The sequence below is a fragment of the Diospyros lotus genome, chromosome 9 (assembly GCF_014633365.1).
Source record: "Diospyros lotus cultivar Yz01 chromosome 9, ASM1463336v1, whole genome shotgun sequence".
Taxonomy (NCBI): domain Eukaryota; kingdom Viridiplantae; phylum Streptophyta; class Magnoliopsida; order Ericales; family Ebenaceae; genus Diospyros; species Diospyros lotus.
Window position 1 is genome coordinate 1455775 of NC_068346.1, and position 144179 is coordinate 1599953.

The 144179-nt window shown below is 34.6% G+C and overlaps 13 protein-coding genes, 1 long non-coding RNA gene and 1 other non-coding gene across 19 annotated transcripts; 7 read left to right on the forward strand and 8 right to left on the reverse strand.

The window, feature by feature from the left end:
- Window positions 1-6461: 6461 nt before the first annotated feature.
- Window positions 6462-16950, reverse strand: LOC127809672 (probable amino-acid acetyltransferase NAGS2, chloroplastic). 2 transcript variants are annotated; one of them, XM_052348660.1, is made up of 10 exons: window positions 16299-16950; window positions 13925-14012; window positions 12232-12440; window positions 11890-12041; window positions 10643-11066; window positions 9631-9728; window positions 8311-8422; window positions 8038-8197; window positions 7817-7889; window positions 6462-6988 (listed from the first exon to the last, which is right to left on the reverse strand). In XM_052348660.1, the coding sequence occupies exons 1-10, from the start codon at window positions 16614-16616 to the stop codon at window positions 6829-6831; spliced, it is 1794 nt and encodes a 597-aa protein (XP_052204620.1). In that variant the 5' UTR covers window positions 16617-16950; the 3' UTR covers window positions 6462-6828. The 2 variants fall into 2 exon arrangements, with proteins under 2 accessions (XP_052204620.1, XP_052204619.1); XM_052348659.1 differs by lacking the exon at window positions 16299-16950 and adding an exon at window positions 14547-15056.
- A 5846-nt stretch (window positions 16951-22796) lies between these two features.
- On the reverse strand, window positions 22797-29590 carry LOC127809673 (uncharacterized). Its single transcript, XM_052348661.1, has 11 exons — window positions 29432-29590; window positions 28922-29129; window positions 28137-28294; window positions 27908-28053; window positions 26939-27001; window positions 26747-26839; window positions 25347-25508; window positions 25066-25172; window positions 23946-24094; window positions 23153-23847; window positions 22797-22983 (listed from the first exon to the last, which is right to left on the reverse strand). The coding sequence occupies exons 1-10, from the start codon at window positions 29520-29522 to the stop codon at window positions 23585-23587; spliced, it is 1440 nt and encodes a 479-aa protein (XP_052204621.1). The 5' UTR covers window positions 29523-29590; the 3' UTR covers window positions 22797-22983; window positions 23153-23584.
- Window positions 29591-31293: 1703 nt separating this feature from the next.
- Window positions 31294-33483, reverse strand: LOC127809675 (uncharacterized). Of its 2 annotated transcripts, XM_052348663.1 has the most exons (4): window positions 33358-33483; window positions 32928-33223; window positions 32703-32830; window positions 31294-31568 (listed from the first exon to the last, which is right to left on the reverse strand). In XM_052348663.1, the coding sequence occupies exons 2-4, from the start codon at window positions 33175-33177 to the stop codon at window positions 31449-31451; spliced, it is 498 nt and encodes a 165-aa protein (XP_052204623.1). In that variant the 5' UTR covers window positions 33178-33223; window positions 33358-33483; the 3' UTR covers window positions 31294-31448. The 2 variants fall into 2 exon arrangements, with proteins under 2 accessions (XP_052204623.1, XP_052204622.1); XM_052348662.1 differs by lacking the exon at window positions 33358-33483 and having other exon boundaries at window positions 32928-33340.
- Window positions 33484-36633: 3150 nt separating this feature from the next.
- Window positions 36634-36707, reverse strand: TRNAT-AGU (transfer RNA threonine (anticodon AGU)). Its single transcript has one exon. It is a non-coding gene; the product is annotated as a tRNA-Thr (tRNA).
- Window positions 36708-39683: 2976 nt separating this feature from the next.
- On the forward strand, window positions 39684-41155 carry LOC127810331 (galactomannan galactosyltransferase 1-like). The gene has a single exon (XM_052349751.1). The coding sequence runs from the start codon at window positions 39779-39781 to the stop codon at window positions 41084-41086; it is 1308 nt and encodes a 435-aa protein (XP_052205711.1). The 5' UTR covers window positions 39684-39778; the 3' UTR covers window positions 41087-41155.
- A 949-nt stretch (window positions 41156-42104) lies between these two features.
- LOC127810125 (putative glycosyltransferase 7) lies at window positions 42105-43731 on the forward strand. The gene has a single exon (XM_052349397.1). The coding sequence runs from the start codon at window positions 42268-42270 to the stop codon at window positions 43534-43536; it is 1269 nt and encodes a 422-aa protein (XP_052205357.1). The 5' UTR covers window positions 42105-42267; the 3' UTR covers window positions 43537-43731.
- Window positions 43732-43767: 36 nt separating this feature from the next.
- LOC127810126 (uncharacterized) lies at window positions 43768-56319 on the reverse strand. Its single transcript, XM_052349398.1, has 2 exons — window positions 55471-56319; window positions 43768-44591 (listed from the first exon to the last, which is right to left on the reverse strand). The coding sequence occupies exons 1-2, from the start codon at window positions 56217-56219 to the stop codon at window positions 43937-43939; spliced, it is 1404 nt and encodes a 467-aa protein (XP_052205358.1). The 5' UTR covers window positions 56220-56319; the 3' UTR covers window positions 43768-43936.
- Window positions 47264-54723, forward strand: LOC127810127 (uncharacterized). 3 transcript variants are annotated; one of them, XR_008025366.1, is made up of 4 exons: window positions 47264-47856; window positions 47951-48044; window positions 48284-48324; window positions 54471-54723. It is a non-coding gene; the product is annotated as an uncharacterized LOC127810127 (long non-coding RNA). The 3 variants fall into 3 exon arrangements; XR_008025365.1 differs by lacking the exon at window positions 48284-48324 and adding an exon at window positions 53325-53365; XR_008025364.1 differs by lacking the exon at window positions 54471-54723 and adding an exon at window positions 49430-49682 and having other exon boundaries at window positions 47265-47856.
- A 5542-nt stretch (window positions 56320-61861) lies between the features above and the next one.
- Window positions 61862-62338, reverse strand: LOC127809990 (uncharacterized). Its single transcript, XM_052349205.1, has one exon. It carries the CDS (start codon window positions 62336-62338, stop codon window positions 61862-61864), a length of 477 nt encoding a protein of 158 aa, XP_052205165.1.
- A 12877-nt stretch (window positions 62339-75215) lies between these two features.
- On the forward strand, window positions 75216-75861 carry LOC127810213 (uncharacterized). The gene has a single exon (XM_052349553.1). The coding sequence runs from the start codon at window positions 75287-75289 to the stop codon at window positions 75767-75769; it is 483 nt and encodes a 160-aa protein (XP_052205513.1). The 5' UTR covers window positions 75216-75286; the 3' UTR covers window positions 75770-75861.
- A 4738-nt stretch (window positions 75862-80599) lies between these two features.
- On the reverse strand, window positions 80600-84805 carry LOC127809171 (ACT domain-containing protein ACR1). The gene is made up of 8 exons (XM_052347902.1): window positions 84660-84805; window positions 84033-84132; window positions 83875-83920; window positions 82432-82546; window positions 82169-82236; window positions 81434-82030; window positions 81206-81310; window positions 80600-81110 (listed from the first exon to the last, which is right to left on the reverse strand). The coding sequence occupies exons 2-8, from the start codon at window positions 84101-84103 to the stop codon at window positions 80721-80723; spliced, it is 1392 nt and encodes a 463-aa protein (XP_052203862.1). The 5' UTR covers window positions 84104-84132; window positions 84660-84805; the 3' UTR covers window positions 80600-80720.
- Window positions 84806-84860: 55 nt separating this feature from the next.
- Window positions 84861-87609, forward strand: LOC127809172 (acetylajmalan esterase-like). Its single transcript, XM_052347903.1, has 5 exons — window positions 84861-85656; window positions 86223-86435; window positions 86565-86713; window positions 86830-87103; window positions 87197-87609. Exons 1-5 carry the CDS (start codon window positions 85380-85382, stop codon window positions 87412-87414), a joined length of 1131 nt encoding a protein of 376 aa, XP_052203863.1. The 5' UTR covers window positions 84861-85379; the 3' UTR covers window positions 87415-87609.
- A 1243-nt stretch (window positions 87610-88852) lies between these two features.
- Window positions 88853-95963, forward strand: LOC127809148 (protein PHLOEM PROTEIN 2-LIKE A10-like). The gene is made up of 2 exons (XM_052347860.1): window positions 88853-91084; window positions 95557-95963. Exon 1 carries the CDS (start codon window positions 89738-89740, stop codon window positions 90998-91000), a length of 1263 nt encoding a protein of 420 aa, XP_052203820.1. The 5' UTR covers window positions 88853-89737; the 3' UTR covers window positions 91001-91084; window positions 95557-95963.
- A 2817-nt stretch (window positions 95964-98780) lies between these two features.
- On the reverse strand, window positions 98781-99302 carry LOC127810418 (phytosulfokines 3-like). Its single transcript, XM_052349900.1, has 2 exons — window positions 99136-99302; window positions 98781-99035 (listed from the first exon to the last, which is right to left on the reverse strand). The coding sequence occupies exons 1-2, from the start codon at window positions 99235-99237 to the stop codon at window positions 98901-98903; spliced, it is 237 nt and encodes a 78-aa protein (XP_052205860.1). The 5' UTR covers window positions 99238-99302; the 3' UTR covers window positions 98781-98900.
- A 35415-nt stretch (window positions 99303-134717) lies between these two features.
- On the forward strand, window positions 134718-135596 carry LOC127810162 (bZIP transcription factor 11-like). The gene has a single exon (XM_052349459.1). The coding sequence runs from the start codon at window positions 134780-134782 to the stop codon at window positions 135404-135406; it is 627 nt and encodes a 208-aa protein (XP_052205419.1). The 5' UTR covers window positions 134718-134779; the 3' UTR covers window positions 135407-135596.
- The last annotated feature ends 8583 nt before the right edge of the window (window positions 135597-144179 follow it).

The following is a 144179-nucleotide window of genomic DNA, read 5'->3' on the forward strand; positions in this document are numbered from 1 at the left end:
TGGCCTCGTAGCCCGCCTCGATTTTTTGACCATCGCTCCAAACCCACTAAAACCTATACCAAATCGCATCAAATTTACCAGAATTGCTCTACAACCTCCGAGGATCAAAAGCCCATTAATTTTAGCTTTCGATTCAACCTAAATCGAGAGAATTCGAGCTTCAAAATTTTTAAAACCTTCAACTTTTACATCCTCTATTTATACTCGAATTCGACCCACAAAACGCTCAATCTCGCTTCATCCAAGGTCACCAGCATGTTCTCATGCCCTAGGTTAGTCCAAAGCCATCGAAAATTACCCTCAAAAGCTCGATTAAAGTGGCCAAACTTTCGGTCGAAAGTTGGTCGATTTCAATAGTGATTTGGCCATTTGTCGACCAAGAGCTTGTCTTGGCCTTGCTCCGAGGCCCCTCAGCCACTTTCTCGGGTCTCCCATGGCCGAATTCGGCGATGGGATGGGCTAGTTAGCCATGACTACTTTTTTGAAAATTACATTTTCACCCCCTTAATTTCTAAAATGCAATTTCGGCCTATTCCACAAAGTCCCTGAGTTTTCCAAGACTTCCATTGTGACCCTCACATTCTAAACTTCTGATTTGACCCCTGAAGATTTCATAAAAATGCCATTTTAACCTCCCTCCGACAAATTTAAGAAATTGCACTTAGGCCCGAATCTACGTTTTGACCGTAAACCCTTTTGTTTCTTCCTGAAACCACTAAAAGGTTGTTGCTTATGTAATATTTTACATCTACGAGGGTTCTGTTGTCTTTTCAGAAGCCTCATACGACAATTCATTTTTTTTAGTCTAATTTTAAGCTATACCGAAAGTCGTTCTTGGTTTGACTTCTCTCGGCACTAAAAATCTTATTTTAATATGCTTGCTATGGATATCTCTTTCCTTTAAAACATGCACGTCCCAGGGTACTCCCTTCTATCGATTCGACTATTCAGTATCCTTAAATTGTCTCCTAGATTTCATTATCGCCACCAAATATGCAATATTTCATGAAATAATTATATATTTATTCATTTTGATTCGGGATATTACACATGGAGCTCATGGTTTCCTAATAGAGAAATTTCTAAATGACCAAGTCAATGATCGAAATTATCAATATGGAGTGTAATATTCTATTATTTTGAGAATAATAATTATAATTTTTTTTATTTAAAATATTTTTACATCCATTGGAGATTATAATCGAGAAAACTAATGGGTTAAGTTGAAAAAAAAAAGACTAAGTAAATAGGCTTAGAGTTAATGGGCTAAGTTAAAAAATGAAAGGCTAAGTAAATGGGCTTAGAGCTAATAGGCTAAGTTGAAAAAGAAAAAAAAAAGCTAAGTAAATGAGCTTAGAGTTAGTAGGCTAAGAAAGTTAGCTTAAAATTAATGAACTAAATGAAAGAATAATCTATTCAAAAGAAGATTTAGTGAAAAATAACTAAGAAGTGTGACAAAATAATTAAAGATAGTGGGTGAAATAATTGAAAAATGTTGGAGACAAAGTAGGGTGTTGACAAATAATTAAAAATTATGGATGAGATTTAGTGGAAAATAATTAAGAAATGTGACAAAATAATTAAAGATAATGGGTGAAATAAATGAGAAATATGGGAGACAAAGTAGGGTGTGGACAAATAATCAAAGATAATGGGTGAAATAATTGAGAAATGTGGGAGACAAAGTAGGGTGTGAACAAATAATTAAAGATTATAGATGAGATTTAGTGAAAAATAATTAAGAAATGTGATAAAATAATTAAAGATAATGGATGAAATAATTGAGAAATGTGGGAGACAAAGTAGGGTGTGGACAAATAATAAAAAACAATGGGTGAAATAATTAAGAAATGTGGAAGAAAATAGGGTGTGGACAAATAATTAAAGATTATGAGTGATATTTAGTGGGAAATAATTAAGAAATGTGAAAATAATTAAAGATAGTGGGTCATTACAATTATGCTAAATTTAATTCAACATTCTATAAATAGAGAAAACTTAAAAGATTGGATGACTTAAATTAGAAAGAGAAATGTTGTAAGGAAGAGAAATTTGGGCATATCAAAGAGAAACTTGAAGAAAGTATTATAAGGTAAGTGTAAATATCTCAAATAGATGAAAGTTGATAATATTTTCTTTTATCTTATTATGTTTAATTTTTTGAAAAAATTCAAAAAAAAATCAAGTATTTTATTTTATGAATTATTATGGAAGAAATTTATGGAGAATATGGAAGGAAATATTTATTTGGTGATTTTTGGAAAAAAAAGTAATTTCTAAAATGTGCCCTATAATTTGATAGTATGCCTATATGTTAAATACGATGTATGTTTCAAAGTATGTTTCGGCATGTTGACATGATATGATGCGTGCATATGTCACGTAGATGCATTTACATAATATGATGATGATATGCATATGTTCACGTGTAATCCATCATTGCTCATGCATCGCATATGTTTGAGAGTATGGGCAGGCATCGTTGCTTTACCAAGGGTGCACCCATACACCTCGACCTGGAAAGAGCTGGTCGTAGAAAATGGTAAGTGACATATGAAGTATAGATGCCCATAAGCTCAAACAAGCCAAATGACAGCACATTATGCATTTACACTCATACATGAATATTATACTCTTACTTATATGGCTGATCATCTAACTAGGTGATGCCCCTAGAATATTTAATGTTTCAGATGGAAGTCATTGCAAAAATGAAGGAAATGAAGGCATGTGATGACACTCGTTGAAGTGCATAAATGTATCGGTTATGCATATAATCTGTCATGTTTATGTCCTACTATGTTATCCATGATATTGATTATGATATTTTCGACATGTAATATCAATAGATGATTATGATTATGTTTAAACACTAGTACGTTTGATAATGATGTTATGATTTTATTATGTATATGAATCTACGATTTTGATGTTATAAGCTTGTTAAGTATTAGGTTACGATCTATCATATTTCCGCTATTAGCTATGGTTTATCCCAATGAGGAGAATGAGAAAATATATATATATATATATATGAGGTTGAATTGATAAAGTAATTATTAATTAATAAACGTCGGAGTAAGAAATGCTTCAAGAAGAATGGGGCATTACATGGAGGATCTTTGGAGAACAGATGTCGATTTGCACTTGAAATTGTTGCTAATGAGATAAGAGTAGATAAAGCTGGGATTATGCTTGAATAAATACGATATTTTGTATTGCTACATGGTTGAGCCCAGCATGAAAACTATTGGGGAAATAGCAAAATGCCAAGACAGTCTTCTGCCAATGAGGAAAGCTTTCAACAACACTTTTATGGCAGTTGGGGGTTATCGCAGAGAAGATGGCAATAAAGCTATGGCAAAGAACCATGCAGATCTTATTGCTTATGGACGTGTGGCAAAGACACTTTTCATGTTTTTTGCTTCTTAAACATAATTATGCTTACTTTTTATCTGCTTGCTTGTGTTATGGCTATAGGATCGTTGGGGGATTTCAAGGTGACAATATGAGTCTTATTATTGTTTATGCATTATGAAATGTGTTCTACATGTGTTGTAATATGGTTATGTGCGGTAAAGAGATCTTTCTTATGCAATTATTACAGTAATTTATAATGATTAAAGAAATAATTAGATGAATTATTATCATGAACAAGGTCATTTAAAATTATATTGCATTAGCTAAGGAATTAGATGAATAATGAAATGAGTAAAAATCATAAGATAAGTAAGACAACTAGAAGGTGAGGAGGTTTTTTTATTTTTAGAAGAGTAATTCGCAATTATTTGTATCATTAAAAATTAAAAGTAGTTGTCATAATTTGATTGGCAAGTCTGTGAATTTCAAGTAGTTTCATCTTAGTGGTTAAGGTCACTATTTTTCAAGCTGTGTTTGACTCGAAATCTGACATCATATTTTGGGAACACAACTTTGATTGACTGCTTGAAATTTCACAAAGGAAAAATGTTTCCAATTACCATTAAAAGCAGCTACCAATAAGCATTTGGAATTATATATATTCAAAGTTTAAACATATATTCAAATCAAATTGTACAAGACCAATCCAAAAACTATCCAACTAAACAATAATAGGGCCATTAACTGTCTCTTGATTCTTTTCTCATTCGCAAGTTCTCCTAATAGATGATTTCTATTTCTTATTAAACCATGTAGTGCTTCAGCAGATCAATCATTGATATATTATCAAACCACTCAAAATATTCACAATCATTGATGATAATATCAAACCACTCAAAATATTCACAATCACGCCCTATAGGGCCATAATTGCCACACCAAAAAAATATTCTTCCTGCATTTCTAGAGGTTGTTGCTGTAATCAATAGAGTAATCTTACCATAATAACATACTTTCATCTCTGGTGATGCACTTCCATTATTTGAAGTACTGCCCATTGATTGAGACATTCGACTGTGATATGATTGTGAACGAGAAATTTATTTGCATAATAAGAATGAGGTCATATTAACATATTCATTATGAATACACAACACCTTACAAATGTATGGTGTTGATATTGTGTTATAGTTATTGTATTATGTTATTGAAGTAGGTAAATTGTCTTTGAAGCTACATAATTTTTAATTTAAGTTTAATTCTATATTTTTGTAGCTCAATCAAAATTTAGTCTTAATTTTATACTCCTCCTACATGAACCATTAATTAATTTGATTAATGTTAACTAACAACTAGTCTAAACTAAGTACTAAAGACAAGAAATTTCAAAATTTATAAACTAAAAAAAGAAAGTTAAGAAATTAATAATATATCATGTCAAAATCTGTTTGGACAACTATTTATATATATAAAAAAATCATAATATTATCAACCCCAAAATAATCAACAATATATCAAACATCCAGAATATAAATACAACAAATATCAAAGAAATTTATTCAGCAATATCCAGAACCCAGTGTTAGAAACATGAATGAAATACGAAGGCAGAGTAGAGGAGACGCAACGTTTAGGGTTTAGGGTTTATGTAGTCGCTACCTGTTTATGTAGTTCCTGCTTCACAGAACCCAACGTTTAGGGTTTTATAACTTATCAATGAAATGCGAAACAAGCAAAAAAAAGTGAAACAAATTCAAGACAAAAAAATGAATCAAAGCAAAAATCAAAAGACGTAGTGTTAGAAACACAAACTTGAGGGAATGTGAGGACCGACGCTAGAAATAGAGGTGGACAACAAGTCAAAGAAAGTGAAGGGTCGTTGCTGGGGCATCGAAGATAGAGGGGACACTGTGGCCATTGCTAGAAGAGATGCTAGAGGTGGAAGAGACGTCGCGACCGCTGCTGAAAGGGACGAAGTGCGTGAGAGAGTAAGGGTCACTACTGGACCACGTCGAAGATGGAAGCCTATCTTCGGAGAGGGAGAAAGAAAAAGTCGTGTGATACTGTCGGAGATGGAAACCCACCTCTGCCTTCTCAAGAAAGAGTTGTTGTCTTTGGAAAGAAATTGAGTGAGAAAGAAAGAGAGAGTCGTGTGAGTGAATAGGAGAATCAGAAAATGGACGGACGACTGCTACATTGGGCCACGTGAGAGAGTGAAAAAATTAATTCTCCAATAACCCTTTCACTTCTTTAAGTTAACGGAATTCACGATAGGTAAAGTTACCTTAGTTAAATGGGGCGCACAAAATCGTACTCGTCGACCTTAGCTCAGTTGGTAAAATGAAGAATTGTAGTGGGCTAAAGTTCTGTAGCTAATCCTTAGGTCGTTAGTTTGAATCCGACATGTCAGAGCTTATAATTTTGTTGTTAGTTTTTACTTCTCAAAATAAAAAAAAAAACACATTATTTTTATTTTTGGGATATTATAAATACCGCATATTTATGGCAAATGACTACCTATAGTGGTAGTGGTCCATCAGCAAAATTCATATTTCTCTCTTTGTTTTTATAATTTTTCATGTAATTACTCAAAATTTTTATTAATTCAATTATACTTATAAACTTACAGTTTTGAGTCAATTCAATTTAATATATATATTTTTTTAATTTTTTTATAATAATTTAAACTTTTTATTATTCTAATTACACTTATATATCTAAATTTTTAATTTAACTTAACTCTTATTTGATGTGTAAAAAAAATAAAATAAGACAAATCAATTTAACTTTCATTTTTTTTACATGTCAAAGTATAAATATTAAATTGAGTCGAAAATACAGTTACAAAGTTATAATCGAAATAACAAAGAATTAAAAATGTCATAAAAAAATTATAATATAAAAATTAAATTAACTTAAAAATATAAATATAATTAAAATAATAAAAAAATTGAATAATCAGATAAAAAATAAAAAAATATAAAAACAAAAATATAAATTTAGCATTAGTCCATCCTTGAGTTTAAGACATCTAACCAATTTTTTCATACGATCATGTGCGACATAGTAACTCGACATGTCTCATCTACTTTGTAATCAAATTAGAGAATAAACGTTACTTGTTGGCATCGAAAGTCAAGAGTGACGATATGAACACCATGAAACAGGATCTTTTTATATGTTTGTGTAATACAAGTCCCAAAATACCCAGGCACCCTTGACAAGAAGAAAGGAGGGGGGGGGGGGGGGGGGGGGGGGGGGCATTCTTAGCTTTGCCCACCATTATGTTATATATAAAAGCTCCAAGGATCTCTCTCTTTTCTCTCAAACCCACCTTGGTCCATGGATGCAATAATATACACTTACATGATGACAAATGAACCATTCTATACACCTAAATATATGTGTTCTAAAGATTAAGCTCTGCAGCGAAGCAAGCTAAACAATTATTTCTTGGATGAGTTTAACTCATCTGTTAGTGGCGTTGTATCGATCAATGGTTATGCCGCTTCTATCCGGCCGTAGTTTTTTCATATAATACTTGGAACCACGGGACGTATTGATCTTCTTTCTCTTCTCCACCGGTATGGTTTCTATAGAACATTCTGAGAAACCACGCCTCACAAACCTGTCAAGTAGAACGATCCAGTCAGACAGGGATACTAATTTTATATGGGTAACTTGCCTTGCGCATGGTTAAGCTTTCGTAAATGAACCTCGTGCTTTAATAAATGCACATATATACAAGGTGCATTTACTAAAGCTTAACCAATGTCATTATTACCCATTATATATACATATGTGATAGCTCATCCTGAATTTATAGTGTCATGTAGCTCCAGAATACACAAATAGTGCCACTAGAGGATGAAGAAAATCAACCCATCTTGAAATTGTACAGAAAGTAATAAAATGTGAATAACTTTCGAGCAAAAACTAAAAAGAACAAAATTACCAACGCATTCCTTAGAAGTAATAACAGAATGCAGACCATATTTTTTTTAAAGATGGTTAACTGTAGCACACTGCAAGATGACAATGGAATTATCCTCCAATTCATGTTATACTTGAAGCAGAAGGGCTAAACAATGATTCTGACAATTGAAAAATAAGCCTACCGGTACAATTCATGCGAAAATAATAACTGGATGCACATTATTATTTTCTAAGCTACCTTGGGATGCTCTACCTCAAGCAAGCACAAACTGTAAATGTGCAATCAAGATGTTTTTACATTTTCTCAGATCATTAGTTTAAGGTGCTGGTGGCAACAATAGCATAGATAAATGCAGCCATAAATCTGAAATAAAAGGAAGTAGGAACTTTTAAGAACATAAAATATATGTTACTCTTAAGGACAAAACCATCACTAATAATCAAGTGTAGTTAGATAATCATATACCGACATAAATAGCATGCATGAAATTAATATATGGTACGAGTCAAAAAGGCATACCAATCTGCAGTCCGAGTTGTAAGCAGGAAAAGCATTTCAAGCCCAAGGGATTGCGCCTTCCTCTCTATGTAATCTGCAAGAACCACATGCACTTGGTTTTAGAGAAGGTGATGATCTCAAGAAGCTTAGGATGCATCCAACACATAGAACAATGCATGACTAAGTGTTTCGTCAACAGAAGAGCAGAATCAACACTAATCATAGACATATAACCAGCTTACCAAGAAGTTTGTCTCCCTGTCCTTGGCCACGGCATTCAGGAGACACAGCAATAGCAGCAACTTCTCCGCATTTTTCTTTGAAGAAAGGAAATAGAGCAGCACATGCAATAATTTGACCCTCTCTCTCCACGACAATGAATGAATCCAGTGCTTTAAGCAGCTAAGAACAAGTGAAAAGACAAATATGTTCACAAGACACAACTCCAACCACTAGGATCTCCAGCAATTAAAAAAAAATTAATTTATCAAGCATAAAGAAGCATAAGCGTCAACCTCTTCCTCGGTTCTCCTAACCAATGCACCAGATTCTTCCAAAGGCTGTATAATCTGTTTTATTCCAGGAATATCTACTGCTCTAGCCATCCTTGTCCCTTCATACAGATCACTGTGGAGAGAAATAGGCATTCCAAATACTACTCAGAAGTTGATAGTTGCAATGTATAAAAACATTTACCATTCTACTCTTTCAACGAGATACTTTTGCTATTCAGAATAACAGCCTCAAGGCCCAGGTTCTGACTCACTTAACTCAATACAAAAATTAAAATATGATAGGACACACAAGTCCCATGCTTCAATATAATTGATTTAAATATCATATTATGTGTATGTTGATATTATATAGAAAAAACTATTAGCACCTGCATAATATGAAGCACATGCTATAAAGTTACAGCAACTTCTACAGCTGGACATGCTTACCTGGTGAAACATAGTGAAAGATGTTGCACATATTATGGATGGCCCTTACAGGTCAACCAATGCCCCATCTTCCTCACAGTGGAGTGGTCTTAAGTATATAAACTCATATTGAGACTCAAGTCTCCTTTAACCAAAAACATGCACAATGATTAAAATCATTGGTTCAAGTAGTGGGCCAAAAACCAGAATCTCTCAATATCAAACTCCAACGGTTTATGATTCAACTACATCACAGTTTCAGATGGTTAAAAAATCAGTAGCAAACTAAAGGACATTGTTTGCAAACATTTTTTTTTTTCCTTCCGTGAGATAGGAGAGAACAGAGAGTACTGGGTAACTTTAACTAACATTAAAAACAGTAGTCTACCATTGACAGTCTTCTGTTTTTTTCTCTTATGGACATCACTAAAAATTTTGATTTTGCCCTTAGTCATTACCATTTGCCATGGTGACATTTCAATTTTATCCTTATCACCTTTATTTCCATGCATAGCCCTAAATATCATGATCTGCAAACAATGAACCAAGGAGTTTCTCAACAAATTGTCACTTTGCTAGCCGCCATATGCACTCAGTTTGTTCAGTGGGATCCGAAGCTCCTTTATTGCTTGTTAATCTCATGGCTTTAGCTCCAAAATGATGGTTTTATTACTGGGTCTCAAACCAAAATGAGTTTAACTTAACCTTTCAAAACAAATCTAGTTAAAAGACATTCTATTAAATAAGCAAAGCTAAAAGAGTGTTGCAAGACAAGAGTTGGAGTTTAATTCTAATTTTAATTTTAGTGTGTGCTAAAACAGTTTGTGAACCAAACAGGAACAGTATGTATATTCCAAGTTCATAAATATAACAGATTTTACCAAGAGTTTTTCCCATAAAAAGAGTGCATACCTAGCCACCATGGTCCCAATTCCATCTCTTTGAAACAGTTCCAATAGTAAAACTCCACCGACAGTACCATCTAATAAATGAACTCGCTGAACACCTCCCTGGAGAAAAAGGAAGTGGAAAAAAAGACAATGTGAAGCAAACTCCCATTTTTTGTATACGAACAACACTAAAGACTCCTTGATAAAGAGTAAAAACACTTTTCTGAATCTCATCCATCTATCACAGAGTATAGAATATTATGGCAGAATGCTACATTTCCAAAAACCATGATGCTGAGGCTTTGTTTGTTTGTTTATTTTTTTCCTAGCTGAGGCTTTGTTGTTTCAATGTAAAACATTTTATAATGGAAAACAATTTTTTTCTAAAAAAATTACACTATTATTTTTCATCATATTTTTGGTGTTTGCTGCGCATTTAAAAAAGTCACTGAAAAAAATAAAATATTTCCTCCAATGCATATAAATGCTAGTTTTGCATTTGTATTTGACATGTGGTGATGTTACAGCAGGTAATTCATCCTATTCATGTCATGACATAATTAAAATTATGGTGGGAGCCTTTTTCAGTCATTCATGTTATCTTGTGTCACCATATGCATTCATCATTCATGTGGGGCTTTATCTAATTATTCATTTAATTGGTCACATCCAACGATAAGATCTACAACAAGCTTGCTGATTTGCCTCCTGGTCAGCGCCAGTCATGGAACCCCCACTTCAGGTTGTGACAAAGGTTTGTTTCTTGATAAAACTTCATCATTTGGACACATACATGAGACAGTTAAAATGATGAAAAGAGGATTTATAGGCATATTGATGCATAAAAGCAAAAAGCAGTTTCTTGCCCATAACTACATAAATCAGAAATGGACAGTGTCACTTGACTCCAGAAAATAGTGTCCTTCTGGAAATGTACAATCAGATATTCAATTTTGAAAAGGAATAATTGTTTAGTTGAATTGATAAAAGTTGGCATTTAAGAAACTAGCCCATAGATAAAGTTGCACACTTACCCGACAAACATAAGCTGCGGCAGCTAATTCAGAAAGGTAACCATTTAGCCGACTTAGCCTCTCCTGGCCTCCAATAGCAAAACCCTGTTCACCAGACCATAGGCCATTGCCATTGTGAAAACCAACACCGTTATGAAACTTTGCTGCATATCCATCACTAAAAGCCTTCCCGTTCTGAAGAGAGGGAACATTTCCATTGGACTGCCTATGGGCACGTAAGCTGAGATTTTCCTCCTCAACAGCTTGAACGTAGTTAGCTGCTATTTCACTTTGCTTAGCTCGTTCACGAATCAACATGTCTGCATCTGGAAGAGTTAAAAAACGAATAAGGCGTCCACACTCATCCAGGATTGGCCCATCAATGATGCAAATAAGCTTCTCTGCACCAAGAGCTAAAGCACAAGCTGTGGCAACTTCATATGTGCTGAAATTTGTAGAAGCAAAAAGCATTAGACCTCGAATATTTGTGATTAGACACATGATAGTTGATGCAACTATCAGAATATGTGCTAGAAGCCTCAAACCAAGCTTTACACAGAAAATATGTAATGTCTGACTGCTTGTATAGCAGCCACAAAATCTGCAATTTGAGATGCATTGAAACAAGAATTGTGCCATAATCCCAGTACAACTATGAGGGATCAAGCAGCTTACAAAATGCATATTCTTTCTATGAGCAGACAGTAACAATTTTGATACTTGGAAGCTTTTGAAATTTCATATGGTATGTGTTATGATGCCCTATCCTAGGGGCTGGGGTAAACTGTGGAGGTTCCAAGATGGGTCTACTGAAGTCTTTCATCTCCTTCTATCTCATGATGTCATCATAGTACTGTTCAGAGCTATTTATGAAGTTCTCATTCAGTACCAGACTGCAAACAATTGATGCCAGCCAATTCTAAACCCTCCCCACTGGAGCTCTGGGCCTTTAACAATAAATTAGTTTGTGGCTTTCAAGAACTTTGAACATCCATAAGTTTGAAAAATCAGCAACCAATTTTATGTATTGTGGCTATTCTGTAAAAAAGCTCATCAGGAGCAAACAATGTGCAAGCAGGAACTGAGACGATTCCTCTTACAAGAACATTTCTTAAAAGGACTGAGGAATAGAAAAGTTGTCTACCTTGTAACCCAGACATAGTACTGACAATACCAGATATGTTAGATCTGGTTAAGGTTTGAAGTAATTAATTTAGATCAATGCCAAACTGCAATAAAAGGTACCTATAAAAAGCAATATAGCATACTTGCAATTCAAAACTTCACCAGAGCTGGAATAGCCAAGATTGTTTAAGATCACTATATAATCCTTATCAAGCCTCTCACGAATGCGATCTACATCTATTTTCTTTACTTCACCTGTTGATCCATAATCAATTCCTTCCACAACTCCTCTTCTCTGCCAAAAAGAAAAATATAAAATTTTAGTCTCTTCAATTAGCAATCCACTTCATTTATTTACAAAAAATTCTGATAGATCTAGATAGATATTGGTTTAGAATTTTACATTTCAGACAGAACAAGCACTCCACCATTTAAGGAAATAATTTGAAAAATAGAACCAATCCTGCAAAAGTAGTGTTTCTTACCTTAGCTGCAAGAAAGTTACCACTAGCAACACTGACACCAACATCATGCCAACGACGGTTGTCACCGTGTCGACGGATATTGCATAAGGAGGGTCCGGGAGACAACTTTGCCTCTAACATAATACGAATTCTCCCAGCTGCATCCATTGCTGCTTGAAGGGAATCAAAGTCGGTAATTCTGTATCGGCCTACATACTTGGGTTCTCTTCCTGCAAGAAGAGCCTGCCAGGTTAGATGCTATCCCACAACATTATAAGTTAAAAAAAAATCACATATACAAAGAGCTTCAAAATTGTAAGTCAGGCTCTCAAAGTTGCAAATGTGGTCAACAAAATATGTGCGTGTGTGTGTACAAAAAATAGAAGCTCTGGCAATGGAAAGTGCAGGATTGATTCTCAGTATGCGAAAGAGATATTTATGTGGGTTTTTCCAGGGATTTAAGGTCCTCATAATTATATTGATAGAAGGGGTATCTAGGTAGAGTTGTTTACAGAGCAAGCTAGGTGTAATTATAGATGGTGTCTGGGAGGGGTCTCTGGAAGTTGATTAGGTTCACTTCGTAAAGAGTATGGAGTGGAGGTTTCTCCAATTTCGTGTTGGAGTTCACCGAGTCAAAGAATTATCGGACCTGCCCATAGATAGGGCAAACTTCACATTGGTGAGATTAGCAAATAGTTTCTATAGATTTGCTTAGTTCATTTCTTATTTAAATAAGTTGAGAGGATCACCTTCCCAATGTGTTCCAATCTTGTTCTCAAAGAATGGTTTCAGATCATGTCCTGACTCCCTACAATGCTTGATTGGGACCATTTTTTTTATTTCTAGTTTTTATGTGTTATTTTCAGTTATCCTTTTATATCAACAAAAATATTATTTGAAAAAATGTTTGTTCATATCCTTTTATATTAGCAAAAATATCCTGAACCCAAGGGATTGCAGGCCATTATTCTTCTTCATCACGTCCTCTTCCTCTTCACTGCTGATGATTGGTCTAACCCTTGCTTGCAATGAAGACGGAAGACAAAGAAGAAGACACAAAGCGGCGGCTATTTTACAGCATCTAAAATACACAAAGATTTCCACTTCATAAGGGGTTGGGATAAGGTTGTTTCTGTATGCAGGTGCAGCCTTACCCTTCCTTTACAAATAGATGTTTTTAGAGCTCAAATTTGTGATCAAGGCTTGCTCTCCCTCAAGCAAAAAATGAAAACAAAATTACCAAATAGCATTTTCCATTTTCCCTAAGTTTTGGAAACAAAAATAAAAAATTGAAGTTCACAACAAAATCAAGCAGGGCCCAAGAAATCAACTGCAAAATTGACTTAACCAAGAAAATAAGCTTGATTGCCAAGCAACTTGGAGTAGCCCTAATCAAGTTATTTTCAAGATTCTGCAGGATTTGAATGACTACTCTAGCTGGATAAGACATCCAGACAAGTGAGTCAATTATTGAACTTAAAGGAACAGGAAAAACAGTATATTTTGATAACAGTTTGGTCTACAATACTGAACTGTTAGAGCAACCATTTATAAAAATATTCCAGAGATATATGTCATTCTCAGGTTACAGATATTTAATCACGGTACTGAAATCAACTTTCTGTCTGTGTGATACTCAATTAATAAACATCAAAGACAGATAGCAAGCAAAGAAAAAACATAATCCAGAGGAAGAGAAACAGGTTCGACTCACCTCTCTCAGCCAACAGCTTGTCAATCTGTACATGGGTCCCTGGAACCAGAACAAATTTGATTCCCAAGCCATGTAGGAGAGATATATCCTGTGTAGAGATTTATTCAAGCTGGTATTATACCCCAAATTATGAATCCATATGCGTCCAGAGATTAATTGAATATAATGTTTTGATGCCTCTGTAATTCTTGGAACTTAAAAGCCATTGGAAGGAACAACGCCCATCAAAAAAGTCAATAAACCCAAGAAAAATAAAACCATGATCTTAACTTTTGAAAGGTTTCACACAAATCAACGATCACAAATATTTAAGAAAGCTTGCTAATTTGTACATGGATCCCTGGAACCAGAACAAATTCACCAAGCCACGAAGGACAGAGATAACCAGTGCACGAATTACACATGTATCGACAGATTCACTGAATAAAATGCATTCATGGTGCCCTAATTCTTGAACTACGTTGGAAGGAAAAGACAGACAATAGAAAAGCCAATAAACCCCAAGAAAAAACAAAATCATAATCCAAAAAATTTAACAGGTTTCAAGCAAAGCAATTAAACAACTACTTCACTAACAATACATAAACACATACAGAAGTATAAAGGGGGATTAATGACATGCCATTAAAATGGGATCCAAGAAATCGCTATCGACAATTTCGGCCGAAATAATGAGCACGAAGGTGCCGCCACCGTGAGCTCGAAAGTAGGGCCAAGCCTCCCGGAAAAACCTCACGAATTGCTCATCTTTGATGCCGTTATTGGCTCCGAAATCCACAATATCTGTTTCACTGCAGACATTGCACCTCCGCGGAACCTTGCTCCGCCAATTAAGCAGCGGGGGCGAGCGATCTGAAGATCCGAGACCACAGCCGAGTCCCTCAGAGAAAGCATTCTGAGGCAAACCGATGGTTCTCGGGGGAGCAGAGAGGCGGCGGCGGAAGCTTCGGAGAGGGAAGGAAGGGCTTCGAGCCGGGGAGGCGGCCATTGAGAGGGTTAGGGTTCAAGCGGAAAGCGTAGATTGAGAGGGGAAAAGGGTTTCGAATCTCGTGGAATTGGGGGAAAATGAGGCAGAAAGAGCCGCCACTGGAAGATGGGAGAAGAGGCGGCTACTCGCCGTACTGGTCGTATTGGTCGGGAACAGGACACTCGGCCTCGGGTTTTGCCCTAAGTGGGACCCACATTTAGGGATCTTATTTATTTATTTAAATTAAAAAATATATATTTTAAGTTATAAAAATAAAATTTACCCAATATTCATACAATAAATTCTAATTATTCATTTAAAATGAAAGTACATTTAAAAATGTTATATTTAAGAAATATAAATATAAATTATATTTTAAATATTAACTAAATAGTTATAAAAATAAATAAATAAATATTAAATTCATTATCATCTCTATTCATAATCTCTTTATTATTATTCAAATATAATGAGATCTTGTCACATACTAATATATAAATATTAATTAAAAATTAGACAAATTGCATAAGTATCATGAACTATATATAGAGATGCTAAATAACACAAATTATAAGGCAAATTTATCCATAAGGGTGTGGTTTAGGTTATTTCAAGTTGCTATTATTTATTTATTTTAACACAAAAATATTTTGTTTTGTATAATACATGGGTTATTTAAAAAAATACATCACAAAAATTTAAAAAATCAAACATAAATTACGAGAAGCATATGTACTTAATATTGATCAAATCATATCATATATATTATTATGATAAGTAAGCCCTCGATCTGATATATGAAAATTTTGCAATTTTTGCTTAATTTTGCAAAGAACAATTGGATTGTACCAAACAAATGAAATTAAATCTTAATTAATCTCCTCCAAAATTAAATCAAACTATGATTGATGAATCCGAGAATGATGGGATGGGAATGGGATCCGAATAAAATATGATTAATTATTAAATGGAAAAATGGGTAGAGAGCATCCGAAACTGATGGTGATAAGAAGAGGATCTTGAAGTGATAATCCAGTCGGATGCCACTCCTTTAGAACAACCAAGCAAAGATCAAACTTTCCCAGCTAATTGCATTATGTGTGTGACCCCTCTTTTAACTTCTCTCATAGCATAGCATAGAATTAATTAATTAATTAATTACAAAGCTCATTGCTGTGCTGTGTTCCAAGTTAATTAACCAAAAGACAAAAGGAAGATGCTTAATTTGAAGCTAAGAAGGTGAGAGATAGCATCGAGTTTGGTTGGAAAAGACTGGAACTTTTTTGTGGGTATTGGATCATTAATTACGCAAATCTTTCTGGTTTCCAAATTTGAATCGAGAAAAAGAGCCGTTAATTATGTCATAATCGTTGCTAGCTAGAGGTTAATTTGTTGATGGATGGATACCTCGAGGACGGAGTCCAAGTAAGAGCTGGCTACGATTTCAGGCGACAGTATCACAACGAAGGTGGAGCCTTGGTGAACCCGGAAGTAGGGCTGAGCTTCCCTCATCATCGCCACGAACCTCGCATTCTCTTCTTCCACCGGCGAAATCATCGCCTTCCCGTTACCGCCATCGACCCCGGAGCACCTTAGCGACCACCGCCTCTTGGTCTCGCCTCTCCTGATCACCGGAAGAGGCCTCCCGATCGTTCTGGTTCCCGGTTTCGCGCCTCCGTGGTCGACTTGCAGGAAAAGCGAAGCTGTCGGTTTGGCAACGGCCATGGCGGTGAAGAATTGAACAAGAGGGAGAAAAAGCTTGGGATTAAAGAAGGAGAGCGTGGCTTGCCGGCCGCCGAGGTGGGCATACGCAGCGAAACGTTGGAGTTGGAGAGGGAATCGGTGGAGAAAGAGAAAGACAAAAGAGACTTTGGGGACAACGTTGCCAAAATGAGGAATCCATTATATATATATATATGTATGTGTGTGTATTGTATACGTATATATTATGAGCTTATTATTATTATTAGGAATTTATAGCTAAGCAGCAAGACTTTGGAATGGAAGGGGTTCTTCTAGTAGCAGCAGTGCTCTGCTTGAAAGCCGAAATGGAGATGCTACTGTGTGTGCTTAATTAAGAACACCCAGCTCCTCCTATAAGCATCATATATAGAATTAAAAGTGTGACTTCTATGCAAAAGAAATCAAAAAGTCCACTCACTACGTATGGATTTTGGACTTTATTATAAAGTAATATAAATTTATAATAATAGTATGATCTTGAAACTTTTAACTCTGAAACCAAAACAATTTGTTAGGTATATAAGTTTGTAGTAGAAGTCTTGGGTGTGTGAGTATGAGATTTAGGGTAGGTATAGGAGACCCTTATAGTCAATGCCCATAAGTAATTTTAATCTAGTTGTTATTGGACCGTGCTAATCAACAATGTGTTAAATGATGTAATTGAATTATTGTGGGTGTGTAAACATAGTTAAATAAACAAGATATTTGGATTTTGGTATAAAAGAAATTTTTATATTTCTAAGATTCATAATTCCTCCTAGTACTTTAAAAAATCTTTGATTGTCAAAATTTATACAATTATATATTTGATTATTTTTAAATATGTTTAGAAATATAAGATTGGGGATATTGGAGTAAGGACCATGTACTAACCCAAGGTTGGAAGTATTGGACCGGGGACACTAGACGAGGAAGAGCTGACACTATAAGGAAAATAATTTTTAGCGATAGAATTTAGTGACGAAATTATTTCATCAGTAGTTAGCGACAAAATTTTCGTCGCTAATATTTTTAAATATTTTTTTAATTTAGCGACGAAAAACCCATCCCTAAATTTAGCAATGGAAATCCCGTCACTAAAAGAAAAAAAATTAAAATTTAGCAATGGACCAACTCCATCACTAAAAAATAAAAAAAATTAAAACCTTTTAGCTAAAAAATAAAAAAAATTAAAATTTAGCGACGGGTCAACCCTGTCACTACAAAATAAAAAAAATAAATAAAAAATTAAAACCCCATCTCCTAAAAAATAAAAAAAAAATTTAAATGAAAAATTAAAATTTAACGACGGGTCAAACTTGTAGCTAAAAAATAAAAAATAATTAAAAAAATTAAAATTTAGCGACGGGCCACCCATCGCTAAAAAATAAAAAAATTAAAATTTCCCGATAGGTCAAACCCATTGCTAAAAAATAAAAATAAATAAATAAAAATTAAAAAGTTTACATTTAAACATATCATAATAATTTTTACTAACATTAATATTAGTAAAAATTAAACTAATAATTTTTTAAACATATTAGAAATTAAAATCAAAATAAGAACATAATTTTTCACTGCAAAAAATTAATAAACTTTTATTTGAATTAATAACGAAATAAAATTAAAATTAATATTCATTTCCCTTTACTAACATTAATATTAAAATTAATATCATTAAATAAGTTTGAGAAATTTTGGTGTATAAATATAATTCTGAAATATTTGGAAGAGAATACTATAAATATATTTTATATATATCAATAAACAATGAGGTTTTCAAATTGGCTGGCTCGCGTGCGAAACTTGGTCATGAGAGATTGGAGGTTCAATCCGATAGAGAGCTTGAGATAATAGCTGGGAGTAATATCTCAGTGCTGCCACGTGGAGTGCAGAGGTGCGGCCACGTAGCGCACATAAGAGGAGGGTGGAAATCAACGACGAGTTTATCCTCTCGTCGCTAAATTTCAGCAACGCCATTTTTAGAGACGGATTTTGATGTTTTAGCGACGAAATTTTTCGTTGCTAAAACGTTGATTTTTTGTAGTGTAGTACCAATTGTAAGATCACATGATGAGAACGTTATGTGCTTAAGAGTGAGAGAATGTAATACCCCAAGAGTTGAGAGAATGGTAGTATATATCGATGATAAATAAGAAAGAAAACAACATCAGTTGGATACCTTTTGAGTTGAATGTAAACAAAAAACTCTCGAATTAAGCGTGTTTAAGCTATAGTAGCTTAAAGATGGGTGACCCCTAGGAAATTCGTGTAGGTTCATCAGAGAAGTTGTTTCGGTCCTTCATATCGCTCAATGCGAGATGTTACAGGTAACCCACTGAAAAGAAATCATATGACTTCTTATTTGAAATTGTTAAGGTAAATTTATCTTTTTCCCCCTCCAGATAAATTTATGTGGGACCTTATAGATAAGAAAAATGATCCATATGCCCCTAATGCATTCCAAAAATTTAACAAACAATCTGGTAGAAATTTTAAAATGTTTCTCACTCTGATTTTAACCATTCTATATCTTGCTTCGAAAAATATTCAAACATTATCTTGATACAACCTTATATTTCTCATTTTAACGAGCGCTAACAAATTGTTTTTCTATTTTATTTCTTACGCTCTCAATTCTCGGTCTAACCCTAGCAAGAGATATTAAAGTTACCCAAATTAAAAAAATTACAGATAAAAAGAATAAAATATCACTAAGCAAATAATTATTAGTACAAAAGTGATATTTTCATGACAAAAATGTCACCAAGATGATATTGTTGCACCTAATTTCAAAATACTGGACACCTATTTATAGATCTAAAATTATTTATATATATACACAAAAAATTATATTCTAATCAGAAGATAATTAATAAGAAAATTCTTCTAAATGAGATAAATTTAAATCAAAATCAAATTTTATAATATCATAATTAGAATCAAATTAGAAGTTTCAATCTCAATTAAATTCACAATTATAACAATACCCAAAACGAAGGAACGAATGAACAAGCTAAAGAAAATAATAGATATTAATTTGGGACTAATACCCTCTCATTATATTTAAGAGTTGTTTATAAGATTGACATGCAGGATATATAATTATATATTCCCTTGACCAGTAAACCCTAAATAACCTTAAAGATGCCCCCTAAACTAAAGGCACATTAATGAAATAGATGAACCATATATATATATATATATTATTTAATTGGATGGAAGTGTTGTTATATGGGGTCATGAGCTGGTGGTCTACTGAAGCAGGAACCCTTCACTAAGTCCAACAGTTGTTTGGTTTGGTTCCATTGACACAACAGCATGCATATATGTTGCCTACCACCAACCACACAACTCAGGAAAAGCAGTGGCTGACGACGAAGCAATATGGGGTGGCTTCCCTCCCATTAATACACGGAATCATATCTTATGTTTCACCATAATGTTCCATCTTTTATAATATTTATATATTTTATGTCACATTAATATATATATATATATATTTAATTGATTGGTATGGCATATCATATCATACCAAGTTTGAGACACGCAAGGCGAAAGCATAACCCATACTCTATTATTGGAGGAGGATAACGAAAAGATAAAATAAAGAGATGATGATTTAGAAAGAAGCAGCATCTGGCCACTGGTCAGTGTTATATTATATGCTTCCAATCTCGTTATCAACATCATTGATTGATTGGCCTCCTCTCCTCAACTTGGAACTTATAAATTGCATGCCGGAACGGGATGCTTGTTTCTTTTACAACGTAAATTAAACTTTCACCTGTGCACACACACATATATATATATATATATATATGCTTGGTTGGTTGAAATTTATATTTTTAACTCTGTATTTTTAGGTTTTCTTCTTGTTATAATTTGATTTTTTTTTTTTTGTTTTGATTACATTTTCAGATTTGTATTTTCAAGTCAATTTAATGCCTATACTTTGACTTTTTTTTCATGTGAGAATTCAAATTTTTTATTGTTTTGATTGCATAATTAAATGTATATTTTCAAGTCAATTTTATTCATATACTTTGAGAATGTGATAAACATTTTATCATTAAATTTAATTCATGTACTTTAAAAGTGTGGCAAGCACGTTTATCATTTCACTTTATTTTTTTTAAAAAATATAAATATAAATATTAAATTAACTCGAAAATATAAGTTCATGGGTTTAATCGAAACAACGAAAAATTTGAATTATCATACGAAAAAATGTTAAAGTATATGGGTTAAATTGATCTTGAAAATTAAGTTCAATAATATTATTGAAACAACAAAAAATTTAAATTGTCACACGAAAAAAATATATAAAAATATAAGGGTAAAAATATGAATTTGGCTTATATACTACAAATCACATCCATAATATATATTTGTACTTTTATATAACTAAACGCTAGATTTTTTGTATTATGAAACCCAGTCAATAAAAGACTTTCTTAAAAATCAACATGAATTGAATTCACGGTCAATAAATAATAATTTATTTCTCAAATATCTTTATTACTGCACCAAGTCTTTTTTTGTTTAAAAAATTAAAAACATTGTTATTGTCGAAACACACCCAACAAGCTTTCATTTAAAATTTTTAATTTTTTTACACCCTATCAATAAAGTAATTTTTCAAAATACCCTTTATATGTTTTACTTAAAAAATAAAATTACAATTGTTTAACATGATTTAAATTCAACACTCAGTATTTATTTAAATCTTATCTAAAATAAACTAAAAACTAAACTAAGACCACCATATGCTATTTAGTGAATCCCTTAAAGATAACATAGATGATCCATTACATACATTAAGTTCTCCGTAAGCGCATGTGTTCGTGTTTGTCTTAGTACGATTATTAATAATTTATCTTATTTTATTCTACGGCTGATCTGTCTGACGCACGTGATAGACTGTAAGTTTTCAAAAGGATGAGGTGATCCTACCTGAGGATTAACTCTATTTAGTGAGTTTTCATTGGGAATTTTTTTTTTTTTTTTTTTTTTATATAAGGACACTATCAGAAGACACATATGAACACACGAAAGCAAGTAAAAGGAGAGAGGAAAGTGAAGGCCCAAAAAGAGTAATTTAAAAAGAATGGCTGTCGACATCAATCACTTTAGGCCCCGGGGGGGGGGTTTGATAATGGCGAGTGACTCGGTTCATGGTCACCGCGTCAGTTGTTGATCCTACGGCTCTCCTTCGTTGAGGAGTCGTTTCCTTGGGTGAACTGAACGTCGTGTGAGCGTTTGTTTGTCCGTTGTCGCCTGTCGGCGGTATCCTTATCCACTTGCTCGTTATTTTAAGCCATTGTTGCTTATCAGTGCGTCCAGAGGTTAAGTTTAGTGACGTCCGCTGGGGCTGGCTAAGAGCCAAAGCCTTGCATTCAACCTCCCCACTGTAATTGGCTTTCTGTTCTAAATAATCAGAGTTGTAGTCTTAAGGCTTCGTTTGGAGTCATAAAATTTGAATATAATTCTTAGTAAATTATACGTAAGAAGACTTAGTTTCCAATGCTTAGATGATAGTGGGTTTGAGGGGAGGTCTTAAATTTGAATTTTATAAGTAATAATTATTTTTTTATTAGATTTTTGGTGTCAAAAAGATAATGACACCTTTAAGACATGAATGAAGAATCAGTAAGTTATACGTAAAAAGACTTAGTTTGCAATGCTTAAATGATAGTGGGTTTGAGGGGAGGTCTTAAATTTGACTTTTGTAAGTATTAATTATTATTTTATTATATTTTTTGTGTCAAAAAGTTAATGACACCTTTAAGACAAGAATGAAAGAATCAGCTTCTTGGGAATTAATAATTGATCAGCTGATAGCCCGAATAATAACTTCTCCACTTTGGAGGAGATGTGAACTACCAAATTAGTAATTTATTTTTAATTGTGATTATAAGAAAATTCTTTCACTAAAACATGTTTTAAGTTAAATTATAATTATTATTTAAGTGAACAAATTAATTGATCCATTGCACACACTAGAGAATTTGAAATATCATAAGGTTGTAAATTCAATTTTATTTTTACTCAGAATTATACATTAATTATATTTATCAGAAAGGTCAGATCTCAAGGTTTGGTGTGTAACTAACTTGTCCATTCACCTATATTAAGGAATAAAGAGACCATAAATTTATACAAAAGTTAAAAAATTCAGGGCCAGAGACTAATTGTGGTGGGAACGCGTCGATTTCTCATGGTTAAAAAATAAAAACTTATGAACTATATTATAGTGTAGCAAAATTAATGAAAAAAAGGAAGTCAATGGCGTACTGCGCTGGGCTGATCGAACTCCCCACGTGAAGTTCACGCTATTCAAAGGGAATCTGTATAAAGAAACAAGCCACTGTTTGGTAGCATGTTAATCACATCCCATTAGATCATAAAAAAAAATAACAAAGTTTAACATAATTCAAATTCCAAAATGCGAAACGTGCAAATTTATAATTTTAAAATCATATTTGAATTAATCTAGCAAGAACGAAGAGACAATAGTGGAAATATATGTAACGTACCATCCTTCAACTTCAAGGTAGTGGCGGTTGGCTAGGATGAAGGATGGTTGACACGTGGAGGCGTAGTACCATGTTGTAGGGAGATAAAGTGTCTTTGACTTCATCTGAGTGGAATAGCCTAGAGGATAAACATGGAGATAGGATTTGAATGTGAGAAATGATGTAAAAGTAAAATTGAAAAGAAACAAAATCCTGAAAGCTCCGCTATATAGCTATCAATGTAGTTAGTTGTACAGTAAGTGTTTTGTACCGAAGTAGATATCATCCTTCGGAACAAATCATATCTTTTTGGAGGTTACATGAGGGTAATGGCGTCCCTTGCTACAAGGTAACTATTCTACAAGAACCCTGCCATTCTAACTCCTAGCTACGGCATGGTTTATGGTTAATTCGCATAGTGTTGAATCAGTGTCGAGAGAACCCATCAAATGCTCAAAACCAAGGAAGCAGCCACCTTCGACGATGGTCAGGAGTATCTTTGTCAGGAGTTAAAGTAATCCTATCAGCATGAGCGACAGCCCATTTGCTGAAATCGGGCGATGAAACAAGCTCCTCCAGCGCTTTCTTGGTCGAGTCCCTGGTGAATGTTTCCCATTCTTCCTTGGAGAATTTTCTTTTTTCGGGTGTTCTATGGAAGCTGGAATAGTAAGTCTCTGAATCTAGCCGCTGACTTGGAGGAGGTGTCCTGGCAAAGCCTAGGGTAATTGATGAAATGGTGAGGAAAATGCTCCCACAAAAAAGGATTCCATAAATTCTTTTGAACTCAGAAGAGAATCAAGGGCAAGAAGCAAACCTCGGACACGAGTAGTGCAAGATGCCATTGTGAAGTGTCTGGATCGAGGCCTCAAGAATTCAGAGTTAGTGGTCTTCTGAGTGTCATGTCCATATTCATCAAAAGGATCTTTCAGTGGTGATGAACTTGGAACCCGACATCGCAAGGTCCTGAGAATAGTATCCAAGAATTTTGTAAATCTAAGGTTAAAAAAACACGAAGAGAAAATTGATGCTAACATAAGGAGTGGACAAAAAAAAAACCTAACCCAAAAACGACCTACCAAAAGAAAAATGATATTTATGAAATAAAGAAAAAAAGTAAAGCATGAGGCAAACAGCATGCTAGGATTGTTCAAACATATGGTTTTTATAATTAGCTTGTATGAATTTTTCGAACTTATTTCAGTTTTAAATGGGTAAAAGGAACCCATTTATTGATGCATTGCCATCCCAATGGGCCCAGATAATTTAAGTACCTAAGTTACCTATAGATGCTAACAAAAAGGTCTTTGCTTACAGAATAATATTTTAGGGTTAGTGGGTTTCAATTCTTGATGGGAAGCCAAGAAGGGGGTTGAATCGTCCATAGTGCTTCTTCACTGGTCAAATATTCCAGGCATTTTTCCTGTTGCCTACCTGCCCTACCTTGCACGCCATGAGGACCTATCTCATTGGTGGGGCCCCTCTCCCTATCAGCTAAAAAGTTGATTGGAGGTTTCATGCAATAATTGCAATAACCTTGGAAGTGGATCGGAGGCAATACTAAGAGCATTGAGTTTCAACAAGCAATATGGTTCTGTTCCAAAGAAGCAATTACACGTGCAGCCTTGCTAACCATGGGCATAACTCTGAAGGTAAATTTCAGTATTCGTAGTACTCCCATCTGCATTGAGGAACAATCAAATCAACAATGGTGCGAAGAGGTCAAGCACCCTGATAACTTGCTCTTTTCTAGTTTAACATAGCCTTATTTACTTCCTGCTACACCCGCGCGCACCCCCCCTCCCCCTCCCACCCCCCGGGCCGCCGGTGATAAAGGGAATAAGCATTATATATCATACCTATATCTTTAAATCCAAACTAGAGCAAAATATGCTACTGAGGGAACAAATATGCTCTGAAAATTTAAGGAGGCTTACTTATATAGACGGCGTATAAATCGGGATCTGGTAATTCTCCTAAATATCAACGAAACCAGTATTCCACATAACAATGCTGTTGCTGCCAGTAAAGGGTCCTCGGAACTCTAGAAAAGAAACATAAACTATCAGATTTGTAGTATTTTCAGCGATAACATTAGAAAAGCCACTTGAAGGAGGATAAATAGAAGAAGTTAACTCCTATCTTTCCGACAATATCGAACTTCTAAAACTGGAGAAGGAATACGTAGCAGTTATGAGAGAGAGAAAAGAAAGTAAACCTGAAGAATCATAACAGCAGCAATAACACGGATGGACCATGCCACAAAATGTGATACACCTTTATCAATCAATCCATATTCTGTTAAGACAAGTTTGCGAACAACCCAGAAGCCCAACCATGATCCGGCTAGAACAAGAAAAATCAACAGAATCATTGCCAGCTGCAAGATATGTCCACCATCAGTTAGTACATACAGTTCTCAGAATGTGAATTACTAGATAATTACACAAATTTGACCATACCACAGTATGCATTTCATGCTGCAGCAAAGTAACTCTGTCACACATAATAAAGCACATCAAGGCAACAACAATTTGCACTCACTATGCACTATTGCAAGACCCACTTTGTGCCCTTCGTTAAACATTTTACTCATCAAAATAGTGAAAAGAAAATAAACACAATAAGCAGAGGCTAAACAAGGATATTTTATATTCCACTTAAAAGAGGATTCCCATACCATGACCAAGTTTTGGCAGGGATTAGACATCAGACAATTGAATGCGTCCAGCATTGCATTGTATGTGTTTTACCCAAAAACCAACTATAGAAGTTTAACAAGTAAACAGTTTTGGTGGTCTTGTCAGGCAATAGTCTGAAGTCAGCATAATACCCCTTGTTGGCAACAATTAGGGGCCCATTTAGTTGTGGAAAATGTTTTCCACTTGTCTATCTCCAATTTTATATAAAATCTTTAGTTTTCATTTTCCATAGAAAATTTGAAAAATGCATTCAAGTATTAGAAGTGTATAAAATTGGAACATGTGTTCAAAGAAAGAGAGAAAGAGGTTTTTCTTTTGTGTAATTGTAACTTGTGTTAAAGAAGAAGATGGAGTTGAAATGGGAAAAATTTTGTGGAAAACAGCGTATTTCCCAAATCTCCAAATCAGTAAGGAAAATTTGGAAAACTCAGTTTGGATGTTTTTCCAAGTGCAATTCAATTTGGAGAACCACATTTTCCAGATCTCCCTTTTTTGTTTAGAAAAATTTGGCATGTGAACAAGTTTTTCTAATTTCCCATTTTCTGGTGGAATAATTTTCTAGAAAACATGGGTTAATTTTCACAACTAAACAACCCCTTATTTTCCTTGTAAAAGCTGAACTCAATCACCATAGGTTCCATCCCAATTCTCGAAGTAGTTCAGATATAATAAAAAATGAACAAAACAAAAGAGAAAAGCATGATTTGTAAGTTATATGTCAGGTATAAGCTACTGAAAAGGAAGAGAACCAGTTGCCTGTGTTCATCCACTAGAGGGTTTCAAATCCATGCCTATGACAAAGTTTTCCCTTCCAAATAAAATGACCATAAGATGCTAGATTTTCAGATTTCATGATTTAACCATATAAAATCAATTTATATTAACTTTCGGAATCTGTAATAGAAAACTTACATACAGGATAATACATATCTTCACTTATTCCCATCTCCCCAAGAACTGAATGTAATAATCTTGGCAGGTAGCGGAGGAAAAAGGATCCCAAGCCAACCTGAATATAAAGACAGTAAAGACAAATCTCTCTTTCCTCTCTCTAACATTAGAAACATAAAGTAATAAACAATGCAAACTGATTATGATTAATACCCACAATCGATGAGTACACAAAAATTGCAACTGAGTTCTTTCGACCAGTTGGTAAAAGCTTCATCCCCTGGCAACAAACCATATAGAAATAATGGTTAAGGAAAAGAAAAAAATAAAACTATTAAATAAATATCAGCTTCAATCAACAAAAGAAGTGACTTATTATAGCACAGAGAAATAATGAATCTGATTAGCTAAGAAACTAACATAGCCTTCATGAAGAATGTTAGAATTTCTTTCAATGCTGTACATGAGAATATCTGGGTCACTTCAACAACATAATATACTATATTAAGCCACACATGATTTATTAGAAAGTAGAGATTTAATGACTTCCTTCCCATGTAAACAAATTTTGGCATATAAATTGTTCACTAGCTGAAGTTAGTTATAGTAACCTCTCCTGATATATCTAAACTAAGATTGACCTTGCCAAGTTAGCAGACATTGCCACATCTCCTCTTCCTTTGACCATGCATGAGAGAGGAAAAGGAAAATAAATAAACAGATCACCAATACTGCAGTTGGATGCAATAATTTTGCCCCTGCATGATAATTTATAGCATTGTTTTACCATTCTACAATCACTTCTTTGCCTAGTTTCCTTCCAATCCCTATGACCTTTCCTATATGCGAATAGTGAGAAGAGTATCATAGTTATTTCATAAACCAAAACTAGTTATAAGCACAATTAAGCCAGAAGCATCACTGCTTACCTCCACCAGAAGACAACCAATAGCAAGGAAAGTTTAAATAGATGTAAAAAGTCAAGAAGAGATGTAACGCAAGGTTATGGAGATTTATAAGATGTAGAGCAGGAGGCCTGATGTCCTCTCAAGTTTCATGAAAGGTAATCAAAATTCCTGCGGATGATGGACATATAGGAAAGAGGACCAACAGAAAGAAATGAAAAATGGGAATCACAACATTGATGATTACAAATTTGCCACCAAAAAAAAAAAAAAAAATCAACCTGAAAAAGGATCATCAATATGACAAGGATGATACCAATTGCCATTGCACTGCTGTAGTAGAAAACTAAAGACTTGCTCAGAGAGGAGGCCAGTGTCAACATAATAATTCCAATGACCAAAAATATTATGTGATACCAGAAAAATTCTGCACAGAAAATAATAAAATAAGACAACTGAGGCAAATCTTGGAAAACAACAATGAATTGCATTTATCAAAATGGATCTCACCTTCAATAATGGACACCTGAAGTATTTCTTTGGAAGAAGCAGCCATTCGTACGTCTAGGAGCCTGTGGTCAAATGGTGACATGGACTTGACCCATGACCCCTTAACAAGTTTTTCCCACTGGCCTTGAGGGCACATCCCTACCCCAAGAGAGTAGTTCCTGCAACAATGTAAAAATGGGAAGATAGTGACTTTAAATTTGTACCATATTGACACGTACCCCAAAACATTTATTGTTTCTTAGGCTGTCATTCCTAACAACAAAGTTGTATTTCCAAAATAAAACTTATGACAAATGCTTGCAACTAACACAAACAAAGCACTCAAATCTTACTGCACAAATAAAGGGAATTTGAATCATTTGTATAATTCCTGAGCTTAGTACAATAAACCTTCCAATATCCAAGTTAAGGTAAACAAAGAATTTGTGAAAAAGAATTAGTTTCATCAATGTTCTTCTACCTACAATATTAATTGCAAGATCATCAATGTTCCAGCATTTTCAATGGACTTGGAAGGTTACTCTTCTAAGGAATTACATGAGAGTTCAGATCAGTAGTGTAAAAGTCCATTAAAAAAAATCGCCATTTTTTAATATGATCATATAATTCTTTTAACTATAATTTTGAATTTTTGGGCGTCTAGGAACAACTTTATCAAATAACAGTCATTTCATCTTTTCCTTTTTTCGGGAGAACAGCCACATCTTGAAAGTATGAAAAAATAACCTATTTCTTCCACTTCAGTTGTCATAGAAATTTAAAACTCAAAAATAGAAACCACTCACCAGTGGAAACAGAACTCAGCATTTGGTGGACGGGCACTTGAATTTAAATTAGAAACTTCCACTTTTACAGAATGAGCATACTTTTTAAGATTTTCCAGTCTTGGCAACCCCTGGATCTGAACCCTTTCACATAGCACAGGCTTGGAACCAAGAGATTTTTCCACTGGCCAGCTTGCACTTATCTGCAATGTGGTAGACTGAGCAATGACTGCACCACAGAAAAGGCAAGGATACAGAAAACCATTCACAACAGAAACTGATGGTATGCATCCATACAGCTGCAATACTAATAATAATGCTGAATAACCATTGAAAACATCAATCATACATCACCAAATTTAAACGTCCATAGAAGATAATTACTGGAACAAATGCCATGAAAGAACCAAAACTCAGCATTCTTCGTATTTTCTTCGGTTTCCTACGTTTCCCCAATGACTAAACAAAGCACACATCCATCATAGTCTGGAAACAAACCCTAGTTTTCGCGGTTGAAGAAAAAGATTATACCTAGGGAGAGTTCATTTGCAGAGTCAACAGAGAGCGAGAAAAATATTAAACACGCGGTGAAGAACAGCCAGAGAAACGAATTCCTTTCCATTTGCTTCGCTTCCAGCGAATTCGAGTCTGGGAGTTGGAAGCCTGGAAGCGGAAGAGCAGTGAGTTGAGAATTCGATGACACAAAGGGGGTATTTCTGTTATTTCATATAAAGTGGCTGGTCCGGTGCTCTCATTGGGCTCCCGTATCCGTATACGATGTTGGGCCCGACCCAACTGGATATGGGCCCGATTAATCTTAGTCACATATCAAAAATCAAACTAGAGGGCGCTACGCGTCTGCACGTTTAAGTAAAAAGTAAAATTGTTATTTGTATATATACTTTGTGTATTTTATTTGTTGTATTGTACATGTTATTATTATAAACACACTTATATTTTTATTTAATAGAATGTATAATGTAGTTGATGGGAGTTTGTGGGTTCATGACCACCCAATTTGTGTTATAATTGTGTTATTTTTGGGTTTTTTTTTACGATTTTGAGATTCTCCAAGTAATCCTTAGAGTGTATTTTAAATTAACTTTTCTTATAAGAAAAAAAATGGAGTTTAGTTCTTCAGTAGATCCTCTAAAACTCAAATTAGTCATTATGCATAATAAATGCCATACTTAAAACTTTTGGACACTATACTTTTGTGTAAATCGATTATGCAGTCGGTATGATAAGGATGAAGCCACATGGACAATTAGATATGATCCTTTGGATGAAGCAAGTGAACTAGTTATGGATATTATCTTGGATCCTGACTCGGCTTAGTGCTAGTTTGGCTATCTGGTGCCTGGCTTTAGACATAATTTTAAATTTAAGCTATTTTGAACTTTTTTGAAGTGTCCATCAATAACGGGGTTGAATACATAATAGGGTACAAACTTTACCTATAAATATTATTTTAAAATAAAAATAAAAGATTTATGCATTAACAATTTATTTTTTTACTTTTATTTTGTTTGTCATTAAAAACACTTTCATATTTTTGTCAAGCAATGATTTTTCCCTTCACTAAAAGCAGGACGAAACAGATTTTTAGTCTAATAATAAAGTCACTTTTGTTGTATGATAATTTAAATTAAATATTGTGTTCTCTATAAAAAAAAAAAAAAAAAAAACTTTGCACCTTTTCTTCTAAAACAAAAAAATAATAATAAAAGTAAAAATGATGTTACTTATAGTCATATCATCTCATCACCAACAGGCAATCATGCTCCAATCACAACGACATCAACAATGGTGGTCGTCATTTAATTAAATTAACAAATAATATTAATGACTGAAAAGATATACAATCATTATCTCACAAATAAATCAGGTAGATCAAGATTGATTTGATCTAGTATAATTTGATTTTCAATAAAAAAAAAAAAAAAGGAAGGTAAACTCCTCACTCTATAAATATTAGCCTTTGCGAAAAATGATAATCCATTCTTTCTTATGCCCTTTATTTTTTTAGTAACGAATGATCCTTTAAAGATTAATATGGAGTAATCCAATAATCGTGGTTATTATTCTAAATCATCAATAAATTTAAAAAGGTCTCTGTAACTAAGATACCCAATTCACGAGGGGAGTCAATCTGACCTTAGGATGTTAGATGACCCTGCGTCCTTCTCAATACTTGCATTGTCAGCCAAATTGAGAGGGTGGAAGTGGATGTGGATCCTTATTGCAAGAGAGCTTTGTTAAAACATTGACTTGGAAGCCAAGACACCACCCGGGTCAGTTCACCCAACCCCCAGCAGACCCAATTACCGTGACCCCAAGGCAACTACCACTCAGCCGAGTTTGCTTATATAAATAAATTTAAGGTACAATCGTTTCTTCTTTTAGAATATTAATAAGCAAGAGATGATAACATACACGAGACTCCCCTTTTGGATTGATTCATCTGTGAAGATGTCCACAAGGTATGGCTAAATATTAAACAAACTTGACGAAAGCAAGCCAAAAGAAGAGGGAACAGTGTTTCTGTTCAGGTTCCAACTTCTGCAATGCTCTGTAAGGCTGGTTTCCATTGTCCCCCGCCTAGGTTGAGCCTTCCGACACCTCTGCTGCCACTGCTTCTTCCTTGTCGATAAACTTGGTTCCCAATCTGATGAGAACAAAAAATCAAACATGAATCTATATTTTTGTTTCTATATTTTTATATATTTTTTTGTGTATTCATTTTAATTTTTTATTATTTTAATTACAAGTTTATATTTTTAAATAAATTTAATTTTTATATTTTGATATTCTCTTTGTGTCCTGACCTAATATTTTCATTATGTTAATTACACTTTTAACTTATATTTTTAAGTTAATTTAATTCATATATTTTTAATGAATAAGATGTGACATGTAATTTATTATTTTATTTTATTTTATTTATATATGAAAGTATAGAAATTAAATTAACTTGAAAATGTAGGTTCATGGTGTAATCGAAATAACAACAAGTTCAAGTTGTCACACGAAAAAAGATCATAGTGCAAGGAGTTAAATTGACACAAAAATCAGGTTTAGAGACATAATTAAAATAATAAAAAATTATGAAAATATAAACACAAAAATATGAATTTAACCGACATAAATTGGTGCACAGAAGAAGAAAGAGAAAGTAGCAGACAATAGCAGTCTGAGAAGAAGCTTTCATTTTCCTCAAATAGTATGCCTTTCTGCAAATATTTCAATTGCTATAATTGGATGATACAGGTTGGCAAGAGGAAAATTATGTCATTAGGTAATTGAATGCGTATTAAATAGATCCAACATAATATATTCTGTTGTCAAAGAATACCATTTTTAGTATAATCTTAATTCTAATAAAACCCTAGGTGCAAGTAAAGGTCTTAGATAAGCGACTAAATACGTACTGACTTAATATGATTAGATTATTTTTTTGATAATTTACATACAGGTAACAGTTTAACAGTTATGTATAATACTAATTGAACTGTTGTTCTTGTATGCATATTATGGTCATCTCAAATTTGTTGCGAGAAAGCTCTCGCGATTAAGTACAGGTTCATTTGATCTTCAATATTTCTATACTAGACCTGCAACTAGTATTGTTTGAAATACACACTTTTATGGATCCAGATGTTGACGCTAGACGGAGGGGTGAAAAGGAAATGAAACTAATTGTTTTTCTGTGAGGAAATTAACCTAGGGAAAACGGAGTAGATATTTCGAAGTAAAACCGTCTAGTGTGACAAGTTCACGATTTAACACGGAATGTGATTACCTGAAGAGAAGAGCAGATCTCAGGACTCAGGCTCGGCCCGCCGGAAGGACTCTTCCTATCCGGAGCAGAGCTCTCCGCCAACTTGTCGAGTTTCCCACACTTCTTGGAAGAAAACTCCTTCAACACATCTGAATCACAGGGTACAGCAACAGAACCGATCACAGCCTAAAGCACAAAACAGAAATTGGCCAAAAAGTGACGCTCGCGAAGTCGCATCGTATTTACCTTCGAAGCTGATGAGACGGTAAACCTGTCCGATCACCAGCGCGTCGTCGGGCCGAAGAAGCTTCAGCTGCTTCGCCGGCGTGCCGCCATTGGACTTGGCCGCTCCCACCGGGACGACGAGTGCGACGTAGTGGCCAGGGTTCATAGCCATGACCTCCTGAGCACTCACCGTCCAGTAAATCCTCTCCACCTTTCTGTCCGGATGTTGAATCACCACCGTCGCAGCCTCCGCTGCCTGACAGTTCCCCATCGCTCACCGCCGTCGATCAACACCTACTCCGAATTCGAATTAAGATCTGCACTTCAAATTTCATCAAAAAATCCACGTTTCGCAGTGGAAAATCGATCGCACAACGATCAGCGAGGTGAGAAGCAGAAATGGAGGCGTATATTTATAAAGAAGAGTAATGATTCGATCTGCCAAACTCACCTCTGGCAGATATATAAGCAGGTGGTTGTAACTGCGTTTGCGATTGCTTCCTTCCTTGCTTGCTTGCGGGTGAAAAGAAACGGAACGAAGAAGAGTTAAAGAGAGAGAGAGAGAGAGAGAGAGAGAGAGAGAGAGAGAGATGAGCGGCACGATGATGGTGGGACCCGCTGCAACGTAGAGATCGAAGCTGATGAAATTCAACCCATAAAATCATTTCAGGACCCCAATTGCAATAGTAACATTTTATATAATAATTATATTAATATATAACATAATATAAATTTATCAAAGTAATAAGGTTATATGGGCGTGACTTGCGATGCCGTCCCCTCCTCCCCTGTGCTGAGTCATGCCTCCACTTTGACGGGCGCACCAATTGAATCGACGGCAGAAGCCAATCCCATATGCCACGGTGATAGCGAATAATCTCGTGCCTATTTGCTCGCAATTATGGACTTCATTCAGCTAGTGGGCATGGAGAGAGGTCATATAATATTTAAAAATTAGATATGGGTCATGGGCCATGGCATTTTAAGTGTAAAATAAAAATAACTTTTGCTGGTATACAATAACAATAATAGAGATATACACATTTGTGGTAAGAATTGATCTGGGCCATGTTTGGTAATCCACCATGGTACACGGGTCTTATCCTTCCTCAATCCCATGCTCTCAACTGATGACGTGTGCAATTTAAGTCACCAAACTCTACTCGTATGTAGAGTTTGTTAAAATAGCAAAATAAAATAGTATTAATATATGATTAAAATATTTTTTAATCAAAATATGAAATAATTAAAATAAGATTAAAAAATATTTAAATATTTTTATTAGATTATTTATTATTTTTTTAAAATACACTGAAAATTCTATTTTTTTCTTTTTATATGTCTATTAAAATATATATGATAAACATCGATATAAGAATTTTTTAAAAATATCTCTTCCATTATTAAAATAAATAAATAAAATAATTGTGTGTCAAAGTACATGAGAAAACTGAGATTCGAAGAAGGAATTGGGCGACAAGTAAAAGAATAGCAACGGGTGGTGACAGAAAACCAACGATGACTAGTGAAGTAGAGAGGAATAGGTTGCAATGAAAGTTACGACACAAGTTACAATGTATGGAATGGTGATCGCAGATGACACAAGCTACCACGATAGACTTAACAGAAAATGTAAGTAGTGGTGGTTGACGAACAAAAAGATGAACAAGAAAATGAAAGAAAATATGAGGGTTTTATGAGATGGGTAGACATATAGATCTTTTTTTCTTATTTACAAAATTTTAAATAAATTTCTTTGGAGGGATAAGAGATTTGCTTATTTAATTTTTAACATATAAAAAGTTATATGACTTTTTTTTAGAAGATTGCTAAATAAATTTAATAAATATAATAAAAAAATATTATTATTTAAAATATTTTTTATTTTATTTTTTATTCATATCGTAATTAACAAATGGTATGTTAGTATTTCCACGCCTGCATGTAGTGGGGGCGAAAACCACGTGTTTGAATTTAATTAAGTGGCAAGAATCCCAATGCAATTAAAGAAATTTAATCATAGTGGAGGGAAGGACGCACTAAGCCATTCTTCCAATCACCCTGTAACACTTCATCATCTCTGAGATTATCGCTAATTATAATAAATTCGGTTCAAAAAATTATTTATGCATACTTTATTATTTTATTAATGTTTTTTATTTTTTATTTTATTTAAGAATGAGCTTTCAAATTATTTTATTTAAAAATTTTAGAAGCGGTTTAAGAGCTTGAACTAGATTTTGGGCTTTTTAAATTATTATTTAATATTCATATTAATTTATCTAAGTAATAAGTATCTAATTAGCAATGAAACAAAATTAAGTATATTAATTAAAAATATATATATATCTGATTCAAATCTAATTAGGAGTGAACAACATTTCAATTAAATCGAACTAGTCGAAAGTATAGTTTCGGTTTAGTTCAAGTTTTAAATTTAACAATTTCAATTTTTTCAATTTGATTTAGTTTTCATATTAAAAAAATTAAAATAATTGAACCGAGTGAAATGTCAAAATAATATCGTTTTTTCATTTTGTTATTTTGATTTTTTTCGATCGGTTAAGTTTTTTCTATTTTTTAATTTATCCTTTTTGAGAATCTTTTCCGTCAATTCAATTTGATTTTTGATTGAGATTCAACTATTTAGTTTGAATAATTCAATTAGTTTGGCAATTGAACTAACTGAATGACCACGCCTAAATCCAATATTCCTAATAATATTTGACTTTCTAAGGGTTTGACCCACTTTGGTTTGAAGGTGGGATGTCATTTGGGGCAGCTGAGATTTCACCAAATTAACATAGTTGCTTGCTGAAGTGCTTTTCCAAGGTGGGATTTTGCCTAATTGAGACTCAGAGATCTGTTTCCTTTATCTTTTATCCGTTTCTTACTTTCATAACAACTCTTTCTTTGCTTAAAGTGAAAATTAGCCTAATATAGGAAGGAACGGAAATGTTAAACGACGACACTTTTATAACAATCATCTATTAAAGTATTATATTTTGTATCATATTAATATAGAAATGAAATGTAATAAATAACTTACAATTCTGTCTCTGCTTGATTGAAAATTAGCCTAACAAAAGAAAAAACGAAAATGTTATATGAGTACTCAGTTATGACACTCATATATTAATGTATTTTATTTTATATTATATTATTATAAATATATAAAATATTAATTATGATGCATGAAAATTTTTCGGGAGTGCTATTTTAATATTTTTGAAACATTTTTTGTACCGAAATACCAAAAAAATGTTTTGGATTATTTTTACAATTTAAAAAAAAATCAAAACTATTTCATAATATTAAAAAAATATCAAAAATACATTTCCAATTTAAAAATACATTTCTGTCCACGAACAGATTAGAGACCGAAAAAATTTCTTCTATAATCAAGTTAGGGATGGAATTTTTTTTTATTTTTTTATATTATATAATATAAAAATAAGATAATTTTTATATTATATATTATATTAATTTTTAATATATAAATTTTATATTAAAAATTATATTTATAAAAAAATATATTTTTATTTACACATTTATCTGCGTTTTTATATCTTATTTTTTAAAAAATATTTTTTCGTATCCATTTATCGTGTAACCCTAAACTCTAAACATTAATATATAAATACATAAATATCATAAAAAATTTAGAATTCGAATTTTCAAAAAGCATCTTGGAAGACAGTAAAAAATAAAAATGCCATGCCAGTAATGCTCTCGTTGAGAGTCGAACTCAAGACCTCCCGCTTACTAAACGGGTGCTCTAACCAACTGAGCTACGAGAGCTTGATGCCTCTGTTGGGCGTGTTTACTTGATATCGATTATTTTTTTGCCTGCTGGTAAAAGAAAGCACAATGGGATTAACATTGATATGAAATCTGAGAGCACCGAGCTTTTTACTTTGCTAAAGAGAGTTTTAAGGGTGAAAGTGAAGATTGAATTAGATTTGGCGTGGTAACTATGAAAAAAGGTCTCCAAACGGGTGGTTGAATTAATCAAAATTTATTAATTAACTAAATTGAGTCGAAGAGTAAAATTAAATCGAATTAATCAATTAATCCAAATCAAACTAATCAATTAATTCAAAAAATCAAACTAATCGATAAAAAATTGAGTCAAAATTATATAAATCGAAACGAACCAATTAAATAAAAAAAAATTAAGTAATATATAGAAAACATACAAAATCAAAAAAAAATAACGTTATTTTATAAATATCAAGATAACATTATTTTAAAGTTTGGCCTTATCGATTAGTTCAGTTTTTCTAATTAAAAAATTGAATCGAAAATCAAACTTTTGAGAAAAAATAATTGAACTAAACTGATGCAAGAAAATAATCGAATTGAACCGACAAGTTCGATCGGTTCAATTCGATTAGTTCAGATAAACCAAAATTTTTCTCACCTCTAATTAAAAATATCTCACCATTCAATTTTGATGAAGGTTATAATTTTAGATAAAAAAAAGTAAAATAATTCAATCACGACCTAAATTTGAGGCAAAATGTTATTTGGTTACAAAACTGTGACACTTTTTTATTTATGAGTTATATTTTATATCATATTAATATAAATATAAAACACATTAATACACATATACCATTAATGTATTGTTTTTGTATATAGTCATGGATGTGAGTCAAATTCATTTACTTAAGAATATCGATCATCTTCACATCAATAACGATTTGAATTTGAAATTTTTAATTTAAATCTTTAGGGTTGTTTAAATTCTAATCTGGACCGATCTAAGACTGACTGAGAAATGGCATGTTCCGCGACTTGTTCGGAAGGTCCGGTTAATTTTCAATTCAATTTGATTTCGGACCAATTTGAAATCAAAAGGAAGTTATAATAATAATACATATAATACATGTTACTAAAATTGTAAAATTCTCAATCTCACACGCACATATGCATATATAATACACATTTAGTGTGCAAACAATCAATTTAGTTATTAAATTGATAAAAATTCACTAATCGATGAATAAAATCGAACTGAACCGATTGATTAACACAAAAAATCGAATTAATCTATAATCAAAAAAATCAAATTCAAACAATATAAATAAAACTGAATCGAACTGATTAAATTAAAAAAATACAAAAATATTGAAGAAAATCGAAATAACTGATAGAAAATACACAAAATAAAAAAAATGTCATTTTATAAACATTAAAACATCATTTTAAAATTCAGTTGATTTGGTTCTTCTAACTAAAAAAATTGAAAGCCAAACTTTTGAAAAAAATTAATCGAACTAAATTGAAGCAAGAAAAAAATCAAACTGAACCGACAAGTTCAATTCTATTAATTCAGGTAAATCAATTTTTAACTCTCTCTTAACATTTATTATTAAAATTGATATTTAAATTTTTGTTTAGATTATATATATAAATATATATGTATATTTTTTAAATTTTATATTAATAAATAAGAAAAAAAATAAATCAATTAGAATTGAACCGGTCCGATCTAGGTCGAATGAACATCTCTTGTTATATGAAAATTATGTTTTTTGGGGGGGATTTATATAAGAGAATTTTATTATCCGATAGAAGTATTACTATTATACTATTTTATTTGAATTTATTATAAATATTTATTTTTGACAGTCCACAATCAAGCCGTGAAATACTCACTCTTTTTTCAAAATGGATGATCTTTTGGCACACAAAACAAAAAAAGTCAAGTCAATAGATATGAAAATCAGAAAATTTGAACTTTTTTATTTACCTTTTTTGCGAAATTAAACCCTCCGTTTAAAATTAGTCAAATTTGTACAATTTGCCTTCATTCTTTGGGTGACTATTAAGGAGCGGTTGCTCGACTCTTGAGTGTCTCAATGTGTACTTCTTGTTCCCAAACTGGTGCTCCTTTGTCAAGCGCTGTAGGGGGACATGGTCACCGATTCTTTTTGAGTGTTTGTAACGGATCGTCTATCGTGGTCTTCTTTTAAAGATGGGCTAAATTTGGATGGCCCTAGTGTCGTTGGATCGAGAAGTGTGTTAGACTTTTGATAGATGAAATGGCAAGCATATGTGACAAGTGATTCATTCACTTATTCTTCAAGGGTTACTGGTCTGTCATATAGACCATATGACGTGAGCAAAACAACGATTATTTTTAAATTTATGAGCAAATTAATTGGCTCATCTAACTTTTGGCCGTAGTCCACTTATGGCGTCTCATTATCTTAGATAATTTCTTTTTTTAAAAAAAAAAAATTTAGTTCTTGAGTCTTTGTGATTTTTATTTGGTTCTTGTTTGAGATATGGTGGTTATATACAATTTTTTTTTTTTTTTTCCGAATCTCCCGGTTACAAAAAAAAAAAGATACATTAATAGGAGAATATTATAAAAATGTCAAAAGAGAGGGTCACATATAATTTTCCAAATTGAATCGGGGATGATTGTTGCTATGTAGCTTCAGTTGTCACTTTGGTTAAAGCTAGAACTTGGACCATCACATCCAAATCCAGTACCATAAAAAGAATAATTAAGGCTTTCTTTATATTAAGCGAAGGCTAAATATAATCCTAAACAAAATATTAAAGATAATCAAAGTGCAATTAGGGTTTATATTTTTTTAATCCCAAAAACATGGAATAATCCGTAATCTCTTGCACATCGAACTCCGTAATTGAGAGCTTTCGGCCCTTCCCTTCCATCCCGGCTGATGGTCAGGCGTAGTGTATGAAGAAGAAGAAGAATATTATTAACAAATAGTATTATATTCTGTAAAAGTTGTTTAGACTAAAGCAGAGCAGCATTGCCTTTTGATTGAAAGATCATTCATTCAATCCAGTACTCTGTTCAGTTGCTCATTCCATTTTTGCCAGCTTTTGCCATGGCGAAGACCATGTGTTCTGGCAAACTACTTTCATTTTCGAAGGACAAATCTTATCTCGTCGGATCAATTGTTTCTTTCCTAATCCTTTGTGGTTTATGGTCAGTTCTCGATCATTCTTGGTCCGGTGCTTCTGCTTCAGCCATGGAGAAACCCAGATACTCTGTTCTTGGCAAAGACGAACAGAGTATTAATCGAAGCAAAAATCCGGACCCGCCGGAGAAGACATTCTACGATGACCCAAAACTCAGCTACACTTTCGGGTCGCCGCCAAAAGACTGGGACGAGAAGCGGCGAGTGTGGATGAAGCTCCACCCGTCCATCGCCGCTGGAGACGGCGGCAAGGTAGTGGTGGTGACAGGATCGCAGCCGCAGCCGTGCGAAAGCCCCGTCGGGGACCACTTGCTTCTGAGACTGTTCAAGAACAAGGTAGACTACTGCCGAATCCACGGCTGTGAGGTCTTCTACAACAACGCGTTCCTCCACCCCAAAATGCCGTCCGTTTGGGCCAAGCTGCCGCCCGTCCGGGCGGCGATGGTGGCGCACCCGGAGGCCGAATGGGTCTGGTGGCTGGACTCCGACACCGTTGTCACAGACATGGAGCTTCAGTTACCCCTGGAGAAGTACAGGAACCACAACTTGGTCATCAATGGATGGGAAGACATGGTCTACGAGAAGAAAAGCTGGTTCGGATTGAACACCGGGATTTTCCTGATCAGAAACTGCCAATGGTCGATGGATTTAATCGAAGTTTGGTCGAGCTTCGGCCCGTTGAATCCCGATCATGAAAAACTGGCGAAAACCATCGTCCCAGAGGTCAAAGACAAGCTTTTCTCCAACTTAGACGAACAATCGGCTCTGGTTTACTTACTGTCGAAGGAGAAAGAAAAATGGGGAGACAAAGTTTACATAGAGAACGGGTACAGTTTTTCTGGGTATTGGCTGGAAATTGTCGACCGGCTGGAGAGCATCAGCCGGCGGTACGCGGAGTCGGAGAGGGCGGACGCCGGGCTGAGGCGGCGGCGGTCCGAGAAAGTGAGCGGGCTATATGCGGCACTGAGGGAGAGGTATTTAAAGGGTACTCATGACGGAAAAGGTGGGTGGCGGCGGCCGTTTATCACCCACTTCACGGGGTGTCAGCCCTGCAGCGGGCATTTCAGTCCGTCGTACACGGCGGAGTCTTGCCGGAGTGGAATGGAGAGGGCTCTGAATTTTGCGGACAACCAGGTTCTTCGGAATTATGGGTTTTTTCGTCCAGACTTGCTGAATTCTTCGTTCGTGTCGCCGCTGCAGTTTGATTCTCCGTGACGGACGATCTTCCCGCCGGATGTCGAAGGAGAATATCTACTGGTTTTTTTTTTTTTATTTCCTTTCCTTTCTCGTTTTGTTATTAAAGTAAATAAAATATTCTATAGATAATAATCCCCATTCCAAATTCGATTTGCACTTCTTCCCAAGTGCTATAAATACGGATAAATTTTTTTAAACTAAATTACAAAAATAATAACTTTGTATTAAAGTTTGAAATTATTACTTAATTTTAATTTAATATATAATTTTTTAACTATAATCCGTTATTGTTAAAAGAGACTAATGATACGTTGACATGACTAATAACATGAACAATACAAATAATTACTAAATTTTATATTAAAATATAAAAATATTAATATTTTATTAATCTAACGATAATTAATGATAATTATACGATTTATATATTAAATTGAAGTTTAGTAATCATTTGATTATAGATTGAAATTTAATAATTTTTTTATATGTTAACATAAAGTTTAGTGATTATTTATGTTATTTTTTAAAAAAATTTAAATTTATAATTTCATAATTATTACAAACTTTTGATTACCACTTGAGATACTTTCTAAATCCAATGAGCCAAAAACTTTGCATTTATAACAACAAACATAATATCCATTGCAAATTAATGCCTCATTATAATAAACACATTTTTCTTGATAAAAAAAGTAGACGCGCAGTTTAATTTAACACACTAATGATATGTAACATAATTAATTAAATTATTATGATTTTGCGTCTAAAATATGTATTTAGAGTTAGAAAGCCCCCACAAGAGGAGTAACAAATAATCTGTATTAGTGAGGCTTAAGATGATTTTCAACCACCAAAAGTGTGGGATGTGTAAGGATCACACACCTAAAGACTACATATTTAGGGCCAACTCAAATTAAATTTTCTTTTATTCTCTCTTAATAAATTCAAATTTGATTGCTTAATTAATGAGCCAAAAATAATTAATGTCAAGCCCAATATGGATGATTCCTTCTCTGCAGTCAACTCGCATGGCTTTGCACTTGCACCAAGTCCGGCGAAGATGCAGCTTGAGATGTCCACATCTCTACTCTAAACAAATTATATTTAAACATACATATCAGCTGCATCTGAATTCTCTAAAACGCTTCTTCTTCTTCTTCTTCTTCTTCTTCAAGGACTGTATCAGTTGCAGAGCAACAATGTCGTCGTTTTCCAAAAACACCTCTCTTCTCCACGTTGTAGCAGCGGCTATAATGGCGTTTCTGATAGTTTGGACTTTCTGGCCATCTTCCCCCAAGCCTCGGGAAACTGGTTCGGTTTCGCAGCTAGTTTCCAAGCCGAGGCTCAAACCCGTCGACGACACGTGGTGTCCAAACCTACGCCAGAAAACATTCTACGACGACCCGAATCTCAGCTACTCCATTGGCAGACCAATCAAGAACTGGGACGATAAGCGACGAGATTGGATGAGGCTTCACCCGTCTGGGCGGGGTGATCGGGTGGTTATGGTGACCGGGTCTCAGCCGTCGCCGTGCCGGAATCCGATCGGAGACCACCTCCTACTGAGGCTATTCAAGAACAAGGTTGACTACTGCCGGATCAACGGCTACGACATCTTCTACAACAACGCGCTGCTCCACCGGAAGATGGACAATTACTGGGCCAAAATACCCGCGGTGCGATCAGCCATGGTGGCGCACCCGGAGGCCGAGTGGATCTGGTGGGTCGACTCGGACGCGGTCTTCACTGACATGGACTTCAGGCCGCCGTTGGAGGACCGGTACAAGGATTACAATCTGGTGGTGGGCGGGTCGCCCGATTCGGTTTATGATAACCCGAGTTGGATCGGGCTCAACGCGGGCGTGTTCTATATCCGGAACTGTCAATGGTCCATGGAGTTTCTTGAAGCGTGGGCAGAGATGGGCCCACAGACGCCAAACTACGAGAAGTGGGGCCAGATTTTGGCATCAAGGGTGAAGGACAAGCTGTATCCGATATCAGACGATCAGACGGCCATGATTTACTTGCTGATGAAAGAGAAGGAGAAGTGGAGCGATAAGGTGTTTTTGGAGCACGAGTATTGTATCCAGGGCTACTGGGCGGGTCTAGTGGGAACGCTCGAGAACGTGACACGTAACTACGTGGGATTGGAAAGGAGGGCGCGCAGGTTAAGGAGGCGGCGCGCGGAGAAGGTGGGGCGGAGCTACAGTGCGCTGTGGGAGAAGTATCTGGAGGCGGCGGGCTACCGGAAGGACGCCGGAAAGCGGCCGTGTGTTACGCATTTCACGGGGTGTCAGCCGTGCAGCGGCGACCACAATCCGATGTATACCGGCGACTCTTGCCGGGAAGGGATGGAGAGGGCTCTGAATTTCGCCGACAATCAAGTGCTCCGTAGCTACGGTTTCGTGCACCCCGACTTACTGGATTCGGCCTCTGCGGTGCCGCTGCCTTTCGATTTTGCGGCGTGACGGCGACCTGGTCGACGTGGACCACGTACGCTGAGAGCAAAACATTGTGCCCTGATTCTAGGGATAATTTTCCATGTTTTGGGGCCTCTATATTCCGTGATTGAAGGATATATATCATTTACACATTTACTAGTCACGTTATGATAAACGAAAATGTTAATTGTACTCTATATTAATGTTTTATATTTTGTCATATGATGTACTTTGTAGTTTGTATCATATGAACGATAGTATTGTGGGTGGCAAGACAAACCCCATTTTCATACTCCAGAGAACAAACAAAGATACAAGTAATACCTGAACATGGAAGCACATAAGTTTGACAAAGCTAGAAGCTGGCACGTAATTAACAAAGCATGGCAAAAGTTTCTTAAAATGTCCTCTAATGAAGTCTGAAGTCTCAGGAGACCATGACATTGGCTTCATCTTCATCTGCCTCTACCGTTGGGACTTCATTGAACATGTACTGGCTCTGATATTCCATCAAGTACTGCGTTGATCTCTTTACATCCCAAAACAGTTCGTATACTCGGCTGATGTCCTCCATTTCCACGACCTTTCCCTTGCGCTTCAGGCAGGACAAGGCTGCAGATGTAATTAGGTGGATGGCGTATCTCAAGGATGTATCTACACCGATCTTTGTTAACAAGATTTTTGCATCTTCAGACATCTCCACGTCCTCCTCTTGGCATCGAATGTCCAGAATTTTTCGAATTTCGTCTTCTGTGTAGGGTTGCGTAGAGATGATGAGCAGGCGATCAAGGAAGTCGATTGGAATCCCATGAGGCGACTTGTAGTTTGTGCCACGGATGGTAGTGATTCCCCTGTTGGTGGCAACGACCAGTATCGGGGCCATCTCATTTTCTAGGGCACGGTTCAGGAAAGAAAAGCACTCAATGTCGAGCATATGGACTTCATCAATGAAGAGGACACCTGGCACAATCTCTGCCTTCCCTTCCTCCCTCCATTCTGCAACCTTTGTGTCAATTTGCTCCCTCACTTCAGCACGAATCTCTCCTGTATCACCAGTGAAGAGAGCAAGAAATCCCTGCGTTCTGAAATTGAAAGACAACGGCAAAAGATCAGACACCAAGGATAAATGTTTTTCTGCATTTTATTCAGCCAAACACCCAACCAAGCCTTCTTGCTAGCAAATTTCATAATGCTTGATGCCCACTGCATGGCTAAACAGGAACATCAAGAATAGCAATCTGGAACAGCATCTAATACAAAAACCATGCATGACAAGAATTAGAGGATATGGCAATAACAATGCACCATCATCGATGATATAGAATGTGCTTAACAAAATGAGAGTATTAATTACTACATTTTCCAACAGTTGACTGATAAAAAGTAATGCATATTGTAGGGGATAGCGAACGCAAGGACAACATCTAAAAGTTTAGTTTAATTCCATGAAATTTATAGAGTATTAAGATTTTACATTTCACTGAGTCCTTTAGAATTGAAACATCCATTCCACAGTTTACTGACATAATTTATGATAACCTAGCTTGAGAATTACCTTATAATATTGTTGGGAAAGATACAGACAATTATCTTAGGAGGAGGAATCCCTTGTAATCATAATCAATATCATATCAAGCTTTAATCTCACTATGTGGGATCAATTACATGAATTATAGCTGGCCCATCCTTTCTACCTATGGTATTATCTTCTATAAAACCCTAATAACACGCGTCATACACACGAGTCTCCTAACAAGTTTTTCTTAGTCTTTCTCTATATCTTTTGTTGAACATTTATCACTTTCCATCCCCACTCCACACAAGAGTCTCTATTGGTCTTCTTTTTATATGATCAAACCATTTTAATCATGTTTCACGCATTTCATCTTCAATAGGTGCTACTTTGACTCTATTATGAATAATCCCATTTTTAATTTTATCTTCTTCTTCTTCTTCTTCTTCTTCTTCTTTTCTTTTTTTTTTTTTGGAATGGTTGCACATCCATTGTAATAAATCAACTTCTTCAATACACCCATATTATGCACATTTTGACACATTACGGCTCAACATCTGTGCCATACAACAAAGTTAACCTTATTGTCATCCTATGAAATTTTTCTTCTACTTTTAACGAAAGCTTACCATGACACAAAACATCAAACACACTTTTTCATTTTAATCATCCTACCTTAATTCCATGGATAACTTTCTCATTAATCCCTCGATTTTTCTGAATGATTGATCAAAAATATTTGAACAAATCTTTTCTAGAGATGACTTGATTATCAAATTTCTACCATAACATCATCCATACTTGTATTTTTACTAAACTTACATTCTATATATTCAATTTCCAATCTACTTAACATAAAATCTCTAAATTCTAAAGTGTTCCTCCATATCTCAAGCTTAGCAACCACGCCTCGTAATCATAAACATATGATCAAAATGTACCTTCTCCAAAAAGATTAGATTTACTTAACTTCATAGGTTTGCAAACTAACTGTCATGACCCAAGAATCTATAGAAGGACAATATAGTAATAGGTTGATAATAGTTGTTAAAAGATATTTTAGATATTTTAGCAATTGGTTAGAAGCACATGGGTGCTGTTATACAGTTAGTTAGGAGCAAATATGCCTATATAAGGCTATGTAAACGGATGGGATTTGGCATGTTGGAAATTGATATTGAATCTTTGATTTTCCTCTCTACATTTCTCTCCAAATCTCCCTCTCGTTTCTCTCTATTACTCTCTCCCTTTCTACTGATTTCTTCCCCCATTTCCCTCTCCAAACATTCTGTTCTCAATTCTATTTCAATTCTGATTTCTTCCCCAATTCAATTCCTTCCCAATTACTTCTTAAACCTGTTATGAACCCTAGGTTCATGACACTAACAAAGGAGATATGCCACATAATGCCAATCCTTGGTTGTGCTCGAGAGTTACCTCATAATATTTTGAGGGAAAGATAGAGATAATCACCTTAGTAGGAGGAATCCCTTGTAATCATAATCATAATCATATGACAAAATCTAGCTTATAAGGATTATTACTTTATGTTTTCTAAGTTCTAAACAACCAAGGAGATAATGCCAACCTTTGGACATGCTTGAGAATTACCTGTGCATCTTAGTAGGGGAATCCCTTGTAATCAATAATCATATGTGAAAACTGTAGCTTATAAATACCATATTTAAGTGACTCTGTCAACCTTTTAGCAGGTAAGATGATGGCGAACATTGCCAGCATCAGCCTGTAAAGGCATACAAGAGGTGCCCTAAAGCTGGTTGTAGGGCACATAGATTCATATGGGACATTTTGAATCAGGAAGGAAGACCCTCATTCAGAACCTGTTGTATGCCTTATTATGGGATATTTTGAATGAGGAAGGAAGACCTTCAATTTTAGTTTATTATTTTCCTAATGTGCTTCAATACCTGTTTTTAGCCCCCTAAATTTCACCATTTCAACCTTCGTTTGCCTTTAAATTGCCCAGCAACCCATTACATATCAAACACTAGCCTTTTCAACAAATTTTCCTAGCCATGTAACCCTAAATAAGCCTCTAATCAGACGGTATTCTTGGAATTCCAGATCTGTCCTACATTGTAATATCCCGAAAATTTGAGAAATAAATAATGATTAATAATTTTGGCATTTGATGTCATTTTGGAGTATTAGAGAAATTAAGAGAAAATATTTACTTATGTTCTTTTGAGAAAATAAGTAAATAAGATAATTATTAATTCTTGCATTTATGGAAATTATTAATTTATTTGGGAATTTGGAGATATAAGAAAAAATAAATTAATTTAATGGATTTTTGAAAGTTTTCGGGTGTAAGTGCAATAAAGGAAATTGGAGTCTGGGGTGTGTGTGCCAATAATGAAAGTTCTGGGGGCTGAAATGTGATTTGCCGAAGTGGCCGCAAATCACCTTAAATATAAGTGAAGGCATTATATGGTTAAAGGAGTCGGCTAGCGCGGGCGGTCGCGAGTGCTCGTGTGCTGGGTGAGGTCGCGGGTTCGAGCCCCCTCGGGTGTGCGCGCGCGCTGGAGAATTTTGGCTGATTTTTCAGCCAAAATCCTTGCCCAAAACGGCGTCGTTTTGGGCAAGGCGGTGGCAGCCATGTGCAGCTGCTGGGCGCGCCACGTGGCGCGCTGTGGGCCGCCCATTTGCCTCGCGTTAAAGCAGCATTTTTGCTGCGATTTTAAGGCCGATTTCGGCCAAATTTGAGACAGAACCAGAGGAAGAAAAATGAAGAAGAAGCAGCGCGCGCGAGGGTCATTTTTTAGAGAAAAATTGAAGATTAAATTACGTTTAATCGTGATTTAATTAATCAGGTAAGTAAATAATTATGTGTTATACATTCTCTACGGTTGAAATTTAATTTTGGGCTCAATTTTATTAATTTTGGGAGTTTAATCTAATTTACAGCGTGTATTAATTTGGTGATGTTTAAGCATGGAAACGCTGTAATCAGCTTAAGCGAGGCAAGTTCTCCTCTACCCTTGCGATCTATTTCCATTTGGTGAATCCCTTGTCTTCCCTTAATTCGGTTTGATTTTGCGTATTAATTATTCGAATTAGGAATGTTTTGGGCATGATTTAATTTAAAAGAAATATGAGATTTATTGGGATTTTATTTACGAGGTGCCTATGTGGGATTTAGATGGCTAAATTAATTATATTATACGATTAGATTTAATTAATGTGAGTCTCGGGTTTTATTAATTGTTATCAAACGTTTTTAAACATTTTACTTCGCAGCGGGAATGCAAGAAATGGAGGAAACGGTCGTGTAAAGGCAAGTTCTTAACCCTCTCTTCTTGATCTTTAATTCCCGTGAAACACCCCGTAATTTCCTGTACTTTATTCTCTCCCTTACTTTAATTCGGCTTCTAACCTTATTTGTTAAATTATTATTCATTTGTTCTAATTTAAATTAAATTCGAGGCTTCTATAATTTTATCCGTTGTGAGCCTACGGGGGTTTGTACCGCCCCCATTCCTTTCGGAATGATGCTGAACCAGTTTGGGGACTAGGTTCCTAGACGTGAGGGTTTATTTACGATTTTATTGGGTTTACTTACAGTTTTTCTCAGATTTAGTTATGGTTCGGTTAGAGCTATCGAGCAGTAGGGCAGGGGTCGGTTGTTGGTGACGCTGGGGTAGACTATTGTACGGCCTTGATGTGGACCGTCGGGTGGACACCCCTAGTCACTGGCCGTTGACCGGTGCCGGGCACTGCTGACTAGCTCTACCGGTATGTGATTTACTGCATGATTAGATTTCTTGTATTACTGTTCATGATTTGATATGCACATGGGTGCGGGATGCATGTTGGGATATTCATTTATTGAGTATGCTTGGACACGGACATTCTAGTTTGGTTAGGTTGCATCCACCGCGAGCATATGCATGGCGTGTGGTTTACTATGTGGGCGGAGCATGGCCTGATGCCTGGATGTATGGGCGCCTTGTATCACGTTGATGCTCATTACGCCATTGCATTTCTATGTGCATTGCATGGATACTAGTAGTATTTAGTTCTCGGACGGGAGTACCGTTCCGAGGGAGCCTATGGCTCGGTTGTCGGGAGTACCGACGGATATAGGTGACGGGAGTACCGGCCTGGGATAGCGCGCGCAGGTTTGTGGAGACATTTGTTGCCTTTCAGGGCAGCGGCAGGTTGGTATGGGACTTGGGTGCCAAGTGTCTTATGTGGGCCCCAAGGACCGGTATGTGCTTTTATTTTGTTATGCTGTTGAGCTGTTGTGTTGTAGCGTCTCATGGCTTGTGTGTACCTGGGGGTTTATTCTGGGGTGAGATTTCTGGTTTTGTGTAGCCTTCAGCCTTTTCTTCTTTATGCTTGCTGAGTCTCTCGACTCACTTTGCTTTCCATCATTCCAGGTAGTGCCAGCGTAGGTCCGAGCAAGGGAGTCAGCTTTTGCGGCAGAGTCGGTGTGGTGTACAGGCAGTCTCGTCAATCCCTATCCACTCTGATGTCTAAGTAGAATTTACTCTATTATTTCGTACTGTGCCGGGTGTTTTCTCGAGTCTTGTGTATGTCGGCACAGGAGTTTGTATTCTTTTACTTATGTTGTGACCGCTGTGTTAGCGGGGTACCCATAGTGCATGCATGTCTTGACCTTTGCTTCCGCTGTTCTTATTTTTTGTGTATGCATGCCGGGGTGGTCTTTGTCTGGTGTTTATTACTTTTCTCCTCCCGTAGGTGCTCCCGTTCGGGTAGTCCGGGTGGTTGGGGATATCCGGGCGGGGGTGCTTACAATGTTGGTATCAGAGCGTAGTTTGAGTCAATTTTGAGGGACGAGTTCCTGTACACCAAGGTTGTCGGGTAGAGTTAGGGATGTCTAGGTGAACCGAATAGGGTTAGACTGTGTCCCAGTTGTGTTTTGCTGATTCGTGTAAGAGATCGTGTCCCAATTTATATTCGTGCAAGGGTGATAAATGCACGTTAGGAAGGGACTGTGAAATGGTATGAATAAGGTTTATTTAGGACTTGTGCCTGCCCCTAGGTGTTTGGGTAAGATGGTGGTTTCGCCTTAATATAGCTGCCTGATGTTTGGTGATGTATACAGATTTTGAGTTTTCCCAATGGAACCCGAAGGCCTAGATCCCAGTGTACCCCTACCCAATTTGGATGCCTTCCCAGAATTGCATTGTTTATGGTGTCAGTGGCAACAGGAGTTTGCTTCTGGATGGGGAGGCGGGCAAGACGAAGAGGAGTACCTAGTGGGTTATGTGTATCGGCTTGACGAGTTGTCTCAAGAGATGATCCACGAGATCTTTTTGGGGACTGTCAGAGAGACAAGTCCTGTTTTCCCGTGAGCACATGAAGAACATGTGGAGGCGACTGACTAAAGTAGTGATGAATGATGGGAGCCTTACTAGGGATTGATACAGAGTGTGCCCAGGATTGGAACACTACCTGACACTCAGTCAGTCTGAGCCACTGTGAGGGTGTCGTCATAACCACCGGAGGGACTTGTTGGACTTAGCTTACTTGGCAGATGATTTACCGGGCTAGCTCTGAGGTGTTTTCTAAAGAGGTCTGGAGTTCCTTGGTCTCGCTAGGTGTTGTCGACGTCCTATTAAGGCTAGCGTCAATGTCATGAGAGATGAGGTCATGGTAAAATGTGAGATGGAGGTCCATGATTGGATTTTGCTAGGGGTGGTACGGAAAGGTCCCACATGGTGGAAAATGTGCTATAGGAGTCCAATGGTTACTAGTAGATCCGTAGGTACCGAGATGTGTATAGGGTGTACTGAGATGGAAAACTGAAGGTTGGGTAATGTGGTAGCTTGTGGTAGTTGATGGTTTAAACTGTCTGTACATATTCAGACTGGAGATATGTAACGTAAGGAGGTGTGAAGGTAAATTAAGGTTCTGTAATAAATATGATTAAGCAAATGTGATAATAGACGTTTTGCACTGCCGTAGAACATTGGTGATAAAGTGAATTAGGAATAAGAAAATTCCCTCTAAGATTATTGTTGTGGGAGATACCAAGGTGTATGGCCAAGGCCGAAATTGGATACAGGTCTAAGTAATTGTTGGGTTTTGCTGTAAGGGTAGTGGTTGCTATGAGTACGCGCGGTACTGATTACAGACCACATGCCCTAGGGTCGGTTATTGACCGGTTGAGGAGATGAGATTCCTTTGGGTGCTGGTCAAGTGGTACATCGGCAGAAACATGAGATGGCTTGTTATGCCAGTCAGAGGAACGCTTAACCCACATCTTTAAGTTGCTTTTTGTTTGTGGGGAGACCTATGAGATACCTTGTGGACTAGATAGCTACTGGTACGGTGAATTACTTTTAGTCGAGCTGACTTTAGAGCAGATAACACCGGTTCTAAAGATTGAGTCCCAACTACCGTATAAAGTCTTGAGAGAAGGTATGGTCCTTTAGTTGTTTGGAGTTAAGATCGGCGGCAGGTCAAGATTGAGGGTTGGTGGTCACCGAATAAGTCAAAATTGGGTGTGTTGATTCCTTTAAGGAGGGGAGATTTGACGACATTTAAGATCTCGAGGTGTATTGAGGGGGGAACGTGTAACCTTTGACAGTTCTGATTAAATGGCTACTCATGTTTATTAACAGGACCCCGAACGTACGCGGCAAATTGTGGGAGAAAGTACTGCCGAGAAAATGATGTGTATCTGGTTAAGAATCAGTTGGCAAAAGTCAGACTAAAGGATATTGCTGCTGAATCCTTGATTGAGGATGTCGTATCGTTTCCGTGTTCCAGTGCGTCGTAAGTACGTGGCAGGTTTAGGTCGTGTTATCGAATATTAGCTTCTCGCCATGTAAGAGGATGGCCCCACTCCTATCGTTATCAGTTGAGTTATGAGATAGTAATAGAAGAACCTTGATGACGTCTCTTAGGCTGGTTAAGGTATTAGTGGTCATATCGTGGTTCACTTGCGGTGATGGATTAGGGAGATGTGCTAGTGTATTAAGTCAAGTAGGATATGTCGTGGACTTGGACTTGTGAGAATTGGAAAATGATGATATGGAAGGTCTCGGAAGATGTGTTAGGTAATATCATGAGAATCGTGAGCGTATCTTGAGGACATGGACTGAGCGCGAATTTCGAGGACGAAATTCTATTAAGGAGGGGAGAATTGTAATATCCCGAAAATTTGAGAAATAAATAATGATTAATAATTTTGGCATTTGATGTCATTTTGGAGTATTAGAGAAATTAAGAGAAAATATTTACTTATGTTATTTTGAGAAAATAAGTAAATAAGATAATTATTAATTCTTGCATTTATGGAAATTATTAATTTATTTGGGAATTTGGAGATATAAGAAAAAATAAATTAATTTAATGGATTTTTGAAAGTTTTCGGGTGTAAGTGCAATAAAGGAAATTGGAGTCTGGGGTGTGTGTGCCAATAATGAAAGTTCTGGGGGCTGAAATGTGATTTGCCGAAGTGGCCGCAAATCACCTTAAATATAAGTGAAGGCATTATATGGTTAAAGGAGTCGGCTAGCGCGGGCGGTCGCGAGTGCTCGTGTGCTGGGTGAGGTCGCGGGTTCGAGCCCCCTCGGGTGTGCGCGCGCGCTGGAGAATTTTGGCTGATTTTTCAGCCAAAATCCTTGCCCAAAACGGCGTCGTTTTGGGCAAGGCGGTGGCAGCCATGTGCAGCTGCTGGGCGCGCCACGTGGCGCGCTGTGGGCCGCCCATTTGCCTCGCGTTAAAGCAGCATTTTTGCTGCGATTTTAAGGCCGATTTCGGCCAAATTTGAGACAGAACCAGAGGAAGAAAAATGAAGAAGAAGCAGCGCGCGCGAGGGTCATTTTTTAGAGAAAAATTGAAGATTAAATTACGTTTAATCGTGATTTAATTAATCAGGTAAGTAAATAATTATGTGTTATACATTCTCTACGGTTGAAATTTAATTTTGGGCTCAATTTTATTAATTTTGGGAGTTTAATCTAATTTACAGCGTGTATTAATTTGGTGATGTTTAAGCATGGAAACGCTATAATCAGCTTAAGCGAGACAAGTTCTCCTCTACCCTTGCGATCTATTTCCATTTGGTGAATCCCTTGTCTTCCCTTAATTCGGTTTGATTTTGCGTATTAATTATTCGAATTAGGAATGTTTTGGGCATGATTTAATTTAAAAGAAATATGAGATTTATTGGGATTTTATTTACGAGGTGCCTATGTGGGATTTAGATGGCTAAATTAATTATATTATACGATTAGATTTAATTAATGTGAGTCTCGGGTTTTATTAATTGTTATCAAACGTTTTTAAACATTTTACTTCGCAGCGGGAATGCAAGAAATGGAGGAAACGGTCGTGTAAAGGCAAGTTCTTAACCCTCTCTTCTTGATCTTTAATTCCCGTGAAACACCCCGTGATTTCCTGTACTTTATTCTCTCCCTTACTTTAATTCGGCTTCTAACCTTATTTGTTAAATTATTATTCATTTGTTCTAATTTAAATTAAATTCGAGGCTTCTATAATTTTATCCGTTGTGAGCCTACGGGGGTTTGTACCGCCCCCATTCCTTTCGGAATGATGCTGAACCAGTTTGGGGACTAGGTTCCTAGACGTGAGGGTTTATTTACGATTTTATTGGGTTTACTTACAGTTTTTCTCAGATTTAGTTATGGTTCGGTTAGAGCTATCGAGCAGTAGGGCAGGGGTCGGTTGTTGGTGACGCTGGGGTAGACTATTGTACGGCCTTGATGTGGACCGTCGGGTGGACACCCCTAGTCACTGGCCGTTGACCGGTGCCGGGCACTGCTGACTAGCTCTACCGGTATGTGATTTACTGCATGATTAGATTTCTTGTATTACTGTTCATGATTTGATATGCACATGGGTGCGGGATGCATGTTGGGATATTCATTTATTGAGTATGCTTGGACACGGACATTCTAGTTTGGTTAGGTTGCATCCACCGCGAGCATATGCATGGCGTGTGGTTTACTATGTGGGCGGAGCATGGCCTGATGCCTGGATGTATGGGCGCCTTGTATCACGTTGATGCTCATTACGCCATTGCATTTCTATGTGCATTGCATGGATACTAGTAGTATTTAGTTCTCGGACGGGAGTACCGTTCCGAGGGAGCCTATGGCTCGGTTGTCGGGAGTACCGACGGATACAGGTGACGGGAGTACCGGCCTGGGACAGCGCGCGCAGGTTTGTGGAGACATTTGTTGCCTTTCAGGGCAGCGGCAGGTTGGTATGGGACTTGGGTGCCAAGTGTCTTATGTGGGCCCCAAGGACCGGTATGTGCTTTTATTTTGTTATGCTGTTGAGCTGTTGTGTTGTAGCGTCTCATGGCTTGTGTGTACCTGGGGGTTTATTCTGGGGTGAGATTTCTGGTTTTGTGTAGCCTTCAGCCTTTTCTTCTTTATGCTTGCTGAGTCTCTCGACTCACTTTGCTTTCCATCATTCCAGGTAGTGCCAGCGTAGGTCCGAGCAAGGGAGTCAGCTTTTGCGGCAGAGTCGGTGTGGTGTACAGGCAGTCTCGTCAATCCCTATCCACTCTGATGTCTAAGTAGAATTTACTCTATTATTTCGTACTGTGCCGGGTGTTTTCTCGAGTCTTGTGTATGTCGGCACAGGAGTTTGTATTCTTTTACTTATGTTGTGACCGCTGTGTTAGCGGGGTACCCATAGTGCATGCATGTCTTGACCTTTGCTTCCGCTGTTCTTATTTTTTGTGTATGCATGCCGGGGTGGTCTTTGTCTGGTGTTTATTACTTTTCTCCTCCCGTAGGTGCTCCCGTTCGGGTAGTCCGGGTGGTTGGGGATATCCGGGCGGGGGTGCTTACATACATGGTTACACATAAGAGTGTACTTTCTTTATTCTTTTCCCTTACTGCCTCTTTACTTCATAAACAATAGGGAATGACAGAGGAACCTTGATAAGTACAATAACATGTTGAAACACAAACCTAGTGGATGCAATCAGGACCTACTCGATAAAATTAACTTACTAGGCAATATTTGACATTTCTCCTCTTTACATGGTTGTATGCCAAAAACATATTGGCACCATTCACTAAGACTGAACCAGGGCATTCACTTGTTATCAGTGTGAATAAAAAAGCTGATTTGACAAGCAAAGCTTGCTAAAGATATATGGTAAAGAACCTTCCAAAACTAATGCCATCTGAAAATGTAATAGAAATAGTAAAGAGTGAATTCCTTATCCACACTGCAGACCAATAGCAGGTAAGAAATCATAACCTACATGTCAAATTTGAGTGTTTATAGGACCCTAATTGCATCCATTTGACAATAAAACTATAGCAATTGCAACATAACTTGGCATTAACACTTTAACGTACAAATTAACTGCTCTTTGATGGACCAAGTTGAGATTTCTTTGGGTTCAAATATAGAGGAAACGTAAGAATCCCATCTTCATCAATATTAGCATAGCAAGGAAAGAATACCTGCTGTTGATTACATCAATCTCATGAAGCGTGACACAATGCACGATCTCTTTCCGCTTCTGTAACTCCCCGTCGGGACATTGCACGAACTTGGTCTGTGGCCCCATGGCATCATAGTCCCTCGATCTCGAAAACGATCTCCCAAGCTTAGAAATCTTCCCTGAAGCCTTATCAATAGCAATAACATCGCCACTCTGAACCTTCTCCTTCCCCAATGCCTCAATCATCTTGGCCCCCAAATCGTACACCGTCTCCATCTCCGTCGTTTTCAGCGTTAGCTTCCCGGTCTTCGACGCCGCCCCCGCTGCAGCCGGCCGGTCGATTTGGATTTCCACAACCTCGCCTTCAATCACCTCCGTCTCCTCCTTAATCCGGACACCAATCGCTTTTCGAAAGGCTTGCATTAAGGCTTCGGTCTTGGACATCTCAAGTGAGAAGAGTTCGCTGCCAGCGAGCATCGCGAAGGGGGTCTCCTGGCCTAACGATTTGGCCATCCCCATGGCTATGGCAGTCTTTCCGGTGCCGGGCTGGCCGGCGAGCAGAACCGCGCGGCCGGCGATTTTTCCATCTTTGATCATCTGGACGATGACGCCGGCGGCCTTGCGAGCCGACGTCTGGCCCACCATTCCCTCCGATACGACTCTGGGCTCCAACGCTGAGTCGAGCCCGAGCCCTCGGATATGGGAGTGTGCGCCGATACGCTCTATCCGAGTTAGGTCTCGGGACTCTGAGAGCTTCAGCTCCGCCATAGCTGGTAGAAGAAGGTGGTATTGAGGGAGTTCCGAGCACAATTTGGAGCGAAATGGCGACGAGAAGGAGAGGGTTTAGGGTTTATATCCAAGAGAGTCTTCGTGGCCTGAACCAGTGAATGCAGTATTTATTTGGTAAATTACACAATCGACCCTTCTAGGTTCTGAAATTACAACAAAGGTAATGTAAAATAAATGTCTTTAATTTTTAAATAACATCCACTTATTACACGGTAATGTTTAAGATGTAATTAATTTACTTTATATTTAAATAATATAAATTTATTGTTTCTTAATTCCATTTACAAAATATCTTTTAAATTTATATGTATCATGTTTTGCAAAATTTTGATTAACAAAAATAATGACATAAATTGATATAAACTCTCAAAACATATAAATATTTAAATTAACTTAAAACCCGCAATAAGATCTTTTTAGTATTTATTATATTAATATGAGAGTTGATATGTTGTCAAATGCGAGCTAATACGAGATATTGTGTGGGCTTCACTACCCCTCGTGAAATTCACATCTCTTCTCTCAAATTGTTCATATCGAGCAATTATTATGTTGTTTGATACGGATAATATAATAATTTTGATATTAATATATATGATGTTAATTTTTATTAATAAAATTATAAAAAAATTAAAAAATAAATTTTAACAAAAAATAAAGTATAAAGTATGTTAAGACTATAAAGTTTAGAGATTCATATAATAATTTACTCTTGATAAAATGTTTTGGAATACAATATATTTAATTCAATAACCAATAAGATTATTTTATGAATAAAAGAGTCTAGTGGGAATCAGTTCTAGCATGGTTAGGTTCGAACCCGATAAACCAGAGAGCAGTGGGCCACGAAAATCCTTTCCATTTGGTCCCAAACAAATGTAGCCCAGGCCCGAGAGATGGCTAAAATTAATGAAACTAATATTGTCTCAATGAAAATTAACAAAGTGATACCCAAAAAAGGAAAAATATAAATTAACATATAATAAACACAATTAAATGTATTTGATAGACATTACAATAATATTAATATGGTAAATCGTTAAGTAGAAATAGTTCAAACATTATCTTTTGTAGTTTTTTTAGGTATAACAATAAATTTATAATTGTGAAAGAATATTCATCTTGAATTTCTAAATTTTCGAGAGACTTGCAAAATAAAAGACGACTATAGATGCAGAGTGTCTCTCACATAAATCATTAGATACTTAAGTTTGTTTCCAAAAGAGTATGTGAAAATAAGAAAATTATAACTTGACTAGAGTTTTTATTTTACCTCAATTGTAAGAATCACCTCTTATTTATTGATATCAAAGTTGAAAAGTGGCAGAGAATCAATGTCTTTTAGATAATTTGTTTTGGATTTATAGACAAAGATATCAAATACAAGTTTAACACATTTTTGGACTTAGAAGCCTACCTGAGGAGGGTCTCCTAGCTATCCTAAAAAAGACTTTAAGAAGGTGTCTCGAGATATAGACATGATATACGATATGTAACGTCCCATTTTCTCGGGTGCGTTACAATTTGGGACAATAAAATTTTTTTTTTAAACACTAAAACTAAATCATATCATGCCTCGAATCCATCCTAGAATTCTCATTCATTTTTCTTGAAAAAGAATCATCATAAACATCAAATGCGGAAACAATGATCGAACTTGATATTTTAACATTTATCATAACTAATTCGTACATCATCGTTCATCAACATAACCTAATACAAAACATAAGTTCTCAACTATCTTTAACCTTAAATAGGGTTATACATCCTTATGCTTTCAAAACGTCCAGAATTCAAAGTAGTAGAACTTAAATACATGGGCTATATTATATACATTTCATTCATCATGCACTCTGCTAAGTGTCATTTTATGTCTCATTCATCCTTGTATCTGCTACAATCTCTATTTGAAATGTTTGAATATTCCAGAGGCAAAGCCTAAGTTAGATGATGAATCATCTAAATAAGGGTACAAAAAACATATTTCGTGCATGAATACAATGTCTTATTCATCGTAAGGGTCAACTGCACCATTCATGCTACTCACTATTTTTGCGGCCACCTCTTTCAAAACTGTGGTGTATGGGTGCACCCTTGGTAAGCAGCGGTGCTAGTTCGTACTCCTTACGGCCACAATGCGCGTGATCAATGATATCAGCGTGTATATATGCATTTCATAGCATGTCATGTATGCAATCTACGTGATGGATACATATTAAAGTATGTCAATATGATGAAAGCATCCCCGAGGATCAGGGTTTGAAACGTGAATGACTTACAACCAACCATTTTCCATGAAACTAAATCTAGTTGAAAAGTACCACTTACATTCTCAAGCTTATCGGGCTACCTCGATATTCGCGTCATGCCTCGAAATTCGTGCATCATCTCGGTTCGCGTGCCAACCTCAAAATTCGCACAAGTCTCTTCAATTTGAGGTTTAAAACATCCTCATCACCATATTTGATTAAATAAGTATTAAAACCTATTTTTCCATAATTTCTTATATTTTCTTTATTTTTCTCTCTATTTCTTCTTATTTTTCCTCAATAAATCCAAACTAAATATTTCTCAAATATTTTCTCAAATATTTCACTATGAAAATTCATAAAATAATATTTCTGAATTTCTAAAATTTCTTAAGGAATTTTACTTATCTTAACTCAGCTTCTTTGGTTTTCTCAGTATGTGTACCACATCCTCGAAACGCTTGTTCAGACAATTTTCCTGCCAAAATCTCTAAAAATTATTAAATATTTATTTCCTATTTTTCTGACATTTTTCGGGATTTTTCTCTATTTCTTTTCTTTTTTTTTTCTTTTCTTTTATTTCTTCTCTTCTTCCCCACCTTCTTCTTCCTCTTTTTGCCCCTGCCATGCGCGCACAGTGCGCCTCCTACGCACGGCTGCCTTGCGGCCAACACCGCCTACCGGCCTCACCGCCGTCTCCATCGTGTACCCGCTTTTGCCCAGTTCCACCGCACACAGCCTTAGCCACCGCAGTCGTCCCCTGCTTTGCAGTGGCTTGCTGGAGCTCGCGATCATGGCTTCCATGGCCGTGGCTTTGTTTGCTTCTGGCAGCTCCTCCACCATGCCCTTCGGTCGTCACCGCATCGTGCGACCATCACTGCAGCCGTTGCCCCTGCTCCGTGTGCTCCTGTTGCTGGTTCGTTCGGTTGCCATGGCCGACTTCAGCCCAGCTCTCACGAGCTCTCTTTCTCTCATTAGATCTCTCTCTCGATTTCTCTCTATTTTCGGCTAGCTTCTCCCTTGATTTCCTGGCCGATTGGTAGATGCCTCAGCCGCCCATGCTTGCTTCGGCCATTGCTCTCCCTCTCTAAACTCTCTTCAACTCTCGCTGCTTCCATTTGCTCACAACTCATCCCTTTTTATAGCCATCTCCAACCCTTTTGTCCATCCCTCTTAGCGTCTAACACACTCAACTTGCTGCCATACCTCTTTGCAACTTGGTCACCAAGCTTGCTCGGCCATGACGCTTCTAGAAGCTTCGCGAAGCCAGCTTGAACACACACACGATGCATATATATATATATAACTATTATATAATACACTAACATACGAGAAATTACACTTTTAATCCCAATAATTCAACTTAATATCACTTGGCAATTTCTTTATTGCAATCATGCTCTCAAATCTCAAATTAATTTATATTTTAATACTAAAAATAAAAAATTAATAACTTCAAGGTTACTCGAAAAGGACGATTTTTGCCTCAGTGTCCTCACCGGGCTATTGTTTCATCCCGAAACTACTGAAGGGTTGTTCATTACAAAAAACTGGAGCCCCCTAGGGTTCCGTTGACTTCCCAGAAATCTCCTACGATAATTCGATTTTACAACCTAATTAGCAGTTGTATTTTAGTTGTACTGAAAACTGTTTTTGATCCAACTTTTTTTTTATACCATAAATCTTATCTCAAAATGCTCAACGATACTATATCATTTTTCTTAAACAATTTCACTCTGAGGCATTTTTGGCAATCGATTCGATACGTATAACTGCTATCAAACCAATTTTTTGATATTCTAAACTTGTCTAAATTACGTGACAATGTTACGAAAATATGGGTTCTTACGCGTTAATATAAACGCCATGGTTAAATAATTTTGATGTTTATATTAAAGCATATTATTTTACTCTTTGTTTATAAAATTTGATGAAAATAATAATAAAAAAAAAAATATGAGTGTTGTAATAAGAAATTGTAATTTAATAAATGTGTTAATAAAAATTAAAGTATAATAAACCTCTTGCGATAGTGCAAATATTTCACCGCATTCGCTTGACAGCTTGAGTTGCAAGAGATCGAGTATATTTTCATGTAATCATCAATAATCTACGTATATTTGTGAAATTAGAGTCAGAATTTTGACTCACGAGGCACTTGCTTGTCTGTCCAACCTGATGATACGAGAAATGGCAGATTTTCGAAAGAGTGAAAGGAACCCAGACAAAAATTGTGAGATGATTGAAGAGCTCTTATGTTTTTCTCGTTAAAAAAATTAAACTACAAAAGCTGAGGAAGTTTAAATGTCAATAGTAAAACTTATATATTATTTTTTTCACAAAACGCGTGTCGAACAAAGAAGAAGAACACGTGCTCCACAGAGCAGTGCCCCCCCCCCCCCCCCCCCCCCCTAATAAGTGCGCAATGTTTGTACCATGAAGAGCATGCATGCGCGTCACGGACGTGGCTGTTTATGTTTTAAAAAGTTATAGCATTTTCTAATTCCATGGTAAGAAATTAAAAAATTAAATTTTTATTTTTAATGACAGATTCAATTATTTAATAAAAATATAAAAATTAACAAACGGAAACCCCTGGGAGTAGTGCATTCGGAACTTTAAGATATTGAAAGGTTACGGGTTGGATTTTATCTTTATACGGAACTTGTTTACGTTTGTCACCAAAATTAAATTTTGAGTTTTGAATTATGATAAATTTATTTGTATACATAGGACAGTGAGTTTTAAAAAACGGGTATAACGGTCCAAGGCTAAAAATTTTATGTGATTAGGGACCCGTGAAGTTTTTCACGTGAAGATTATATGATTTTAAAGTTTGTAAATAGTAATTGAAGATGAATAGACTCAAATTAAAGATCCCAACTGATGCCCACATGGGCAGTTCAGTTTGTCAAGAAGGGAGCATAAAGTGTCTTTCGTGGTGAATCTTAGACTAAGACCAAGAATTGAGTATCGCAAGCAGCAGTGTGGGGTACTTCTCTCCAAAGTAAAAGGGGGCTCCTTGTGTGTGGTGAGCTCGGGTTTAACCACTGCGTCCGACTGGATCACCATGATTAATCTCCTCCTACGTCCTATTTGACCGAATATGAAAGGCGCTCAAAGTGAACAATTTCACCTTTTGGACCAAGATCCCAACTGTCAACTTTATGCTATTACGAATTACCTAATTCACTGTTAGTACGCCAACCCTTTTTAAACACATTTATGGAAAGAGAAAAAGACCATTATGACCCTATTATTACATTGTTAACAGCCCCGTGACTGAGATCCGACCAACCAAATCCAACGAAATTTAGAAACGACAGCTATTCTCAGATAAGGCAAACGAAACCTCGTGAACTCCGAGAATTCTCAAAGCATGCCGGCGCCGGCCCTCTTCGGAACGGCATAGCTTCTGCTTCTCGGATAGACGGCGGCAGTACTGTTGACCTTGACATCTACCTCAAACTCACACGTCTTCTCTTCGTCAATCCTCCCAATCCCCAGACTCCGACTCCGCGGCACCACCCTGCCGCCGCCCGGCCCCGTTGGCAGCCGCCGCTGGAGAAGCTCCAGCTCCACCTTCTTGCTCAGGTTCCTGGTGGAAGCCGCCCTCATGAGCTCCGCCAGATCTTCCTTGTTGCCGGACTTCGTCGAGTTGACGCTGAAGCTCTTGGGCAGAGTGCAGACTTGGGGCGCCGTCGGCCCGGCCATGGTGGTGGCGTACTCGAACCGGCCGGCGCACTGAGTCATACCGTCGATGTAGGAGTTCTTGGCCCTGATCAAAGCTCTAATGGGCGCTTTCAAGTATCGGCTCAACTTGGTTCCCTTGCTTGCCTTCTTCTCCATCTTCAAGAACTTCTTAAACAAGAAGAATCGCACGGGGAGAGAGAGAGATGCTTGATATTGTTTGGGCTGGCAAATGGCTATGATTGTAGGGGGTTAAATAGAGGGCAAACAAAATAAGAACAGAGACTGAACTATTGGATGTATGCGTGGGTTGCTTGGTCAATACCGACGACAGTATCAATTATCAAAGCGGAACGACACTATAATATCAATACCCATGTATAATGTTAGGATATATTATTGATGTGACTATCATCAAATCATGTAATCTATTTTTATTTAAGAAGATTAAGGAAATCATATACTATTATTTTTTTTTTCTAACATATCTTTTAATGAAAATATAACATATGATTAATTCATATTTAATTACAAAAAAATAATATTTTTTAAAATAATTAATTAATAATTTAAGATTCAGTATCATCATCCATCTAGGTCAAATTTAATTTGTTTCTCTTTTGTTTATGGATGTAAGTAATTTGTCAAATTACATTGTGCATGTTTTTTTATTTTGGATCATATGTGAGATTAACAGGGTTTAGTTTTTGTGTTTGGCTTTTCAAAAATATTAACATTTAAAGGAGTTCAATTAAAATAGGACACCCAAAAGCATAAATTATATCCGATACTCTTAAAATTTAGTATAAATACGGTCCATCACATGGGTTTCAATGTTTGAAATATCGCAAGATCGTGAGTTTAATTATGTTTTTGTGTGAGATTATGCAATCGACTGTGTCTATTCGAGAAACTAACCCTCCAAATTTCGGCTCATGATGAATCTGTCAATTTATCTAGAGGCATGAAATAGGCGAATTGTAAATTTTAGAAAGGGTAAGATAGGATTGGAATGAAGACTGACTATAATCAAAAGATCTTTTGAGAAAAAAAATTGCTCACTTTTAAAAGGTAAAAAAGAACAAATTTGGACATAATTCTTAATTTTCATCAATTCAGCCCTTAAAACTATTTTCGAGCTCAAATTCACCCTTAAATTTTTTAAAATGGTTCACTTTACAATTAAAACTCTAGTTTTCTTTTGCTCTTTAAGAATGAATTTAAGCTAAAAAAATATCCAAAAATTAAGTTGACAAAAATCCAAAAGTTGAAGCCCTAAATTGATTTTTTTCTAACCTTTTAAAAACTATATATATTAACTTATCCTTACCATTCCAACGTTACATCAAACTATTTCTTGGATTAGATTAAGTTGCATGAGCCTCACTTAAAAATCATATAAAATTACATAAATTAAGGGGTGGGAAAGGTGACTGTGAGTAATGGGCAGGCTTGATAGGGAATGCTTGGAATTTAATAAAGAAAAATCATTCAAAGAAGCAGAAGAAACCATTGTTTGTTTGCATTGTTACAGTAGTGATGACCGATGAATAATCAATTTGTGGGGAACAGTTGAGAGGTGAAGGGGATGGTGTTGACAAGGCGATGCTGGTTGGCCTTATGAGGGGCTATTTATCCACACCTGTTCCCAACAATCGTTGATTATATAGCTCACTGTAGGGTCATCAAATTGTCGATTCGAAATCTTATTTAAATATTTAAATTTAATATTTATAATAATACTTTATCGACTCATATAATTAATTAATTAATGAGATTAATATTTATAATTAAATTATCACTACTGTTATTCTTCTCTTTTCTATCTCTATTTTTCTTATTTAGGATTTAAGGAGCGAGAAAGAGATATGTTTATAAATATAATTATTATTTTTATTATTTTACTTTTGTTATTTTTATATTTATTTATTTTAAAAATAAAGAGATATTATTCGAATAAAGAAAAAATATATTACTCTCATTTACATTTGATTCTTTTCAAATAATAGAAGAATAACAGATTTACGTCACTCTCTTTACGTTCCATTAATAACAGATTCTGTTCAAATAAAGAAAAATTATATTATATTAGTCTTAATCTTTTGGCCCAGTAGTAGGTGAGCTGAAAAATACTTTTTTATTTTTAAAATAAAAAACGTGCGATTAGATATCTTCTTTATGGTTGATTGGCAATTGAAAGATAACTTTTTTATCGAACAATTTTTATATATTAATATATTTTATATTATGTCATATTAATATGTAAATATTATAATTAAATACTTAAATAACTTTTTCATAAAAAAACCCACCTTTTTCAATCAAGATACAGTGATTTACCAAACCCAAAATTCAAGTCATGTCACTCGTGACTTTCTCACCGTCTATAAATTCATTATTAATATTAACTTGGTTAGAGATGAAATTTAAAATTTTTAATTTTATATTAAAAATTATATTCAGAAAAAAGTTCATATATATTTTTTAATTAAGTTTTTATTTTTTTTATTTCATAATCTAACTTTAAAATAGAACCTAGTAAGGGATTTTAAAGTAAACATACAAGTACACTCTTTTAAGTTACGAACGCAACTACCCATTTGATTAATGGCCGAAAAGACTCTCTTAATGGAATTTTACCCTTTTTCCTAAAAAGCTATATCTTAATTAAAAAAATCGTTATAACAGATTACCCCTAAGTTAGGTGGTGGGTGAATAATTGTCACAAAGAGACCCCCAAGTCTTGCTGGTTAATAATGACTTCACATTGATAATTCCATTGCTTGCCTGATTGCAAGTCTGTGCCCTGTGGTGTCAGCTAGCTAGTAGCTTGAATTCCAATGGGGGCGTCTTTCCACTACTAAGGTTGTTTGAATTCCCATTCAAAGTTCAATTATTTATTCCTGGAATTCAACCATGATTGACTAGAACACACTTGTGACGTGACACTTCCATTCCCAATTAATTAAATCGCATTTAACAGCTAGAGTAAGAGTTCACTTTATCTAAATTACTACTAAATTAAACGAATTTGTTAGTTTGATTTGGCTTTTTTTTCTGACATCGATTTGCTTTGGTTAGATTAATTTTTATCAAAAATTTGATTTACGATTTAATTTTTTGATTAGAAGAATCGAACTAACTAAACTTTAAAACGCTGTTGTTTTAATATTTATAAAATAATATTTTTTTAATTATATATATTTTTTATCAGTTACTTCGATTTAATCAGTTCAGTTCAATTTATACGATTTTGATTTAATTTTTTTGATTATCGGTTAGTTCAATTTTTCGAGTTAATCGACCAATTCAATTCGATTTGATTTTACTCATCGATTTGATTTTATCAGTTAGTGAATTTCGGCTCATTCGATAACCGAACCGACTCTTTGCACACTCCTAATATTTAATCTCCTTGTTCTTAGTATTTAAATATTTTTATTCATTAATAATAAATATATCATATTTTAAAATATTATTAATTATTAAAAATATTCAAATGTTAAAAATTAAGTGCATTAAATGCACCTCATGTATTATAAACAAAAGCCCATTAAGAGATAAAAAAAATTAAAAGACAAAAATAACTTTTTAGATTAAAAAAGTGTAATTTTTTTTTAATGGGGTTTAGAATAAAAAATAAATAAGATAACTCTATTATCTAAAAATTTCTCAAAAAAATTCTATAAAAATAATTAAATATTTTAATTTTAATAAATATCAAAATATCAAGATAAATATTAAATATTAATATAATAAAATTATTTTTTTATTAACGTACTATCATGAATACCCGTTGTTCGCCCCATAATATAATAAAATTATTTTTGTTAGTACTTAATGATTACCCTAATTAAGTAGCTCCATTGATAACTAGTCAATTATTAATCACGTTCCATTATTACTATTGGCTTTTATTCATTAGTTTGTTTTCTTCACGTTGATGTGGTCGGACAAGAAGAACGAGTCCGTGATGGTATACCGTATATCTTTTATTTAAAATACGAATACTGTTGTTAATTAAAATATCCCTAAAGAATGAGATACAATTTTTAAAATAAATGAATAAGTAGGTGGACTTGTTCATTCAACCTCGCTTAACAATGTTCTATATAATATGAACATTGTGATTAAATTAAAATAATTAAGTTAAATCAATTAATATTATTGATTAAGTTTGATTTAGATTATAAGTTGGTTCAATTCGATTTTTAAGTTTAATATTTGAATTATTCCAATTAGATTTAATCTCTATATTGAAAAAAAATCAAAATAACTGAATCGATCAAAATGTCAAAAATAATCTCTTTTTTGCACTTTGTTATTTTTGATTTTGTTGTCAATTTGTTCTATTTTGTTTTATTATTATTTTTTTTACAATTTTTTGATCTGTTCAGTCTGAAAATTTATTCAGTGAGTTTAATTCAATTTGTGACATCTGTTTATTCAATTTGAGCAATTCAATCGGTTCAATTTTGTTTATCGAAGTGACTGAATGCTCACATCTAATTATATAGTGATCACGTTGATATTAAACTCATAAACATTAGTATCTAATATTCATTATAGATCATAACTCAGTAAAATAAAGATGTAATCTTAATGTAACCTATGAACATTAGATACTAGCCATGTCCAAAAAGTAAGGCCTCTCCGACGCATATTTTGATGAGCGTGATCCCTAAGAATCTAATGGAAAAATACATTTTCTATGTACTTAATAGAACTTAAACCTACAATTCTAAATTGGCCACAAAGATAAAATTATATTTAGATTTCATGAAAATTATTAGACAAAGTACTCCACTAGTTATGCTGCAATCTTGGGTAGTAACCAAAATGAGCTTTGTTAAGATGAAGCCATAACCCCTAGGTCTTTAGAATGGGCCAATGGATCAGCCCAAGCTGCAGATTTATAACCAATTGGGCCTCTTTCCTCTTTCATAATGGGCTCGGTTGTGTTGCTTGCTTGTGCTGCAACTGGGCCACTTTTAATCCCGTGAAAGAGAACCTTGTTAGGTACTTTGTATCATTGGTATAATATCTTTTTTTTTATATCAAAAGAAAAACGATACATTGGTCGAATTCGAAGAGAGTGAGGTTGACAGCAAGTGCAATAAAAATGTGTTTGTGCTTTAAAGATTGGTTGGATGTCGAACATCGATAGCCAACTATAAATACTTAAAGGGTTTTGCAAAATTTTGAAAAGAAAAAAAAAAGCACTAGCTTATCAACAAGAAATAAAATTTGGGTATAATTAAATAAATAGATTTTTAATGCATTAGGTGAAAATATATATTATTTCTTAATTTAAAGAAAAATTTGAAAAAAAAGCCCACCCAAGTGGGCCCAACCCTTCTCTTGGTTACGCCACTATTTAATCCAATTGTTCTTTTTTGTCTCAGAAACAAAAAAAAAACTCATATATAAGAAAAAAGCTTAATTCAGATAGGGCCAAAAAAGTTGGGCTTACCCTAATACCCGATATCAAACAACCTAGCACCAAGATGAGTCAAGACCCAAAGTTACACCCATAATTGGTCCATTCGATTTATTTAGAGGATCGCATCCAATCGTTCACATGGCCTTCTCCTGACTGCACTAACTGCACTACTCTCTTATGTAAAGGTGTAGTGTCTAAGGGTACAAATATTATATTAATTTCAAATATAATAATTAACTTAAACATTGAAAGATATATTAAGGCCAGACCCACCCTCCTTTCTTGGAGGAAAGAACCCATTCAAGACAAGTTTGAGTTTGAGGATTACATCGATGCCAGCCTAGTCATGGCCAAAATTGAACCGGACCGACGGTTCGAACCGGAATCGGACCTGCTGGAATCGGACCCGGAACCGGCCGAACCGGAACCGGACTGAACCGGCGAAATTCGGTCCGGTTCCGGTTCAAGGTTCCGGGGAACCGGAACCGCCGGTTCCGCGGAACCGGAACTGGAACTGCCGGTTCCGGTTTCGTGGAACCGAAACAACCCCCCCTCCCCCCGTGCAGCACCCCTCCCCCCCCCCCAACGGTCCAAAATTGGACCGTTGGCAGCCAACGGTCCAATTCCAATTTTATTAATTTTTTTTTTAATTTTTTAATTCCTATCTATATATACCCCTCCCTCCGCCACTCATTTTTCACACTTTCTCTCTCTCTCTCTCTCTCTCTCAAGTCTCAAGCTATTATTCTCTCAATTTTTTCTCTCATTTAATATTTCAATTTCAATTTCTTCAATCTTCTCATTTTGTTATTTATCAATTTATTCAATTATATTGTTAATTATTTATTACTTGTTATTATATTATTTTATCATTATTATATTTTTTTATTATCATACTTTTTTCAAAAAAATGGCAAGTGAAGGTAGAAATTTTGAAAATGTTGAGTTTGAAACTCAAAATTTTCAAACACAAGAGAGTGAAACTCAACAAAAGGGAGGTGGAAAAATTTCTACTTCTGATATTTTTAATATTCATTTCAAGAAAACACCAAAAGGAGATGGTAAATTTGATGTATCTTGTAATTATTGTAATCAGGTATACAAATTCAAGCAAGGAGGTGGATATGGTACTTTCGTCCGACATTTGCAAACAAAGCACCCGCTCAAGGTTGGATTGAGCCGCGATCAAACACAAATATCCGGGTTTGCTACCTCTTCAAACTCTCCTTAATTATTTCATTATAATGAAGCTAATTGTAGGTATGGTTTAGCTGAAATGGTAGCAATTGATCATTTATCTTTTAGTTTTGGTGAAAAATTAGGTTTTACTCGATTTTGTCAAAACTTTGTTAATCCTAGTTTTAAATCAATTCTTAGAAATACTTTGAAAAGGAATTTGTTAAAATTGTTTAAAAACTCAAAAATTGAATTGATAACATATTTTCAAAACAATAATATTAATGTTTCTATTTGTAGTGATATTTGGAGTGATCATTGGCAAACTCATTCATATATGGGTATTACTTGTCATTGGGTTGATGAAAATTATGTTTTACAAAAAAGAATTCTTGCGTATCGATGTTTTGATGAAAGTCATAATGCTGAAAATATTTGTAGATTAATTCAACAAATTTTACAAGAATATAGATTAGTTAATAGAATTTTTTCAATTTCTTTTGATAATGCATCGGCTAATACTGCTTTTATTAATGAATTGAAAAGAATTTGCCAACCAAATTTTGGTGGAAGATTTTTTCATGTTAGATGTGCATGCCATGTTTTAAATTTATGTGTTCAAGATGGTATTAAGTCACTTAATTCTTATTTAGATCCAATTAGAAATGTTATTTCTTATATTTGGGTACACCCTCGAACTGCAAAAGCATGGGCACATTTTTGCACCTCCAATGGTCAAACCCCAAAACGTTTTTCAAAAGATGTCCCTACTCGTTGGAACTCAACTTTTAAATTACTTAATCAATCTTTTGAATATAAAGATTTATTGTGTTCTTTTGCAGCAAATTATATTCCACAATATCCTATTTTTCCAACTATGTGGAATGTTTGTAGTTCAATTTTGAATATTTTACGAATTTTTAATGATGCTACTCATACACTTAGTAGTGTTTATAAACCAACTTCACATCAATTTTTAATAGAAGCAATGAATGTGGCCGGTGTATTAATGGAAGGAATTAATGTTGAAGAAATTTGTCATGCTGTTTTAGAAATGAGAGAAAAATGGTTACGTTATTATCAATTTATTCCTGAAATTTTTCTTGTTACTATGGTATTTGATCATAGGTGTAAATTTGATGGTTTAATTGAGTGTTTGTCTAACTATTATTCGTTGTTAGGATTAGAAAATAATGAAGAAATTGATGTGAATATTATAATTTCTAAGGTTAGAACTTTATGCAATCAATTATATGAAGCATATGTTATTGCTCCTAGTAGTGAAGAATCATTTCCATCCATGGCTTCGCATTCCTCTTCCTCCCAACCAATGAAATGGGGTCATAAATTTTTAGATCAAAGGAGGAAAATGATGTTCTACCCTTGTGCTTAGTTTTGATGATGAAAAACATATGTTATTAAATCCCTAAGTCATGAATCAAGGTGGTGGTTTTCAACAAAATCAATTTCAAGTGCATTGTTAAAATGAAAACCAAAAAGATTTATGATTCTCTATTTTAGTTAGAGATTTGCAAAGTCAAGTTTTTAGTCTTAAAAGAATCTCCTAAAATGATTTTCAAATTCGCTTTGAAGTCGTTGGTCAACATAGAGCTAAAATTGTTCTAAGGCAAAAGACCAACTAGAACATGTTTTTGAAAGTGTGTTCATTTTAGAAAGTGTTCATTTTAGAAAACTATCTCCTAGTATTTTGATATCTAATATCTCTTAGTAATGAAATGGTTTTGATGAATGTCTATATAAAAATCAATTTCTATCATGTGGATTATATGAATGAGAAAATGAATTTTTAGTATATAAGCTTTGAAGCAAGATATGAAAACTTATAGAAGAAATATTGAGTATGGTTGAGAGTGATTTGAAAAACTTGCTTGTTGAGAGTGATTTGTTTCAAAATATACTTTTGATAATCTCAACTTGCTTTCAAGATAATCAAAATGAGGTTTTAAAAGAATCGAATAAGGATGTATTGAAAATTCAAGATTTTCTATAGAATAGTCGACTATCAGGATCATTCTGTCGTCTATGCTTCAAAATAGTCGACTATTTTTGATGTTCTGTTGACTATTTAAGCATCTGTCGACTATTTTAGCATCTGTCGACTATCGAGTAAAAATAGTCGACTATGCCTTTTGATCTGTCGACTATTTTTGTTCATAAGTTTCAAAAATTTCTTCATATCTCAGCATCTGTCGACTATTGGAATGTGTCTGTCGACTATTGAAATTTTGTGTTATAAAATAGTCGATTATTCGTTTTGTCTGTCGACTATTTCTTGCTTTAGTTGTAAAAATAGTCAACTATATATTTCTTCTGTCGACTATTTCTTTTTGCAGAAAGTTCCAACGGCTATTTTTTCAAATCCCAACGGCTCCAAACAGCCTATTTCTCTTCAACTTCGTGGGACACTTATATATACATGTCATAGATGATCAAGAGAAGGCTAATGGATGGGAATGAATTGATTTGAGCTTACAGTTTATATTCCTTTGTATTTACAGTGTTCTGGGCTTTCATTGTTATACTTTTCTCTCCAAGACTTTATTCTATTATTGTTAATACATTCATTTAAGCCTTGTTTAATCTTGAGAGACATTGTAACTAAGAGATTCATCTCTTAGATCCTCTCATATTCTACATTTCTTTTTCTTCCTAGCTTGTGTAGCTAGAGGGCCCAATTCAGTGGGAGGTTTTTGTAATTCCTAGTCTTGGACTAGAGGACCTACTTGGTTTAAGTAGGGGGTTTTAGTGGATGGTTTGAAAAATCCTTAGTGAGGAGCTAAGGTAGTGGATTAGGCTTGGGTTAAGCCGAACCACTATAAATATTGGTGTTCTTGTGTGCTTGTGTTCTTTAAATCATCTTTATCTTTCCAAGCATTCCTTAATTCCTCACTTGTTTCACTCTTGTCATTTTATATGCTTCACGTTTTAAATCATTAAAACTTCAACCTGTATTAAAAAGTTTTTCAAGTTATTTCTACCAAGTTTTTAAAATAACCAATTCACCCCCCCTCTTGGTGTGTGCCATAGAACCTACTGTTCTAACAGAAAAAACCTAGATCGAGCTCACATTCGGAGCTCGAAACTTATCTAACCACAGTTTTTGAGTTTGGTGATGATACAGGTTTAAATTTTGAAATTTTGGAGTGGTGGAAAAGGCACAAGGAGACATTTCCAACTCTTGCAATTATTGCAAGTCAACTTCTTGCAGTTCCAGCTTCAACTGTAGCCGTTGAACAAACATTCAGTAGTGGAGGCAACATTTTGGACGAAAGAAGATCAAGATTGGCTCCAGAATCATTGGAAGCTCAAGTTTGCCTCGATGATTGGGAAAGAACTAACATGCGACGTCAAGAAGAACTTATCCATTCATCATCATCTGACGAATGGGTTAATGATGGTTCAACAACGGCGACTTTCGACTCCAATGAAGATGCGTAGGATCCAAGTCCATATTTTATTTTTTTTCACATTTGTAAAAATTAATTACTTGTATTACATTTTTGTTGTAATTATTTTTTAATGAAATTAAGTCTAATTCTATTTTTTATTTTTTATTTTTCACATTTGTAAAAATTAATTACTTGTATTACATACTTGTTTAGTTGTTTTAATTATTTTTAATGAAATTATTACTTATATTTCTTCAATTTTTAGTAGTGTTTTTTTATTAAAAATATGGTTGAGAATATTTATATTTACAATTACATTTAACAATTAAAAATCGAAACCAAACCGAACCGAACAACGGAACAAGGACCAAAATTGAATACAACAATATTTAAAAAAAAATTAAAAAAATTAGGTTTGAACCGGAACCGGAACCGTTGATCGAACCGGCTCAAACCGTTGACCGAACTGGTCCAAATCTTTGACCGAACCGGCACGAACCAGAACCGGAACCGGCGGTTCATGAACCGTGCCCATGTTGTCAGCCTTGAAATTGCAAGAAAATCGGAGAGAGAGCACAATTATGTCATGGATTGGGTGATGATTGACGTTAAAACCCTAATCAATTTTATTTTATTTATTTTTTTCTACTTTCCCATGCGAGAGTGGTCATTTGAAAGTTGGCGACCTATGGAAGGGAAAAAAAAAAAAAAAAACTAAACTAAATTAAACTTTGGCTTGAAACATATTAAAAGAAAAAGACTGCAGAGAGTGAGAAGAGAGACAAAGACAGTGCACGAGTTTTAAAAGAAAATTGTCAAATTTAAGTAACTTGTTAATGACAACAAAAGTGAATATCAATTTTTAAATGACAAAATAATTATTCAAATTTATTATTTTATCTAATTGACATTAGGTCTAAATTGTTTCAATTGAATATAATTTTATCTAATATGTAAAATTAATTTAGAGAGCATGTTCATGTTAACTTGGCACGACAGATATCATATAATACTAATATTATACGTGGGATCTATATGTAGACATAAGTAAAAATGATATAATTTGTAAAAAAAATAAAATATGTGTACATGTGAATTCCATAAATATTATTATCATATGATGTTTGGTATAATAAATCAATATGAACACACTCTCTAAGTAGATAAATAAAATTGCACTCAATTTAATTAATTAATTTGAACCTAATTGCAAAAGTTGAAAAGATTGGATAAGAATACTTTGTAATTAATAAGAGTACATTGTAATTAATAATAAAACATTAATTAACGTTACCCTAATAATAATAGTTTTAAGCAATCAGAGTACATTAGTAGCCTAACAAAATACTAATCAAAGTTGCCGTGCTACATGTTGCGTGGACGCTTACCTCTTACCTCAATCAACTAGTTCAAATCTATCCCAAAACGAGAAGCCAAAGACAATTATTTAAAAAAGTTAAGACTCTCTGCTCATTAATTATAAAAAAAAATGTTAATTAAACACTCAGTTGTGTAATACGTTTATAATAATTTTACATATGGGCAAATAGTAAAAAAAATCCAAACTTTTTGCAATAAATACAAAAAAATTAAATAATTCTATTAACTGATTACATTTATTCACAAGACAATATATTTATTATTTACTAATAAAATTATTTAGATATTAAAGACAAACTACAATAAATACATATTATATAGAAAAACATATAAACAATTATGCTACTATTGATTAAATAGTTTATAACATAATACATTTATCGTTTACTAATAAAATTATTTAAATATTAAAGACAAAATAGAATAAATGCACAGTATATAAAAGGGTTTTGCTGATGAGTAATATTCCCAAACACGGAGCATGTAATGTATTTTATTTTTAATATTTAATATTTTTTTATTTATAAAAATGCATCACATTTTAAAATATTTTAATAATTAATTAAAATATTTGAACAATGATGAACATTACGTGGGTTGGATGCCGACGGCTGTGGTGTGGCCACTGGCCTGGCCGGCCATGGGTGGCGGCTGGTTTGACCTTCGTTAGATCGATCAAAGCCTCCATCCATATATGTACGTATATATACATATAATTCAAGCATTAAACGCTACGATAGCCATGAAGAAAAGTAAAAAACCAAGCCGACATATAAATATATATATTATATCTGGAAGGCCAAAGCGGCACATGGTCAAACATTGAGCACTTGACCTTGGCTTCTCCCGAATCCGACGTCAGCCAACCCCGCCGCCGACGGCTCTCTACAAAACCAGTTTTCAATTATTTCCGTTATTCCCCGGTTATTTATTGATCGGAAATGTTGTTTGAATGGTAGTAGTGGTGATACTTTTATGATATTTATGTATTAATATATTATATATTTATAATAATATAATATAAAACATAATGTATTAATATATTAGTGAATCAAAAATGTCTTCCCCTCACCTTCTCGAAGATTAATCAAACCATTCAATATAGTAATGGCACTAGCCTTCAAAATATATACAGTGATCTATTATAGAGTTTTTTAATTTTGTCCAATCTCATATTGAAAAGACCATAAGAAATATAACATGTCAATGAGATTGGTCTAAAAATATAAATTTATACCCAATCACACAGTTTGAAGTTAGAGTAATATTATTCATTTGTACTGGAGATAAATTTATAGTTTAGTTGGCATTATCTTATTAAAAATTAAAAAAGTGCATGTGTCCATATTTATATGTCTAACTCTTTATTTTTTAATAAAAAAAATCAACTAAGTGTCCATATATATACATATGGTTTGGAATGTTAAATGAGAGATTAATGAGATGGGTAATAATTAAAGTTTTAATCATCACTCAAAGATGTGACCTTTGTGAGCACCATGCTAGGTGACACCTATTAACAAGGTAAGTTTGATTCCTAACCTTTTTAACTAGTTAAAAGTATTATATTGGTAAATAATTATAGAAGGTTGGTGAAACATGATGGCGGTATATATAGCATAGGGCTAAACATCCATATGTTTGTGTGGAAACAAAGTAAGCTGGTGCAGTATTCTTCGATCTTTAACTTAATTGGTAATGGAATCGCAATCGTATTCCTCTTCCTCCTCCACCAGTACTCTCCTCCCTTCAGCCAGGAGACCCAGAATCCCCGGTCCTCAATTCCATTCTGCGCTCCATTTGGTCCGTCGAATTCCGGCCAAGCCCTGGAAGAAGCCGGTGGCGCCACTGCCTCCGACCCCGCAGAGGATCTACAAGGTGGCGGCGGTGGACTTCAAGCAAGTGGTCCAGAAGCTCACCGGGGCTCCGGCAGCTGAGTGCCAGTACTCCCGGCGCCTGCAAGCCATGGCTCCGTCGCCGCTTAGCATCGCGAAAGCTGCGCCCGCCACCTCGGGGGGCCTTCCCTGGCCGAAAACCACCGCGGCGCCGTGGAAGTTGCCGGAGACCTCCGTCCCGGCTGAAAGTCCGTTGGGATTAAGTTTGTCGCCATTGTCTAGTTCGTGGTTTTCCTTCCCTATGCTGAGCCCAGGAACACTATCATCCGTAAGCACATTTATGTAGATTTGTTTTTTGGGTCTATATTTGCCATTTATTGTTTCCATTTCTTCCTCCAGTTAAAAGGGCTATTAGCAAAGGACAATTCTTGTTTGCTACTTTGCTTTTCTCAATTTCTGGAAGCTTCTGTAGATTTGATAATTCTATATATTCACAACCAATAGATGAAAGCCTAATATAAGGGAAACAAGCCATTTAAGGGGCTAAATTAGTTACCCTATATATAACCTAATTAAGGGGACGAAGATAACTGCAAAGGGCATAGAAAGGGTTCAAGCTCCTTTAAGATAAAGAGTTGAAACAAGCTGGAGAATCCAACAACTTCTTTCTAATGGTTGTTACAAAATCAAGGGCTCCCCAATTCCCTATCTCAATCTGCATGTGCTCCTAGCTAATGATCAAATATATTCAGATTCATCTACTAGAGTTTTGGAATAAAGTTTGCAAGACATGGCTTCGATTCTCCAACAAAACAAGAATCAAGAGACTGGATTCAATTCAGCAGAAAGTCTGCAGACTCAGCCAAGGATATTGATGTGAATGGATCGTTTGGTGTTTCATCAGTCTGCATCTTCCAGACTCAAAAATCATACTTTTGGACACAATCCTGCCCATATATAAGTCTGATGTCTCTTTATAGGAATTCAATCACTCCTGTTACTTCTCCTTTTTCTAGTTGTGATTACACTGCGTGTCACAAATATAACCTAATTATTTATAGGTGATGAACATCCTATATTTATGCAAAGTAAATAGATACTTAGTCATCTCTCTTGGTTAGAAATTAATACTAGCTATCTTTATATGTTTAGATAAGTTAAAAATACAAGTCTTTATATATATTATTCAAGAGTCAAACTTTGGGCCAGGCCGAGCCTCTTCATTTTTTTTTGGGCTGTTTCCCAGCTGGGCTGGTTAAAACCCAAAACATATTTTGGGCCAATTTTTTTTATGGCCTGGATTATTTCCTTCGGACAAAGCCCATTAAATAAAGTAAAAAAAGATGAAAGACCCATTTTAATTAAGCAGGTGAAAAAAATAAAAAATAGATAGCATATATAATTAATTCCAGAAAAATTATTCATATATATGAAAATTTTGGGAATTTAATTTTCTATACCGGCATGAAAATTATAATGCTATCTTATAATGTTATTATGGTACAAGTGTTAGGATTAATCTAGGTATTTATTAAAATTAAAATTCTAATAATAATGTTATCTTATACCTGATTTAGATAGAATCAAGAGAAATGGATTCCATCTATGAGTCTCGCTCCCGGAGTGTATTTCACCAGTATGATGAGTAATTATTAATGTGTAGTTTATAAGCATTTATGTTCATGCCTGTAATTATGCTCACATGGACTTAATTATTTATAGGGGATGATTATCTTATATTTATAAGAGATAAATAGATAATAGATAGATTACCTATTTACCTTGAGAGATGTGTATTATCTTATTCTAATAAGACAGTGTTTGTTAACTAAAATATGGAGTGAAAAATATCAAATATGAAAAGTATTCTAAATATTTGTCCTTTCTAACTCATTTATTAAATTTATTTGACATGTCTTGAAAAAACCTCACGTGAGTTCTTATCTTATTTTATACAGATAAATTTATTTGAGCGTAAATTTATTTAATATTTTACAAATAAGTCTAAACTAATCGTACATATTTTCTCATTTATCAAGGATAATTGAGAGATATAATTTATCTTATTCTATCAAAGAAAATCAGTAATATGTATGATTAATTACCTTTAAATAGCTACCTGACCCAGACGAGTGTTAATGGTTGTTTTAGTAATAATCATACACTATGATTGTTTTAGTGGGTGGAGATTTAGTTTCCTGGAATGTGGAGAAACTGGTAATACAAATATGATCATAAAGCTATTAAGGTGTGTAAAATGTATATTTTAATTTATACTATGCATATCTTAATTATATATTATTTATAATATGAATTGTTAATATCGGAAGAAATTGATATATAGTTTTGGCTCCCAAGTTGTAAAGATGGCAATGGTCTTGTAATACCAAGAGATTAGTAAGGGTATAAATAATATTTAATAAAGGGTATAGTAGGAATTATCGAAAAAAAAAGAAGGCTATAGGACGTACTAACACAGTTTTGGACGATCGAATTAGTCGGAGGAAGTACCTCGGACCCTAGACGATCAAGGAAAATGGTATAGTATCGACGAGTGATTTAATTTATGATTTTTAGTGATAAAAGAAATTGGATTGAGAACAGTTTTTGGTACAGCTGTTGACTGGGCTGAGAAAACCAAATCGATATAGGGGACGTCCGAAAAATCAACGGAGAGTGTCAAGGACCAATATTTTATGTATAGAACAACCCTTAAATGATTTCGGGTTGAATCGAATGGATTTAAAGTCAAATCGATCAGTCAGGCTTAAGTGTAATTTTCTAATTTTACTCGAGGGAGGTCAAAACGGTAACTGTCGAAAGTTTCAAGGGTCAAGTGAAAAGTACAAGACTTATGGGTCTTTGTGATGGTGTTAGAATGTTCAGGGACTCAAGAAAAAGGGCTGAAATGATAAAGGAAGAAGCAAGAGGGCTAAAATGTAATTTACCAAAAATTGCATAATGTGAACGCGAAGGAAAGTTGGCCGCCGCACTCCCACCGTATGTGGCCGCCGTTTCAGGCGATGGGACGGTCGAGGCTAGCTTGGGGAAGGTCGTATACGGCCGGGAGAACACTTGGGGACCAAGCTTAGCCGTTGATTGGCCGTGAGGTGATCGGATTTTTAGTATAAATAGGGCCGAGGGTTTCAAGTTTTTGAAGTACAAATCGATCGCGTTTTTGGATGATTTTTGGAGCTTTGATAGAGGGTTTTTGGTCGCAAGGCATCAAGGATCACTTTTGGAGTGTTTTGAGGCATTTTTGAGCAGGTTTGGTGGTCATTCGAAGCTTGGCCGTGAGTGGGAGGCGGACCGCTTACCGTCGCCTATAACTGGCCGTTTGGGCCATTTTTCGGTGGCCTTTCGGCCTGATTTTTGTGGGGTTGTGATCGATTCTTCAAGGGCTTTAAGGGGGTACCGATTTCAGGGTCATCGGAGTAACCGCCGGCGACTGGCTTGAGGTTGAAGATGGTGGCACATGAGCTGCATGCGCCAGCCTTTGCTTGCACCCACGCGCCAAGAGCGTGAAGGCGTGCGACAAGGGGCTTTCTGGTAATTCAACTTTCAGAATTTTTATTTAATTATTTGAGGATTTATTGTGTTGAAATATTTTGGAAAATAGTTGAGAAAATAATTATTTTGGAATTATCAAGGTGAAAAATGGGAGAAAATAGAGGAAATTATGAAAAAATTAAGGAAAATAGATTTTAATGCTTCTTTAATTAATTATGGTGTTTAGGAAGTGTTGTGGTTTGAGGTTGACTGTAAATTGAAGTGTCTGTAAGTTGGCACGCATAACGAGGTTGTGCACAAGGATCGAGGCGACCCGAATACGTCGAGGTGAGTGTTCACCTCCAAAACTTGATTTATTGTTCTTGTTCTATCTGAACATGTGGTGATTTCATGCAAAATGATTTTGTGCATTGAAATGGTAACCGGTGACGGTTGATTTTTATGAGGGAGGTTCATCTTTAAACGTTTTGAACTTTTATGCATTGCATTTTATAAATGTTGTTTATATGATGCATTGAATTGTGAAATGTGGTATTGCCTTGCGTTTTATGTGTACGTATGGAATGTCAGCCTAAGATGTTGTCTGGATAGTGTAGCCATAATTCTCCAAGGGCATGACGGAATAATAGGGGTATCTGATGCTGGTGTGCATGTCAGGATAGTCGCTTTGGTTTCCGTGCCAAACCGTTTGTTCAGGGAAGTTGCACTAGAACGACTAGGTGGTCTATATAGTGTTGTTCATGTGGGATGTTAGCCTAGGATGTTGTCTGGATAGTGTAGCCGTAATTCTCCAAGGGCGTGACAGAATAATAGGGGTATCTGATGCTGGTGTGCATGTCAGAATAGCCGCCTTGGTTTCCGTGCCAGGTCGTTTGACCAGGGAAGTTGCACTAGGATGACTAGGTGGTCCACGTGAAATTTTGGAGTTGAGATTGTATGGTGGTTCCTGGATACTTAAGGTGGGAACATATTCTGGTGAGATGCGTTGGCAGCCCCATTTAAGCTAGAATTGCGTCGTGTCGTCGAGTCGGTATGGTGGCATAGCTTTTAGAGAAATTGCTCTTTTCCCGTGGTAGGGTTAAGTGTTGGGGATTCTCTTAGGCTAGGGCTTACCGGATGTATTGGTTTATTTCATGTCTTGCATTCATTCATGAAAAATGTGTTTTGAACTCTCATTTAGATGATTCAGCATCTAATTTGGACTATGTCCCTGGAATATTCAAATTAACGTTCCAGGTGAAGGTAGCGGTGCGAAATGAAAGGGAATTACCGAGGAGTGACGACGATTAGTTGATAGCTTGTAATATGTCGCTTTCAATAATATTGTTTATTTTGAAGACGTCTTGTAAGTGTTGGTTTGACTTTATATTATAAATAAAATGGTTTCAGTTATGACCTGTTAAGATTTCGATCTATCTTCCGTATTTGTGTTGGTGAACCTGTCTTAGTTTATTGATGGTTCATAGTTGATATATTAAGAAGGTGTAACGGGATCTTCGGGGAATGGTGTTTGTGTTGGATTTCTGTTGTTTATTTAAAAAAAAAAATTTATATTCTCGGAATCTTACGCCCTCCCGAGAATTGGGGTGTTACATGTCTTCCCAAGTTGAAAAGTCTGAGACGATGGTAAATTGAAACACCAGAGAAGCCGATGATGGGTTGCCAATTGAGTCTAATCAGAAGGTAGCATTGAGTATTTGAAAACCAACATATGCTAACGACATATTTACAGAAGCCTAGAACATGATACAGTGGCCGGCCATTTCCCTTACCGTGCGGCGATGGATTCACGATCTAATGGGCCTGAAGTTGCCGGATAGCCGCTCAAGATGAGACCATAACTTGGCCCCCAGCGAGAACCTCGGCTCCTCTTCTTGTACCTTATTGTCGTCCTCGCTGTTTTTTCTGCTCGTTCTCTGTGACAGCCCCTGGGGCGAGTGGCTCGGCGAGTTGTTAACCATCAGCACCGTTCCCCCAATCTCTTGCCTCACCATGTCTACAGTTTCAGGGTTTGCATCTTGCCCGGAAGCGTCTGTAACATAGAAAGACCCGACCGCTCGCTCGCCCCGGATCCCGATCTCTGCCCGCGTGATCGATAGCCCGTGCTCTCGAAACACCCTTGTTATGTCCGAAAGGAGCCCCAATTGGTTTCTAGTTAGGACGTCCAGTCTCAGACCCTGCACTCAGAATCAACGATTGAAAATGGTTTTCGTTAATATTTAGGGTCGTTTCTCATTAATTCAAACAAAAGAAAAAAAAGAAAGAACCTTACATGGGAGACTCTGCGTTCTGTGGCAGCAATTAAGCATTGGGCAACCCTTCTCCTCTCGCTTGCTGAGTCCAGTGTACACCCGTCCATGTGCCGTATGTAGTACTCCTGCAGGATTCTTACATTAACTTCTTCGAATTTTATCATGAATTTTGTTAATTCTAAGAATGAGGGGAGTTAATTTTAGTAAAATTTACCCAAATGAACACTTCTGCAAAGATTCATGTTTACCTGGAAAGCGATGGATCCCCTGGAGCTGACAGCAGCGTGGAAAACCACGTATTCCATGTCCGTCAAGGTACAAACGGTGTCGAACAGCAACTTCGGCCGGTCTCTACTCCTCACGTTCACCACCGAATACCCTCTCTCCTTGCAATGATCGATCGTAACGTGCGTTTCATCCCTCCTCCCGCCGCCGCCGCCGCACCTGTCGTAGTCGCCATCCGCCCACATCAGCTGGTGGAGCCGCCTCTCCGTGTGGGCCCGGTCGGCGGCGGGAGCCGCCACCCTCACGCTAAACCGCTCGCCGTCGGGGTGGTGGGCCTCCACCACGTTCTCCAGCTGCGCCCGCGCGTCGGCGGCGTGGTCCAGGTCCGGATCGTCCACATAGATGATGCATGCCACGCGACCGTTGTGCGTCCACGCTGCCGCCGCCGCCACATGGCACTCGAGCTCGGCCAGCACCGCTGAGATCTCTGACATTAGGCCGGGGCGGTCCAGTCCGGTGATCTCCAAGGCCGTGTGATCCGCCGACACGTGTATGGGCCTGACCTCTCTCCCCGCGCATGCCTTCACCTCCTGGCTCGCCCTTCTGCTCGCACACATTGCCTGCAAATCAGTGTTTGAATTTTATATACTTAAATATCAAATCTAAAATCCTCTCCCAAAGTGAATACTTTGTATTAACTACTAGCTATATTTATTAAATTTCTTGGGGGGGTGGGGGTGGGGTGGGTGGGGAGAGACCTGTTGGATGTAAAGGAGGAGGCTTTCGTCCGTGACTTTGCGGCCAAACTGATCGGTCACATGGAAGACTGGAAGACCAGAGCAATCAAAACAAACCCACGTCACAGAGTCGTCAGTGGTTCTTACTTATGATGATACAAATAAAAAACTATAACAAGATCATTAACGTTATCTAATATACTATTTAAAAATATAATATTTAACGCAGGGTACCATCATTGCATTAAAGGTGTTAGCAGGGTAGAAATAAGAACAGTAATTACCATCCATGAACCAACCACCGTCCGAACAAATGTAAGATTTGGAGATGACCAGATCGAGATCTGTCAGCACTTGCACCATCTCTAGCAAGATTCCGTGCTTGTTTGCACTGTCAACCTGTGGGCCCACAATATATCGTAGTTTATATCAGTTAATCTGACCTTTTCTTCATTATCTCTATTTCATTCTAATCCAGTATTACAGAAACTGGATTAGAATAAAACAAAGCAAAATAAAATTTATATACAAATCCCAAACATACAAAGAGTGAGCAAAATCAAGGGACGAGCCCAAATGTACACATAATTAGGAGGCCAAAGCCAGCATCCATGCAAATAAACCCTAAGCAACACAAAGTAATGATGGAAGAAACCGGCAGCCGGACCGGTTGCCTAGTGCAAAAGAAATGTTAAATGTGTAGTCTTTTGGATTGACATAATCCTTTAAGAGTAAATACATATGAATGATTTTCTTTAGAAGCAATATTACCTAGAAAAGAGAAGCACACAGGAAGGAATTTCTCAACTTAATTGCTTGCTTTCATAAGCCTACGAATCTTGTTTTCTAGTAACAAAAAACAAACAAAAATCTCAAACAAGGTATTAAAAGCTGCAATTTCTAGGTTGTGCAGTTCCCTAATTTCTAGGTCTTATAGTGATGTATGTATCATCGTTCACCAGTGATCTGATCTGTAGTTTCTAAAGCTGCCCATTAGATCCATCCGGTACACGTTCCAAAATATTATTTTCCCACCAAATTTTAATATAATTTGTGGGTTAGTATTAATGATGATAAAATGATGGTTATTTGTTGATAGGTGATTAATCACAATGTAATAAATAACCATTGATGATTTTCTAACTATTATTAATACTGAATATCACAAAAAAGTCAGAAACTGTGTATCTCAATATCATCTTCATGTGCACGCTTACGGCAAACAATCACTTGATTTTGTATAAATGGGGATATTGACTTAATTTTTGTCCATAAACATACAGATCATTGCTTTCGAATCAATTAAATCCACCTGGCTTAGGAATGACCTCTGGGAGCTCTTAAAACATTCATCAAGGAAAGATATTCATTATTCTTATTGAGTGATCAATGCTTTGTATGGAAGCTTTTAGGACATCCATGAGCTTAAAAGATCCATTATTATTAATGTGATAATTTAACTACAACACTATAAAGACATTGCAGCATATATATATTTATCTCCATTTTCCTTATCATTTCACATCTATGGGTGGAATCTTTAGTGGGTTCGCAGCTGCCCATAACCTCAGAAAAAAGTATATAAAAGAGCTAAATTTATTCATCTAACAAGGCTAGATTAAGCATGCGTGTCTTGAATTAAATATTATACATACACATACATATATATGTATATGTATATATATTCCTAGGACTTGGACTAGGAAGCATGAATGTGCATTGCTAACCTTCACGAGGGTGCAGTCTGGCCACGTGTCGTTATCTATACTAACGCTGCAAAAAGAACCAGGATTCAAACTCCATGATGATGATCAGGAAACCGAATCAAATAAAGCGAAGCTTTGTTAATTATCGATTTGTTTCGAAACTCAGAAGTTACAGATACCTTGGAGGGTGTATTCTTTCTATCAGTGATTCGAAGTCGGGATCGAAATAAGGCTTGTAGACTGTATCCATCTTCTATAATATATTCTGCTTTCTTGTTCCTGAACAAGACAAAGAAATCGCAGATGAGTTCTCTCCGATACACACACACATATATATATACATATTCTATATGAAGACCTTTTTAGAGATATATATGGATTGTGATTAGATTTCTTGAATCTTTTTTAAACCCTTTTGACATTGGAGGCCTAGTCCAAACCCACTTGGAATTCTCTTGAAAAGAGTGGCTATCTTCATGTGCAGGAGAAACAACTCTCAACAAGAAAGAGAAAGAGAAAAAGGAAACGAAATTCAATGGAGATATGGGTTGCTGAGGTAATATCTGATGACAAGGACGGCTCAATCAAAAGAAACAAATCGAATCGAATTGGATCCTCGGAACACACGCAACCGCATGACAAGAGCAAACCAGCCCGAACCGTTCATCCAACAGAGACACAAAGAAAGGACGAAAACCCAGAATCATAGACTCTCTCAATTAAAACTCGGACTCCCCTTGATTAATAAAGAAAACGGGACCCAAAACACAATTAGTCAATTGAATTGAATTGGAGAAAGAAGAGACCTTTTAATAGGAAGTAGATCCCATGAGCCGATCAGCGTTAGCCTGAGAGGAGAGACGACGGCGGGGCAAGGGTTAACTGGCTTAAGATTGTTCGATTTTCTGGAAGAGAGAGAATTAAGGATTCAAAAGCGTTGTTTCTGTTTCTCTCTCTTCGCACACACATATATATATAGAGAGAGATATAGATTTATAATAATTTCGAAGCTACGCGTATGGTATGAGTATCAGACGACGTGTTGTTTTTGAGGTTTGTTTATTATATACTTGCGTTGCGTTTGTGTTTGTGTTTGTTTTTTGTTTCTGTTTCTGTGGGGGAGCAATGCGCACACCGTTAAGGATAGCGCAGTGGGGTTCCGCGTGTAACGGGAGATGACGTGGCGAGAAGAGGTTGTTCGGCTAGACTGAGACGCCCAATTGCGGCGGTGCGGTCTCGCGGGGGGCGCCACGTGGGGAGTTTGGGTGTGGTCAGGAATCAATCGCTATAGACTCCTTCCTTGACTTGGGAAGCTTAATTCAAAATATGATTCAATTTTATAATTTGGATATATCATTGAGTTTTGTATATATCTTAGTAATTAATTATATTACAGTAGTGAAAATTAATAATAGGTTACGGGTGGGATTAGGATTACATGTGGAAAGGCTCTATAAATAAGCATTTAGCTTAGACTTTTAAGCATATTATTAGTCCAACGACATCAAAAAGTACATTCATCTCTCATGGCAGCCACCACTCAAATGGTTTCCTCTTCCCTTCTGGTAACGTTGGTGTTCTCTGTTCTTTCTCTTTTCAGTCCAGTTCATGCCAACCCTCTCCTGTTGTGTCGTTTTAATCAAATATACCAACTGGGAGACTCGCTTTCGGATACTGGTAACTTGATTCGTGAGGCTGCTCTTGGTGCCAATACTCCGTTTGCAAAGCTTCCTTATGGTGAGACTTTCTTTAAGGCGGCAACCGGTCGTTGCTCAAATGGGTTATTGATGATCGACTATTTTGGTACGTAATTTTTTTCTTTAAATTATGAATTAATCTTTTAATAAACAATTTTTGTATTGAAATATTGATAAATACTAAAAAGATTGTTTTTGACCATTTTAAGATATTAAAAAAATATCATAAATACTTTTCAATTGAGGAACATGTTAGTAATGACATTTTTCTAGAAATTTTTTTTCTATATTATATGATATAAAAATTTAAAGAAAAATTTTATATTATAATATATAATATAAAAAATTATATATTATATATTAAAAATTATATTTACAAAAAAATCTATATATATTTTTATTTATGCCCTTTCCCCACTTTTCTATTTTCTACTTTTTTGAAAAATATCATTTCTCATTTCTGTTTTATATCGAATTCATTTTCTATTTTCGTTTTCGTGCAACTTAACATTCAACTAATTTTTTTTGTTACTATAAAATTTAATATTATTTGCATAAAAAATTATTTCTGAATCTACTCTTATTAATTAACCAATAGAACTCTTAAATTGACGATTAAGATAGAGCTCAGATAACGAGTAAAATATATCCTAAATTGTTTCAATTTTATAGCTAGGGCAGCGGGCTTGCCTTTTCTTACTCCATACAAGGAGACAAGTGGAGATTTTAGACACGGAGTAAATTTTGCTGTTGCTGGCGCCACTGCGTTGTCGGTGGAATATTTAGCCAAAAAAAACATTTTGACCTCGGTTTCCAACAGCTCGCTTGATGTACAGCTCGATTGGATGTCTAAGTATTTCAATTCCACTTGTTGCACCGCGAGAGGTTAGTAATTTTCTATTCGAATCAAGTGCTTACTATTGATATAAAAGTTGACTGTTGAAATTTTGCATGGAGAGAGATTTTCTCTCTATATAATATTTAGTTATTTACTCATTTGTGTTTGATTATCAGATTGCCAAAGGATGCTTCGAACTTCACTTTTTATGGTCGGAGAGATTGGAGTCAATGATTATAACTTTGCATTAACTGGAGGTAAAACTATTGAGGAAATAAAAGACATGGTACCTGATGTTGTTCATGCTATTGCTGATGCCGTTAGAGTAAGTTCATTTCTTAAAAGTTACTGTATTTTTCCTTAATTTTGTATAGATTATTCTTTATTTAATTAATACTCAAATACAATCGTACGTCATTTGCTGTATACATGATATTGTAGACTGTCATTCGATATGGGGCCATTCGAGTAGTGGTTCCCGGCATTTTCCCAGTAGGTTGTCTCCCGATTTGCCTCACTGCAATGCAGACCAACAACTCGATCGCTTATGATGAGTATCATTGCTTGAAAGAGCCGAATAATGTAGTGATTTATCACAACAATCTGCTAAAAAAGGCCATTAAAGAGTTGAAGCATGAATTTCCTTATTCTGCTATTGTGTACGCTGATTATTACAATGCTTTTCAATGGCTTTTCACGGAGGCATCATCTCTCGGTAAGCTTATTCCACATATTACTGTATACTCTAATAATATTACAATATTGCTAGCTTTGACCTAATTAAGGATTTTATTTTGATATTGTATAGGATTTGATGGCTCGTCTCTCAACAAAGCTTGTTGTGGTGTCGGAGGAGATTATAACTTCAACCTTGCCAAGACTTGTGGAGCACAAGACGTGACAGTTTGCTCAAACCCCGATCAATTTATTAGTTGGGATGGAATACATTTAACGCAAAGGGCTTATATGTTTATGGCTAAAATGCTAATCCACAACATCTTGCCCAAGCTTCACTGCTTCATCTAAATTGAGTCATATTTCATTAGTTTAGGATTAGGATCTTAGGATAGAGAGAAGGCAAAAAGAAGTTCCTAGTTAATTCATTTTAGATATTTAATCTTTACTGTACGTTAGTTTCTTTTTAGACTCTTCATTGGTATGTTCTCTTTGGATAAATTACATTTATCCTTAATTTTGTGTCGTTTATGTAATTAGCACAAATCATGCTAATGAAATAATTTTTTTTCTTTCCTTTTATATCTTAATTTACAATTTACCCCATATATATATTAATAAATGAAAAAATTGCAAAATAAGGACGCCCACAAATCCTCATGTTTGCTTACTTTTATTAGGTGTCCAAAAAAATTAAAATAAAAAAACGTTAATCCGCATCGATCATATGGTATAATATGCAGATTGGTAACAGTTTTTTAAGGAATTAACAACACATCTTCTTAAATTATTAAATGTTTATAAGTTGGGAATAATTATTATTACTTCTTTGAAAAATTATATAAAATAATACAATTGATTATATTTTTATATAATTTCTTTTTATAAATAACTCACAATGATTATTTCTTTTTTGTATGAATCATTTCAGAGAAAACATATCATTTTGCATCAATGAATTTAACCCATATATAGCCTAATACCTAATACGTAATATTTTAATGTCTCCCTAATTTTCTTTTAGGATTTTTTTTTGAGATTAAGAAATAAAAAATAATGCTGATATGTTAATATCAAAATCTCACAAGGATTCATTTCACCTCTTAAATATTTTCTTCGACATAAATTAAATCTAAAGACATTATATGATTAGTAGAGATTTAAGTTTAAATTGAAAAATTAGTCTAGATCGACTAATTCAATTTAAAACTGTGTAAACCCCAATCCCATCCTTAATCTTAGGTCGGGGATGATCGATTTTAGATCCAGTTTAAGATGGGAATCAATTGAGGATTAATAATAATATATTTTTGAGGGTTGTTAATATAGTAATGTTGATCTTGATTGTTGTTTGGTTTGTTGATAAAGTTAGAGATCAAATTTATTTTTTTTAAAAAATATTATATGAGAAATAGAAATGAGATTTTGAATAAGATCAAATTTATCTGAAGGAATTTGATTTCAACTTTAACCAATCGGGTATTTGATCCAAGACTTTTAAAAAAATTCAATCTTGATGAATTTGATTTTAACTCTAACCGATCAAATATTTGATCCAAGACTTGATGAATTTGATTTCAACTCTAACCGAGTATTTGATCCAAGACTTGATGAATTTGATTTCAGCTCTAACCGAGTATTTGATCCAAGACTTTTAAAAAAATTCAGTTTTATTTGATTTCAACTCTATTCCATCGAGTATTTGATCCAAGACTTCTAAAAAATTCAATCTTGATCCAGTGGCGGCCGGTCTGGTAGTTCTAAGTCATTTTGCAGAGAAAAATCAACCAGAAAGAAAACAGAACAAAACATAAAATCTAAAGCAGACAATCAGGTGATGAGTCGCAAGCGTTATCCAAAATCAGAACCAGCGTTGACTTTTGTTCCTTCAAGAAACGTTAGCTATTGGACTTCTCCTCTCCATCTTCATCACCATTCCCAAATTCACGGATGACTCTTCCATGGACACATCAATTTCTCAGTCTCCCCTTGCCCTTTCTGTTAAGCATTTTTTACTGGTCGTAGAGCCTTATATTTTCTGGGTTGCCAAACGGGTCAAGTTTTATCCACTCTCTTCAATTTCGTCGCCCTAATCCAATCCAATTAGGTGCGTGCGTGCAGACTTCCTTTGCCCGTTCCTCGCGCGAGACGCCATCTCTACAGTTCTCTTTTTTTCTATTATGTTCGTATGCTCGTCATTTGCTTTTATTCTTGCTCTTTATCTCCATATTCCTCTCTCTCTCTCTCTCTCTCTCTCTCTCTCTATATATATATATATATATGTGTGTGTGTGTGTTTAATTATGTTCTTACTGATGTACATTGGTTACAAGCGTTTCCCTGTTCAATTGTCTTGATTCTGGAGTTGGAAACCTGAAGTTTGATTTTATCTTATCCGCATTTGGACCCGGTAGAGAAGGGTATTCTCTTGTTGCTGATAAGCCTCTTTGAGCCTTCAGTTGTTCAATTGCTTGTTTTCCGAGTTTGGGAACCTTGAACTTAAGATTACAATCAAAACCCACAATTTGGTCTAGAGTTATATGATCTGGACCTGGCAAGATAGAGAACTTTCTTGTTTGTTGTGTGTTCACTAGAAATCCCCTTGTCTTGCCGTTCACTTGTTCAATTACCTCGTATTCTTAAGAATCCAAACCCAAAATTTGATCTTGTATTATATGGATTTGGCACTGGTAAAGAAAGGTTTTGATTGTACCAAGAGGAGGAGGTGGGTTTTTGCGTTGGCAGCTTTAGGTTGTACAGGTTATTGTGCGTATAAGGTTTACCACTTGCCTTATGTCGTTAAGAAGAAGAATCGGTTGTTGAAGCTATTTGGAGCCCTGATTTCTGTTGTGGAAGCTACATCAGATTCAGCTGAGGTGATTGGGGTTGTGTCAAGGGACTTGAAGAAGTTTGTCCAATCCGATTCGCACCAAATCCCTAACAGTTTGAGGCAATTTTCCAAGATTACAGAGTCAGAGGAGCTTTCGGAGTCCGTGATTGAAGTTACAAAGGCTTTAACTGTGGGAATATTGAGCGGGTATCGGTCAGAAGCAAGGAAGGGTTATGGGATTAGTGCCAATTCAAGCTTTCTGGATCAGGTTTTGGATAAACTATTCTCTGTAGCTGGCTCTGGTTTTGCTTCGGTGGCTGTTGGAAGCTTTGCTAGGAACTTGGTCATGGCTCTTTATTCTGAAGCTGTGTCTAGTGGGGAATCAAATAGGAAGAACTCAACTAGTATTGCCCTTGACGATTCTAAACTGAATTATGCCCCAGAGTGGGTTAATGACTTAAGCAGCGAGAAGAGCAAAGAACTCATTGGTGGCTGTATCCAGTTGTTTGTGAGCACTGCAGTTGCTGTTTATCTTGACAAGACGATGCACATCAACCCGTATGACGAAATTTTCTCGGGGCTGACTAATCCTAAGCATGAAAGGGAAGTGAAGGAAATGTTGGGTTCAATTTGCAACGGTGCAGTAGAAACTCTTATCAGGACATCTAATCAAGTCTTGACAGTAAACTCAAATTCAAGTTATCCATATCTAGTCATCAATGATGATCTTGGAAGTCAGACTACTGCTAGTGAAGACCTTATTGGGCCAGCTACTGAGCTGATAGCAGCAAAATCATTTGACAATGAGCATGGTGGGTGGTGGGCTAATAAGATATCGTCTACTTTGGAAGTTCCAAGCAACAGGAAGTTTCTTCTTGATTTGACTGGGATAGTAACGTTTGAAACAGTTAGATCATTCCAGGACTATTTGATGGAGAAAATGTGCGATGGCATGAGAAGTAGTTTCGGTGTTGCTCACGAGGCTGTTGTTGACAAGAGCGACGAAGTGTTCAGATACATGAGAGAAAAATCAGCTGCCATTGTTACAATATCTATTGCTTTGTGCTTGCATATACTGGGCAGTCCTTTGATTTTGGTGCCAGAATAGGTTTCCCATATGTTCTCATAAGATTGGTGCCTGCCCTTTGTCTTGAAAGATCTTTTTGCGGCTCCATGTTGAGTAGCCACCATGGTGTGTGTTGAAGACGTGCCTTAGGAATCTGTCATATGTTTGTTTCAACTAACTGTTATTTTTATTGTTAGTGGGTTGTCAGTTCCTATTATGTTGCTTTGTTGTTATTAAGTAGTGGACTATGTTGTTAGTTGTGCTGACTAGAATTCTGGGCCATGATCCTCTATTCTAGCATCTTTCAAATGTATTTAAGCTTAAGATAACTTCAGTAAAATATTGATGTTTAGAGTTGCTCATATTCCTTCTCTTATCATTTCTAATTTCTGTAAAACAACAATTGGTATCAGAGCACTTTCTTCTTGAGGGACCCGTGAGTGTCTTAGTGAGTTTTTTGAGAGCACCTAAACACTGACCCTATCTTTATAGAAATCAAACCTTTCAAGCTATGAATGCTGAGGCAGGTTTCGCTCAAATTGCTCCACCAACCTTCGATGGGGAGAATTATCAGATCTGGGCAGTGCGTATGGAAGCCTATCTTGAAGCCTTGGATGTTTGGGATGCTGTGGAAGATGCAGATTTTCATGTTCCAGCTCTACCAGATGACCCCACAATGGCTCAACTCAGAAACCACAAAGATAAAAAAGCAAAGAAGACAAAGGCAAAGGCCATTCTTTTTGCTGCCGTCTCACCCTCAATTTTCACCAGAATTATGACTCTGGAATCAGCAAATGCCATTTGGAATTTCCTTCGAGATGAATATGAAGGTAATCAGAGGATTAAAGGTATGAAAGTGCTGAATCTTATAAGAGAATTTGAAGTACTTAAGATGAAGGAGTCAGAAACTATTAAAGAATATTCTGACCAGCTTCTTAAAATTGCAAATCACGTAAGATTACTTGGCACTGAACTGTCTGATTCTAGAATTGTTCAAAAGCTTCTTGTAACTGTACCTGAGAGATTTGAAGCCTCAATTTCTGCTTTAGAAAATACTAAGGATCTATCGAGTATTACATTGGCAGAAGTAATTCATGCTTTGCAAGCCACTGAACAGAGAAGGCTCATAAGACAAGAAGGTACAGTTGAAGGAGCTCTGCAGTCAAAGCACCAATCTGGTGGAAAGGGAAAGAAAAAGAAAAACAAGAAGGAATTCACAAGAAGCTGTTGAAGCAAAAAATGCTAATCAAGAGGAGGAAGATCAACTCTTTGTTGCAACCTGTTTCTCCAGCAGCAATTCATGTGAATCCTGGTTAATTGATAGTGGCTGCACCAACCATATGACCTATGACAGAGAGTTGTTCAAGGAATTGGAGAGCACTGAAGTTAAATGGGTCAGAATTGGAAATGGTGAACACATTCCAGTAAAAGGAAAAGGCACTGTAGCTATAACAAGCTACTCGGGTACAAAAACTCTTACTGATGTTCTATATGTGCCTGATATTAATCAAAACTTACTCAGTGTTGGACAGTTACTTGAGAAAGGATTCAAGGTTATTTTTGAAGACAAATACTGCATAATCAAGGATCCAACATGCCAAGAAATGTTCAAGGTCAAAATGAGGAGCAAGAGTTTTTCATTTGATCCAATGAAGGAGGAGCAAGCTGCCTTCCCAGTTACGACAAGTTCAACTGATCTTTGGCACAGGAGGTTAGGTCATTTCCATCATTCGGGAATGAACTACATGCTAAGAAATCAACTTGTTCGTGGAGTACCTACCTTAACAGCAAAATTAATTGACTGTGAAGCATGTCAGTTTGGGAAGCAAACAAGGCAACCATTCCCTGAAGGTATCTGGAGGGCCACACAAAAGCTCCAGCTAGTTCACACTGATCTTGCTGGACCACAAAGGACTCCATCACTAAAAGGAAGTCTCTATTATATCATTTTTATAGATGATTTAACCAGAATGTGCTGGATTTATTTTCTTAGATACAAATCAGAGGTCGCAAAGGTGTTCTGGAAATTCAAAGCTCATGTTGAAAACCAAAGCAGCTGCAATATTCAAGGTCTAAGGTCTGATAATGGGAAGGAATATGTCTCAGATCAGTTTCAACAATTTTGTGCAGAGGCTGGAATAGAACATCAGCTCACTGCTCCTTACACTCCTCAGCAAAATGGAGTGAGTGAAAGGAAAAATAGATCAATCATGGAGATGGCTCGATGTATGCTGCATCAAAAAGGCTTACCAAAGAAATTTTGGGCTGAAGCTGCAAATACAGCTGTGTTCATTCAAAATAGGCTGCCTACAAGAGCTGTGCAAAATCAAACACCGTTTGAAGCTTGGTTTGGTTTCAAACCTCCTTTGGATTTTTTTAAGATATTTGGTTGTTTATGCTACTCACATGTACCTCAGGTTAAGCGTGATAAACTTGACAAGAGAGCAGAACCTGGAATATTTATTGGCTACAGCACCATCTCTAAAGCTTATAGGATTTTTCAGCCTCAGACAGAGAAAATCCTAATAAGTAGAGATGTGTACTTCATGGAGGACGAAAAATGGAGTTGGAATGACTCAAAGAACAATCAAAATCCTCTATTGGTACTTGACGACACAATAGATGATCCACCTGTTAGAGGCACTAGATTACTCTCTGACATCTATCAAAGAAGCAATGTAGCAGTGTGTGAACCTGCAAGCTTTAAGGAAGCTATGATGGACCAAAAATGGATGGCTGCAATGCAAGAAGAGCTGTTCATGATTGAAAAAAATCAGACCTGGGAACTGGTTCGAAAACCTCATGATAGAAATGTCATAGGTGTCAAATGGGTGTTCAGAACAAAATTTAATCCTGATGGTTCTATAAACAAGCACAAAGCAAGGCTTGTTGTGAAAGGTTATGCACAAATATTTGGGATTGACTATTCTGATACTTTTGCTCCTGTTGCCAGACTTGATACAATAAGATTGCTACTTGCCATTGCAGCACAAAAGGTATGGCAGGTGTTTCACATGGATGTCAAGTCAGCTTTTCTCAATGGCTTTTTGCAAGAGGAGATTTATGTTGATCAGCCAGAAGGCTTTGTAATCAAAGGCCAGGAAGACAAAGTTTACTTGCTAAAAAAGGCTCTCTACGGCTTAAAGCAAGCTCCAAGGGTCTGGTACAGCAGAATTAATGATCATCTGTTGAGTTTGGGTTTTCAGAAAAGCCTATCAGAAGCTACACTCTATGTTAAGCATTCTGGTGCAGAAATCCTAATTATTTCTCTGTATGTTGATGATCTTCTGGTGACAGGAAGTAATGCAACACTTATTGATGAATTTAAGCAAGAAATGATGAATGTTTTTGAAATGACAGATCTTGGTCTCATGACCTATTTCTTGGGAATGGAGATCATTCAAAGGAAGCATGAAATTTTTATTTGTCAAAAGAAGTACGCAAAGGAGATCCTCAAGAAATTCCACCTTGATGACTGCAAAGCAATGAGCACTCCTATGAATCAAAAAGAGAAGTTCAGCAAGGAGGATGGAACTGATAAAGTTGATGAAGCTTATTTCAGAGGATTAATAGGGTGTTTAATGTACCTTTCAGCAACAAGGCCTGACATCCTATTTGCAGTAAGTATTCTGTCAAGATTCATGCATTGTGCAAGTGAACTGCATTTGAAGGCAGCAAAAAGAGTTGTAAGATACATAAAAGGAACTGTCAATTATGGAGTGAAGTATTACAAGGAACAAAATTTCAGATTATTTGGTTATTCTGACAGTGATTGGGCAGGTTCTTTGGATGATATGAAGAGTACTTCAGGGTACTGTTTCAGTATGGGTTCAGGTGTTTTCTCTTGGTGTTCCAAGAAGCAGGAAATAGTAGCTCAATCAACAGCTGAAGCTGAGTTCATTGCAGCAACAGCAGCTGTCAATCAAGCTATTTGGTTGAGGAATATCCTAGCAGATCTACGTTTGGAACAAGACCAAGCCACAAAAATCTTGGTGGACAATCAAGCAGCAATTTCAATCTCACATAATCCTGTGTTCCATGGAAAGACAAAGCATTTCAATGTTAAATTGTTTTATTTGAGAGAAGTGCAGGAAAATGGAGATATAAGTCTAGTTTATTGCAAAACAGAGGACCAAACTGCTGATATGTTTACTAAATCTTTTTCACTTAGCAGGTTCGAGTTTCTGAGGAATAAACTTGGAGTTTGCAGCTTCTAAGGCAAGGAGGAGTGTTGAAGACGTGCCTTAGGAATCTGTCATATGTTTGTTTCAACTAACTGTTATTTTTATTGTTAGTGGGTTGTCAGTTCCTATTATGTTGCTTTGTTGTTATTAAGTAGTGGACTATGTTGTTAGTTGTGCTGACTAGAATTCTGGGCCATGATCCTCTATTCTAGCATCTTTCAAATGTATTTAAGCTTAAGATAACTTCAGTAAAATATTGATGTTTAGAGTTGCTCATATTCCTTCTCTTATCATTTCTAATTTCTGTAAAACAACAGTGTGCATATTTTCTCTGTTTCGTTTGTGTTTGTTATTCAGCAGATAATGTTGCTTCACCCCTTGTGAAATTCATTGTTTCTTTGCCTCCACTTTCAGTTAAAATGATCTCTTTCAGAGCATTGATTTGGACAACGTTGAACACCTCCAAGTTTTCAGCAGTTAAAGAGAGCCAAGTTGGTCAGAATACCAAGAACTCAGCTTCTTTTGGCAGTATTGGAACAAGAGCAATCTTGTTTGTATGTAGCATGCACCTGCTCGTTGGCACCATTTCTTCGCCATCTGCAGGCATTGCATCTATTCTAATGGGATGCTTTCTTCTCCCTTGCTGGGTTCCCAAGTACTCTTAACCTCGCACTGATCGAGTATTTCAATTTGTGTTTGTATTCGTTCGAGTTGATTCGACAAGGGTCTGAAGTAGTAATTGCCGTTGGTTTCTGGCTTGAATCACTGGTACTTCTTCATTTAGAAGAAAGAAAAAAACAGAAAATTTGATTGTGGGCGAGTGTCAAACAGGTTTCTTATGCCAAAAAGATTGTATTTTTGGACAATGCTAGGTTGGCCAAACTCTATACAAACTCAAATCCTTATTGTTGCAAGTTGCCAAAACTTTTTGAGTGAATGGATATTACAGATTCATCAGTTTGTAGATAATAACCTTAACGGATTATTCCGTAAAAACCAAGTACTATTACAAATTAAAAAAGTTAAGGATAAAAGAGTTATGATCTAGTAGCAAAAATTGAGATCTTAAAAATTTATAAGTTTTAGGCTCCAAGAGATCATAACATAATTGATTGAATTGAATTACATTAACGAGGTCAAATTCATCTTTTTGCACTTTTATTTTTATGTTTTTTTTATATAATTATTTAAACTTTTTATTGTTTCGATTATATTTTTAAACTTAATTTTTGAGTCAATTTAACTCTTATAATTTATTTTTTTTTACAAGAACTTAAATTTTTTATTATTTTGATTATATTAGAATTTTCATTTTCAAGTTAATTTAACACTTATATTTTTATGTGAAAAAAAAGTAATTACACTCTGTTTACATTAAAATACATTAATTAAATTGATTTAAAAATATAAGTTTAGGGATATAATTAAAATAATAAAAAATTTAAATTGTCATACCAAAAAAATTAAAATATAAGTATTAAATTGATAAAAAAATATAAGTTAACAGGTGTAATTAAAATAATAAAAATTTAAATAATTAAAAAAAAAACGTAAAATTACGTGAACCTAAAGATAAGTTGGGCCAATTAAGGGTTGTGGAATGTGAATTGAATTTACAGGTTGAAGATACAGTATCCTTTGACTATTTGACCTTATATTTTAAAATGATTCTTTATTTAGTTTTTTCTGTATAAATGTGTAATGCGAAACTTCCTGATGATCATCTTTTTTCCCTACTATTCTAACTTCTAAGTGTGAGTACAGGACGGGTTGGAAGTGGCCAAAATTTTGAAGCATTTGACTCCAAATGGGTTGGTGCAGAATTTTGAATCATTTGATTTGACCCCCAACTGGGGTTTGAGTACAAGAAGGGCAGGGAATGATGATTGTAAAAATATTACTATTATATACCTTTATTAATATTTTTATATATTTATAATATTCAAGTATTCATTATTTATGGGAACTCTTTTTCTTATACATAATTGGAGGAACACTTTTAACACTAGAAATATATTATGTATGGTTTAGGAATTATTATAAATAAAGGTGAGAATTTGGTGATTCGATAAATTCTTTAAATTGAATATTTTTTAAAAATTGAAACGAATCCAATCGATCAAATAGTTACTCAATTAAAAAAAAACTAACAAATAATCAAGTATAAGCAGATAGAAATAATTTAGAGAACAAATGTTACTGGAATAACAATAATGGTTACCTCTATAAAATAAATGTTACTCAATTAAGAATAATTTTTATTCAATTAATCTTTTGGGATAGATTTTAGTTTAGAAATATTATTCAATTAAGAAAAGTTATTATTTTAGTAAAAATGATATTATTTTTGAGTAAAAATAATTAGTGTTACTTAAGTAAGGTAAATATTATTCAATGAAGAATAATTTTTACTCGATTAATCTTTGTGAGCATATTTTGATATGTTTGGTTATTTTGATTATTTTTTTTATTAAAAAAATTGAATCGAGTCAAAATAATTGAAAAATTCAAATTTAAAATTTAAACTAAACCAGTTTACAAATCACATCAAATCCAATAGTAAATTTTAACCAATTTAATTTAATTATTTTGATTTAATCAAAATTTTAACCACCCTTCGTTATAAATACTTGAAGAGTCTGTTGAATGCAAAGAACAAAGATTTTGATTTTTGCTCATGTATTGAAAGTCAAGTCATGCGATGGTTCAACTTTTTTGGATGGATATGCCTGTTATTATCTTATCTTACAAGTACTATTTTGTAAATATTTAATGAGTTTGTTGGTTGCACACTCAACGATACTGACTATAAATTCTTATAACTTTGGAAAAAGAAAATTACTTAATCCACACCATAGAGGTTATAAAAAAATAATTAAATATCATTTATATGAGATTTCTCTGTATATATTACTTGTCTTATTTAATTTGGAGAGTGTTAAACGGGTTAATGGTCTCAGTTGGAGAGAGTAAAATGCAGTTGTCTGAAGCTCATCGGCAAGAGTCAACACGGGGCAACTTATGATGCACGAAAACATGTCGTTTCGACATTTTTAAAATATTTCTTGTATCATATGTCTGTTTCCCTTTTTTGTATTGGTGGAACTTGAGGGCTAAGCTATGGCTTGGCCATTTGATACGGCTTGTTGCTGATCAGCTTTAATCCCTTCATTGGAAGAAGACGAAGAGGCTAGAGCAGCTGCAATGCATTCAGATTATTAATGTCTCTCAACTATCAACCACCGCCATTAACGTACATCCACCTCTCTCTCTCTCTCTCTTTCTTTCTCGGTTTCTTTCCAATTAACTTCCCCTATCCGAAACCAAATCGGTGGTTGTTGCCATTCAATTCCAAACATAATTATCAGAGAAAAGAGCCCAACAGCCCCGCCCATCCAATTTACAAACAAACATGATTTGATCATATCGCAAGTTTAATTCCTCTTTCAGGTCCTTAATTTCAAATGGCGCCGCCGGTCGGGGAGGCAGGCGAGACATGATAATCCTATCGGGGTTACAGTTGATGAGGTTGAAGTTTCAGATTTGAGTTAATTTTTCTATTAGATTTTGAATATTATAATGTACGTACGTATGGTCGAAAGAAGATATTTTTCTCCTCTTGTCAAAGCAAAAACAGATGAATTGGAAGATATATATGTATATATAATATTCATTTAGTTATTGCTAAACCCAACGAAAGCAATCAAAGAAACTAATTAAACTCCTCTCTTGCCAAACAAGGCAGCGAAGGAAAGCTTCTATGGCTTCTGCTTTTGGGTGTAAATATAGTCGACATGAGCAGTGAGGGTTCGCCTCATCAAGCACTCTTCTTCTCCAACTCCTTCACAGCTCTCTTCGGCCACCTCAACATGCTGATGATCATCTTCCACACCCTGCAAAACAAAACAAAAATAAATAAATAAACCAATTAAAACCCATTAATTAGCCCAAATCAAAAACCCACAAAAGAACTTCAAATTCTCGACATAATACCCCATGTTGGGTTTTCGCCGGAGTTTTCTCCCGGCGGCCAGCGTAGGATAGCGTGCAGCACAGGAGGAGGGCTAGCATGAGCAGGAAGGTCGCTTTGGCCATCTTTGCTCCTTCAGATAAGGATTAATTGTGGTGATGTTGGTGTTATATAGAGGAGAGATATATATTGGAAATTGCGGGTGTGAACTTGGAGAGTGAAAGGGAGACTTTAATGAGGCAAGTGGCAGCTCGTATATTAAATAAACAAATATATATATATATATAAATATTGATGCTATTTTGCTTGTATTTCATGGAGTAATCGCGTTATTAGCATAATGTAAAGATGTTCATATTATTGCCGCGTTATTGGGAGAAGAATGGTACATAGCTTCAGAGAAGATTATTTTTCCTAGAAAAATTAGGATATGAGACATGATAGCTAGGTTTTGAGTTTGGAGGCCAGCCTACTAATCTCCAAATTGACGTCCATGCCCACTAACATGTTCTAGTTAGGCAGTTTTCTATTTTTTTTTTTTTTTGTCACATTTCAACCATATCTTTAATTTAGTCAAATGTATTTTGGAGTTAGATCTCGTACCAAAAATAACGACAATAATAAATACGTACTTTTATTTCACTAAATATACCTAATTATGTAAATTTTTAATTTTTTTAATTTTTTCCTTTTATTTTTTTTTTGTGTGTGACATTTCAACAATCTTTTAGTCAATGTAATTTGGAGTTAGATTTTGTACCGATGACAACGATAATAATAAATGCAAACTTTTATTCTCTAAATATACCTAATTACAAAGTTTTTATTTATTTTTGTTCTTATCTTCTATTTTTTTGTTTGACATTTCAACGGTCTTTTAGTCAATGTAATTTGGAGTTAAATTTCGTATCAATAACAACAATAATAATATTAAATGCGAACTTTTATTTCACTAAATATAGCTAATTATATAAAATTTTGACCTTTTTATTTTTATTTTTTGTGTTACTTAGTGCACAAGAAAAACAGTGTTTAGTGCACCCTAATTAATATATTGAAACCAAACGAGCACATAACTAAGATATAAGTGTTTAATGTAGTTGATCAATTAAATTGTATTAAACTATTGAGATGCATTTAATTAATACATTTAGGAGGCATTTGTTAAAATGAGCAAAATAAGAAGTATCAAGATAAGGTTAGAATGTATTTTGGTTCAAGATATGGAATGATCAAAATAAGGTTGAAAAGTATTCTAAGATTTCTATTAGAGTCTTTGTTAAATTTTTTGAAATCCATTAATAATTATATATATATTTTTTTGTGTTTGTTAATGCATATGATAAGCAAACAAAATAAGAGTTTTTTTTACCAAAATATCCCTATTACCAAATTTATGATTAAAATAGTATTTTATGATTAATGTGAATTGTCAAAAAAATTAAAATTAAAATTAATATTTTACTTTCTAAATTCATGTTCAAAAATAAATTTGAAGAGAATTGAAAGGTAGAAATAATTATTATTAGAATTACAATAATTCTACCTAGATAATTAAAAATGGCCAAAATATATTTTCATAATAGATAATAAAATATAAAATTAAATAAAATAATTTAAAAATTGGTGAAATGAATTATATTAGTTAATAAAATATATAGAGAGAGAGAAATTTAATTTTTAAAAATCAATGAAATGAATAATGTCATTCAAATTTTAAAAATTGTCAAAACATATAATAATTTAAAATTTTATTAAATAATATTAATTATAAGTCTTAAATAAATAATTTTTTTAATAAATTTAAATCTTTAAAATGCATTAAATGACGTTAACTATTCTATAAGGGGCATATAAGTAATTGAGCCTTATCTTGAAGGAGTCAGATAAATTTATCCGAGTGGGGAGATCAGATAAATTTATCTTTTTCGATAATGGTCAGATAAACTTAACAAACACATTGGAAAGACTAAACATCCAGAATGCTTTTGATATCTGACATTTTCTCACTCTTATATTGATTAACAAACATCTCCTTAATAGAAGATAGCACCTTTTACACAGAGCCGGCCCAACAGAATTGGGGGCCTTAGGCGGAAGGATTTGTTGAGGCATTCGAATATTAATTTTTTTATATAAAAAAAAATAATACACTTTTTTACACATATTTTATTATTTTATTAAATAAAAAAAGTTAAAATTCAATCAACTACAAAATATAATAATCTCTTAATGATAATAAATTTTTAACTAAAATATAATATCCTAGAGGTAAGAAAAAAAAGTCAAACAACTTACAACAATAAATAAAGAAAAACAAAACTAATTTTTCTTGAAACTTTAAGAAGATTAGTGCGAGTAAAAATTTATACGTTCATGATTCTTTTATAAAAAGAAATAAAATAAAATATTAAACTGATAGCATTAAAAAGATAAAATTCACCGATAATAAACAACTTTTCATTCTATAAATATGTGAGTTTTATGAGATATTGAGATTTGAAAATACCACAGCAACGATTAAAAATTGAAAAATGGTGAAGGAAAGTTTAAAAAAATTTCTAATGTTTTGTATTTAATTTTTTTAATAAGATATGAATTATTAAAAAAATAAAAATATATATGCATAAATATTACAAATTTTTAAAATTTTAGATAATTTTAAAGGCCTAATGCCATGACATACATGATTTAAGGGTTGGGCAGGCCCTGTTTTTACATCATCCTATTAGAAGATGCTAAACTTACAAATAAGTTTGACAAATAATTCGGACGAAGTGACACATAAATTTATAGTAATTTTATTCAAAATTAACAATAGTTAACATATTACATTTTATTTAAGTTATTGTTTAGAAATATTTGTGTATATATATGCACGTAACGTGTCTGCTAGGGCTGGTAGTGCGTGATTGTTGGGTGGTCAGATGACAAAATTAAAATTATTAGAAGGGAATAACATGCAAAGATGCGAACATCAGTGACTAAATTCTAAAACTGTCATCGAGCATTAAGGAATTTTACTAGCTAATGGGGCCACATTGCAATGGCATGTCCGGCATTGTGGAATGTTCTTCCCTTTTGTTTGACCATTCAAAAACAAACTAATGATCATCTTCTAGAACAAATATCTTGCTTTTAGATCGGGTTTGAAAAAATTCAAATTACTTGTCATTAGTTTAGATTCGAGTCTGAACTCGGGTTCAGTTTGGGTTCGATTGTCAACACTAGATCAATTCGATGCACATTACAAAAGGCCATATAGGAGTTTGGTTTGAACAATATTATCCTCGCTTAATCTATAAGTCGTATCTTCAATAATTAAAAAAATATAGTGTTTAATTTTTAATATTTAAAATGTTAAGATTCGATATCTTAATTATTAAAAATTATTACTTTAAATTCATACCGTGACGGAACCTTAGTGCGTGTACGAATGATCTCATTTTTAGGAGTGTCATGCCATATTGAAGGCTAGTTGACAGTATTTAAATAGGTTAACTGATTTGTTATGTCTGTCAATAATTAAAAAATATGATGTTTGATCCCTAATGCATAAAAATATTAAGATTTTATATTTCAACTATTAAAAATTATTACTTTATCTCTTTACCCGATAGAAAGTAAACAAAATTGTTATCTACGCCATATAGAATATATAAGTAGTAAAAGAGGAAGTGTCATACCATAATAAAGTCACGTTAACAACACACATCAAATTAAAATTTACCTAAAAAAAAATCAAATTATCCATAACTTAAAAGTAAAATTCTAAATCCCAAACATCTAAATTTCTAAATGACTAACCCAAAAAAAAATTATTTTTTTCTATTCTCAATCACAAAATAGAACAGAATTATTCTCTATCTTTTCTCTTTATTGAACTCGATTTTATCGTTCTCTTGTTTATATCCTCTTTTGTGCCTCATGATAAGGACCTTAAATAATAATTTTTAATAATTAAAGTATAAAATTTTAATATTTTATATATTAATGATCAAACGTCGTCATATTTTTTAATTATTAGAAAAGTATAATAAATCAATCAATCTATTCAAATACTGTTAACATATAATTCACGTGACATGTCATTTACAAAAATCGATATGTTTATAGACAAGCTAATATTTTGTTATAATAAATAAGTAAAAAAATTTAATAGTGGAAACCAGATACCCACCACAAGTGGAACCGAGTTGGTTTAGTTCTAAAATTATAAATTTATATTTATATTCCGAAGAGTTCCATAACCAATGGATTATGTTATTTTATAAATAAACATTCTCCTTGCCGTTATTATCGGATCAAATGACAGAAGGACAAACAAAAAAAGATGAATCTTTGGGGCGAAGACTTTTCAGCCCATTAAACGGTGGCAAAATAGGGCCTAGTAATGAGTACTTCATTGTATTTTTGTTTTGGGGGATAAATTGACCATTGTATTTTAAAAATAATTAAATTATTGTATTTTTATATTTGAAATGTCGGGAAACACCAAAAAGTATTTTTAAGTCATTTTTATAATTTTAGAAATATTTTAAGATTGTTTTGTAATATTAAAAAAATATCATAAACGTATTTTTAATTTTAAAATACATTGTTGTATATAATTTTTGTCTCTAACTCAAAAAATTTAAATTATAAATTTTTGTATAAAAATTAAAATTTTTAAGAGTTGAAGACCAAACTTTTTAATGAAGATGTCAATGAAATTATAGAGAAACAGAAATTTTATAAATTATATTTTATTTATTTATTTTTTAAATTTATTATTTATTTTTAATTAGTAAATTATGATTTATGGATAATAAAATTTATATTTTTATTTATTTGAATGTATTATGGAATTTATATTTACTTTTAGATTGAATAATTATTTTTTATATTAAAAATTATATTTAAAAAAACCTTTATATTCTTTTTGTTCCTGTGTTTTTATTTTTATTTTTTAAAAATATCATTTTTTTTATTTTCGTTTCGCATATATCTATTTTCCCTTTTCAGTTTTCATACAACTTAGATAACATTAGCCAAATATACGTCACTTTAACGTCATTGAATGGCATGTTAATAACGTTAATTTCACCATCAATTACAATAAGGTCGCACAATAACTAATGCCAAACTGAACTTCAAATTTATATTAAAAATCAACTCGCTTGCAACTTTGGTTCAAAAGGTAAAATCACTTATCCCGGGTGACTCCACACCTGGCCCGACAAGACGTGGGAGGAGATTAATCATGGTGACCTAGTCAGACGCAGTGACTAGATCCGCGCTCACCGCGCACAAGGAGCCCCTCTCATTTTGGAGAGAGGTATTTCACACTATCGCTTGCGAGACTCAATTCTCAATCTTAGTCTAAGATTTACCACGAAAGATACTTTGTACCGCCATCTTGATCAACTAGGCTGCCCATGAGGACAACGCGTTTGCAACTTTGTTGAGGCATTTGGTGGCTGCGCCCACCGTTTGGAGCCGCAACACAAGACCCCAACTCTGATAACTGTAAAGCATTCAAAGATCACACTAGATTCTCGCTAGTTAACTAAACGTGCACTGGCCAGCACCATTTACCAGCTATGGTCGGCGAGAAATCAAAGGATTTTTAAAGACTTAGTTCCGATTCTTACTATTTTAAGGGTGTGTTTGATAATATTTAGGTGAAAATAAAAATATTTTTGAATTTATATCGAAAATAAAAATCATCTCTACCTTAAATGAAATTTTTTATGAAAAAGAGACAAAAATATATTTTAATTATTATACCATAGAATTGAATTCTATAGAAAACATAATGTGTCAAACACTAAAAATGGAATTCAATTCTTTAGATGATACATTTTTCATGCTATTAAACACACTCTAAAGATTAAAATACATGTATGTATATCGAGTATTACTTTTTTTTGTATTTTTATATTTTAATTCATTTGAAAGCTAGCTTGTACGTCATGCCCGTCAATGGCTTGATTTTCTGTTTTGCATGGTGATAGTGTATATTTTTTTATCTATACCATAATTTATTTATAGATAAAAAAGAAAACAAAACATGCCAAATTTATATTTTTATTATGTAATTATTTAAATTTTTTTATTAGTTTAATTATACTCATAATTTAATTTTTTAGTCAATTTAATTTTTATACTTTAATTTTTTTCGTATTATAACTTAAATTTTTTTATTATTTTGATTATACTCCTAAATTTGTATTTTCAAGTCAATTTAACCCTTATACGATTATATGTAAAAAAAATATAAAGTGAAATGACAAAATACGTCACACTCTATTCACGTTAAAGTATAAGGATTAAATTGACTTGAAAATGCAAACACAGGAGTGTAATCAGAATAATAAAAAATTTAAATTATTCCATGAAAAACATGTTATAGTACAAGAGTTAAATTAATTTAAAAATATCGATTTAGTGGTATAATTAAAATAATAAAAAATTTGAATGATCATAAAAAAAAAATGAGAAAATAAAGAGATAAAAATATATTTGACCATTAATGATCATTTTTTTATTATTAAAAAATAAAAATATTATTTAAATATTTAATTTGATCAAAACTATATGTATTTAAACAAAAATATTAATTGAACGTTCAACAGTGATATTTGTGGGACGCTTTTATATTAGTGAAGTTTAATTAATATAAATAATATTTCCATTTAATTAAGCAACGAGGAGCAAATGATCACCTTATTTATTTATTTTTTTTTATAACCCAAGTTCTAAACTTTGCTTGATTAATCTTGAAGACGGGTGGCCTTCTCTTTAGTTTGCCCGCCGGATAAATTTAAATGTAGTTACAACCAATACATACATAAAATAAGACATTTAATTAACACTTCTATGTAAAATAAATATCACCACAAAAATTTAACTCCTTATAATACTCTCATAAAACTTCACATGTTTTACAGTCGGCCATGTCCATGGCGGCTAAATGATGACCATATTTGATCACATATAGAAGTCCGTCAAAAGAGATTCAGTGTACTGGAAATTGGAAAATCCCTTTCGGCAGGGAACATTCTCACTTTACTTACTTTATGTTGGTCAAAAGAATCAAATCATTCACAATTGCACATAATCTCTCCTCGGGGTGAGCCTAATTGAATCCACCAAATTCTTCAACTCTAATAGATTGAATCTATTTTAAAAATTAAATTAAACTAATTGAATAAATGAAAAATAAAAAAAATAATAAAAACTATATCGTTTTTTTATATTTGAATAAGTGTTAAGTGCTGTTAGTATTGTGATTGTGCGCTATCATTACTGTTTATTAGTCGATTATGGGTCTTGTAGTGTATTTATATGGCTATCAATAAAATTACGAGACACCTTTGGAACTCTATACTTAAAGTGTAAACATGTCAAGCTCTTGATTTTTCCCATCAAACCAAACTTTTCTCTGTTCTTTGCTTCCAACAATATAAGTGCTAAAAATAAATAATAGTACATACTAGTATGTGCAAAAGATAAATAAATTATAAAAATATTTTTAAATTATAAAAATTCTCTTCAAGAGTCCAAACCATATAATTAGGTATATAAATGCATCACACATACGTAGTAACTACATCAAGGCTAATTTTAATTAAAATTTTATTTAAAAAAATAAATTACAATTATCAAATACCATCCAATAAATTTTTATGTAAAAGAAAATATCAACACCTGTATGAAGTCGATACCGACATCTTAACCCACTTGTATTTTTGAACTAGGTATAAAATTATGTTCACATCTCAAATCATTCTCGCCATCTTTCTAATTTTTAGATAGAAATAAAAGTATTGCTTTTGAAAGATACTTTATATGAGAGGTTAAACCAATTCAAGTATATGTCACCTAAAAGTCGACTTACATGCCCTTATAATGTTTTACTTCAATTTGTATGTACTATTTAACAGATTGATCAAACCGATTGCTAAGCTTAAGTAACAGCATCATTAGTCTCTTCTATATCTCTTAAACCGTGCTATGAACGGAAAGGAATAGAGACCATATATATATATCAAGGTTCAAGACCATAGAGGATGATGAATGAGGACGCTACGAGACGAACTGGATCCCAAGACCCTTTGCCTAGATTTGCCTCCAAGCTAGGCCTTGGGCCTTTGGGTATGACCCAACAAAGGCTTCAGCTAGAAATTTGATGCAGAGACCAGCAGTCAAGATCGGAGGCATGAGCTTGCTCTTGAAGCAAAGTCAGGATTTAAATGGACTGTTATATGTCACTTTGTGAGAGGTACAATCGATTAGAAGTCTTAAATAGGGGTTGGTTGTCGTTTGAATCGAATTAGTTTCAGTTCATATTATTATTATTATTAAGATGTGTGTCGCGCACAGAACAAGAAGGACGGCCTTGTGTTGGGAGAGGTCGTTCTCGCCGCGGGCTCCATGATGAGAATTCCGCGCGAAGCAGCCAAAGATGAGAGCTGACTATTGCCATGGAAACACAAGTGACAGGACTGAAACTGATGATCAAGTCGAATTTCTTGTCACCCATTAATAATTCATATCAATATGTCGGTTAAATACCATAAATAATTATTAATTTTTATATTAAGATATAAAAAGTTTCCTAAAATTTAATTTGATATAGAATTCTATAACTGTCGTCAATTATTATTAAATGAGACTAACGAAATATTAATATTTTTGTATTTTAATACAAAATTTAATAAAGTTTTTATATTTTAATACAAAATTTAGTGACCTTTTTATATTTTTATATAAAATTCAATGACCATATATGTCGTTTAGCCATCCATGTTATTAGCCACGTTAACATTGCGCTCACTACAAGAAAAATCAGTTTTAGTGACGGGTTTTGTAAGTACTCCCGCCCGGATATCCCAATCGCCCGGTCAATCCAAACGAGAACGCCTACATAAGAGAAGAGAAACAAACACAAGACAAAAATACCCTGGCATGCATACATATGAAAAATACAACAGCGGAAGCAAAACAATAGACATGCACGCCTACAAGTACCCTGCTGGAACAGCAGTCAAGGAGTATATAAAAATATACAGACACCTGTGCCAACGATAAATGATACAAGGAACAACCGGGCACAGTCAAAAATGAGAGTCAGAACTCCTAACAAAACATCAGAGAAAACGGGGGCAGCTAACTGTACACCCTACCGACACGGCTGGCTGCTAGGTGGCACGGTTCTCGCCCTCGACTTTAGCCTTACCCTTACCTGGAATGATGGAAAGCAAGGTGAGTCGCAAGACTCAGCAAGTTTATATAATAAGGAAGGCTGTAAACGAAACAGAAGAGAAGATCACCCTAAATATAAACCCACATGTACACACAAGTCATGTGACGCAACAACGCAACAGTGCCGCATAATAAAATATATACCGGTCCTTGGGGCCCACATAGAACACCTGGCACCCAAGTCCCATACCAACCTGCCGCTGCCCTGAAAGGCAACATAAATCACCATAAACCTGTGCGCACTGTCCCGGGTCGGTACTCCCGTCACCCGTATCCCTGCCGGTACTCCTGACAGCCGAGCCAAAGGCTCCCTCGGAACGGTACTCCCGTCCGAGAACTAATAACTACCAGTAACATGTAATGCATATAAAATGCAAGGCGTAATGAGCACCAACGTGATACAAGGCGCCCATACATCCAGGCATCAAGCCATGCTCCGCCCACGTAATAAATCACACGCGATGCATATGCCCGTGCTGGATGCAACCTGACCAATCTAAAATGTCCGTGATCAAGCATAACCAAATCATGATGATCCCATCATGCAGCCCGAACCCATGTACATACCAAACCATGCAACAAAAAAGAAATAATCAGGCATGCTATAATCACATAACGGTAGAGTAGGTCAGCAGTGCCTGACACCGGTCAGCGATTAGTGACCAGGAGAGACCATCTGACGGTCTAAAATAAACCGTATAACAGTCACACTGTCACCGTATAGCTAACCCTTGCCCCCACTGCCTAACCATTCTAGCCAATAAATAACCGAAAATCCATAATAATACCTGACAGCTAAGAACCTAGCCCCGGGTGAGTACGACATCATTTCCATAGGCTTAGGGGTGATACAAACCCCCGTAGGCAACCAACGAATAATACCCTCGAAATCAGGTTAATAAATTAAATTATTAAACACACCGTTTAAATTCATAATTTATTAATAACCAAATCCAACGAAGGGAGGTCAAATAAATTGACATCGAAAGAATCGACAATGAGGGTATAAAGAACTTGCCTTTCCGGAAATAATCTTAGCTCAATTTGACCAAACGCGATCAAAGTTATACAAACTGCAATATTCTAATTATAGACAAAATTAATAAAATTGGACTCCAAATAAAATTTCAACCGCAAAAATTAATAATTACTAAATTAATTACATACCTGGATAATTAAATCAGGGATTAAGTGGAGTTTAATCTGATTTTTGAAGCCCCAAAATTCTCAGATTTACGTCGCGCACGCTGCTGAATTTTCTGCCAAAATTTGCTCACTGTTTGAGCAAAAGAAGTGCCCGAAATCGGGCTTTAAAAAGAGGCAAAAGAGGCGGCCCACAGTGCGCCACGTGGCGCACCCAGCAGCTGCGCATGGCTGCCACCGCCTTGCCCAAAACGACGCCGTTTTGGGCAAGGGTTTTGGCTGAAAATCAGCCAAAATTCCTTCACAGCGCGCGCGCACCCGCTGGTGCTCGAACCCGCGCGTCTCCCCGCTGGCAATCCTCGCGCGCGACCACTGCGCCACACGCTACTTTTAACCCATATATGATTTAACTTATATTTATTATAACTTTTTCCCTCTTCCGCGACTCACGCCAGCACCCCTAAACTTTCATTATATACACAAACGCCCCTTATAATAATTACAGAAATGCCCGAACTTTCTAAAAATCACACAAATTAATTTATTTTAATTTTTTTTAAGATCCCAGAAATTCCTAAAATAACAAAATTAATTATCCTAACTTCTTATTTCCATAAAATCATATAATTAAATTTTTATTTAATCCCAACAACTTATTTTAATAATTCTTTTAAATCCAATTACCCCAAAATTAATTTAATTACCATATACGGGCGTTACAAATCCTCCCCCCCTAAAAAGAATTTCGTCCTCGAAATTCGTACCTGGGTAGGCAAACAGCTGAGGATGAAGTCGCCTCATCTCCTCCTCTAGCTCCCAAGTAGCCTTCTCAGGGGTATGTCGCTGCCACTGGACCTTCACATAGGGAATCGTACGGTTACGAAACACTTTCTCTTTCTGATCCACAATGCTAGCAGGCAACTCGGTATATGACGCATCATCTTCCACCACGAGCGGATGGTAGTCAATTACATGCCCGGGATCTGCCACGTACTTGCGAAGCATAGAAACATGAAAGACATCATGTACGTGGGCTAACTGAGGGGGTAAAGCTAATCGATAAGCCAACGGTCCGACTCGCTCAAATATCTCAAACGGTCCCACATAGCGAGGACTCAACTTGCCAGATACTCCAAAGCGTCGAACACCCCTCATCGGCATAACCCGAAGAAAAACATGATCACCCACCTCAAACTCCAAATCCCGGCGTCGTCTGTCAGCATAACTCTTCTGACGGTCCTGAGCTGCCTTCATCCTAGCCCGAATCAACTGGATCTTCTCTGATGTCTGCTCTACCAACTCCGGTCCAAGCAATGCTCGATCCCCAATCTCGCTCCAACAAAGCGGTGATCTACATGGTCGCCCGTACAACGCCTCAAATGGTGCCATCCCAATACTGGCCTGGAAGCTATTATTATAGGCAAACTCCACTAACGACAAATGATCATCCCAGCTCCAATAGAAATCCAATACACAGGCCCGGAGTATATCTTCCAAAGTCCGTATGGTCCGCTCCGACTGCCAGTCAGTCTGAGGATGGAAAGCTGTACTGAAAGTCAACTGGGCCCCATAGCACTCTGCAACGCCTCCCAAAATCGTGAGGTAAATCGAGGATCCCTGTCTGACACAATGCTAGCTGGGACTCCGTGCAGTCTCACCACCTCGTCAATGTATAATGTGGCCAGTCGATGAATAGGATAGGTCTTCTTGACAGGTAGAAAGTGCGTTGATTTGGTCAATCGATCGATAATCACCCATATCGAATCGAATCCCCGAATAGATCGTGGCAATCCTGAGACAAAATCCATAGCTATGCGCTCCCATTTCCACTCCGGCACAGATAAAGGTCGTAATAATCCCGCGGGCCTCTGGTGCTCAGCTTTGACTTGCTGACACACTAAACATCGAGATACAAACTCTGCTACGCTCATTTTCATGCCGCTCCACCAATATTGGCGTCGTAAGCCCTGATACATCTTCGTCGCCCCAGGGTGGATAGTATAGGGAGAACGATGAGCTTCCTCTAGGATCCTCTGCCTGATATCACTGTCACTCGGCACACAAATCCGCCCACGAAACAATAGCAAACCATCGTCCCTCTGGCTGTACCCTAATGGCCCAAATCTCTCCATATCATCCATAATCGCGTCAAGCTCCACATCCTGTCGCTGTCGATCGCGAATCTGATCCTCAAGATCTGAATGGATACTCATGGCAGCACAATAGAGTGTAAGATTATCTGATGCCATTGAGATAGTAAGATCACTCATCTACTCCAATAAGAACCACTCCTGCACCATCATAGTTGTAGCTGATGCTCCACGACGACTCAATGCATCTGCAACCACATTGGCTTTACCTGGATGATAGAGGATCTCGCAATCATAATCTTTAAGCAACTTTAACCAACGGCGTTGTCTCATATTGAGTTCCCTCTGTGAGAAGAGGTACTTAAGACTCTTGTGATCAGTGTAAATCTGGACTCTCTCACCATAAAGATAATGCCTCCAAATCTTCAAGGCAAACACTACGGCCGCTAACTCCAGATCATGTGTAGGGTAATTCTCTTCGTGCCTCTTCAACTGTCTGGATGCATAAGCATTCACTCGGCCGTCCTGCATCAAAACACATCCCAACCCTGCATACGAGGCATCACTATATACAGTAAATAACTCACCACACCTGAGTATCGTCAGTACTGACGCCGAAGTCAAACGTCGTTTCAACTCCTGGAAAGACCTCTCACAAGACTCGTCCCAAATAAATCTGACGCCTTTCCTCGTCAACTTCGTCATGGGTGATGCAAGCCGTGCAAAGCCTTCTATGAATCGTCGATAATAACCGGCAAGGCCAAGAAAACTCCGAATCTCCGTCACTATCATCGGTCTCGGCCAATCTATCACGGCTCTAGTCTTTTCTGGGTCTACTGAGATACCCTCACCTGAGACCACGTGTCCCAAGAAAACAACTCGGGTCTGCCAAAACTCACATTTCGAAAACTTGGCATATAACTGCTCCTCTCTGAGCTTCTGCAAAACCACGCTCAGATGTACCTCGTGTATCTCAGGGCTCGGTGAGTAAATTAGGATGTCATCAATGAAAACTATGACAAAAGAGTCCAAATATTCCTTGAATACTCTGTTCATCAGATCCATAAATACTGCAGGTGCATTGGTCAGCCCAAATGGCATGACCACAAACTCGTAATGGCCGTAACGTGTACGAAATACGGTCTTCGCAATATCCTCATCTCTGACTCGCACCTGATGATAACCTGACCGCAAATCTATTTTGGAAAACACTGATGCACCACGCAATTGATCTAGTAAATCATCCACACGGGGTAAGGGGTACTTATTCTTAATTGTTACCTGATTAAGCTACCGGTAGTCTATACACAGTCGCATAGACCCATCTTTCTTACGCACAAATAATACTGGAGCCCCCCATGGCAATGTGCTCGGTCGAATAAACCCCCTCTCTAAAAGATCTTGCAACTGCACATTAAGTTCCTTCAATTCATTGGCAGCCATACGGTAAGGAGTCTTGGAAATAGACTGCGTACCTGGTATCAGATCGATTGCAAAATCAATCTCCCGGTGCGGTGGTAGTCCCGGCAACTCATCTGGGAACACATCTGGAAAGTCTCGCACCACAGGATAGGCAGCCAACTCCTTCTTCCCAGCTATCACAGTCACAAATGTAAAATAGACTTCACACCCACGTCGTATAAGCCTCTCGGCGTGCATAACCGATATCATCGGCGTAGTCATCACAGGCTTTACACCCCGGTATGTAACAACTGGTCTCTCAGGGTGCTCAAATGAAATTACCTTCCGACGACAATCAACTCGAGCATAGTGCCGTGAGAGCCAATCCATACCCAACAATAAATCAAAATCCTGGATCGCCAAAACAATAAGATCCCCTAAAAATACCTGGTCATGAATCCCTATCTCGCAATCCCTGACCATGTCACTCCCCAACAATACCATCCCTCCCGGTGTCGAAACAGATAAATCATATGGTAAGGGGGCACACGGGATTGGGATCTTATGCAACAAATAGGGTGCTATAAAAGAGTAAGTAGAACCTGTATCAAATAAAGCACGTACATCGTGGCCATGAAGAGAAAGTATACCTTGTACCATATCACTGCCCTCAGCTGCCTCGGTTGTTGACACTGCAAACGCCTTCCCTGTTGTAAGTCAACAAACTCGAACACCTTATGCTCTTTGACCCAAGCCGGTATATAAGTCTCATTGAACACCGCGACAAATTGTGCCCATGTTGGGCCTCCATCACCATATCGTTGTCTGGTGGTCTCCCACCATCGCTCGGCGTCTCCTCGCAACAGGAAGGTTCCCAATTGAACTCTATGGGCCTCTGCACAGCCTATAGATCGTAAATGCTTCTCCACAGCTAGTAGCCAATCCTCGGCCTCTGTCGTATCGGCGCCTCCACTAAACTCTGGTGGACGTAGGGCCATAAAGTCTTTAAGTAATGCGGCACCAGAACTGTCCCCTGCTCCCGGTACACCTGAATGTGACGCTTGGGCTGTAGCAGTCCTACCATCATGACTGCGCTCTTGACGTAACTGAGATGCCGCCAGTATGTCTACAGCCCGTAGAAGACCTGCCAATGTCTCCTGTATGTCCGGAGGCCCTGGCTGTCTCTCATCTCCTGTATCTGTCGCTTGTACCTCAGGAGTAGGAACAAGGTGCCCTCTACCTCGCATCGGCGGTCTACCACGACCTCGTCTACGACGTGCGTCCACGAGTCCTTAACAATCAAAATTAATTAGAACGCATTTCGAAATTAAGGACACGACCTGACACTCTAACTCTACCTAACAGCCTTGGTGTACAGTTACTTGTCCCCCAAATTAACTCAATGATGCTCTGATACCAACATTGTAAGCACCCCCGCCCGGATATCCCAATCGCCAGGTCAATCCGAACGAGAACGCTTACATAAGAGAAGAGAAACAAACACAAGACAAAAATACCCTGGCATGCATACATATGAAAAATACAACAGCGGAAGCAAAACAATAGACATGCACGCCTACAAGTACCCTGCTGGAACAGCAGTCAATGAGTATATAAAAATATACAGACACCTGTGCCAACGATAAATGATACAAGGAACAACCGGGCACAGTCAAAAATGAGAGTCAGAACTCCTAACAAAACATCAGAGAAAACGGGGGCAGCTAACTGTACACCCTACCGACACGGCTGGCTGCTAGGTGGCATGGTCCTCACCCTCGACTTTAGCCTTACCCTTACCTGGAATGATGGAAAGCAAGGTGAGTCGCAAGACTCAGCAAGTTTATATAATAAGGAAGGCTGTAAACGAAACAGAAGAGAAGATCACCCCAAATATAAACCCACATGTACACACAAGTCATGTGACGCAACAACGCAACAGTGCCGCATAATAAAACATATACCGGTCCTTGGGGCCCACATAGAACACCTGGTACCCAAGTCCCATACCAACATGTCGCTGCCCTGAAAGGCAACATAAATCACCACAAACCTGTGCGCACTGTCCCGGGTCGGTACTCCCGTCACCCGTATCCCTGCCGGTACTCCCGACAGCCGAGCCAAAGGCTCCCTTGGAACGGTACTCCTGTCCGAGAACTAATAACTACCAGTAACCATGCAATGCATATAAAATGCAAGGCGTAATGAGCACCAACGTGATACAAGGCGCCCATACATCCAGGCATCAAGCCATGCTCCGCCCACGTAGTAAATCACACGCGATGCATATGCCCGTGCTGGATGCAACCTGACCAATCTAAAATGTCCGTGATCAAGCATAACCAAATCATGATGATCCCATCATGCAGCCCGAACCCATGTGCATACCAAACCATGCAACAAAAATGAAATAATCAGGCATGCTATAATCACATAACGGTAGAGTAGGTCAGCAGTGCCTGACACCGGTCAGCGGTTAGTGACTAGGAGAGACCATCTGACGGTCTAAAATAGATCGTATAACAGTCACACTGTCACCGTACAGCTAACCATTGCCCCCACTGCCTAACCACTCTAGCCAATAAATAACCGAAAATCCATAATAATACCCGACAGCTAAGAACCTAGCCCCGGGTGAGTACGACATCATTCCCATAGGCTTGGAGGTGATACAAACCCCCGTAGGCAACCAACGAATAATACCCTCGAAACCAGGTTAATAAATTAAATTATTAAACACACCGTTTAAATTTCATAATTTATTAATAGCCAAATCCAACGAAGGGAGGTCAAATAAATTGACATCGAAAGAATTGACAATGAGGGTATAAAGAACTTGCCTTTCCGGAAATAACCTTAGCTCAATTTGACCAAACGCGGTCAAAGTTATACAAACTGCAATATTCCAATTATAGACAAAATTAATAAAATTGGGCTCCAAATAAAATTTCAACCGCAGAAATTAATAATTACTAAATTAATTACATACCTGGATAATTAAATCAGGGATTAAATGGAGTTTAATCCGATTTTTGAAACCCCAAAATTCTCAGATTTATGCTGCTGAATTTTCTGCCAAAATTTGCTCACTGTTTGAGCAAAAGAAGTGCCCGAAATCAGGCTTTAAAAAAAGGCAAAAGGGGCGGCCCACAGCGCGCCACGTGGCGCGCCCAGCAGCTACGCATGGCTGCCACCGCCTTGCCCAAAACGACGCCGTTTTGGGCAAGGGTTTTGGCTGAAAATCAGCCAAAATTCTTTCACAGCGCGCGCGCACCCGCGGGTGCTCGAACCCGCGTCTCCCATTCGTCTCCCCGCTGGCAATCCTCGCGCGCGACCACTGCGCCACACGCTACTTTTAACCTATATATGATTTAACTTATATTTATTATAACTTTTTCCATCTTCCCCGATTCACGCCATCACCCCTAAACTTTCATTATATACACAAACGCCCCCTATAATAATTACAGAAATGCCCGAACTTTCTAAAAATCACACAAATTAATTTATTTTAATTTTTTTTAAAATCCTAGAAATTCCTAAAATAACAAAATTAATTATCCTAACTTCTTATTTCCATAAAATCATATAATTAAATTTTTATTTAATCCCAACAACTTATTTTAATAATTCTTTTAAATCCAATTACCCCAAAATTAATTTAATTACCATATACGGGCGTTACAGGTTTTGTGACGGGATGTTCCCGTCACTAATTTGTGACGGGTTTAGTGATGGAAAGCCGTCACTAAAATGGTTTAGTGACGGTCTGAAATTATCGTCACAAAATTGTGACGGGATATCTATTTCCGTCTCAAATCAGTGACGGGATAGTGTATCCCGTCACAAAATAATGACGAAAAATAATCTCCCGTCGCAAATCAGTGACGGGAGCGAGGTTTCCCGTCGCAGAACTGCGATAAGACTAATGTTCTGTCACAGTTCTGCGACGAGACTGACGCCCCATCGTAGAATTGCGACGGGACATGTCAGTCCTGTCACAGTTCTGCGACGGGGACTGACGCCCCGTCACAGAATTGTGACGGGACATGTCAGTCCCGTCGTAGTTCTGCGACAGGACTGACGCCCCGTCACAGTTCTGTGACGGGGACTGACGCCCCGTCGCAGAATTGCGACGGGACGTCAGTCCCCGTCACAGAACTGTGACGGGGCGTCACTGTGACGGGGACTGACGTCCCGTCGCAGAACTGCGACGGGACTGACATGTCCCGTCGCAGTCGTTCCTTTAAAATAACCCACGCCCCCCCCTTTCCCTCCCACTTTTCCTCCACACCTTTGAACGGCCCCTCCTCCCTTTCTCTCACTGTCTCAATTTTTCTTCTTCTTCACAATTTCCTTGGTTCTTCTTCTTCTTCACAGTCTCTTTGTCTCCTTAGTTCTTCACAATCTTCTTGGTTCTTCTTCTTCTTCAGTTATCTTCGGTGCTCTCAAGCTAAGTATTTTATGTTTTTTATTTTGTTTTAGTTTAATTATATTATGTTTGTTTAATTATAATTTATTTGTGTTAGTTTAGTTGTAGTTATTTTATTTTTGTGTTAGTTTATTTGTAGTTATTATTTTTGTGTTAGTTTAGCAGTTTATTTTTATATTAATTAGTTTAGTTTTAGTTTAATTGTTTATATTATTTGTAATGCTTAATTAAATAATTAAACTACAACTAATTAATTATTTAGTTATTTTGATATGTAATAATTGGACTAGGAAACTCGTTGACTGCACTCTCACCCTGCAATTAAAACACAATAAAAACAAATCATAATAAAACTTTTATATTTTTTTTATTTTAGTGAGAGGTTTATACTCGCCAGTGTACGAGTGCAGTTGTAGTCCAAATTTAAATTTATATTTTCTGGATGAATCCAGGTCGTCCACTGAGAGATTTATTTATGGCAAAAGAAAAAGAATGTCACACACACGCACACGCATTTGGACAAATTGACAACAAGATTTTTTATGGTTTTGTTTTTAGACAACAGATACTAGAAAATAAAGTAAGGCAAAAATTGAAATAAACATTAAACGTAAAAATATGAATTTGGATAGTGCTTGAGTTAAGACAATTTCAGTACCAACCCGTTGATTCCCAAATTTTAGCATATAAGATTAGCAACATTAATTTAATTTCAGATATGAGGGTTTGTTATTAAATGCAATTAGAGATGATGATAGTTCTAGGTTAAGCAATCCCCATACATGATATGCGGGATTCTAATTTAAGCAACTACCATAAATCCAATTACAATTAATATACAAAACAACTAAATTAATCATCCGGGTTTGGGTATGATAGCGTTTCCAGTTCTAGTAACTCTCATACATGGCATGAAAGCTCTAAGTTAGGCTTACGCTCCAATCCAAACCTAGTGATTTTTTAATAATTAATACACACTCATACTGAAATTTAAATTAAGGTTACTTATTTAAAACGCAGCTTTCTTTGGGAATCATTGGCGTTGGACACTGTCCTTGCCTTAACCCAAGATTAGATTTAACTACTCATTTTTATTTGAAAGTTAATTGACAGAAATTTAAATGACGTAATTTAAATAACAGAATTTAAATGACAAGAAATTTAAAAGCATAAACTAACCGGCCATTTAGGCGGTGGATAATTAAATGACAAGAATTAAAATTGCAGAAATTTAAAGGCATAAACTAACCGGCCATTTAGGCGGTGAATAATTAAATGACAAGAATTAAAATTACAGAAATTTAAAGGCACAAATTAACCGGCCATTTAGGCGGTGAATAATAAAGTAATAATAAATGACATAAGAATTTAAAAGAAGAAAGAAAAAAAAGTAAGATTATAAGAGAAAGTACTAAAGAAAATGAGAAAGAACAAGAACAATTCTCAAAGAGAGAATTATAAGGAAACAACTAAACTTTTATTCAAGAATAATAATCACACTTACAAATGCAATCAAGTGATCTATTTATAGGCCACAAGATGCAATACAAACCACACAATTTCAATTATTTAACTAGACATAATTATATCTAATGGGCACTCACACACTTAAAGTTAAATGGATTTTAGCTATAATACACACCTAATATTAAATGGATTTTAGCTAAAATACATACCTAATAAAGCACTCATAAAGTTAAATGGATTTTAGTTATAATATCCACCTAATAGTTAAATGGATTTTAGCTAAAAAACATACCTAATAAAGCTCTCACATAAAAAATAAAAATAGATTTCTATAAATTGGTTTTTAATCTTCATTAGGATTAAAAATAATCCTTGGGCCTTCTCCAAATAATATTCTCCATGGGTTGCTCAAATTGGGCCTTAATTCTTCATGGGCTTGAATTCTTCATGGACTTTAATTTTTCATGGGTTTGATTTCTTCATGGACTTGATTTCTCCATGGCTTTGATTTCTTCATGGACTTTAAGTCTTCATGGGCTTGAATTCTTCATGCCTAAAAAAAATAAAAATAATTTAATGTTATTAATAAATTATATATTATATATATGTATTACACATGGCACATATATATATTAGATTATATTATATATATATTACGTGCATGCATATAATGATATATATGTATTATATATAATTTTATATATTATTATTATTTACTTTAGAACTTCATTTCATTCATCTTTCAATTTAAATTTACATATAACCATAAAATATATATTAATATCTAATTTAAACCATATTTAAGATCAAAAGAAGGGTATAATTATAACAAAATTTTTACAAAATTAACCACTAATCACTCGTGCATGTGTAAATAATGTTTATTTTTTTATTTTTAAGTTTAGATATATTTTTAATGAAAAATATTGTAATTTTAAATAAAATACGTAAAAAATTATATACTAAAAATAAACTTACTATTTAAGAAAGCATATATTTTAAGAAACTTAATATTTTCTAAAAATATTAAGTTTATATACTAAAAATATTTTCTTAATATTTTAAATTTATATACTAAAAATATTTTCTTAATATTTTAAGTTTATATACTAAAAATATATACTAAAAATAAACTTAATAAAATATTTTAAGTTTATATACTAAAAATAAACTTAATATTTTCTTATTTTCATAAGAAAATATTTATGTGTATACATTAAAAAATTAAAAAAATTCTATTAAAATATAAAAGAATTCTATTTAAAATATAAAAAATAATAAATAATAAATAAAATTTTAATTAAAAATTTTAAAACTAACATATGAAATAAATTAGATAATTCTATTTAAAAAATTAATGTTAAATTTGTTTTATTTTTGATGTGAATGTGGTAATATTAATTTTATTTAATGTTATTTTTAATATTTTATTTAAATTTTTAAAACAATTCTTGTTATTTTAAATTTTTTATTCTTATAAAAGAAAATTTTAATTTTAATTTTAATTTTAATTTTAATAAATATAAATTTTAATTTTATAAATTTAAAAATTAAAAATATATTTTTTGAAATTAAAAATATATTAATTTTATAAAAATATATTATTGATTTATAATATTAATATTAATTTAATATTTTCTTCAAAATTATTTTTTTTATTTAAAAAATATCTGCAACGACTGTCCCGTCGTCGCAGATTGATCATATTAATTTTATTATTTTTAAATAAAATTATTTTTTTAATATTTTTTTTTATATTTAAGAATATTTGTGACGGATACTCCCGTCGCAGATCTGTGACGGGGGTACTACCCGTCACAGATTGTTCATTTTAATTATTTTTTTTATTTTAAAAATATTTGTGACGGGTAGCGCCCGTCACAGATCTGTGACGGGGCGGTACTTCTCGTCACAGATCTGTGACGGCTTGTCATATCCGTCACAGATTTGTGACGAACAGTTCCCCGTCACAGATCTGCGACGGGTAGCACTCACCCCGTCACTAAAATTCTGTCACGCCCCCTTTAGTGACGGATTTTACCCCGTCACGAAACCCGTCACAGAAAAATTTAGTGACGGATTTTATGTTTTTAGTGACGGATTTTTCCGTCACTAAAACTGATTTTTCTTGTAGTGGCTAGTCTCTTTTAACGTCAATTAACAATAGTTATGAAATTATATTTTAAATTAAAGTTGAGTGATCTTTTGATTACAAATTAAAATTTATTAATCATTTATAGTATTTAGATCAATCTATCTCATACATATAATATATCATGCTATATATACATACATATATATATATAGACACGTTGGCGTCACAAGGAGGTTAAATTCATATTTTTTCCTTTATAATTTTATGTTTTTTATAAAAAATCAACGTTTTAATAACGAAAAATTCCATCTCTAAAACATAAAATTCCATCGCTAAAAAGGTTATATCTGAAATTTAGTGACAGGGTTAGGGATGGAATCAGGGATAGGGTTGTATCTGTCATTGATTAGCGACAAGTATAACAGTCGTCGTTGATTAGCGATGGAGGGTATACCCGTCGTTGGAAATTTTTGTCGTTGATTAGTGACGAAAATAATTTCGTTGCTAAATTCGACGCATGCCCCAAAATTCAAACTGTGCTAGCCTCCGCTTTCCTCTCATGCGAGCCACATGCCGTGCTGGGATATTACTCTTAACTGTTATCTCAAGCTCTCTACCGGATTCGAACCCCCAACCTCTCATGACTAAGTTTTGTAGGTGAGCTAACTGATCTGAAAATCTCCTTTTATATTAATGTGTATAAAATATATTTATAGTAACTCTTCCAAACTTTTTAGAATTATATTTACACTCCAAAATTTCTCAAATTTATTTATCAATGTTAGTAGAGGGAAATGAATATTAATTTTAAATTTGTTTCATCATTAATTCAAATAAAAGTTTATAAATTATTATATTAGGAATGAAAAATTATGTTCTTATTTTTATTTTAATTTGTAATATGTTTAAAAAATTATTAGTTTAATTTTTACTAATGTTAATGTTAGTAAAAATTATTATGATATATATGTTTAAATGTATTCTTTAGTTATTTTAGAGTAACATAAAATTAATATTTATATTTTTTTAAATAATTTAAATTAAAATTTAAAATTTAAAATTTCTTAAATAATTTAATTGTTTTAATTATTTGGCTACAAAATATTTTGTCGTTAAATAATTTTAATTTTATTTAATTTTTTTATTTCTTAGAGACGGATGTGACCCTGTCGCTAAATTTTAATTTTTTATATATTCTTTAGCGATAGGGTTATTCTATCGCTAAATTTTATATTTTATATTTTTCATTTTTTGCGATGGATTTGACTTTGTCGCTAAATTTTATTTATTTATTTATTTTTTTTTTTACTTTTTTGTGATACGTGTGATCTAGTTGCTAAATTTTAACTTTTTATATAATTTTTCTTTATTTTTTAACAATGGTTATGATCTCGTCATTAAATTTTAATTTTTTTAGTTTTTTTTATTTTTTAGCAACTAGGTTTATCCTGTTGCTAAATTTTATATTTTATATTTTATATTTTTTGATATTATTTATTTTTTAGCGAATGGTATCATCACCCGTCGCTAAATTTTAAGTTTTTATTTTTTATAATTATTTTTTTGCCACAGGTGTGACCTCGTTGCTAAATTTTAACATTTTATTTATTTATTTTTTTACTTTTTTGCTACAAGTGTGACCCCGTTGCTAAATTTTAATTTTAATTAATTTTTTTATTTTTTAGCAATAGGTATGACCCCGTTGCTAAAGTTTTCTTTTTTATTTTTTAGCGACGGATGTGATTCTATCGCTAAATTTTAACTTTTTATTTTTTATTTTTAAAAAAATATTTAAAAATATTAGCAACAGAATTTATGTCGCTAAAAACTATTTTTTTTGTAATGTTATTTGAATTTTTTATTGTTTCGATTACATTATTGAATATACAGTTTTGAGTCAATTTAACTCTTACACTTTAATCTTTTTTTGTTTATATAACAATTCGAACTTTTCGTTATTTCGATTACACCCATGTACCTATATTTTCGAGTCAATTTAATCTTTATATTTTATCGTGTAAAAAAAATAAAGAGTTACTTGGACTCATCTCACTTTATTTTTTTTTCACATTATAGTATATTTGTTAAATTAATTCAAAAATGTAGGTATGTCAATATAATTAAAATAATAAAAATTTTGAATTGTCATGCGAAAAAAAAGTTTAAAGTACATTAGCTAAATTAACTTAAAAATGCAAATTCAGAGGTATAATTAAAATTACAAAAAATTTAAATGATCACACAAAAAAAGCATAAAATATATAAACAAAAATATGAGTATAGCCATGACAAAGGATGTGGAGAAGCCTTAAAATTATATCATGTTTATGTTATGTTACTCGTTTGTTTTGTTGGGCACATTGTTAAGCTCATAATTATCACTTCAATGTTTTTAGCTTTATTTGACCACACAAAAGAGTTGTTGAAAGGCAAGTTCTATGGGATATTTTGGTTTGATTAAATGAACCATGGGAATGGTTTTAGCTTTTCTAATTGTTTTGCTTGTCTATTGGAATTGGGTTGTGTACCCTCCACTAAAATTAGAAGTGAGTTATGACCTCTTATTATATATATATATATATATATGTGTGTGTGTGTGTGTGTGTGTGAGGTTTTTGAAGTGAACTTTCTAAGTACCATTGATTTTACAATTAAGAGATTTTTTGTGTAAAAATATTGTGTATTAAGTGTGTAATTATGTTTATTTTTATTATCGTATTTTATTATTTTCTCTACCCACCCTAGGGTGATCATTCAGTCTAAATTAGATTGAAACCAAAATTTTAAAAAAAATTATACCGATTAGGGTTAGGACCAAACCGGTCTTATATATATATATATTATCAAATTTAAAAAAATAAGCATATTTAAAATTGTAAATATATATAATATATACTTAAATTTTTAAAATTTAACATATTATATATAATAAATTATACATATATTATTCGTATATTATTAATAAATAATAATATTATATAAATTGCAAGCGTTCTCAATTTTGGACCGGTCAGCACTGAACTGAACTAAACTAAACTAAAAACCAATTAGATCCAATAAGTGGACCAAGGACCAAACCAAAATTTATCTAATCTAGACTAAAATTTAAACACCCTGACCCACTCATGATAGATGGATGGAGATGATCCCCAATTTATGTTACAATCTCCCATTGAATACAGGGTAGTGGGTACGAACAAGGAGTGCACATTGAGGTGGGAACACAGGCATGAATTGAGAAGTAAACCCAATGTAGGTAGCCCAATAATAATAATTAATAATGGGGAGAATGATGGTGTTGAATTATATGCAACTCTTTTTGTGGGGTTTAGATTCCTTTTGATTAGACATTTGTTAATTGTCAGATCAGTGAGTGCGACAATTATTTGATGCATGATAGCATGCATTAATAATATATTTTTTGTTTTAATTTTAGTATGATTCTTCAGTCGTATATTTTGTATGGTTCTATGAAGTGCTGTATCTGTAAGCACTCTGCTCGGCTATCTCTAACCACCAGGATTACTCGAACGGGAGCGCCTACGGAAGAGGAAAAATAATGAAACACCAGACCAAAACCACCCTAGCATGCATACTTAAAAATGAGAGCAACGGAAGCGAAGCTAAACACATGCATGCACTACGGGTATCCCGCTATCACAGCGGTCACATGGTAATTAAATGAATACAGACTCCTGTGTCGACATACACAAGACTCAAGGAATAACCTGGCACAGTAAGAATAACAGAGTAAATTCTACTCAACCATCAGAGTTAACCGGGACTGACGGGACTGCCTGTACACCATACAAACTCTGCCACCAAAAGCTAACTCCCTTGCCATGGCCCACGCTGTCATTACCTGGAATGATGAAAAAAATAAGGTGAGTCGAGAGACTCAGCAAGCATAAGAAAAGAGAGGCTAAAGGCTGCACAAAGCCAGAAATCTCTCCCCAGAATAAACCCCCAGGCACACACAAGCTATGAGATGTTACAACACAATAGTATAGCATAATAAAAACACATACCGGTCCTTGGGGCCCACATAAGACACCTGACACCCAAGTCCCATACCAACCTGTCGTTGCCCTAGACGGTAACAAATACCTCTAGCCAATCTGTGCGCGTTGTCCCGGGTCGGTAATCCCGTCACCCGTCCATGTCGGTACTCCCGACACCTGTCCCTGTCGGTACTCCCGACAGCCGAGCCATAGGCTCCCTCGGAACGGTACTCCCGTTCAAGAACTAAATACTACCAATATCCATGCAATGCACATAAAATGCAATAGCGTAATGAGCATCAACGTGATACAAGGCGCCCATACATCCAGGCATCAGGACATGCTCCGCCCACGTAGTAAATCACATGCGATGCATATGCCCGTGCTGGATGCAACCTGACCAATCTAAAATGTCCGTGATCAAGCATAACCAAATCATGATGATCCCATCATGCAGCCCGTACCCATGTGCATACCAAACCATGCAACAAAAATAATAAACTAAACGTGCAGTAAATCACATACTGGCAGAACTAGTCAGCAGTGCTCGGCACCAGTCAACGGTCAGTGACTAGGAGTGTCCACCCGACGGTCCACCTCAGGGCCGTACAATAGTCTACTCCAATGTCACCAACAACCGACCCATGCCCTACTGCTCGATAACTCTAACCAAACCATAAATAAATCCGAAAAAATCATAAATAACCCGCACGTCTAGGAACCTAGTCCTCAAGCTGGATCAACATCATTCCCAAAAGGAGTGGGGGCGGTACAAACCCCCGTAAGCTCACAACAAACAAAACTCTAGATGTCTCGGATTTAATTAAACTTAAAACAAATGAATAATAACTCAACAAATAAGGCTAGGTGCCGAATTAAAGTAAGGGAGGTGATAATATACAAGAAATCATGGGGTCTTTCACGGGAATTAAAGATTAGGAAGAGAGGGTTAAGAGCTTGCCTTTACACGGTCGTTTTCTCTTTTTCTTGCACTCTCGCTGCGAAGTAAAGCGTTTAATAACTATTAATAAAATCCTGACTCGCATTAATTAAATCTAACAGTATAATATAAATAATTTAACCGTCTAAGATCCCATGAAGGCACTCTGTAAATAAAACCCCAACGAATCTTAAATTTAATTTAAATTATATCACACCAGTAACATTCTCAATGTATATAATTAATTAATTAATTTATAATAATAACAACTTACCTATATGCACTTACGGCTAGCATTCCTTAACTGTTTTTTCATTTCAATTTCATTGCACTCACCACTCAGTCACACTCACACTTTGACTACACATATATACATATAGATATATAAATTGGCACACGGCACACTCACTGCCACACAAATCCTCACAATCAAAATAATATACGCACAGCAAAATAATGGTTTAATCAACTAAAATTAATAAAATTACACCATAATTTAAATTTCAAACCGTATAAATTTGCTTGCATAATTTACACAACTTACCTAATTATTCAAACCTTAATTTGCTTGAACTTTCCTCCAATTTTCCTCAGATTTCTCCTCCAATTTAGCTTCCGCGCGGGCTATTTCTTTCATTGGAATCTCTCCCCTCTCACTGCTGTTAATTCCCTCGGCCAAATGCTCCCAAAATCGGGAGTTAAAATAGCAAAAGAAAGAAGCTGCCGGAGACTGCCGCGTGGCAGCCAGCGCATGACCGCCTCTGGGCCGCAAAACGACGCCGTTTTGGGCGCCATGGTTTGGAAAAATCAATGAATTTCTCCCCCAGCGCACGCGCATGACCCGTGATTCGATCCCTCGCCCAGCACACGAACACCCTCGCGCCCGACCGCCCGCGCCAACCGGCTTCCTCAACTTTTATGCACACTATATTATACTTAACGTCATTTTTGTCCGCTTCTGGAAATCGCATTTCAGCTCCCAATATTCCCATTAATTACACATGCCCCCTCACTTTCATTTCTTTCTTATTTCATTCATACCCTGACATTTCCATAATTTCACCAATTTAATTTATTTTCCTATTTCAAAAATAGTCCCAAATTTCCTATTTCCTCAAATTACATAATTAAACATTTTCAAATAATTTAATTATTTACCTTTAATTCCTTATTTTCCTCAAAACCATATAAATAAATACTTTCTCTTAAAATCTCAAATATTCAATAATGTCCTCAAACACCGATTTGAATAATTATTTTTGACTTTTTGGGATATTACAATATCCTTCGCTAAATTCATATTTTTGTGTTTGTATTTTTATATATTTTTTACATGATTATTTAATTTTTTCGTTATTTCAACTACACTAATATAATTTTGATTTTTTGAATTAATTTATTCCTTATAGTTTCACAATTTTTTTATATTTTAATTACATTTTTAAATTTATATTTTTGAATTAATTTAGTTTCTATATTTTCATATGTAAAAAAAAGGTAAAATGAAATGATAAAATACATGTCATACTCTATTCACATCAAAATATAGAAATTAAATTAACCTGAAAATACAAGTATATAGTGGTGTAATAGAATAATGAAAAGTTGGATTGTTACACAAAAAAAAAAAAAAGTCAAAGTATATGTGTTAAATTAACTAAAAAATATAAGTATAAGGATATAATCGAAACAACGAAAAATTAGAGTTACGATACAAAAAATACATGAAAATTATATAGAAAAAAATATAGGTTTAGAGGCATATCCTTTGGTATCACTTTGTACAAATCTAGGGGAAGAATTTTAATTATGGAAAATTCTTAACCTTGTAGTTAATTACTGAGTAAAGGATCGAGGAGGATGATAGTATAACCTTGGATAGTGACTCTGTCCCAATTGCACGAGTGACTACCCTCCAAAGGCACTTCAGTCTCTAATGCTTTGCCCTCTCAGAGGTGATAATGATCTCACAGGATCAGTCATATTCATAGGGTAAATAGGTCATGCATGCACACCTTTCATTATTCTCGACATTAAAATTGCCATTGCCCCAGATCTCCCAATGTTGAAGGTCACCCGTATGACGGGGTGCCCTCCATATTTATAAATTACAAATAAAAAAAATATAAAAATCTCCCCATATAATAAGTCTCGTAAATTAAAAATGTCTTTTACAGCTTAAAAATCATACAGTGACACATGAAACATGTCTTAAGCTCATATGTAGCAGCCACCTCAGTCCTCAAGTCTCCATCCTTTTAAAAAGTTAGTAAAAAAGTAGTATTTTTAAAAGCAAAAACCCTCAGTGTCGTAGCAAGAAACTTTTCTTCTCCTCTTCAGCTATATATATATATATGTATGCATGTATTTAATTTGCTTTTTCTAAAGCAAAAACCGCTGGGTTACTGCCAACTAATTTCCTACTTCTTTTGAATTACTTTGCCGTATTCAAAAAGAACCCCCCACCCTCTCTCTCTCTAGATCTCTCCCCTCCTAGCTAACTGAAAGCCAAGCCACAAGTTGTCAAGTTCTTGACAATTAGGCGACGAAGAAGAAAAAGGAAACCAGAAGATGCTTTGAACAAGAAATACCTCCTAAAGTTTTAAAGGGTGCGTAGTAGGCTTGGTGAAGTTAAGTGTGGATGTATATATGTATATGTATGTTATAGATTATGGGTATCTGCATGTAATTGAGGGCTTTACTTTTGAGGTCCAGAAGCATCCATCTTGGCCTCAAATGGAACACAGATAAAGTGAATGATTGATGTTTGACGTTCATTTGTCCATGTGGTGAATGCACATATATATATATATATATAGATGAGATTCAGAAAAATCACATCAAAGGCCGGCGCCATTGCTTACCCTCGATAAAGAAAGAAAGAAAGAAAGAGACACTTGAGGCTACCTTTCAATTCGCTCACTGATTTACCTTTGGAAAATTGTATTTTCTCTTATTATTATATCCGCAAGGAGGATTCGTGGCGGAACAACAGAAGGAAAATTAACAATGGTGTGGTTGTCTCTACTTTTTCTCATTTTATTTTCTGTGTTGTCTTTGTCATAGACATTGAAAGTCTTCGGAACACATTTTTCTCATTTTTTTTTATTTTTTACTTTTTATTATGTTTAAACCACACAATTCTAGAATATCAATTCAATTAGGCCAAACCCATCATTTAATTCCATTACTTTCACTTTTTTTTTTTTTTAGTCACCCCAACTTTTCATTTTTTAATTATACCACTGGACAATACATTTTTAAGTAATTTAATATATGTACTATGACATTTTTTTATGTGATAATTTAAATTTTTCGTTATTTCAATTACATTTCTGGACAATATATTTTTAACTTAGTTGCACACCTCGCTAATGTATAGTTCAAGTGCATTTTTAAGATGTGTAATTGAAATAATAAAAAATTATGATGATTATACTAAAAAATATGAAAAAATAAATTACATGAAAATATATTGTCTAAGAGTATAATTGTAATAACAAAAAATTTAAATAATTATACCAAAAAAATACAAAAATATAGAGACACAAAATATAAGCTTGGCCACTTAATTTGGTACAGCCCACGTGTATAGTGAAACAAAGACTCATGACTTTGGGTGAGATTCCTTAGTCCAAGAGATAAGAAATAAAAACGTCTCCCACAAGGGTAATATTTTCAAGACCAATTCACCAAATTTCATCTTGATATGATTTGACTTTGCTACTAAAAATTATTTTTTAAGTTGTAGTACTTACATTTAACATAATTACTTTAACTTGTAGAAAATTTCTGTCTAGTGTAGCATCCATTTTTCCTCAATAAAAGTTACATCGCAAACATCTCAATATTTGACTTAGTAAAAATTTGTTCAAGTTCATTCGTTAAGATAAACTACCTGAGTTTGAACCTAACATTGAATCTCAATTTGTAAACAAATTAATCCAGAATCAATTTAATAAATCTCGACTCATTAAAACTCATGAACATGCTTTAGAAGTTCGTAAATAGACTCGTTTATAAATATATTAATAAATTTATTTATAATTTTATAAATATATTATTTAACATAAAATTATCAAACTTTAAATTATAGTGAACGATATATTATGTTTATTAAAATTTGAAGTTACTATTATTTGATTATTATGTTGGTGGTGTATTTGTTGATTATCAAATTTAATTTAAGATTATTATTTATTGATTATTTATATATTAAGTTTTTAAAAATATTTTTAGAAAATCCGAGCCTGCTCCCAAGCTTAGGCTAGCGAGAAGCTTGTTGAGGCCAAGCCGAGCTTGAGAGCTTGGAAGCCGGCTCACGAGCCATGCCTGAATTCAATAAATCTCGATTTGACTCGATTCATTATAATAATTTTATAAAGAAGCATTTCACTAAAATCAAAATGATATAAAATAAAATAGATTGTGACATGCTAAGAGGAGACCATATTGTTTCAATTACTATCTTCACCAAGGACAACATATTATTTATACGTTAAACTGCAACAAATAGGGGCGCAGACTGATTCTCAAAGCAAAGCTCAACTCTGGTAGTTTTCACCCATGTATGTTTGACCCATGCATGGCGTAGCCTTCTCTCCCAAGAATTGAGACTAATCATGCCCTTCTTTTTTCTCTTTTTCCTATTTAATTTCATACCCCATTAAGTCTTTGATAACTCGTTTTCAGTCTCTTACTTAAACTCTAGTCTCGTGTAAAATGGTAGTTTAAATTGTGAATATGTTTATGCATCTTAGCGAGTAGTTAAGGATTAGCAACACAATTACAAACTCTCGTGTAAAAAGCCTGATAAATCTTTATAGAAGTTTCTCCTAGGTACAGGAGCGGATGCATGCATGAGTTGTCCTAGGTTTTTTTTTAATAATTTTAATATTAAAAAAATATTTTTAATATAAAAATTAATTTTTTAATGTAAAAAATAATAAATTTTACTAATAATTTAGTCAAAAAAATTCTAGCCCAACCCAAAATTTGTGATGTATAATTTTATACCTCAAAAAAAAAAATTTAGCCTCCCCCACATAAATTTATGGGTAAGACTCTACAAGTAACTCATTTGAAGATTTTTCATCAGTGTATTTTTTACTCTTCTATTTTGAGTCACCTCTTATGTTTCATGGGAGGTTTAAATTATAAGTATACTTTGACACCCTAATCTATAATATTTAAAGAAATGTTTTCTCTGGATGGTATTAGAATGTGACATTGATGAAAATTTTCTCTTGATATTTATATAGTTTGTTCTTTTTTATTGTGAGAAGGCCTATATATTCGTTTGTTCTTTAAATGTTTTGATCTTCTTGATATTTTGTTGTGAGTTTCAAGATATATCTTTAACTTAGAGTTGGAGATCGCTTTGGTTTGTTTTATGAAATTTTTATTTATAAGAAAAAAAAAATCTTTCACTGAAATAAATATACACCCAAAAAAAGGAAATAATAATCTAACCTTAATTATTTTGCGTGGCGAAGAGTGTCTAAATAAGGGTATCTTTCACACTAGGCCTACAAAGTCCATAGTGTCATTCTGCAAGAAGACAATGGAGAATTTGTACAAAATCATGGCTTTTTCAAGCTTCATCTTTGTCCATGGAAGTGAACCAATTCCATTGGCTTTGCCACCTTTCCTGATCTACAAGTTTTCGTATAAGAATATTCTCCACTTCTTTAATTAAAGGGGTCACGTACGTGCATGGAATGTGCATCAACTTCAATCTCTAAGCTACCTGTCCATCTCTCTTCTCTCTTGTCAAATGTCATTAATTGAGCTTGTGGTTCTAATCATTCATCTTACTTCTATATGTGTAAAGCACAAACAAACGTACTTAGGAAGATATAATATAATAATTGTTAAGATATACTATTACATTAGATATAATACAATACATTTTTATAATTAACTTAGATGAATTTAGATGTTATCTCTAACTTATTTTATTCTCTTTATATATATATATATTAATTGTGATTTAAAATTTAAGTTCGATTATGATTGAAACACATTTACCATTAAAGATTTATTTTCATAATTCATCTTCTAATCATGATATAAATTTATATAAATTAATTTTTTTTGTATTTATCTATAAATGAGTAGTAAATTTATAAATAGACACTTAATATCTTATAATTATTATAAATATATATACCACTATTGTAGTAGAAATATTATTTAATAATATTATGTTCTTTTTATTCATAATTTTTTTCGATTTGAATTTTTCACATAAATCTTTTATGTTTATTTATGCATGCATTTGATAATTTGATTATAATTTATTTCTTGATTCAGAATTCTTCTAATACATGTAACAAAGGGAGAGAGATAAAGAGCATCCTTTTAACCATACGTGGTCTCCTCATAAAGGTTCTTCCTTTCTTTGTGTTAGCTTTATTGTTTAATCTTTTTATATGATTTTCTCTGATAGATAGGAGTGTCGGGCTCATGCTAACCATTAATCATCAAACAACGGAACGAGTTCCCTTTTGTTGTCTTCTCCAAAGTGCCCTTTTCAGCTTCATATGATGATTTTCCTTTTGAAGCTTTAGATTCCCCCGTCCCGGGGATTAAGGGTTTTCAAACTCTTAATCGTATTTGAATATAATTATAAATCCTTTTTAATAATGTAACCATTTCTCTCCTGTACATTTATGAACAACTTGATATAAAATCATCCAAAAATAATCTCATTCTCTAGTTTCACACTCAAACCTAAACTTGTTAATAAAAAGATCGAGGCTGAAACTCGTTTTCTCGTAAATTCTTTAACATTTAAATCTATCACTATATACGAGAATCACGCAATACATTATAATGTAATAAGTGTGTAATAAATGTTATACCTAACTCTTGGAAGATTACTCCTTTGTATAGACTTACAAAGGGGTCAATAGTGATTAAGATGATCCACATAAATAGTAGAATTTAATCCTCAAGTGGGATTGCGCGAACCAACTATGTGAGTAGGCCTCTTTATCCTTGTTACTTAGATAGCCTTCCGTCGTGATTTGAGCTTGTTTCAAGTAGACTTAACCATTTAGGCCTCATTTTGTTGGACTTTAAGAGTAAATCTATACTGTTGTTGACATAGTTTCTAGCCTCAAAAGGGACATTTTCATACTTATTTCATGTACTAGATATTCTATGTCACTAATAGTACAATTTAAACTTGGAAACTCAAACTTATAAGATGATATAAATTTTGTGTTTTATATATGCATGGTAGTTAATTAAAGACTTGCTAATTTAATTCGAGGTTTAGGCTCACCATGCATCAAAATTAATCAATCTTTCCACATCAAGGGGTACTCACATGCCCGATTAAAGTGAGGAATCAATTTAATTGACATCAACTAGAGTTTGGGTTAAATTATGGAGTTTACAGTGTAAATTCAACCCAACTTATGTAAAGATGTCAAATTTTGTTGTTTGTTTCTATATATGCTCTCTTATTTTATTTTTTATTGTTTGGCGTACCACAAGTTTTGAATTACAAATTGTAATATAATTCTCTTAAAAAAAAAAAAGCATTTTGTTACAAATCAGAAGAAGGGCTAATCATGAAAATAATCCAATATTTTTTCAAGAATTTATAATTTTATCCAATCTTTTCAATTTTGTTAATTATGTTCAAATTAACTCAATTGAATGCAATGTTATCCAACATATAAAATCGATTTAGAGGATTGTGTTTATATTGATTTGATATGTTAGGTGTCATATAATAATAATATTTGTGGGATTCATATGAACAAATTAGTTAAAAAATATATAATATTTAAAAAAAATAAACAGATTATGTACAATAAGTTATATATTTTATTTATTTATGTATACATGTGGATCCCATAAATAAATATTAATAATATATGACACCAAACACAACAATTTAGCATAAATATACTTAATTTTACATGTTAGATATAATTACACTAAATTTAGATAATTTTGATCTAATTTCAAATTTGAAAAAAAAACAATATATATATATATATTAATCATATATATTAATTTTGGTTTCACACTATAAAATAGATCACCATAATGGGTTATCCTTTTTTTTATAAAAAGTAAGCTTACATCCAAAACTACTTAAAAAATAAATAAAAAGCACGATTAGGTGTCCATTGATATTATCCAAACTTGTGTTTTAAAAAAAAAATCTATAAGTTACATCATGCAGTAGTATACTACATTTTCTTTTATTATATACTTATTCAAAAAGAACTTTAAAAAATAAAGTGTAACAAAGTAATTAGGTCTAGATAAGGTGAGCACTATTGAGTTAAAATTGAATTATCTAGCCCCAATTAATTAGGACAATATATATGTAAGTTAATAGAGCATAGCTGGGGCTGGGGCTGGGCTGGCTCCGGAAATCGTGAGCCAGGAAATCGAGCCTCACATCCATCCGATGGGCCAGCGCGCCGAACCTGAGCCATCAGCCCGCGTGGCTCCATCTAAGCACCTTCGTCCTATTGACTCCTCAGAGGCCCACAAACTATGATTGAACACGTGTCGATAGCCGGTCCCACACGTTTTGTTTTCTTCATGACTAAGCTAGATTGCCAATCTTTGGGTGTGGGCCCCACAAAACCTATACATCACCCGCCGTGTCCCTGAAAAGCTCTCTTCACAGCCCCCACCGGTAGTGCAGCCTGACTCAAAAGCCATTGCCCTCCCCCTGTATTATAATGACCAAATTACCCCTGGGCGGGTCCCGCCAGAGTCTCGCGGCCGCCAATAAATAGCCGTCCCCTACCCTTCGTTCCTTCCCTTTCCCCCTCCGACCTCCCTCCCCCCCACCTGCAAGCGATTTTCCAGCCATGTTGTCTGCCTTTGCACCCCAGACGTCCTCCGACTTCTTCTTCGGGAACCCATTCCCGGTTTTCGAAGGCGGTTTCACGCCTTGGGCGCCGGATTACCAGGAACCCCTTTTCCCCGTGATTCAAGAAGAGCCTGGGATTTACAATTCCGGTTCAGAAAACTCAACCCCAAACCCAAACCCAAACCCAAAGCCCGTTGTGTGGAGCCCCGGTTCGGACGGGCCGGACCCGGACCAAAGCAACGAGGGACCGAACCGGACCAAGTCCCCGGTGGACGAGCGAAGGCTAAGGCGGATGAAATCGAACCGGGAATCGGCAAAGCGGTCCCGCATGCGAAAACAGAAACACCTGGAGGGCCTGAGGAAGGAAGTGACCCGGCTTAAGATTGGGAACCGGGAACTGGTGAACCGGTTCCGGTTGGTGACACAGCACTTCGTAGTGGTGCAGAGGGATAACGAAAGGCTCCAATCGGAGTCGGCGTTTCTCCGGGAGAGGCTCTGGGCCATGCACCAAGTTTTGCTAGTTCGGGAACTTCAACAACAACAACAACAACAACAAACTGCATGGTCATGCAATACCATTACCTCGATTTCGAACATCAATGAATTACAAAATCAACTTTCATGAATCCAATCCACTCATCACTATATATATATATATATATATAGATAAACCACCCGTTAAAACACTATCGGCGGCATTTCTCTCTATCTCTCTGAACCGTTTGCTTTCTGTATAAAGAACAAGTGTTGGGGTTTCCGATGAATTTTAGAAAATCGGTTGTTTGCAAATCAAATGGTGGTTTTTTTCATATCAATACGATCGAGGGTCCATCTAGATAGATCTCTTTTGTGTAAATTAAGATTTCATGTCTACTGGGTTCGTTCACCAAACCTTTTAGGTTTCTCGTTTGTCGCTTTGCGCTTGAAATCTCAACCACACAGCGTGCGGGCTCTGAAAATAATTTAACCCATATGTATAGCAATTAAATTAATAATAACATGTGCCGGTAATGCTTTTAAATTTATAATAATAACTATAAAGAAACAAAGCACACCCATAATTAAAGTGGTAGGTACATTAACATCACTGTTGTTTTAATTTCTAATCACCCACTGATAAATAAATTAATTATTAAAGGTCGCCCTTAATCATCATCCTCTCGCGGGCTGAAAAGTCGGAAATGACCCCCAATAAATTGGAAAGCTGGAACCTTTAATGAAGTGGACGAGGGGTAGTGTTGTCCTTCTGGTCCAGAAACTGCCATATCACACACAATTAAGATGCCAGATGTGATGGGTTTGACTGACAAGTCACCAAGCCAGTGGCTGATTGAGACAATTAAGCACGCAAGCCTTGCACTTTTTCTTTTTTTATCCCCCCGAATCAATTGGCTTTGGATTAAGTACAAATATGTTAGCAACTTTATTCTATAGTAATAATTAATTTATTTGTGACTTTTCAAAACTTAATAGTCTGTATGGGCCCGAAGAAGAATTATAATTAGGGGAGGAAAAATGGTAGCTTCCATCACCCCCCCCCCCCAACACACACACACACACACACACATTAAACAACAAAATATAGTATTGTTGCAAATGGGTGACGAAACTTTCTTAAAACAATTTTTTAGAAGTCAATTATGGAGTGACATGTGTTTCTTTTATTAAAAAGTATCATGTGTTACTTTTATTTTTCATTTTATTAGAGATCTTGATTACGCCGTAGACAATCCTCTACTTAACTTGAGAATTTCAAATTTATTACTATTAAGAATTCTTTTAAAAATTTGTGAAAGATAAATTTTATTGAGGATCTCGTTCGTTCATTTATTGAGAGATCAAATTATGTAAGGATAATAAATGGTACAATTTTCAGAAGGCACACATGAACATTCTTGAATTCACTCATTAATTTAGTATTGATTTTGTCAATATCAAATACTAATTTGCTAGTCGAAATCTTTTTCAAAAGACAAAAATTTCACTTTTACAATGTTTAGAGTTCTCATTCCTAACAATATTAGGGGCAATTATGTTTAGTGCAATAGACAATTCTCATAATTTCCTCTACATATTTGGGTTGGGATATATAAGTTTTAAGTGTATTGTAAGTGCTTAGATTTTTAAAAACTCTTTTTAATATATATATATATATAATAAAAGAAAGTAATTTTTTTACTATAATTGGTTTCTTAATTTTTTGAAAATTCCTTTTAATATATAATAATAAAAATTAAAATTAAAAATAAGTGCCTTCAATAATAATAAACCAATTAGAAGTGCCTTCCCATCAAATCTAGGCAGAATCAAAATCTCCTTGACCAAATTACAAAAATATAATAATAATAATAATAATTTATTTTAATAATATTAATATTTCCACTGTGAGATACAAATTATGATGCATGGAAACGTTTCGAGACTTCATTTTGATATTTCAGAAACGTTTCTGTTTCTGAAATGTTATAAAAGACCCCAAAAAAATACGTTTTTGAATTATTTTTGTAATTTTAAAAACATTTCAAGATCATTTTGTAATATTAAAAATATATTTTAAACTTAAAAATAAGTTTATCCACATTTTCATTTTGTATTATATTCATTTCTCATTTTAATTTTAATAATACCTAAGATACAAACACTTCAAAATTACATTACATACGATGCATATTTAATTACATTTTATTATTTATAAGAAAATTACTTAGACATTCACTTCATACTTCTACAACTCTTACATACATTAATGTATTATATTTTGTGATACAAAAATATAAATATATAATATATTAATGTACGAATATTATTAAAAATATTTGAAAATAACATTTTTATATGATGAATGGGTGTAATATTTGAGTGTCGGTGGTTGTTAGGTATGGAATAGACACCATGTGTCTCTCTTTCTTCTGCTTCTGTATATCTTTGAATTTGATTAAAACCTTCATCAAATCAGCAAAGTTCAAGGCTGCCCCAACTTGTTCCCTTTGTTTTTCCTCCTTTATAGACTTTCCCTTACATTGATGATCCCCAAGACATGGAATATTCTTCGTCAAAATATTCGATGTTGAATATTAACACTTGGCCAAAAATTTATATATATATATATATATTTTGTACTTTCACAGTTTTTTTTATGTAATTATTCTAATTTTTTATTATTTTAATTATATTCATAAATTTCATTTCAATGCAATTTAACTCTTATACTCTGACATTTTTTAGTGTGATAATTTAAAATTTTTATTATTTTAATTATACTTGTAGACCTGTATTTTTAAGTTAATTTAATCTTTATATTTTCATGTGTAAAAAAAATATAAAGAACAAATTAAAATGATAAAATATACGTCACATTCTATTCATGTCAATATACAGAAGTTAATTGATTTAAAAATAGAGGTGTAGAGTATAATCAAAATAATAAAAAATTTAAGTTATCACACGAAAAAAAAAAATCAAAATATAGAATTAGATTGACTTAAAAATTTAAGTTCAGGAATATAATTGAAATAATGAAAAGTTTAAATAATAAAAAAAAATATAAAAACAAAAATATAGATTTCATCTTAAGATTCACTTCCTACAATTATATTTTAAATGATCCATGCCAAAAAATTCATAGGTTTAATTAAGTGAACATCAACAAGTTGTTAATAAGATAGAGGCATTTTTTTTAAATGTATGGAGAGACAAAATATGTAATATGGATATAATTTTTATTTTAATTATTGAACCTTACCCACATTGCACCACTTAGGTGACACAACAAAGGGTGACACGTGAGGAAACAAATAAAGTAACCCATAAGGGACCTTCAGAATAAGGGAACGATCACCATTAAGCAACAATTGCCATCCGAAAAGCTTAGGTATTATTTTTACGTGTAGTTATTTAAAATTTTTATTATTTTGATTATATTTTTATATTTTTAATTTAATTTTTATATTTTAACATACAAAAAACAAAAGTTAAATTGACTCATCCAATTTTTTTTTACATATTAAAGTACAAGAATTACATTAATTAAAAAATATAAATATAAGGATATAATCGAAATAATAAAAAATTTAAATTACCAAATGGCAAAAAGTCAAAATATATGGAAGTTAAATTCACTCTAAAATGCAAATTTAGAAATGTAATTAAAATAATAAAAATTTTAGGTGATCATATGAAAAAAAAATATGAAAGTATAAAAGGAAAATATGGGTTTGGCCAAAAAAGTTACATATTTAGTTGATCATAACAACTGTAATGCATATAAGCTATCTACGGCCTAAGTTTGATTTTGGATCATTAAGAAAAATTCTCCAAGTCCATTAGGAACATAACATAAACAAATCTTTGGGCCTCTTTCAAAATGCACTCGGGCCTAGTTGAAGGCCCATTTTCACTAAGTAGGACTCCTGACCCAATTTTTTTTTTGTGTTGGGCTCCGCTTGAGCCCACATCCAACTCATTTTAAATCCAAATGTGGCCCAATTTATTTGTATGCAAAACGATTTGTTTTAGACCCAAATTAATGGTTAAACATTTATTTCTGCCCCACAAGTGCAACCCATAAAATTTATTTGAATATATATTAAAATAAATCCTAATTTACCCATTTAAAATTGAAATATGTTTGCAAAAGCTACTTCAATATAGAATTTTATTATTTTGATATACACTAATTGTATTCATATATGATGATGAAGTAAAATATTATCAAAATGACTCTTCATTTTGAAAATAACATTATATTTTAGTATGAATTATAAAAGGATACTATTGAGGAAATAGTCTAATTGGTTAAGTGTGCGCTTGGTATAAATGAGATTTCATATTTTAGATCTCCTAACCTTCACCTTCGTCTCTTATCATATGAACTTTGAGTTTAATAGGTAAAGAGACGAATGTGACTACCACTATCCCTTGACGGGCTTTGAAGAGGCTCCTCTAATGTGTCATATTGGTGTGTATTCTAGGGAGGTGGGTGTATCAGCATGTTTGTATGTATCCTAGAGAAGGGAGAGCATGTGAGTTAGAGTAAGATCCAAACTTACATGAAAAAAAGAGTTGCTTAATTGGCTCTTAATCTTACCTTTTTTTATCCAAAAAAAAAAAGAAAATAAAAGGATATATTAGAAGTCTTTGAACTTTTCTCCTTAAAAACCGAGGAGTGAGTGTTTTTGCTAACTAAAAATAAAAAAAAAATTATAGTTTTTTTTTGTATGTCACATGACTTTTTAAATGGGGCAACTTTTACAGAAATATTATTTGTATATTAAAATTTGACACTTTGTAATGATTTTTTAAATTAATATCTTATATTTTATATTATATTAATATAAATATACAAAATAATAATACAGAGTGTCGTTCAAAATGTTAGAACTGAATGTTTAAACAGCATCTTTCATGCCCAACATTCATTACGATCTTTGTGGCATCTTTGGTTTTCTTTATGGCCTTGCTACAGTCATTCCTGGGCTCAAGGGATTGGCCGAAAACATATTTTTGTGTTTCAACTTTTACGTTTTTTTTGTGAAAATTTTATTTATTTTTAGTTTCAAATGTGTCTCTAAACTATGCAAAATTATTCATTTAAATACTTGACCGTAAATGATATGCACACATGTTGACGCGACAATTTTAGATGTTCCCTCAGCTTTTTCTATTTCTCCAATGTCTCCTCAATTCACTCTCTCTCTCCCACTCGAGCTTAGAGTTGGCACAACCAATTTAGAGGTTTTAGGCGAAAAAAATTTTTAGAGACTTTTTCAAAAGCATTAATTTTTTTATGAAAAAATAAATAATACATATTTTTTCAAGAAAATTTCATTATTTCATTAAATTAAAAAAAAAGTTAAAGTTCAATCCACTATAAAATTTATTAATTTTTTATTTCAATCAATTACATAATTGATGTCATTTTTTATTTTTATTTATTAATTTTTAAAATAAAAATTGAAAACATCGTTTAATTTTACTAAATTTGTATTCAACATCAAATTCATACTATGGGTAAAAAAATATTATTGATAGATCTACACTAATTCAATCATTACAATTATTAGTTATAAATTAGATGAGTAATTTAATTAAATATTAAAAATAACCTAATGATTTTTTTTTTAAATTTACATTAGACTCATGAAAAATGTATTATAAATTTATATTAGACTCAATCTCAAATCATCTATATTAAATAAAAATGGTTGGAGATACATATTGGTTAAAAAGTAACAAAAAAAAAAACTAACTTCACTGTTAATCAATAATCATGACACAACAATCAACAAATTAAACTAAAAAAAATACTCACACAAGAATACAAAAACTTAAAAAATAACATATTTTATACACCCAAAAATAAAAATTAAAGTTACCGAACACAGAAAAAATATATAAAAAATAAAATTTTGAATTTAAATTTTTAATAAAGTATTTATTATTAAAATAAAAAATATATAAAAATTATAAAATTTGAAAAGTGGGCCCTTTCACAATTAGGGGTCTTAGGCAGCCGCCTATCTGGCTTTATAGTAGGGCCGACTCTACAGTCGAGCTGCTCTCCCTTTGATTATAAATTTGATTTATATTGCATTAATAGGTGAGATTAACTAGTGTAAGCGAATAAATTTCATATAAATGAAAGTTATGACACAATGATACTTTATTTATCGTGTATATATAAAAAATAAAGATTTACTAATTTGTTTGTCTTGAAATGATGGTTATAATTATAATTCCCATCATTTTTTTTTGCTTTAAATTATTTATAAAAGAATGAGATTCTTATAGTTAATTTATTATTTTTTTAAAATATTTTATCCGAAAACATTATTTACAAGTCCTTATGGTTTAAAAATATATCTAAAGGTCATTACGACTTAATTTTTTTGTCAAACAATTCATTCAAAAACATTTTTATATTGACAAAAGAGATGCCTAAAACAAAACAATAAACTACAAAAATTTCTAAAAATATTTTTAAACTATAAAAAAACTCTATTCAAATAACCTTAAATCGCAATTAAGTCTAAATACCCATTTACCCTTAAATGTTCATCAGCTGTGTGCTGAGTCATTTTCAACACATTCCAAGTCAAATACAGGCCCTTTAAAAAGAGACAAAATGGCATAAACAAGCATATCTATATATATATATATATATATATATTGTGGCAAAAAGCAACCCTATTTTTCCAGGTCCACTGTAGCAGACATGAAAGGCACCTCTTGTTTACAATGTGCCCACCAAATACTTGCAGATGGATTTTTCATCTTTTTCTTTAGTATAATTTGATGAAAAATTACATTTTTTTACATAATATTTATTTTTTTATGAAAATGTCTCCAAAGATGACATGAGAATGACATTTTTATAAACTTTTATACATTATTATTATAAGTATTATTCCTTTGTAATTTACAATCATTAAATATGTATATGTCATATAATTACTGGCTTACCTAATTACATCTTTTGTGATAAATTTTTGTACGTGTCCACTCATAATAGTATATATATATATACCAACTGATAAATCTATCGCAAAAATATTAAAGGCACATATAGTAATTATATGACGATACCAATCTATGTTAGGTAATAAGGAACCATGTGGCAAAGCCACGTATCTCTCTTTCAATTTGTAATTGGCTGAATGTGACAAGTTCAAGGGTCTGGCTTTCCCTGCTGCAAGGTTTGCCCCTCAAGTGGTGTTTTCCCTTGCAGTCACCTTCCTCTCACAGCAAAAGAAATGACAAGGAAACGATGAGATAAAATGTTAGGAATTGGGTAGAATGGTGATTTGCAAAGGGACAGCAGAACAACAGTAATATAGGGTTGGAGGAAATTACTTTCTCGCAGTTACTTGGAGGTTTTCCCATTCTGTGATAGAAAATCCATTGGGGGCTTATATCCTGGCCAAGGCTAGAAAAGAAAACCAATAGTAGCCAGCCACTGACTTTTCCACCTCGCTACTGGGAATGGAAGTAATTAGTATGCATCAACAATACAAGACAAATTAAATGCAAGATGCTGCCATGGCCAAAGAGGAAGAATCTTATGTGAATATGACTTGACACAGGTGCCTCTGGCTTGACATGCCAGGCCAGAGTGGGCAGGGGGAGAGAGAGCTTTTAATGAAGCTATATTATATACTTTAATTGGTTAAGTACTCTAGTCTGCGTTTTCTCTCTTTTTCTCTCCCCAGAATATTTCTTTCTTTCTTTATATATATATATATATATATGTGTGTGTGTGTGTGTGTGTGGAGAGAGCAAGGAGTTGAAAGAGCTTTTGCTTTCAAGCGTACGGTACAGTAGGACAGGCCACAACAATGTTCAATGGTCGCTCTCAGTTGGTTGCTATCCATCTATCAATCCGTAATTAATCTTCTTTTTTCTTGCTGTTGACCACTATGGCCTGGCCTGGACTCTCTCTCTTGCTGTGATATCTTATTTAGATTTTGTTGGGATTCCACCGCGCCCTCTGAAATTTCTTTTATCTTTTTGCTTGCTTTACTGTATTCAACAATGGTGACTTCTCCTCTCCATATGAACAGTTTCAATCTGTTATCGTGTATGCCTATATGGGAGGTTCCTTCCTTTTCTGCAGGATTCTTGGTTCATTGCCATTGTGTCCCAGCTGTTGAATGGCACAAAATGGTCCTAGAATGATAATACATCAAGATGTTTGAGGCAGTTCCTCTGTGACTACAAAACTGTTAATTAGTTCGAGTGGCAAAAATGGTATAGTACTGTTGGTGTTTGTTAAAAGGGACAGGCAAATGCAAATGGCCTAGTAGTGTGAGTGGTGAGTGGATTTAGTCATCATTACTTCAATCAAGAAAGCGCCTCTCGCCCTGCATCTCTCCAATAACTCTTCACTTTCTCTCCAAACAAAATCATTCCCACTGGAAAATCTGTCTCCATGAGCTTTGCCCTGCAAATTAAATTAAATTTTATTTACAAGGAATTAGAACATATATATATATATATACTCATATTTATCAGAAGCCAACATGTGTGTGTGTGTGTGTGTGTGAATATAAAATTAATGCCTATATATGACACTGTTGAAACAGTGAATTACATGTAGAAATATATATACATATATATATATATATTATATTGGTCCTATAATTGAGCATAGAGAGGGAGAGCTTGATTACTTAGCTTGTCTTCATGTTCATATATAATTGTAAGACAGCCCACTGCTTGCCTGGAAGCAGGTGTTGACGAAATTCCACGGCTTCAAAAGGTGAAGGGACAGGGATCTCGCAAAGGGGAAAGCAGCTTGCTCATTGTCCTTGGCTAGCCTCTGAACTGAACTCATCCTCTTCAGCATGCAATTTATGTTCTACAATCTCTCTTGTGCTCCTAAAGAATAATATGAACATAAC

What these genes read in the sequence shown, in the direction of transcription:
- LOC127809672 (XM_052348659.1), bottom strand. Translation starts at nt 14,912, where the DNA reads ATGGCCGCCTCCCCGGCTCGAAGCCCTTCCTTCCCTCTCCGAAGCTTC. An exon ending in TTAGGAGAACCGAGGAAGAG is followed by an intron (nt 8,198 to 8,310) that starts GTTGACGCTTAT and finishes ACTTGTTCTTAG; the next exon opens with CTGCTTAAAGCACTGGATTC. An exon ending in ACAACTCGGACTGCAGATTG is followed by an intron (nt 6,989 to 7,816) that starts GTATGCCTTTTT and finishes TCTACTTGACAG; the next exon opens with GTTTGTGAGGCGTGGTTTCT.
- LOC127809673 (XM_052348661.1), bottom strand. Translation starts at nt 29,522, where the DNA reads ATGGAAAGGAATTCGTTTCTCTGGCTGTTCTTCACCGCGTGTTTAATA. An exon ending in TGCAAATGAACTCTCCCTAG is followed by an intron (nt 29,130 to 29,431) that starts GTATAATCTTTT and finishes TCTGTGGTGCAG; the next exon opens with TCATTGCTCAGTCTACCACA. An exon ending in TATTGATGATCCTTTTTCAG is followed by an intron (nt 27,002 to 27,907) that starts GTTGATTTTTTT and finishes GTTTGTTGCCAG; the next exon opens with GGGATGAAGCTTTTACCAAC.
- LOC127809675 (XM_052348663.1), bottom strand. Translation starts at nt 33,177, where the DNA reads ATGGGGAACTGTCAGGCAGCGGAGGCTGCGACGGTGGTGATTCAACAT. An exon ending in CCGTCTCATCAGCTTCGAAG is followed by an intron (nt 32,831 to 32,927) that starts GTAAATACGATG and finishes CCTGTGATTCAG; the next exon opens with ATGTGTTGAAGGAGTTTTCT. An exon ending in AGATCTGCTCTTCTCTTCAG is followed by an intron (nt 31,569 to 32,702) that starts GTAATCACATTC and finishes TGTTCTCATCAG; the next exon opens with ATTGGGAACCAAGTTTATCG.
- LOC127810331 (XM_052349751.1), top strand. Translation starts at nt 39,779, where the DNA reads ATGGCGAAGACCATGTGTTCTGGCAAACTACTTTCATTTTCGAAGGAC.
- LOC127810125 (XM_052349397.1), top strand. Translation starts at nt 42,268, where the DNA reads ATGTCGTCGTTTTCCAAAAACACCTCTCTTCTCCACGTTGTAGCAGCG.
- LOC127810126 (XM_052349398.1), bottom strand. Translation starts at nt 56,219, where the DNA reads ATGGCGGAGCTGAAGCTCTCAGAGTCCCGAGACCTAACTCGGATAGAG. An exon ending in ATTGATGTAATCAACAGCAG is followed by an intron (nt 44,592 to 55,470) that starts GTATTCTTTCCT and finishes TTTCAATTTCAG; the next exon opens with AACGCAGGGATTTCTTGCTC.
- LOC127809990 (XM_052349205.1), bottom strand. Translation starts at nt 62,338, where the DNA reads ATGGAGAAGAAGGCAAGCAAGGGAACCAAGTTGAGCCGATACTTGAAA.
- LOC127810213 (XM_052349553.1), top strand. Translation starts at nt 75,287, where the DNA reads ATGGAATCGCAATCGTATTCCTCTTCCTCCTCCACCAGTACTCTCCTC.
- LOC127809171 (XM_052347902.1), bottom strand. Translation starts at nt 84,103, where the DNA reads ATGGATACAGTCTACAAGCCTTATTTCGATCCCGACTTCGAATCACTG. An exon ending in GAAAGAATACACCCTCCAAG is followed by an intron (nt 83,921 to 84,032) that starts GTATCTGTAACT and finishes TTCTTTTTGCAG; the next exon opens with CGTTAGTATAGATAACGACA. An exon ending in TCCTCCTTTACATCCAACAG is followed by an intron (nt 82,031 to 82,168) that starts GTCTCTCCCCAC and finishes ACTGATTTGCAG; the next exon opens with GCAATGTGTGCGAGCAGAAG.
- LOC127809172 (XM_052347903.1), top strand. Translation starts at nt 85,380, where the DNA reads ATGGCAGCCACCACTCAAATGGTTTCCTCTTCCCTTCTGGTAACGTTG. An exon ending in ATTGATGATCGACTATTTTG is followed by an intron (nt 85,657 to 86,222) that starts GTACGTAATTTT and finishes TCAATTTTATAG; the next exon opens with CTAGGGCAGCGGGCTTGCCT. An exon ending in CACGGAGGCATCATCTCTCG is followed by an intron (nt 87,104 to 87,196) that starts GTAAGCTTATTC and finishes GATATTGTATAG; the next exon opens with GATTTGATGGCTCGTCTCTC.
- LOC127809148 (XM_052347860.1), top strand. Translation starts at nt 89,738, where the DNA reads ATGGATTTGGCACTGGTAAAGAAAGGTTTTGATTGTACCAAGAGGAGG.
- LOC127810418 (XM_052349900.1), bottom strand. Translation starts at nt 99,237, where the DNA reads ATGGCCAAAGCGACCTTCCTGCTCATGCTAGCCCTCCTCCTGTGCTGC. An exon ending in CGGCGAAAACCCAACATGGG is followed by an intron (nt 99,036 to 99,135) that starts GTATTATGTCGA and finishes TTTGTTTTGCAG; the next exon opens with GGTGTGGAAGATGATCATCA.
- LOC127810162 (XM_052349459.1), top strand. Translation starts at nt 134,780, where the DNA reads ATGTTGTCTGCCTTTGCACCCCAGACGTCCTCCGACTTCTTCTTCGGG.